Genomic DNA, 121,896 nt, shown 5'->3' on the forward strand with positions numbered 1-121,896 from the left:
CATCTTTGAAACTTAATATCCATTTGTATCACCGCCTAACACACTCCAAAGCTCAAAAATGGTCAGTAGACGCCACACTGAGAGAACTTGAGTCACAGTGAGTGCAGATGAATTATAATAGCCTTCAGTGTAGTATCAGACAACATTTTCCAAGCTTTTCCAAACATGCCAAATTTGATTGCATTGTGAGTATCCATAGAGCTGCAAAGTCTTTGAGAATGTCCAAAGAAAAACATCAATTTACTTCCAATTGCTCCAGGCTGATTCTGAACCATAAGCAATATTTTGTCAAGGCTTTTGGGAGAGTTATCATAAACACAGTATGCTGAGAGTTTATAAGACCTTGGCTATCCTCCGATTATACTTGAACTCTCTTTTACCTGTAGCTGCTAAGCTTTGGCGGCCACAGCTGACACAGAGATAGAGGTCATATGAAACACATCGCTGTCCTTTATTTCATTATGATTCCAGATTACAGAGGGATTTCATTCATTTTCTGTAATTTATTAGTTTTGACTATAGATGGCAGGTGAACTTTGCATCAAGAATTTCATTTCATACTTATGTGACCTCATGTTATGTGACCTGAACCTGAAATCTGCTCCAAAATAAACTGAGGATCGTCTGGGAAGTGTCTGCAGCTACATTAAAATAACTCTGCTTCCTAAAGACTGTTTTATTCTTGGCTGAAGATTTTAGTGTTGTTCCAGCGATACTTCTAGAGAATGCTTTTCCAAACAGGGGATTTTACTTTCACTCTTTCTCTCCGTCTCCATCCATCCCTCTCTCTTGGCAGGCGTGCAAAGTAAAAGTGTAGCGTATCATTAGATCAGCAATGGTTCCATGGCCTCGGCCCCCATGGCATGTTCAGGCTTCATGGCTAGACCTCGCTCTTATCAGAGACAACTCTGCATTCCTCTACAGGGCAGATGAAGTCTCGTTTTTTTTTAACTCTCCGTCGACAAGATTTACTATTGCGCCCACTATCTCTTTGATTTGTAGGTACAACACACTTTGAAATTCTCCCATTTACCTCTGCCCCCTCTGGCACAGCTCAAGGCTGAAGGTTTCACGTTTGCACCACCCTCTCTGTTAAGATAATAGATTGTATTAGCTGTCACATTGAGGGACACAAATCAGGGTCAACTTCTTTGGCTTTCTTTACAGTTTGTTCTCATGCAAAACCAGACTGGTTTACAGAAAGAGTGGAAAACTAGATGTCTTGGTACCAGTGTAGGAAAGCTACTAGTTTGAGGAAAAGCAGTTTTTTTCTGAACTAGTACAAACTCTCCAAATATAAAACAGTTTAAATTATACTTTTTTTTTTAATCTACTACAATATCTATCATACTCAAATAAATATACAATATATATATTTTTACATTTCAAAAATTGAAAGGAACTGGTGCAAAATACATTTCAGAACTTCCTGCACAATACTTTTTTTCCCCAGGAAGTTCATTTGTTTTCTGATTTATATAGTTATTTTAAACCACTGGCTTGTTTGATGATTCATAATCAATGTTGTCCTCGTGTGGACATTGAGATTTTTCAAATGAAGGTAATGGGGGAACGTACCACTTTAAAAATATCCCTATATGTGAAAGGCAAGGCCAAAGAGTCACAGAATAAATACTGTCTTCTTAACTTGATTTCTGGTCTTTAATTGCTGGAAACATAATTAAGAGAACTGGCTCCTTGTCTGTCTACCATATTAGCCTCGTCATGTGTACTCTAGTTTCTTTGGATGTGTTGATTTTATGTTTGAAACTAAAATTCATGCCTGCCCATGATGAACATTTGCTGAAATGCTATTGATGACTGACACTAATGAACAAAACTGTATTTCTTATAAATGGCTGATGAATGAATTAGAATTTGTGTCTGATTATAAATCTAAATTTGACAACGGTGTATATTCACAGAGACTTTCCTCCGGGGATCAATTTAATTAGAGCAAAGAGGAAATCTAATCATTCGTTGGGTTCAAGTTCGTTTAGTCTGTTTGTACTGCGTCAGATCATTCAGGCAGTTATTAAATGTACTAGAGAGACTGTGAGAGACTAATGGGAACTCGTCCTGCTTCTTTCTCTGTTTGGCCAGGGACCAACATACTCCTCTTACGCAGCCAACTGGCTCTTGTGTCTTATTTTAACCCACCAAACGACACAGAAGCTTCAGTATCTAATGAATTCTGGGCAAGGTTGATACAGCCTGATTACAATCCATGAATTGAGCAGCACGAGGATTACAAGAACCTGATGGAAGGATGTCTTCCTGCATTAAATTAAACCCCCTCTATTTCTCTCTTTGTATGAATAAACAGTCTTAGCTGCAGGGGCAGGGCACCATACCAGGCGCTGGAAGCTGCTTCAGCTACATGAAAGTGTCACAGCTGAATAGAGAGGATTTCTGCTCACCATGCTCCCTTTTTTAGAAACATCTGAAACTGAGATAAATAAATCTCTGGTCCACAATGATAAGACAAAGTCTATAGGAGGCCTGCTGAAGGCTTCATCTCTTTGTGGGTTTAGTCATAAGAAGTGCATTAGAATATCTGTATTAACAGCCTTATTAGCATTTCTGAAATAAAGGTAGAATTTCTTAAGTTTGTGTTTACATTTTGGCAAAAATAAATTAAGAAAGGATATTCAACTGTGATTGATTTTCAATATTCAATGTGTTAGTTTTGATGAAGAATTTTGGGATAACTTCACAGTTCTCGTGAAAAAAAGGGTATTTTAAGATCTTGTTTTTGATCTTTGTTTTGATGGTTAATAGAACGGTGACAATGTATTTTCCAGTCAAAAGTAATTTTCTCATTTTACAGAAAAGATACTCTTGGATGTTAAAGCTTTTGTAAATGCATGCATCATGTCTGATTAAAGCTCATGTGAGGAGTATTTAGGTGTTTATTAAATGGAGGGATATTAACATTGATGTGTTCATGGGAGCTGTACAAAGGCAAACGAGACCATCAGGGACCAGACTGGTTATTTCTGTAAAGTTATTTCTAACCACTGTCACTGGGTAGGGGTCAGGTGAGTTAATTTACAGCACACTACTAAAACAGCCTGTGATTCACATTGAAGGAGTTATGATTAATTTTTCATCAGAAAATCAGACTCATAATTTACAGTACAAGATTAGCAATGAGATAAGATGAACCGCTTTGTCCACAGGGGGCGCCAAAATCACCCGAACCAAACATTCCTCACAGGAGCTCTAAAGCATGTGTGTATTCTCCTTTATGTTAAACAACATGGAGGATACAAAATGTTCTGTTCTGTTTCTAAAAACAAAAGGGCCAACACATCCAGGCTGTCTTTCAGGAGTAAGATTGACAGAGTTGGATGATGTTGAACCTGATACAGGCTAATCTTTGGAGCAGCTCCATCTTCTTCATCCTCACATTAAAGACACCGGCTCAGCACTTCAAAGCATGGGGAGGAGTACAATCACTTTTACAATTACTGGTTTCCTTTTGGCTTATCCTCTTTGCTGAGGAATGTCTTGTATGTAAATAACTGTTTATGTGGATTTGATGAGTCAAGACCACACCCTAGTATCAAACTGTCTTTTGTCATAGCCTAAATACTTCCAATATTATCACGAGATCAAGGAACATCACTGCTCTATCGCAGCTCTGTCAGATTCAACTGACAGACATGACCGACAGCTTTATCTTTGGATGAGAGCCGTCTTTTTGATCTCTTGATCTTTTCTCACATATGAACCCACATCAAAAGGCTTGAAAGACAGAGAAGAATAAGGCATCCTGTCTCAGTGTGAGCTAATCCAAGCCAGGCGGAAGGAGAGGAATGAAGACTGATGGATGGGCTGACTTACAGACACAGCTCATGGCATTTCCAGACATGGATACTGCAAAGTCTGTATACTCCTTTCAGACTCTTTGTTTGAGAAGCTTGTCAGAGTGCTTTATTACAGCCACTTTTATGTTTGTCTTATGCCCAGAGTGTGCTTTTTTTGATTTATTAACATCCGAAGCTTCAATAAATATTGATTCTGCACATTTTGAGACCTGAATTATCTGTATGTTTATGCAGCATGCATCATAAATGAAAGAACAAAATTATAGAATTAAATTAAAGATGAACTTTTAAAGCAAAGAGGATTATTGTTTCAAATAGCACATGTGGACAAAATGCTCTCAGCTATAAGTTCACAGAAGTATGAGACCATGTGTCCGGGTTAGATTGCTAGGTAACATCGACACTTAAAGGTACAACATGTGTATCCCAGAGCTTGAGATGTGTTGGAAGATGTATAGCTGAACTTGGAACAGTAGGCTAAACTGTTTCCACCCTCTTCCAGTCTGTATGCTACGCTCAACTAGGCTAAGCTAAGCTAATTGCTCCCTGGTTCCATCCCTGGATCTCATCCATCGTGGAGCAAATACAGGCATGTAAGCTTATTTACCCAAATGTCAAACTTTTGATTTAAAGAATTTTGGTTTTAACATTGGATTGTGGAAGTGATTGTAAATATCGAGGGATCCTCTGAGCATTAGCAAAAACGCTGCATCTCTGCGCAAGTTAAAAGCAAGTCATTCAGATCATTTGCTGGAAGTTTCTGACAAAAAAAAGCAGATGAAATCACAGCTTTTCTAATTTCTTCTTGATGAATGCTTGGGCTATATGTGCCTTCTTTGGTCAATGCAACTTTGAATAGATTTCAAGGATGGAACAAAGACACAAAGACATTGTTGGGGAACATAAGGCTTAGGGTTTGGACTGCTGTTCTTCAGTTTGGGCTGGTTTTATACCAGAAGAGTCTGGAACAGTGAGTCTGAACAAACATGTACCTCTTAAATGATGTTACTCTTCAGACCTCAGCTTTAAAAAATGATATTTTATCGAGCTTAGAAAATTCACAAAAGTAGAGCTGTTTCTGCCACTGGCACCATCTGACTACTCTCCTTTATAAACTCCTACTCATTAGTGCACAGGTGTTTGTAATCAAGCCACCTGGTGTGACTCATTACACCTTGGCATAAACCATTCAAACTGCTCAGTAGTTTGCATAGCATTCGCTGTTAGCTCTGTGAAGAAAGAAGGAGAAAGTCAAACACAGACTGAAGAGCAAATGTGCTAAATAATTCATACTTTTAATCACATGTCAATTCAAAAAGTATGGGAATTTGGCCCTCCACTGTTTATTAAAATGGCTGGTATCATATTTCTACATTTAAAAGTAATGGTACAAACTGCATAAATAACCCCAGTTTAGTTTTGTCAGAAATCCTTTGCTGAAAATGCAATAAAGTCATACTCTTGACTTCATAAGACCTTCACAATAAATAAAACTGACAATGTGTTCTGGTGGGTTGTCAACGTGACCAAAGCATCCATATTTCATAGGGCTGCTGTTTCTCACCTCCAGCTGTGTAATAAATTACGCCCGGGTGTTGTGTCTGTGTTGACCTGCCTGTCACAAACTGTATTTCAGCTTGTTTAACAGACTCATTTAAGAAGAAATACAAGCATTTAATCACAGGTTTCAGGATTAACCTCTCAACCCTTTATCTAAAACATCCAGCTTCCACTTCATCAGTGACATTTAAAAAAGTTTCACAGCTTCCGGACAAACATATACAGACAGATTATAGTAGAGGTGAGAAAATATCAAAACATAAATATATTGTCGTCCTGACACCAGGCCTGCCCACAGAAATGACCCGGGGCCCCTGAAAGGCCCAGTGAATGGGTCCCAGGATATGATTTAAATCAATGTAGCTCCCATCAGCCTTCAGAGCTGACTGAACTAAGTTTGTTAACAGGTTCTTGTTGAGGTGAAATGCCCAAGCCAGCTCCGTCCTTTTCTTCTTCTGTCTTTCCTGCATGCTAACTTTGTGCAGGTCCTGCATGGCTTTACTGATACTGACCTAACTGCCGGCTTACATCTGTAACACACAAAAAAAAAAAGGCTCATATAATTTCAAGAAGAGGGGGTTTATATTTTGAAACAGGCTCCATTTTACTGAAGCAACAATAAATAAAATGTGTTTTTGTTGCTTTAAGAGGTAATGGTGAGTATTTTGGTGTAAAATAAAATGTGGTCATTGTTGTTTAAAATTAGGGTGGACCACGTTTTTTGTGTTTGTGACTGGGCCCCAGGAAGCGTTCCTCTTTTTCCTCCCTTATGGTCCTTGCCTGACGTGTGTTACAATTATCAAATTGCTGGTGACAAATATCAGTATTTAAATTTTAGAACAAAGAGGCGCTCTAACCAAATGCCCCTGTCACTCTGACTCGGAGTGTCACTTCTTCATCACTCCTTACAGTGTCGGTTATGACATGAATAAGGGTGATGTGAATAAAAGTGAATTCACTGAAGTCCAAGTTGGGATAACAGAAGAAGAAGAAGAAGAAGATGGTGGGATCATGTCAGACATCTTTGAAAGAAGTATGAAGTATGACGAGAGGGGAAGCTCAAAATTGTCGTAAAGAAATAAATTCATCCAGTACTTCACCTTTTTAGGATACTTTTTTTATTCTTCATTTAGTCAGACATTGTGATGTATCTGTATAATTACTGTACATGATACAAATAAGGAGTACGAATGGGAGAGAGTCAAAGCCTCTGAGCAGAAGAATGGCTTGCATTATTACATTCTTGTTTGGCAGCATTGTGAGAAACAAGAAAACAAATGAAAAGGCCCTGGAACAAGTGCAATGCTTCATCTGTGGAAGATTAACTGTTCATTAGTCATAAAAGTAAAGTTCAGACCACAGGAAAACCTTCAGGCATATACACATGGTGTAATCTGTGTTGGAATCTCAGAAAACAAGTGTTTGCTCATTCTCTCCAGCTGTTAAACAAATTCAGCTTTAACAGAATTTCCAGGGCTGGCTTTGAAGGGTTTAACAATCTTTGTTTTGAATTGTTTCTGTCTAAACTTACAGCTGCATTATCATAATAGAGAATTTATGGAGAGCTGTCCTGAGCTTATGGTCAGCCACAAAATGTCTCACTTTAAAATCCTCCTCGGTTTTCATTGGCGGGTTACACACCAGAGAGCAGATGCCCTGCAGCCTGTTTAAAAAAAGGGGAACAAAAACAAACCTTCTCATTTGTTTAAACTTGAACTCCAACGGACTGATGGGAGGTAAGTTTCGGGGTCATTGGTGTAAGAGTGATTCCCCTGCATGCTTTCCCTCCTTGCATGTGCACATCAAAGGCTCTCAGCATCAGCAGATAGCAAGTCAACGCGGTGAGCAAAAACAGCTGGGCCCAAGCAAAACAAAGATGATATAAGTGGCTTCCTCCTTTCTCGATGGCGGCGGCACCAGAGTAGTCAACAATGATAAGCCCCAGCCTACATTGTTTTTGAGGCAATGTGTCCCCTCCACCTTCCACTACACTCAGCTCCACGGAAACCAGACAATTTAGAGACTCGTGTAATGCAAAAGGAAATAAAATCTGTGATCTCTTGAACCCTGTCAGAAGAAAAGGTCTGGCTTTTGTCTCTTTGGCCATTTTGGGGAAGTAGTGGGAGTGACTCTAACTTGCAGGGACTGTGATCTGTGAAAGCATTCAAACATGCCTTCATGTCACTGAGGGAGACTGGGAGAAGTAGAACAAAGCCATTCAGGATGTGATTAGCCATAAAAATGATGTAGATGTGAGAAGATTCCTTGCTTGAGTTAAAAGTCTGACAAATTGTTTCCCTTGATACAGATATGGAGATCTCATTTCACATCAGGCATCCTGATAAACTCCCAAAACATCCCTATACATTTCCTGAAACCAATTAGACCGTGTGAAGCTTTCGGTATCTCCAATCTACAGATGTAACGAAGACACAACAGCAAAATAAAGATGCTTCTCAGATGACTTAAACATGAGTTGAACAGGATAAGGCTTCCGTGACTGCAGGCCGAACATATGGACAGAAAATCTTTTTTAAAAAAGGAGGAAATTTTCCTGGACGGTACCCAAGGAGGAGGTAAACAGTTTCATGGGATGCACAATTTCCCATTGGATTTAGCTGACAGCGCTTCAGGCCAGAATGACAGCGGGTCAGCGAGGATCCAACTGCAGAGGATGCCAGGAACAAAAGCACACATGAGAATTATTTTTAAAATTTCAACATCTCTTCAGATCTTCTAACCTACTGACCAAGATTCAAAGAGAGCAACCTCGTTTTCCATTAGTACTGAATCCAAACAAATGACAAGGTTAATGGGATAGAGCTGTGTGAGGGATCATGCAGGATTATGCAAATGAAAGAACTAATATGACTATTGTGCACAAGCTGTAGGCTGATGAGATTAACTTTAGTGTTGAATAGTGAGTCTTGGTAAATCTCTCACATTATGCTAAAATATGAATGTTTTTCAGTTAACCTCTGACCTTTGTCTGAACCTTTAGCCTCTCATTTAGAAATGAATTAGTGTCAGAGTTATACTTGGCAAATTGGTTTGAACCCTTGAACTGATTATTGCTTATTAAAAAATAAGGAAATTGATCAGGAAATCTCTGTCCATCTAAAACCAGAGTTTTACATTTAGTGAGGTCTTGAGCTTGCTGAGATTTCAAAGTGTCACAGTAAAATTAATTTGGGCAAAATGCTTTAGATGATGTAGTTGGTGGTAGTAAGCCAAGGTACTTTGGCTGGTAAAGTAGCCAGCTACTTGTCAGCCAATCTTGGACTGTGAAACCAGCAGTTATTTGATGGAGCGCTAAACGTGTCGAGGCAGGGAACGCTTTTCCATGTGCTGACATATTGAGACTTGAGAGTCCCCTTTTAAGACTCACCTTCTAACCCAACAGTGAACCCATCATCTCCAAGTGTCAGCAGTACCTCTTCTTCCTCAGACAACTCTACAATCTTCAAGCCCACCAATCGGTCCTGAAAATATTCTACAAATGATTCAATGAACCAGTTATAACTTTGAATACAACCACCTGGTTTGGGTCCCTGTCTTAACATGCGTCGCAACCCAATGAACAAAATCACAACAGTGAGCAGTAAAACAATCAGACTAATAACTAGCATTTACAAAATAAATTAAAGGGACAACATACTTATAGCCTCCGACACCACCCACAAACTTCTCAGTCTATACAGTCTCCTACCCTGAAGCCAAAGATACAAAAACAAAAGCAACAACATTATAGAATATGCTAAATCATCGTCAGCTGACAAGTTCTAGGATTGCAATACAACGACAATGATCTTGTGACGACACTGCAACCAAGCGAGGTTGTCTGTGTGTGTGTGTGTGTGTGTGTGTGTGTGTGTGTGTGTGTGTGTGTGTGTGTTTTGGCTGGAGGCTCATCAGCAGGATTGTTGCACCTGGGCCCGGTGCACTCTGCCTTCTAAAGACCTCTCTGACTCATCAGCTCTCTGGCCTACTGGGTCTGGCTCTGAGGCTGCAGTTTCAAAGGAAATGTTGGGTTCTTTTGGTTTTGTTCATCACATGCTTAAACATACTCTTTACTACTGACATCACATTATATGGAGGAGCAGGGTTATCCAAAACCTCAAAGTACAACAATGTTATCTTCCTCTTTGGACTCTCCACTTCCCAGTTAGGTTAAACTTTGGCACTGTTAAGGCAGTTTGAAAGTAGACAGATCAAATTTGTGAATCAAGTCACAAAACATTAACTGCATTAACTGTCTTAGCTTCCATTTCAATCAAGTGGTCTATTATTAATGTTGGACTATCATGGCCCATAGAAAGCTCCTGCTCCAGCACAAAGCATTTGCTCTGAGTGACATCACAGTCCCGGATTTTATTGACTTTAGACAGCAGGAGGGGGCCGCCTGGGCTAGCCCCCACCCACCCATCCCCCCGGGGCCACAGTGCCACAGCCACGGCTGGTGAAGGTGTGAGTCAAGAATCTCAGAGCCAGGCTGTTACGCCACCATCTGGGCCCCTGAATTAAACATCAGCTCGGCAGACGGGCTCCCTGCCTGAAAGCTTGAGGGACCGGGGTCTGAAGCCAATTAACCCGGGCCAGCTCTATTCAGACCTTACTTTGTAGCCAATTAAGAGGGCATATTAAAAAAGGGGATCAAAAGGGAAGAAAAATTATTAGGTTGGCAAACAGGGCATAGTTTGCATAAAATCATAACGATGAAGGGGAGCTCTTTGTCGCTGGCTATGATCGCAGTCATCATAAGTCGAGTAAATACATTCAGAATGCCCTCGATGCTCATTAATAATAACTGGGTCCAGTTGAGCAAACCAACAATATTTGCTTCCAGTAATTATAGGATCACTGAGTTCTCTTTGTTTAAGCATTAGGTGCTGAACATGGAAAAATCTTGCTGTGACATCAGGCACTTTGTCACATTATGTCACTGTGTCATCAGACACTACAGCTCAGTTCCTCTTCCCCTTATGAGGAAATACTTCTGCAGATTTGACAAGGACAGGAAGCACAGTGAAGACATCGGTTGTTTTGCGAAAATAAAAAGGTCAAGAAAATCATTTCATTGAAGAAACCTTATGTATTTCCCTTTTGAGATATCATCTTTATTTCCCTTGATTTTGATGATTTAAGCAGAGTTTTATACAAGAAGCGATTTTTTTTAACTTTACTCTAAATGAGAAAAACATGTGTGGGTCAACAAGATGCAGACAGTGGTTCTTTTAGCTTTCATTCAGAGTAGCTCTGAGTGTCCCTGAATATGTCTAGGATGTATTTTCATACTATGCCGGATGTAAGTATTAGCACAGTAATATGCTTTTTATTGTTTGGGCTCTACTCCAGCATTCTGGATTTGAAATGAAATACTTGATATAAAGGTTAAATGCTGACTTAAAGCCTTAAGGGTGTTTGTGGGTATTCACATTGAAATCAATGAACATTATATGACCTTTACCCCTAGTAGGACAAGAAGATAGGTATGACAATTGATCAAATGTGTACATGTCCTTGGAGATGAGGAGTTTCTAAAACAGAATAAATGGACTACTGATGCCTCTATGACCTAAAAGAGCCGAGAGACCATCAGGGAAAAGAGAACCACTTTTAGTTATTTGCAATGCCTGGCAAAGCTGCCAGCAGGTCAGTGTCAGACAAACCATTTTACAGAACATACACCAGAAGTGCCCTTTGTTCTCTGTATGAATCCAAGGTCAGTGAGTTTTTTCTACTGTTAAAAGGAAGAAGATTGACACTTTTCTTGTATAAATATCACACATGTTTACAGGACAGGACAGTGTAAAATCAGTGTTTAACTGATTTTAAAACAGATTTAAATTATTATTGATGCCTCTCTATGAGCTACAAACAAGAAAATTATGTTTTTTTTTAGATGAGAATAATATTAAATGTTTAAACCACTGCCAAGGGATAGGTGTCTCACAAGACGATGAACATTGGCTCAAGAAAAATCAAATTTACCTTTTAATTGGTAAATATTTACCAAAGGAGGTCTTTTATTTTGTTAGAATTGAGATCCACATGCATACAAATCATTCCAAATAGATGATTATATGAAACGTTGCAGTGTGAAATCATTTCCTCAATGCACTGATGTTTATTTTTTTGGTGCTGACACAACTGCAATGAATACTGAAACAGAGAAATCTAAACACTGAGACATTTCTGATCATTTTTCACACAGACATATGCCATGTAATGCATTGTAGACAATGACTACAGAGTTGGGAAGTTCGAAATTGACACCTTCTTTGGCTCAGGTCAGCTGTGATATAAAACAGAAGAGAGAAGAAGACCATCTGTTTGCTCTACTTCTTACCCGTACAGTATCTGTTACACACATACACACATGCACATTTACACACATGTTCTTTTTTGTGAGCTGGCAGGGAAAATTCTTGGACATAATCTTTTGTAGCATTTGTAACAAGGAATTCATTGCTTTTAACTCTGCACACGCCCCCTCTGAATAGCTAACATTTGACATCAAACTATTCCCTCGGGGAAGGAAAAGGTGTAATGACGGTGAGACTAAAAGAAACAGGTGTTCTTCTTGCTGTGGGGGTTAGGTGCTGAGAGTAACAGAAAGGTTGTGAATCACTGCTAATTGCATGAAATTATAGTCGTGAGGTGCAAAATGAACTCATTGTAGTGTAGCTTTGTGTCACCACAATTACAGTAATACTTTGGATGCTTGTGGATGCAATAAATTATGGAATGATGGGTATTTCTAGATGCTAACCGAACAATGACTCTGCCTTACTGGAAATGCTACAGGGGATTTACAGAAAGCCCACTTGATTATAATCATTTGAGAACAATTAAAAAGCAAATTTAACAACGTAAAAAATGCAAACTCAGCTTTAGATCCACCAATTAAATAAAAGAAGGAAAACGTAACTCTTGCAGACTCGTTGAAATAAAACCATTGAGCCAAATGAGGTCAGAATATGACCTGGTTATTCCAGAGCTTCCATTTGTGTTTTTGAAAACTGAATGATTGATGTGTGGCATTCTGTACAACAGCTCCTCTCCCAAGAGAAAATATAGAAATTATTAAATTTAAATGACAGCATAGCAACCATTTCAAATTACAAATGACTATGACAGACACCAGAACAAAAGCATTTTCCTCATGAACCGATGGCCTCTTATTATTCCATTGCTTTATCAGAAAAGGCAGCCCCGACCAAACCAATTTATATCAGACAAACAAAAGTCAATTGTATTCTTTGACAGACAAAAACCAATAACCAGGACAAATACTGCAGAGCCAGCAGGGAAATATCAGATGGATGATAAATCATAATATTTCAGTCACTTAATATAGTCTGTAGCCTCACTTATCCCAGAGGTGATATTCTGTGCTTTGTCCTGTGTCATGTACAGGATATGAACAGCAAAAATAAAAGATATGCTGCTAAGTCCACAGGGGGCAGAAAAATCAACAAAAAAAACAGAAGTTCCTCAAAAGAGCTTTCAGTTCAAGTTAAACTATTTAAGATTTAAAGATTTATTTTTTAGGCTTTTTGTGCCTTTATTGGAGAGATAGGACAGTGGATAGAGTCGGAAATCAGGAAGAGAGAGAGAGTGGGGAATGACGTGGGAAAGGAGCCACAGGTTGGATTTGAGCCTGGGCCGAGGCTTTAATCCTCCATACATGGGGCGCGCGCACTAACCACTGCACCACTGCACCACTGCACCACCCGCGCCACAAGTTTTAAAGTTGCAATAAACATTTTTGTCGTCCACAAAGGCAGATGTTCTTTAAAACATAAAGCAAAACGGCTTTGAAATATGTCCAATATTGGATTGAAGTGTTAAACATTAATCTTTTACATAAAATAATAAACCTGTTTATTTAAGAGTTGTTGAAATGATATTACAAGTTAAACTAATTGTATGTATTCAATATTTGTGTCACAGTTTCATCATTGCAGTGAGTCAAGACATGGGTAACGGAACATGTGAGTTTCCACACAACTTGCTTTTAGTCATGTTAAAAGAACTGAAAGCAGACTCTTGACCAATAGTTTCCTCCTTACTAAAGATCCACTTCTCCTTGAAAGGCTAAAAGTCATCTATGTGCCGGTCATATCCTGCATTGCAAAGAATCGACTCATCTTGACAGGATTGCTTCTTGAACAGGGTTTGAAAGCTGTCAGACTCGGGGCAAAGGAAGGAGACAAACTATCACTCAAGAGATTATCGTAAGGATACCTTGGTTTGTCCTTGTTTATCATGGCTTGTTTTGCTGCTGCCCTCCTCCTTCTTCTATCGGGATTTATCAACCTCTCGGCTACAAATAAAGACTCCTGTGATCTCTATGCTGCTGTCGGACAGAGCCTGAGTCTACCTTTCATCTACGAGGGACTGATGTCCTCCCATGTGCTGAGATGGACTCATAACAACAGCATCATTTTCTACAGACAGCAGGGCAGAGTGTCTGTCGGAAAATCAGGAGACATCACTCCAACTGGATCTCTTATTCTGAAAAACCTGCAACCCTTGAGTGCTGGTTCGTATCAAGCCAATGTCCTGCACCCCAATGGTACAAGCGCTAAAACATGGTACAGTCGTCTCTGTATGATGGACAAAGTATCAAAACCTAAACTCACCTACAGCTGCGACTTCAAGTCAAGTGCTGTTAATCTAAACTGTGATGTGGTCAAAGCTCAGGGTCTGGTGTTCTCGTGGACACTTGATGAGAAGACTTTAACAAGCGAAACAAGACAGACATTAAGCATTTCTCTGGCACAGCTGAAAGGAGAGCGGAGCTTTACTTGTAGCGTGGAAAACAAAGTCAGCAAAGAGAAGAGCGCGATTGTCCGTCCAACCTGTAAAGCGCCGCCACCATCACCTCCAACTTTGCTATGTTTCAAATCCAGCATTGTCGTGGCCGTGCTTGCTGCAGGAGCAGGTCTCATTCTGCTCCTGCTCATCATTGTTGTCATATTATGCTGCCGCAACAAACACAACAAAACACAAATGAGAGCCGGGGGTAGAGGCGAGCTCAGGATGCTTTCTCTCAACAAACAAGATCTGGACTCAGACGCCCCAGATTACGAGACCATGCACCCATCCGAGGACTCTCCACCCCCGACTCCTGAGCCTTCAGCCAGAGACTGTTATGAGAATGTTTCTCAGCCTGAAGCTCAAACTGAAAACAGTCCTCCACAGCTGTCCTCTGCTGCTGAGGGACAACGACCTTCACCAGTGCCAAAGCCGAGGACGAGGAGCCCCCCGACGCAAAACATCTGAATGTGCCACAACATCAACCTGACCATGGGAAGTAAGAGACATGTTTCAGTTTAACGCCCTGCAACGAAGAAAACTGCATAAGAAAATGTATTTTTTTGTCTTTACATTCAACTTTAACATCTTTTATCATGTAAAAATATTGCTGTACACATTTGACAATTTAGTCAACTTTATTTTCTATAATTTATGGACACCATCATGATGTGCTGTCGGCCTGTATGTTAGAACCTTAGGCAGAAAAAAAATAATTTTCTTACCAGCTTTAAATGTGATTTCTTCACTCATATATATATTTTTATATGTTGTTGCTAATGTTAATTACTGCTGAGGATTTAGGGTTGATAGGGAGTTTGAAGAAATCATTTTATGATCCCTGTTACACATTTTGATACAAAATTGTGCTGGGTTTTAATATGAATGTTTTGTTTTTTTATTTGTCAGTGTCTGAAATACTGCTTTATGAGTTCTTCATGATATGTAGATTCTGATATGCATTCTATAAATATAACAATTTCCAGACAAGGAAAGACACTTCATAAATGTATGAATTAATCGATTTCATAGAGTAAAGCAAAAGACTTGTGGTATCATAGAGCTGCACCCAATAATTACTTCATTATCGATCTATCTGCTTTATCTTGTATTGGTTAAACATTTAGCGCATTTAAAGCTACATCATCATTATTTAGAACACCTGTGCACAGCAGTTCAAATTGAGCTTGTTTGAATCTGTAATTTATTATGAATTGGTTGGGGAATGATTTCAGAAACAGATTGTTACAAATTTGGTGCTCTGGGAATTTTTCAGCCGCAACAGGATGGTGCGCATGTGAGATCGAGTACACGGTCATGGTGAAGAAGAAACATGTCATCCGGTTTGACGCAGTGACTCATCAATTTATCTGCAAGAGTTTGAAGACGCTTGGAATTTTTGTCAGACTGAACACACAAACAGTAAATGCTAGAATGTATCTATTGTTTATGTTTTCATTGAAAAGTTCAAAATACAAAAAAAACAAAAAAAAGACTTTCACAATGTTTTTGTGAATACTAACTGTGTGACGGAAACTTAATGGACAAAAAATGTGAACTTTTTCTGACCCCTCTCTTCTGTTTCACAACTATTCACCATCTGACCTAAATTCTCCATGTGAGCATCATTATTGAATGAAGGCTATTTTTAGTAGTCCTTGGAAATTTGCATTTACTGTACATGGTAATCTTTCATGGTTAACTTGGGTTCTCTTTGATAAACAGCAATGCCTCTCTATGTTTATATATATATATATATATATATATACTGTATATATATATGGTGTTTGAAATAAATACGGATGTGAAAACTGACTTTATATCAGATGTTTGTGTGGAAAACTACATTAATGAGCTTATCTGTGTCAAACACATCCCTTTGTTCCAGCTTCTTAGGCGTCAGCATTCTTGCACTTCTTAAAATTTGCTTGCTTGCAAGAAGTTATTAAAGGGGGGAAAAAAATCAATAGAGGAATGGATTAGCAAAGGCAAATATCTATTATCTCTGATGGGTAAATGGTAATCCACACATGAAAGTGTTTGCTGTCTCGCCTAATGCTGTGTGACAGCCACATAATGGATTCCCCCTGAGCGTCATCGCCTAAAACTTACAAGCCAATGTCATCTTTTGTCGGGCCCCGCTCCGCTCCTGCTCGCTTTACAGGGCTGAAATTTCAGCCCAGCCGGCGGGGATTTGCCAGTAAAGCTGGTATCAGCTCCTGGAACAACGCCATTTGTCTTTCTTGAGAAACACTGAGACTTGGCTGGCAGCGTGCCACATCACTTTCCTTCAGCAGCTAACAATGTTCGGCGTATAGACCATCTAGATATAACAACACATATACATGGGCTCATTGTATTCTTACATACACATGGGACTATATTTCATGATAAAACTTAATGAAACACATCTCATATGCCTTTGCCAGATCTGCCCTGGATATAAAAGGGAAATACTTTTGAAATGTGTTTAATCAGTGGCTCTTGGAGTCTAGAGGTTATACACTTTTGATCTTGGAGTGTGTGTGTGTGTGTCCAGGAAAAGGGTCAGTCATCCATGGAAAGTATTTATACTCATGTCAGATCATTCCTACTTCACTTTTCTTGTCGTCACGGATTGCTAAGAATGGAAAAAGTACAAACCAAATCAGAAAATCAAAAGGCTGGCAATGCAGCACAGAGGCTGAAAATACAGAGTTTATGACCTTTTAGCATGCTTGAACCAACTCTTTCAAATGAAACTGACTTTGAATACCACTCTGCTTGAAGCAATAGCCTTTAATGGTTATTCTAAGTATAAAATAAGAAAGATGACGTCATAACTTGTGAAAATGGTGATGAATTCCATCTTCAATGTTCCTTAAAGAATCAGATTTATGGTATCTGTTAGCGCTAACACACCAGTCCGGTTTATTTATTCTCCCTCCTTTATACACATCACACTGTTTTACACACTCTTTTATTCACACCACACATGTAATTTGTGGACTGGCTCTGCACTCTCTGTGGCTGTCTACAACACACCAAATCGATTTCTCCAATTTGCTGCTGAATCAGGCTGCAGGGACTTTTAATGGAGCTGGAATTCTTTCCAGACCTCAGCAAGATTGAACACTTTTCAGACTTTTCGGACGTATGAAGCCAAAGCAATGCTCAGTGCACAAGACGTTTTATTAACCTCTTGATTGACTCTTACGGTATCTGAGTTGTAAAAAAAAAAATATATATATATATTTATAAGTAGGATAGGATCGCAACAAGGTGAAATAAAACTTCTATCAGGCTTCGTTCTGAGTCCTGAAAGGTGTTCATAAAAAAAGTTCTCCCCACTGTTAGAGAGGAGCAGAACTTCTGACTGAATTATCTCTCTGATAGAGCTTTAAGATCCTGAAAAGAATAAAATGTAATGTTAAAAAATGTAATACAATTTTACCCAGGCGTACCTTCCTCTGTAAAAAGAGGCCACCTAGTTTATTGAACAGGAAAAGCTGGTTTATATCTTTGTTTTTAAATGAATTCTTTGCTCTTTGCATCGTCGCCAAATACTCTATTGATGTTGACATGGGGACCAGGCTCTATCAAAACCAGTGCAAAAGGCTTACAAATCCTTCTCCAATGGTAAATGGTAAATGGACTTGATCTTGTATAGAGCATTTCTGATTTTCTGACTACTCAAAGTGCTTTACACCGCATGTCACACCTACACATTTACACACTGATGGCAGACGTTTCTATTGTATGTACTAAGACCATCAAAAGTAACTAATCCCATTCTAAGACATTCATACGCCGCTGACGAAGTAGCTGGAGCAATTCGGGGTTAAGTGTCTAGCCCAAGGAATCATCAGACATGTGACGCCATGAGGGACCTGGGGTTTGTGCCCCCAAACCTCCAGTTAGAAGATGACCGACTCGACCAACTGAGCCACAGCACCCCCAATCTGATGCACAATGAGTTAGCAAGTTTTAATCACACCTGTTAAAATTGCATAAAGTAAATGTTCTTAGCAAGGTGATGGAAGTTAAACAACAGAGAATGATCTCCTTGAAAAGTAATTGGGTTTATCTTTGTGCTCTGATGCTGTCCTTGCTCATACAACATTGAGCTAATAGCAATTTACACAATAATCACGTTTAAAGCAACTTTGCAGAAGTCTTCTTCAGAAGTTTGCTACAATTTAACATCTGCACTCTGCAGGATAGGAAAACATGCATAAATCCTTTTGATTGTGTGGACCGAATGAAAGAGATTTATACATGCATTGTCATGTGGTCAGGACAAGCAGTCATTCAGGAAGAGGAGATGAGCAGAATCAATGTTCGGATCACACTGACAGTAAGTAGAACAAATATTCATATAATTTCATTCAAATGCCTCAGCCGCTGCTTTGAGCCAATCAGGCTGGCACGTGAAAAGAGAAAAGGCTGCGAAAACAACAGCCCTTTGTCCGACCCAGTCTCAGACAGGAGCATTGCTGCCATATGTAGCCTTTGAAGGAATGTGACAGAAGGTCTATTGACGTGAACATCACTGCTTTCTGTTTATACTTAAAAATAGTTCGAAAGAGCAAAAAAGTACAGAGTATTGTGTCGTCATTGGTAAAGAAAAAAACTTTGGGTATATTTGAAGAAAGTATAAGGAACCCCATGAAAGACTGATTTTCATATTGCCTTTTTTTATCATCACTAAAACAACCATTGCCCTGCATAGGCTGCAGAAATACCAATAATGTTACCAATAAAAAAACATCTGCAAACTTTCAACTAAGTTAACTGCTATCTCCTCCAGCTCACCCTCCATCCCACTACTCACAATGCCATCACCCACACCAACCACTATTGAAATGCTAGCATTAATTACTTAATTACTCAGTAGCCAGCTCACCATCAACATGTGCCACTAATTAAAAAATAAATAAATCAGAAAATATCTTCAAAGAATAGAAATGAATGTGTGTAACCCTTTCTGCATTACAAAGCAAAGTAGTTGGTCCCCTTATGCGCTTCAACTGGTGATGTCCACGTCATGGTGATTTTCCCAAACCTATCCAAACCAAAGAGACTTTGTCACGTTAGCCTTGTTTTAGAAGAAAACAGTTATACATAGTGGACAGGGACACTGACTTTCTCTCCTTCTGGCCTCGGCAGCACCAGTAGGCGGAGATTTGACCATTACAGTAGATGTTTTCTTTTCCTGTCATTGTTTGGATCGACGGGTCAAATAATTCTGGAATTGTGGCTTTATTTCTGTACAGTTTAATGTTTTATACTTGGAAAATGTATGACGGTGAGGCCTGAGTGGCATCCCTTTCTTATGTTTTGTGTAACAGTCCACTTTCATTTTTGACATTAAGTTGAAAAATAAGAATTTATCTGATGTACTTTCTTTTCTATTTGAATCATGTTATTGATCTCCTTGATTAAAATGTTTCCTGGGGATTTGTATTAGTTGTATATCCATAAGACTTAATTAAATGCTAACAAATACATGTTCAAGCAGTGGGAAACAATGTGGAACACCTGATGGTAATATTATTATGATTTTACATTTATATGGACTTCAGTAAGGTTTTTGTCCACAAATATGTTTTTTTTCTCTTCAGTGAGACTGAAGCTGGTATTTAATTGTTCCATTATTTTTTAGTTTTTTTTTTACCTGCACATCATCACAGCACTTTTTTTTTTAACTACAGTTTAAGAATAGGAAATGGTGAAAGCATACACTTTACATTATGCGTCCTATATTATTCTGGCCCCATTGTATTTCACAGCAGCTTTTCTCTATCTCAGACAATGCTGTGGATTCCAGGTGAGACTTGCATTCTGTGTTTGAGCTTAAACAAACATTCCAGACGAATCAGCTGTACACAAAAGAATTGGGGTAAACTCTAGTTAACAAATGCAGTAAAGTATAGTCCTATCATTTCCACCACAACCTGAGCTCTGTAATAAAAATGCCTCTATCAGCCAAATTACCCATCCTTGGTCTTGCACCTGATATAAATCAGATGGAAGAAAAATTCCAACTCCAGCAGTAATAAGCATCTTGTGAGCACACACTCGACGTTTATGCAAAGATCAAACATTTCCACAACATACTTGGAGATGTAGTGTGTTTGTGTGCCAACACAAAATTACAACCTGGCAATGAAGCAGAAGAAGAAAAAAAAGCATCCCTCTGTCTGATGTGCATTTTGCACAATACGACTTTTGATTTGACATGTAGGGCAAAAGCATTTAAGATGATTCTCCCAGATAGCTATCATACCTTTGAGGAACACCCAGAAGACATCATTTGGATAGTTTGAAGCCTTTGTCTTGTTCTATAGGCCTGTCTCCTCTCAGAGAAAATGATCCTTTAAGCCTGTGTGTGCAGGGATAACAGCATGTCAATGATGGACCATGCAACAATAGTTGAAGATGAGAGAGGTGTAAAGGTACAACAGAGAGCTAACAACACAATGCTTTGCTTTGGCTAGCCTTGCCTATCTAACAAAGCATCAACACAACACTCAAGTGGCCTCTCTGTGTGGCCTTTGTTTTTTTTTGTTTTTTTTTTAATGTCTTTGAAATGTAATCAGCTTTTTGCAGTCATCCTGGAAAATAGCCCTGACATGAACTTTATTATAAAAAATAGACAGGAGCTCTGAAAAAAACAGTGTGTTTACAGATTATTTATTGCTGCCATAGAGACAAAATAGTTAAAAGAATACCAGACAAAAGCAAACACACAGATCCAAATTGAGCAAAGCAAGCAGACATCATAATATTTTAAATTAAAGGGGAAAAGATTAAATTGCTGCTGTTTGAGACAATTTTCCTTTTTAATCTCTTTGATTCAGCCACTAAGAAGAACAGTAATTGGTACAAAGTATGAAGCATTTACAACAAGCCCCATTAAATTATGCTGTTAATCTTCTGCAGGTAAGATTTTTCAGACAGGACAGAGTAATACAAAACAGCAGAGTAAAAATGCATTGAAAGTGTACATATAATTTACATTAATATGATTGGTAACAGTTCCAAAGAAAGCGTACAAATAACTGTCTACAAATCAGTATGTAAGGGTTAATATGGTTACAAGCATGGCTGTCTAATTAGAATACATCTAATCATGTGTCTAACAAGTCTACTGGGCCAATTAATCCCAGTCAAATCTTGTCCTTATGGCTACTGACAGACAGTCTGGTCAAAGTGGCCTCTGATGCTGACTCTGTGCCAATAAATGTGTCACAAGCAGCTGCGTGGTGTAGCCTACGTAGTTAAGCTGCGATACCATATGGAGTGTTAAAACGGAATCAAAAAATCCTGCTGCCACCATGGCATGTGCAAAGCTCATGAATCTTTCAGGAAGGACAATTCATATATCAGTCAACGCTGTATATGGATGTCCACGTGCAAAATTGGAACAATGGTTTGAGTAACGGCAAGGCAAGAGTTTGAGGTTCCTTCAAAACAATACAGAAAAACTTTATCAGAGAAAGTGGCTACATGGTTCATTTTAAGATGGCCAATGGAAATATTGATCTGTATTTTCCATTATGACCTGTTAGTATCTAATCCACATAAAGAAATCGAGCCTATGCTACAGGAAGTGTGCTGCTGAGTTGCTAACAGTGCTATTACTTTCATCCTAGAATTGTGACACAATAAAATTGCTTTGATGTCAGAGGCAAATTAACTACATTTATTGCTTTAAATGTTCTTCTTAATACAGAAGTAGACACATTAAGTCTCTGTTTGCTGTGTTTAATCCTACAACTTGAACTCCTTCTTTTACATTTCAAGCTAATAAAATACACCATGCCAAAAGAACAGGCTGAAACAAAGTGTCCCAGATAAAAGTCAGTTGTGACCTAGCCTGACAAGGTAGCCTAGTAGGCTATATATGGAAATAAAGGAGCAGCATTGTTTTATTTTCAGGTTAGCTAGTTAGTAGTAGCATGTGTAACAATCAAAATGGAAATTTGGGTTTGTAAAGCCGATGCCATTTAGCTTATGGGAACAAAATACTTGGACGGAACAGAGGATGACTTAATGCTTCATTATTCTTGTGTTTGAATATTTCACTTTTACAAGAGAAGAGCTTTTGAGGGTAACTGAGTTTTCCCGCCTTTTGGACAGAGTTACTACTATAGCATACACCAACACAATTTATGTGACTCCTTTGTGATTTATTTTTCCCAGAAAAAAAACAACAAAGACATGTTATTGGATAACCTATACTGTTCTTTTGTTTTAGTTAATGCTGGGTTAAAAAATAGATAAATTGGTTTTTCAAATTTATTTAGATTTTTATTCATTTAACATCAAACGCAGATAAAGTTAATCTGCACCACCTGATCCTCCTTCACTTATAATCATGAAACATATCTTTTAATGCTCTAAATCCTCCTTTCAAAACCCAGTTTTACAGCCACTTAGTGGATGGCTAAAGATGTACTTTGAATTAATATAGGCCTGATTGAATACAAGTACACTCTACTATAAAATATGAACATCTTCAAATGTAAAATGCAGACTGAAGAGCTTTGTTAGCAAAATTAGTGAGATAAAAGCTTTATTGTACTGGCCTATTGAAGTGGCTTTGACTGAATTTGAGAAGTACAACCACAAGACAGACTGTGATGAGTGCCACTCCTGCTAAGCTAAAACACTAGCTGTGTGTGGTTGTAGGTATATTTGATGGTTTGAAGTACACACAAATAGTCAACCAAATTGATTTATACAAAGAGACACTCAGACACACACTCTGTCTGCAGTCCAGACAGAAAGATATGCTCAACACAGGACTGCAGCACTTAGACCGCCTCTTCATTAAAGCAGGTAGACAGAGGGGAGGAGATGTTCAAGGGGAAGGATGTTGCTGGGGTTTTGAGGGACATTGATGGGGTTTCAAGGGCCTTTTGAAGAATAGTTGGACAATAGAGGCCCTTCTTGTGGGTTAAATATGATCACACCCTTATGCAAGGAAAGATTGCTAATAACAACAGAGGTTATTTTCATTGAGTTCTGCTGATAAGTGTGCAACCAAAAGTTTGAGCGTCTGGGAATTTCCCATTTGTCTGTTGTCCAGAGATGGTATCTTCCCTTGACAGAGTAGGGCTAGTCTACATGTCTCTTGGGTCCAAGAAACCAGAAACCATTATTTAGTGGAGTGTAGGGAAAAAGTGTTTTCTGCGAGGACCTTCAGAGAAGTGATTGATGTGAGTTAACCCTGTCAAATGCAGGGTTATGGACTAGTGCAAAGCAGGACATAAATCACTTCCAAATGGTCTCACCTACCTCTGTTAGATCAGACTGATACACTCTTTGCTCTTTCTGCCGCCTCAATGAATATGCTAAATACCACAAACTCCCTTTTGAGTGTTTTTGTAAAGTTGTTGCAAAATTGCAGAAATGAACATCTGGTACACTTTTTGAGGACAACAGTGCCATCCTAAGCCCATCTGAAAAAAGGTCACTAATTCATTTTTTTCTGTCCATATCATCCAATCAGAAAATTCCAGACTTAAATATATGTCCTTCTGATAATGTCAAAAGGAACTATAATGATCTTTCTTGTTAAAATATCAGTGGAAGAGACAAATATATACACCTTGCCCCATATAGTTACTTATTGGGATCAATAAGACCACATAGAGGTTTCACATTTTCTTAAAAAACTAAACAGATTAAAAAAACTGAACATTTACACCACTGACAGAATACTAATACTTCATCAGGAGGGCTCTACCAATTGAAAAGTATACAAATAGTATATATATATATATATATATGCAAAAGTATACCAGAATCAATCAAATGTCAACATCAATTGTCTTTACCATATTTTTTTTTACATCTATTGTTAGATCCCAAACAAACATGACATCAATTTCTGTAAAAGACTTTTGAAACATGCTCAAGATCAAAATCACATTTTTTAAGCATTTCCCTTTAAATTAGAGAAAAGGTATAAAGTAACCAGGCGTTAAAACAATGTTACAAGAGTTATTTTGGAATTGTTGAAGAGAGCCCAGAGTCCCTCCTAACTTACGCAGAATATTAGGATCAGTTTTAGCAAGTAAAAAGGGAAACGCTGTTGATTGATTCATTGCCTTAATAAAAAAAAAAAAAAAAGGTTATCTACAGGAGGAAAACAATCTTGTATGGAAAAATTGTCAAAATTTATCTTGGGCTATCTAAGTATTCCCTCATGACAACTTGGTTTCTTTTTTCACAAGCTTTGTACACTTCTCCACTGAACAAACGCTGCATGACTCTTCATTTGTGATAAAAAATCATGTAGCCACGAGACAGAATTTTAGTTTTTTCTTCTTCTGTATGGGGATACCATATATTGATTGTTTGGCCTGTTGTCTGGGTCATCTCATGAAGGGGTGTGTGTGTGTGTGTGAGTTAATGGGTTGCATTGCGTACACCTCGCAGGCCTCTTGTCAGTGTGAAATGCAGGAGAACAAAGACGACATTCTGTAAAGAGGATCATTGTTCTCTGGTGACGTTAGCCACAACAGTGAGTTAAAATCTCCAGAAAGCTCATTTGATTGGAGTGTTAAGCTGTTAAAAATAATTAGCTCTCCTGTTATCCTGTACGTTGCCTGCTAGTTTCACACACAAAAGGGAGTCCACAGCTCTCAGCTAGAGCTCAGTCTGGCCTTTGCCTCATTCATTTGGAAGTATGCTGACATGGGGCAACATTTTCCAGGCTGCCTAACAGCTTTACGTTTTACAATGGGAAAGTATTTTGTGTTCACTGGTCATAATGTGTGCATTTACTAAATGACTGTCAGCAGGTTTTAATGACTACTGTGTGTTTCTTTACTGTGGGAACTACAACTTTGTTTGTGCAACAAACAGAGAACTTTCACCTCAAAAATGTCTACAAATATGGACTTGAAAGAAGGTATCTTAAAGGGGTGGGAAATGCAGGATAACTGCTGATATAATGCCATATGATATGCTACAATATGATACAATACAAAAGGACACGATTTGATACAAAACGATGCCATGCGATACGATGAGATATGATACGATGTCATGAAAAATGTCTTTATATTCATATTATAATTATATTATATTAAAAGCTATTTTAAAGTGAACATGCTAAAAACAACTTTGTGTTAAAGAGAAATGTCTGGAACCTTTGAAATCTTTGAAAAAAAATGAAGCTTAATTATCCTTAAAAAAAAGCTGAGATACTTTAGAATAGTGCCTTGTTTTTTCCTGTTATTGAATGTCTATGTTCCCTTCATCAGACTTCTTTTTACCTCCAAAACACTAGGCACTATAGGCTCAATTTTTTCCCCTTATCTGATACCTTTTTGCATCAAGTCTTCAAGATCCCAAAGCACAAATTCCTCAAAGTGTCCGTTTACTGCATGCTCTAATGTGTGATCCATGCCAAGGTCTCACGTTCATGGATCAAACAATGCAAGTCCATTTTCCACCATAACACATGTGCATATGGGCTTTTGGCACATACATTCACACCCCAGGGGCCCCAACAAAAAAACCTCCAACCCCCATAATACCTCCTCCAGTTGGACCGTGCCCGTCTCTGACAACATACCACCCAGCGCTGTGCAGAGAAGAGGTGGTGGTCAGCTTTGGACTGAGGCTGCAGTCTGCCACACATCACATGCAGCTGTTGCAAAGTGGACACTCTAGACATGTAACACAATACCTAAATATGACCTCATTCAGTCTTAGCCAGTTAAAGTCAAAGCTGACATGATTTCCTTCAGAAGAGCTGGCAGACAGGCTGACAGTAGAGTCTGTATAACGCCTGTGAGGCAAATTGCCAGCAGCTTCTACCCCACAACTACTGATGCTGCAGTTGGCAGTGGAGATAAGTGTGTAATGGTGTGTGGAGTTTCATGGATTTTGAAGCAGACATGGTGCATCAGAAGATGAAATTGATACTGTTCAAAGCAATGTTTCCACTGTCCAATGGATGGATGTCAGAAAGTAATAGCGCAGGATCTGAATAACTAGGAAGCCATATAGACAATAGGACATCCTTAATACTTCAGAGGCAGTATGACATATGGAGAACAAATGTATTTGTACCATCATAGAATAGTATGCTTGGTCACTGGCCTCTATAGACTGCCATTGAAGCAAATCAGCCAACAGTTGTGTGATGCTTTACCGCCATCTACTGGTCAGGAACAAAGATTTGTTACAATGAGCACAGAAAACTTCAGCATATATTTAGTTCCATTCAATTTTAAGTGTACTTGTTACTGTAGTAAAAAAAAATAATTGGAAACATTTGAGGAGAAATCCCCATACAAAACACACAACAACAAGAAGTCTCTACTTCTTATTTTTTTAATAACTCCTAAATATTTTGTATTTTCTTTGCAAATAGTTAAAAATGGAGATGCTAGTAGAACCATGGCCTTTAAACATTTGCATGTCAGGCTGCAACCAATTAATCTTCCTTAATTTGCATGCTCATTCAGAATTCGCATAGCTAATAAGAGAGACTCAGTTGCAGCACATTAAACACACAGATCCTTTAGATTCACCAGAAAGAGAGAGTGAGAGAGAGAGTGATCACACACACATGCACAAACACACATACACACACACACTTATTATGCCACCATGGTGTTGTGACATGTCAAAAGTCTTTAGTGCCAGACAGCAAGACATTTATTTGAATCAAAACCAAAAAAAAACTAAATAATTTGGAAAGTGATTTTTCTTTGGACATTTTCTATCGTCTTAAAATTTGTGTCAGTCAGTTCTAATTTTTTAGGTTATTTTTTGGGGAATTTTAGCCTTTATTGGAAAGGACAGCTGAAGAGAGACAGAAAATCCTGGGAAGAGAGTTGGGAGTGACATGCAGCAAAGAGACGCGGTCAGATTCAAACCCACAGCCGCTGCGACGAGGACTATTGCCTCCGAGCACGGGGAGCGCATCATAACCGCCACGCTAACCAACGGCCCATTTCTCCTCCTATAATTTATGAATCATTCAAACATAACATACAAGAGCTGTGTGTGCTGTGACTAGGACAGGGGATGTTAGATCTTAATTTTATACAGTAGGGGGCACTGTTGGCTCAGTTTAAGAAGAACATGAAACAAGATACCTTTTTAGAAATCTGATTTGAATCAATAGTATTAAATTCTGCAAATGAAACAGTGTCTTACTGGATTGATTAGATGTAAATAAGTTGATATAGTTGCATTTCAAATGTCACTTAGGCAGATAAGAAACAAGTACTGCAGATACTACTTTAATATTATCTCTGGATACCAGTTATGATTTCGCCTTGTTACCTCAACAACACATAAAAGCCACTTCACTGTGGTGTAATTTTTTTAAAAATTCCAAAGCCACATTATGTAAACCACAGAATGAAGGACTGAATAATATACCTAAAAGATTGAGTACATTTGTTTTGTGTCAGTGCAAACTAGTCGAGCGGTGGTTTGTGGATACGTGCTTTTGAGAGCAGGTTGCAGCTGCAGATTGCACAGGAATGTTTGTGCTGTAACCTCAGAGCAGACTGCACTTCATGGTAAACATCAATCATTAGTGTATTTTATGAGGATTCACGGAGCAGGTTTGTGTTTTTCAGCTCAGTCATTAAAGATGTCTGGTTTATGCTTACAGCAGGCAGGCCAGGGAAGCTTTTTTCTAACTTTTCCACGGTCTCAAGAGTCTGCATGTTTCCCTGGAAAACTGATTTTAAAGAGGGGGGGTGTTGTCGTGCTCCAGGACTCCTCCAAATCCTTAGATTAGATTTTAGGAAACAAGGCAGGCTCCTGGCAAGAAATCAAAGCAGTTCTTGAGGGACCACCAGATCTGTTTTCAGTTAATGTACAAAGCTATCTCCCTGCAACGAGCCCTGGAAAAGTGGCTATGGTATAAACAGTTTGCCTTTTACTCAAGTACTTGCACCTTTTATTACTGATTCAAGTTGGTGACATAATCCCTCAAAAATGGTACTTTCCACCTCTTGGTGAAGTTTTCAAAGCTTACTTAGAAATGACCTCATTCTTTGATTTGACAAAACAGTTTGATGAGTCATCGGGCGGTTGACAGCTTCAGCTGTTTCCAGAACCTGAGAATATGTGTACTTCAGTGAGAAATGGATTTAAAGGCATTTGCTCTGTTTATGTGTCTGTTAAGTGTATCTGAGCTGTAGAGAGTCATGTTGTGGAAATGCAGCCCGCAACAATAAGTGGAACCACATGGAGCCACAATCTGGAGAGCGCAAGAACCCGGCCAAGTCTGACCTGCTGCCCTTCTTTATTAACCGATCGGGCTTGTGCAGTTAAGATAATCTTTGCTGTGGTGACAAAAAAGACAAAAATTTTGTTTTAACTATTATTTTCAAAGTGTATGTGTAATAAACCTTACTCCATTGACAAATATGTTCTTATTTTTTTATGTCACTTTGATGTTAGATGTCACGCAGAGTATGACTTTAAAAAGGAGCTTTTTTTTTTCATTTGTTGACGGGATTGAATTCCTCGAGTATCGTAGAATGTTTATAATTAGTAGATAAAGGCCGTCATATGAGCATAATGTTGTGACATCACAAGTAAGCTAATTTAAAGGGCAGTCCAATAGGTAACCTTTAAATGTGTAGTAAGGAGACTTGAAGCTTATAGTAACACAGTAAATGCAGCATTGTTTCATGAAGGAGGAAATGATTTGTTCTACTGTAGCAGTTAAATGTGGAATCAGTAGCATTTTCCGTTGCAGTCGCAGAATTGTATTCACTCCTAAAGTCACCTGTGCGCCGTCATTGGCTGGGGAAAACACATCAGCTTCCCCACCCAGAAACATCCTAAGTCCCCAAAACAAACCCAAACATCAAAACAAAGGCAGAGGACTATATCTGCAGACACAGTCACCATCACTCATGAGTCATCGTGTAGGCTATAGAGGCCCATAAGTGATTATTGAGTGGTATGACTTTTGTACAAGTCTATCTTTTTTTTTTTTTGAGGAAAAAGCTACTGACTCTCTGAAATATACAAGAAGTCATCAACAAATGATATACAGTATATTGACATATTTTAGCTTTTTTAAATAAGACAATAAATATTATATTTCTAGAGTTTTGAATCCTAAAACTCATCATAGCAACGTTGTTTACTTTGTAAGAGTGAACTTTGATGTTGTAATTAATAGAGGTAAACATTTTACAGATGTTTACCATGTTCCCTATCACTGATGAAAAGTCAGAGGGTCATCAAACTAATTTAGAAAAATATCCTGATGGGGAACATTTATGTCTGTCAAACATTTCAAAGCAACAGCTGTAGAGGAAAAGTAAGTCAGTAAGATAGATTCTTAGATGTCCATGAACTAAACCAACAAAGATTTTATGGAAAACCATGAAAAAGTTCTTGGGATATTTTAGCAAGGCTAACTTCAGCTTCTCATGCAGGACATATTTAAATGTTCACCTTTCTTCAGAAATATACAACACAAATAAATAAACATAATTCACAGTGTGAGTCAGCTGAAAAGCCTTTTTTATTATTACAGATTTTTTTACAGTGTTAGTGTAGTAGCAAGACATACAGTATTGGTACGATTAGTAACCATAGCACCAGAATCAATCATTCATTTCTTTTATACAGGCTACAAACATACATACTGCACGGTTTATATGATTCTTAAAAACATATCTTTGGATAAAGCCTGGCAAAAAAGCACACTCTTTTCAGTACCAATGCCCATTCAATATTTAGCACACTGTTTACAATTCAAGTATGAATATTAAAAATACACATATATCATAAGTTACACATCTTAACGGTTATTACAAAAAAAAGGACAAACAGGATTACATTTTTACAAAATTTATGGCACATAGTGCATCAAGTATTCTTTAACTTTCTGATACAGACCTCATAGAACAATTGACCATCACAAATATGAATGACGACCAAAGGTTTTCTAGCTGCTCATTGACTTATTTTTTATTTTATTCAGCCATTCTTTAAATCAAAAGAAGCTGCATTGTCTGAGAAGAACAAAACAAAAAAAAATCTGCACCTATATCCTCTAACTTTGGTTAAAGCTGAACACCAGAGCATGTTAGGTTGCTTGGTAGTTGTAGTAGTGGTCATGATGAAAGTCATTTAGGATGAGTTTAGTAGTACTCAGGAGCAGGTTTACTCATGCCGTGGTTTCTCTGGTACATCTGGCAGCTTTGCAGCTAGATTTTCAGCAACATTAATAAGAGGACCATAACATGCTTTATATGCAGATCCTAGGGCTGCTTAAGAGACAAAAGCCAGTGTTTTCCTTCTTAAGGTTGGAGGTAATTCCAGTAGTTCAAAAGCACCATTCACAAGATCCTCTTTTAAGGTTAGTGGTTATACACTACAAATAGTAGTAAGGTAATACCTTATGATTAGCAAAGCAGGCAGAGGGCATACAAACATCTGACCTCTGCACTGGTAGTAGTCACTGTGCCCTAAAAACAACATACCTACAGACATTACAGAATAAATATAGTCAAACATAAATATATTACAACACATATCTCAGTCGAGTATGGATGTTTTATGAGAGGTAGGGGTTGCAGGTACCTACAGTAGGCCCAATGGAGGGTGTGAGGTGAGACAACACACCTGATACTGTGCCACGGTGTAACAGATGAGAACTTTGTCTGTGTGACATGATTAAAAACAAACAAATGTAAAAAAAATCTGAAAACAAATTCATCCACAAAAAAACATGATACTTTACTTAAACACTAAGAAATATTTTAGCTACGTCCTCACAGCACTAGTGTTTCTCCTGTTTGTACGAGACAGTCATGGGTCAGGTTTTGGACTGCCTGTGCAGGTTGAGTAGTATTTTTAAGAACCTGACAGCAGATATGAGCAGACAGGATTAAAAGATATTAAACAATGAAAACGTAAGTGATCCGTTGTTGTTTAAAAAGCTCCTCATGTTTTACCTTTATCAGAAGGCAGGTCTTGAAGGACTGCAGTAGTTAGTTGCTAGTTTAATCATTCAATTACTTTGAGAACCAAAAAAATAGTTTGACATCTCAGCATATAGGCTACACTTGTCCTGTATGAGAGGATCAATACCAACTCCATGCCTTTGCTTATAATGTTTAGCTACCCAGCTAGCACACAGTTAGCCTGGCTTCCTTTACAGATTGGTATAAGGGGGAAACAGATAGACCGGCTCGGTGCAAAGGTTCAAAATATCCCGTCACTTCCTTTAATCTTATCTGTTTGAATAGCAAACTCAAGAGTAATGTCAAGACTCAATACAGGATGTAACTATGTTTTTTTCAAGAAACAGTGTGTGTTGTTCCTGTCTACACTTTGGTTTTAGTGTGGATTCCATAAACAGGATAAACCATGTTGATCTATAAACGGCAGGAGTACTAGCAGGATGATTTTGTTACCTTTAAGCAGAGCCAGGACTGCAGTTCCTCCCTGTTTTAAGTCGTTTTGCAAAGCCAGGCAAACCAGCTGCTGTTGTAAGCGTCGTATAAATAAAACATGTGACATATACGGGTGGTATCAGTGTCCTCCTCTCGCTCTTAAGAAGATTGAACAGAGTAAAAGCCAAAACGTGTAACACCAAGACGATCTGTGTTTAGGCAATTCAAAAAATACTGCTAGTATTATGGACTATCAGCCTAATGTCTGATACTGTAAAACAATGATACAACTATCTGCAACCTTCTTTTTAAAGTCTGTATGTATCAGAGATTTATGATCAGTTTAACATAAATGTGTATTCTTAAACTTTCAGTTGAACATCAAGTACAAGTTAGATAAGTTGTAACTAAATGTCTACAGTTAATCTGTAAATATTAATATCTGTGTGTGTACTTTGAAAGGTAACCTCTAAAAGCATTAGATCCTGGTGTTTCAGGTTTTTATGTTTGACTCTAAATAATGCTGAAACATATATTTGTGTTTGTCTTTTCTTTAAAACAGAGAATTGTCTATTCATTTTTGTCTTTCCAGTGTGTTTTTTTTTTTAAGTATTGTATCCCTTCGCTCAATGTTTAAAAATGCATAAGTATGTCAGAAAAGAAAGCATTTCAGGATCCAAAGCGCAGATGTGTTTGATATCATGCAACACTGTTGGCAAGCAGATATTGCTGGCTCTTCTTCAGGGTAAGTGATTTGGATGATGAACTGGACAGAGGCCCAGCAGCACTGCACAGTATGTAGGGTCTCGTATGTTTTAGCTGCCATTTGGGAAATGGGGATGTAACTGTAGGATGACTACTGTTAAAATCAGTCACTCACAGATGACGACAGTGTCCATGAAATCAATAATAACGCATATCCACTGGGCTTCTGTCTTCAGCATAGAGTTCATAGTTTGGTCTCTGCATGCATGGCCCTCAGTGGACTTGAAGGAGTAGGCCGTTGTGAGCCTGGGGAATGCACTTCCCACAGAAACCGCCACAGCGACCGTAGATTCTTGTTCCATCCTACGGACAAAGACAAATGTGAGGGAGGAAAGAGTGGGCAAAGGGCAGCTTTTTATGCAGAGAATGGAAGCTTCATATAAATGTCAGAAGAGATTCCTCACAAGTGAATCAGACAAAAGTATCATATGGAAAATCAGATGGTATTTCAGAAAAACAATCCAAGCATTCCAGTACCCAATGACCAAACATGAAGCACAATTATCTCGTTGTAAATTGACATCTCGCATAAAATAAATAATTCCTTAAGAGCCAAACAGCATCAGTCATACAAAGGTTACAGTGGCTTCTTACCTCTGATCTGTGGACTTTGACAGAAACATAGTTGCCCTGAGATGTCCACTTGGTGGCCTCAGACACTTTGAGGCCAGTGCCGATCAGATTAATGCTGAACTGGCCCTGAAAGACACACAAAGATGTAAAGACGGTTATTTTTCAGCTGTATTTGTACAACAAAGACTGAGCTTCTACATATTTGGAGCAAAGATCTGTTGCAATTACTGCAGAAGAAGAGGCTTCAACACATTTTTACTTGTAGTAAACACATGTAGGGGAGTAATAAATTAAATTCAGTTGTTTTTCAGGTAAAGGGCATATTCATCGAGACATGAATCATTTCTACCAGGCCAAAAAGCAGAGTGTTTCACCAACCTGTGGACATTTGGCTGCACTGTAACAATCCCCTGCTGTAGCAAAGGGCACAGGTCGGCCAAGAGGAGTCTGGGAAAACTGGAGATCTGTGACTGGTAAACAGCAAAGGTACAGATGTAGAGTCACAATGTGCAGATTATAAGACGTAGAGATGCAAATGATAAAGACAAATTGTTATAATTTCAGTCGAAGAAAAGACAGAAAAAATACAAGATAGAAAAATGAAAATCCTGAGATAAATTAGGCCATATGTCAAGTTAATATATTTGATTACCCATTAGCTACCATCACTTTCTAGCTGATATAAAACAATTAGCTTAGAAGTGGCTGGATTCTAAAGTTATCTTTTGAGTGGTTCATGGGATTGTAAAAGAGATGTTTTTTTGCTAACAATAATAGCCTAATGTTAGCAAGGCAGTAGATGAATGCTAATGTTAGCTATTCTCTGATAGAAGTAAATGAGTCATCAAATATGTTGTGTTTACAAAGTTAAATCTCTTAACTCTTTTCTATCATGTCTTATAACACTTTCAAAAGGTGATGTTAGCATTAAGCCACTTCTTAGCTAACGACAATATAAACTAGGCAGTTGCTGATTGCTTACATTAGCCGTTGCCTGAAGCTAGCTAAAAGGTTTTCAAAAACTGTTGTTTAAACTGAAAATATGGCTAAAGGTCCCTGTGTTTTATTTTCACTGTTCATTGTCTTTTACGTTTCTGATCAATCTGGAAGCCTTTTAATCTAAATAAAATAAAAAGACTGTCTTTCCTAAACCTAGTTTTCTTTGCTCTGGGAGCATAATGTCATTGAAAAATGGCCACCGTGTAAATATGGTCAGTGCAGAATTAATTAATTCAAGGTATTTTACTAATCTGGAACTGTACTCACAATGAAGCACAACTTTAAGACACCTCTTTGTACAATTTATCCCCTCTTATGTGGATGGTGTTAACAAAATCTGTTGATATTAGTGACTCATTCTGAACAGCGTTCCTTTGACTCTCCTGTTCTCTTCCATTTAACCTGCATTGTCACACATGACAGTCATGACCAGTCCCCTTTTCTCCTTTTCTTTATGTTTCATGCATTAAAATTATTATTAAGTTCACTAGATGTTTCCCTTCATCTTGAACTCATTATCCCTCCCCTTAGCCCTTTTTAAGCTGCCTGAAAGCAAACTGAGTAGCATGCAGAGGGATGGGAACATGTGCTGTCAGGACCCAGACCGGAGGAAGAGGATGGGAGGATGATGGTGTAGAGTCTAATCCTCACAGCACGTACACATGCACTGTAAACTAAGCCACGCTCTCTAATCAAAGGCATGCTTGGACACAACAGGGAAGGTGGAGCTGTGATGAACACAGGAATATGGCCTAAAGATGTGCGTGTCTCTAAGTTTGTACTGTCTCGCATGCTAGTTATGAGGGTTTGATACCAACATTTACTCATGCATTGCTTGTGTCTTCAGGTTTCTCCTGTGTTCTTGCCAAAGAAAAGAGATGTGAGACAACATCACATATTGTCTGTTTGACTTTCTGTGTGCACGCACGCATTCCTCTTTTCTCTCGCTCACGTGTTTCTGCTGAGGCCCGGTTTAAAGTCCACACCTAATGATGTGAACGCACAGCGCTGACAGGTCTTCAGGGGAGAGATTGTGTGGAACGCTGTAAATATTATATTTGGACTGCCTGGGCGATATTAAGCACATCAGGACGAGTCGTCTGAGGGTTAGAACAACACTGATGTGTGGTCTCTTTACAGTAGACAGTTGAAGGCAATCACAGGGTAATTACGCACTCATTATCCGCAGGGAGCTGAGGTCCAGGCGGACTTTGTGGAAGAGTGTGTATCCTGCTGCCGAGTAGTCATTCCTGCATTCGCAGTCTTGTCTCCTGCTGCCATTGTACGGACATTCAAAGGGATTCAGCAACCTTTACACGACAAAAAAAAGTAAGAGGGTTTATTTCAAACAAACATGTGATATAGATTTACACATTACATAATCCTATTCCAGCACATACACTGTGTCACATCTGTCATTGCTGCATCATACACACCTGTTCCCATAAACTTCGGAGTAGTTGTCTGTCTGCCCGCTGCGCAGGGTCACGTACTCCTTGGGGAAATCCGTCTGCATCTCAGCGCAGTATATCTGAGCCCCAACACAAAGAGACAACACATGAGAGCGTGCCGGGAAGCTGTAGGTTGAGTCATGATGTGTGCAGGAGCATTTCTGACAGCGCACACACACCTGTAGGATCCGTGACTTGACTTTGAGATAGTATTCCCCATCTATCTTCACACCCAGTCTCATCTGGACCTCTCGGCAGGAAGTGAACAACTGGCCTGGGAGATGAAATATGCAGGGAGGGACGTCAGGATTTGAATGCAACAGCAAAGAACTGGGAGTTTTTGACATTAAAGACTGCCACCACCTTTCAAAGATAGGCTGATCTACTTGTGCGGACCAGGCCATAAATCTGTCGTCAGCAAATGCTAAAAGATCTCTTGTCATTCTTAAAAGAAAGCTGTTGTGAACGTCTCATTATTTGTGTTGCCTCCCTTGTTCTGCGGTCGAGCTCATATCGTGCTGATTGGCTGATTAGCTGATTAGCATTAATACTCGGCTGTCACCCGAGCAGATCATTTTAATTTTGCCAGTGCCTGACTTGGCAGAAGTCAGGAATGAACAGCCCAATGCGCCAGCACTGAAACATCTGAAATGTGGGGGAGCGGATCAACAAACTTTGGCCCACTGCCGGGTTAAACAGCGCTTTCGAGTTCACAATGAAGCCTGCGTCGCCCCCAGGCGTTTTGACAGACTGTCCACATCGCAATTTGTAGAAAACTGCAGACTTGCTATTTATTGTTCTCACTCAGTAATCACTCCAAGAGGCTTTAAGCGGAGGTCGCTGTTCTGCCTAATGTGTTAAAACAAAGAAAAAAGTTCAGCTTCTACAAACACAATCAGATACGGTGTTGGTTGCCATATACAGCACAGTCAATTTAATACCACTGCTCTACACATTCCTGCTGGGCGGTAAGCACTACAGGGAAAAGTTGGACAAGGTGGCTGAATTGTTTTTATTATGTATTTAACAGCCAAGCAACCTCCGGGTATTAGAAAGAGAAGGAGGAAGAAAAAACAAGAGGAGAGGAGAGGAGAGGAGAGGAGAGAAGGATTTAACTCACATTCTCGTTCTTGACATGCAGCCTTTGACTCGGGTCTCTCTGGTGGACGGCAGTGTTTGGACGGTTGGCCTTTTGAGGTGACACACTCCACTCTCCGCTCCATCACTCCTGCGCCGCAGGTCTGCGAGCACTGTTACACACACAAACACAACACAAAAGGCACTTTTATCACACAGCTTCAAAACAATAAGCCTAACAAATAAGCTGCAGCCAGATCCAAATCCACAAATGAGATTTACCGGCAGAAAAAGTCATCACAATGTTTTGTGTAAACAACGATTAGCTAGAGAAGACTTCTTTGCTGCCTAATAAGCCTTTAGTTCACCTTGCTCCACGGGCCAACTTTCCAGTAGGTTGTGTGCGGGCAGTCCCTCAGGAGGCAGGGCCGGCTGCCAGCAGGGTGGGGCTGGGGGCAGTGGGTGCTGGCAGAGGAGGTCTGGACAGCGGTATAAGGGTGCAGAGCCTGAGAGAAGGGCATCACTGAGCAGGACATGATGCGCTGCTGATAGCCGATACCGCAGCTGGCAGAGCACTGAGCCACACACAGATACACATGCACAAACAATTACTAAGACTGGCATGAGTAAGTCTATGCACAGAGCAGTAATATCTAATCCAGTGGTGGATTTCTTCATCATTCTATAGTAAACAGAGATATATATTGTCTGACTTACTGTTGTGTACACTGTGTTACATGTGATGTACATAATAAACAGGCATGAATTTATCTCCTGAGAAACAATACATCTCCTATATGGCAATTCTCTAAGAGCTAGGAAGAAAAGCTCATTTTCCAGCTCCATAGAAACATGATTTTCAATACAGTCTGGTAAATTTTTTGTTTGCTTACATAGCCTAAAAATTGGAGTAACTTCTAAACCGAAGGTAAAGTAATTCTTAATAGTAAAATGTTTAATTTTCTATATAAATTCAATAAAATTTGATGGATGGATAAGACAAGAAATCTGAAGACAACAAAGGTAAAGTATGAGAATTTGTGACGGGCATTTGTTTAACTTTTTTTGTTGTTGTACAAGTGCTGCAGTAGAACATGTTTAAATCTGTATGACTTGTGTTTTATCCCACCTGGGACCATTCCCCTGTAATCCACATGTAGTGGCAGGGGGCTGCTTTGCACGGCTGGTGTAAAGCTGGCTGTGACGAAGGCTCGCAGTAATCATCCTGGACGGGTGTCACTCCTGGGCCTATGCACCCCACCTTCCTGCTCCTCATGCCTTCTCCACAGGTTGCATTACACTGTAGGGGAAAACACAACATGGGAGGAAATGAGGAGGAGTGAAGGAGAGTTGGCAGAGGGGGGGCAGTGTTGTACTTTGAGCAACAACATTATTGACTTCTCAGACTTCTGGACCCTCCTTGTCATGTAAAGGTTTACACAAGTAGAGAAATGCAGTGTTGTGTGTCAATGGCAACATTAGCTCTTAAGGAGGACAACCCCAAACATGTGCTGTGGTTAACATAAAAGATACAAGTTAAGCTGCTTTCCCTTCAGGCCCCGAAATAGTTTATAGGAGCTTTTAAATGTAATGACATGGAGCAGAATCTTAAAATTAATTTATGTTAAAAAACAAGAGCAGCTGTGTGTGGATTTTACGACGATCTCTTTGTGTTTCTCAAGAACAGAACGACTTGAAGACTGAGGCAAACTGTGGAAGAAACGAGGCTGTAAGTTCTCAACGAAACACAAGACAGGAATCTGAAACAGTGCAAACATTCCTGCAGCAGGAGGATACAGCAATGTGTCCCTACATGGTGCCCCTCTTTTATGCCTGGCTCTGGAGGACAAAGCACGGGACATTAAAGAAAGATGAGCAAAGAAAAAAAAAACTGTCTGCTAGCGTGACACAGAACAGAGATATTCAGCAGGACAAAAGGGGATGATGGCCATTAGAACTTTGAGGTTTGATATGATTTACCGACTGATGGTTATCACCAAAGCCCTCAAGACCGACGCATGAAACCAAGAGAACCTGCAGGTCTTCCTTTTAATGGTGCAGAGGAAGAGAGGAAGAGAGGAGATCTCAGCCAATAAAAACCTTAATAAGATGGTTTAACATCTGTTCATCTGTCTCACACTAAGAGACTGAGGGCAAGGAAAGAGATGGTTTTAAGAGAAGAGCAAAAAATAAAAAGAGTACTCACTTCCTCCCATTCGCCAGCAGCCCATGTGTAATATGTGCACTCTGCAGTTTGGCATGGCCGCACGATGGCGGGGCGGTTGTGAGCATCGCAGAGATCCTGTCGGACCCGTCCTGTGCCTTTCAGTCTACAGTAAATGTCCCGGTTCTGAACTCCAACTCCACAGGTGACAGAACACTAGTGGAAAAACAGATTAAAAACACACATCTGTTTAAGAAAAAAAGAAGTAAATAGGAACTCAATTGGTGGCATCAATATCACTTTTTGTGGAGCTCATAATGTCAAGTGTAGAGCCATGGATATGCTAAGGGAAGGAGCTGTCGGAAGTTTAAAAAAGTGATCTTATTGGTGGTGTTTAAAGGCAGGTTTGGTCATTTTCTCCAGATAAACCTTTTAAGATTTTGGTTGAAATTGTCTTTAGATCCTGACAGACATGAATAATTAATGTGCTCTACAAAAGGTAGAAAGAAAATCTGTCATCTGTATCAGTTGTAAGCCTGTAAAAACGTTGACCAATGTCTGCCACGAGGTACCAATTTGATGAACCAATCACGCCTCCCTGTCTCCCTGCTCGTTCTCTATCCCATGCATGCACGAGCCCACACTCAAAGCATGAGCTGAGCTCCGCTTTTGGACCGACGGCGCTCGTGCATGTAAGTGAGGGGCGTGGCTTTGGAGGGAGCACAGAGGGGAGGAGGTGGGTGCAGACGGAGCACTGAGGGAATGCTATTTTCAAAATCATGCTAGTTTTCGAAAAAATGACCAACCCTGCATTTTAAGAAGTTTATGAGTTGACATGACATACTCAACTAAAGAAAGTAAAAATATATACTTTTTTTAAAATAGACACAAAGGCACTGGTGAATTCGGGGGCAGTAGTGGCGTGGCTGTAGCTCAGTCTGTAGGGACTTGGTTTGGGAACCGGAGGGTCGCCGGGTCAAGACGTGGTGTGGACCGAAGTATGGAAGTTGGTCTAGTTGTTGGAGAGATGCCAAGTCACTTACAAATTACTACAGAGGAGCCCTTGAGCAAGGCACTAAACCCCCAACAGCTTTCTGTGACGCACTCCACGTGTATCAGCCCCACTTTCACATCCCTCCACTAATGCATGCCGAGAAGTCCTGTTTGTGCATGTGTGTATTTCAGGCCTATGTGTGTGAGTAGCATGTCTCTCAATAAGTGTTAACCGGAATTTCCCCTAGGGGACTAATAAACGATATAATATATTACCACAACAACAAAGATTCCCTTAAATTTGGAACTGACTCTGCAAATACATGGAACTCTAATACTGACGTCCAAAGAATTGTCTTGACTCAATAGACTAAAAACCCATCTTTATTGGGGTACATAGCTGGGAGGGAATGTGATGAATAATGTAGATGAAGTGTTATTCTATAAATTAATTCCAGTGGCTGACCACATTATTGCAAAAAGTACGATCCTCTGGTGCTACAAACCATTATACAAGACATGTATGCAAAGATGTTGACAGGACATCTTGAACTTCTAAAAAGTTTTAAGTATGACTCTGTGTTTTGGATTGAACGTTTAAGGCATTGGCTGGAGGGCTCAAAGACAAGTGACATGAATCTTTATTTGCACTTGGCTGCAGGACAATGGAAGCAAACCAAGAGAGCAAACTTTTTTTTGGCAAACTGTACAGTATGTGCTGGGTGATTGTGATAAACAGATGACAACTTAACATATCTAGTTTCTTCTTCATGTATCCATGTTGGGCTGACACATCTGGCAGAACATAACAAACATTTCTTCTTGTGAATCTGAATCTTTTTTTGTGATATGCAAAAACATAGTGGCAGAAAAAGAGCTATAAAGAAAGCAAGCGGATTCAGTAATGTTTGCTCAAATAGTAAAATCTCTGTTTGAGCAAACATGAGTTTATTACTTCTGAAAAATGTTCTTAATAAATGTAAAGGCACTGTGTTGCTTCTTTGTCTGACGTGTGTCTGAGGTCACACAGAGGTCTATCTGGAACATCTCTTTGATGTTCTTGGGGAAGCATACCTGCCTACTGAGGAAGCACTCTGTAAAGCTCGAACTGATCTTCCTGATTTCTCGCCGACTCTTCTACAAACCTCAAAGGACATTGCCAAGCCTCAGCGATTTCACACGGAGAGAAACTCTTTGCCTTATACAGCGAGACTCCCAGTTCCCTGAGAAACCTCCAGATGTGTTTGTGTTGTTGGTTTTTCTCGCTGAATGGAATGGACTTATCAGTGCAGTGAATGTGGAGGACAAAGTTTGGAAAGAGAACAAAAGGTAACAAAGGAAATCTGACCTTCAAATCAAGGTCGTGTCAGTGGGAAGACAGTGGGGATGTGATGGAAATTTGTTTAGTTAATTTATTATAATGTTGAATAAGAATTGGCAGATGTTAAAGGCTCAGTTCACCCAAATTACAACACATATTTTCTCCCTGATTTTAGTGACTTCAATCATGGATTTCAAGGAAGTTAAATGTTTTTGTTTTAGATTTCTCTATTGTCCATACTCACTGGATGCAAACTATTTTTTCTCTGTGTTGCTCACAGCAAAAACCTTTGCTTGGAACAATCTACCAAACACACTGATTTTTATTCTTGGAGCTACTTTTACTGAAAATAAAGAATGTATAAAACCTGTTGACGGACTGATCTGTGGATTATTCAGTGACACAGATGTTCCTGGTGAAATTTTGAGATATGAGAAAATTGATTAAACCTTGGAAAAACCCACCCTCTAACAATTATTTAAGATATGAACTGGCTCATAATCAGTCCACTCCCCCCACCCAGGACCTCCAACATGTTACCCATTGCCCCCCCACCCCCACCCCCCACCACCACCCCCAAGCCAGAGGTGAGCGAGAGGGCCGGGTAGCTGTGGAATTACTCAAACAGAGGGTGCTGAGGTTTCTAAGTTGTCACATGCATGGATATTAAGATATAAAACATGTCTTTCTGCTCTGGTTGAGGATTTCATGGTTGCTGGTGGTATGTGGAGGAAGATGATTGGTTCCAGACACCAGGGACAGAGAGAGAGAGAGAGAGAGAGAGAGAGAGAGAGAGAGGGAGTGAGGAAGAGAAGGAGAGGGAGGAGGGCACCACTTGAAGGTTGGGGAGTGGGAATTGAGGGAGGTGGATGTAGGTCTTCATAGATGTTTTAGGATTTAACAGTTATTGATGCAAAAGGGACGTTTATGAAACAGGATAAAAATATATTAATGTCCGTGTTGAGTTCACAGATTTTTCAGGTTTTACTGATACCAAATGTAAGCTCTTTGTGTTCATGGGTTTTTTTGAACATCCATCTTCTTGCTTGTTCCTCTGGGTAATCAGTCACAGCATGACAAAGAGCATGGCAGAGCATTCCTCCTTTCATTCTGCTCCCCGACGTCTGATAAATTCAGTTTTGAACATTTTCCGCCCTGTGGGAGCTCAACATGACTCAGAGCCAAAGCTGTGTAGCATCTATATGCATGTCCTCTTGGTAGCAGGTATCAGGGCTGTGTGGTCGGCTCCAACATGACTGTGACCTAACCCCCTCCCCTGGTGACTCCTCTATGTTCGCCCTTTGCCCTGCCAGTGTCTGACTGTACTAGTGTACGATGTGATCCAGGATTGATGTCATTTTAGAATCATTCTTTCATCTGTATGGGGGGGGAGGGCCGCGCTCGGATGAAGCAGCTGCACTTCTGGACCTTCGTGTTGTCTGTGTTTATACTTGTGTGTGTAATGCAGCCAACAAAGCTCTTACAACATGTTGATCCATGTTTATTTCGGTGTTCTTGCTTAAAGAAAGCTTCAAAAGGAAAAGTCTTGCAGCATGAACTCGTACTTGAGATTGCACAACACAACTATTTACACACTTTGTCTGAAAACCTGACATCTAAATGTCAAGTGCACCACATAAACAGTGTTTCAGATCCAGGCCGGGGTTTTTTGGTTCACACTTGAGGAAACCACACATTACTCTAGAACAAGAATAAACTGAGCAGTGATTGGACAGGTGCTCTGTGTGTACATATCCTACATCTGCAGCCTGTGGGAAGCCTTTGGCTGTGTTTGTGCTTGTGTCTCAGCTGCTAGCAGCAGTTTCAGTTACCAAAGTCCTCAAGAGACTGTTCTGTAAAGATGGCAAAAACAGGGGGGGGAACATACCTCACTCCACTTGTTAGCCTTCCAACTGGGGCATCCCCGCGCCCGGCATGCCTTCTGTGTCCGCGGCCGGGGCAGATGACTGCAGTGCTCGTCCTCTATTTTGGTTTGGTTCTGATAAACGCAGTGTATCTCCCGCTGCTTGGTCCCTCGGCCACAACTCACTGAACACTGGAGAGGGGAGAGGAGGGGGGGAGGGGATGGGAGAATGAGAGAAATATTAGCAAAGTTCTGTTGACGACGGAAGTTCTTGATTTAAAGAAGGTGATCATGCTCATGGCAACAAAATGATTTTAGTTACATTGTAAAGACATTAAATCCTCCATTTCCCGTATCCATTTTTTTTAATCAGCTCAATTCGCTGGCTTTGAGGCACAGCTGCAGAATCTAAAATTTAAACCTTTCAGAAGCCCTGACATTTCTAGGTTCTTCCAGAGAAAGTGGACACAAAGAAGGACATCCACAGAGTCACGGACGTAAACATTGGTTTGGAACTGAATGTTTTCTCCCTGTACTGCATATCTTCTATTTAGATCTCAGCGAAGGTTCACTCGGTGCACCCAGCAGCTTCCTTGTTGCATTTTATGGCCAAGTGAACCCACTGCAAACACATTTAACCAAACAACTTAAATGGATTTGGCCAAAACCTTTTAGTCAAACACTCACACGCTGATGGAATGCAGCCGGCTATTTAACCTGTAAACAGAGGAATTACTTTAAGAGCTGCCGTGGACAGGCAGAGGCCGGGGGAGAAGGAAGAAAAGACGCCGGGCGAAACATTGATGCATGCGCACGGCGAGACGATCATCTGGTATGAATAACTAAATTAGAAATAAGTCAGTAGAAGCTAGAGAGATGACGAATACTAGGAAAGAGAAGAAAAAAAAACATGATGAATAAAAAAACCAAACCCCCCTGATGAAAGCTCTGAAAAAGAGATAGGAGATGAAAATATTCTGGAGTCTTCGGCCCCCATGAGGCCAGACAGCAATTAGCGTGCCCGCTATTTCTGCTTGACGAGTGAGCGCCCCCATACAAAGCTGCTCTAAAAATGGGGTGCTGGAATCGAATACACAAGACGAGGAGAGATACATTTTTTCTTAGCGTATTTTCCAGTCCAGATAATAAACATAATATTGCATTGTCCTCTAATTATGATGCCAGAAATGTTGCATAACGGCAAACACATGGTTTGTTTTCTGAGTGCTCATGGTAGAGATCATTCTACACATGATGGACCATGGACAAAATTAACCTAAATTTGCAAATATCTAGGGCAGTTTTCATTTTTTTCTCAAGTTTCTTTGAGCTCAAAAGATTTTTTTTACCAGTTTACAATTTTTTTACTGATCATTGATTGAGTTTCCATTTGAACCCTTCTAACAGAGCCACCTCCTGCCTTTTCTTTTCAAAGTGTGGTGCAGACTGTGCTTGACACTGCACACACATGCATCAGACACATTGTAATTATTGAGGCATTTTAAACACAGGGCTGGCTCAGCTGACGGAGAACATCAAAGCCGAGGCTGGAGCTGAGTGACTGGTCCCGAGCACTGCAGATTCACATACCCGCTGCACACTCACTCAAAAATGATAACAGAACTGCCTCTACCTCAGACGAGAGCAGAGGCAAGCAAACATGTTGGAAGAAGAAGAAGAAGAAGGGGGGGGGGGGAGTGATGAGGCAGAGGGATAGCCCCTCCTTACTGCTGTAAAAGCAGGAGGAAGAAAAAAAAAAAGAAACAGGAGGAAAAAAAAAAGAGAGGAAGAAAGGAAATCGCAGCCATACGGGCTGTGCTCCCCCAGCTGAACTGTATCTGCATTTTAACGGTGGGAAGAAGAGACGCTATATGGCGAGGTGCTCCTCCCTCCACCCTGCCAACCTCATCTGTCAGCCATTAGTTAATCAGGGCTGGTAATGCAGAGCGCACAGAGAGCTGGCACCGCTCGTGGGACCAGAGGACAGCTTCACCTCTGAGAGCAAAGAGAGGGCAAGGACTCAGGGACCTCTGCGGCACCGGGCTACAGCTGGGTGGCTTCACTCACCAGCACCCACTCAGGTAAGACTCCTCATCTTATCTCTTGTTTTCAGCAGCTAAACGTGTGACAAGTTAGCGTTGAGCTGCCTTATTCTTAAAAAAAAAAAAGAGAGGTGCTTGTGTTTAGAGAACTTTCATATGCATGTTGGCTTGTTCTTTGAAAGTTGAAGCTTGATATATGAGAGCGTACTTATGTTATGAGAGAATTACATGTACTTTTTTTTTCTAACTTCGACATGACATATTCAGTTCAGACAGGTTGTGTTGGCACCCCTGATGCTATGCTAATGTGTTGCGGAGCTGTGAGCGTTTTAGATTAATGGGAAACTCTCGGGGTGTCTTTAACATGCAGGGGGAGAACAAGTCCTTGAGTAAAAAAAAAAAAAAAGAAAAAAGATCAATGGGTCACATGGGAAATGAAACACCCTTGAGACAGGTTTGCCCTCCCACGTTGTCCCAGCAATTAATTACACATGATTAGGTTGGCTAAATCTAGCATAATCCAGCAAGGTTCTTGTAGGCATAATGTGGATTACTTTAAAAAAAAAAGGAATGACAGAACCGCTTTGGATTTGGCACAAAGTTGAAAATCAGCCAAGTAAAACAGCTTCTTTTTTTTCCCCCGAAACAAGCTGAACTGAATTTCGACACCAAAAGGCATAATTGATATTTAAAGCCAGACATAATGAACACCCTGCTTTTAATTTCTCGCTGCTAAGTGGCTCCAAAGTGGGATTTTAGATTTGAAAGAGTATCACGGCTCTGGAACAAATCACATAATTGAGTGCTAAACCAGACCCAGCTCACGTATGCCTTTGTTGTGTGCTAAAACCATAAAAAATAGGAAAGAGTTTTGAATACAGAGGACTGATGTTGAATAAATTGAAAGAATATAACTTTCTTCCAGCAAAGAACCATCATGGGGTTTTTTTTTTTTCCAGTATTAACGTCTTTGTCTAGGATTGGACTGGCTGTAACTTCAACATGACCCCACCCACCGCTTTGCCCGTGAACAGGTGAGCCAATAGGACACGTGGAAACTTTTAGACATCTAAGAGAATCTCAACTAGCATTTTAAGATCTGTCACTCGGCCAAAATGGCAATCAAAGCAGCTCGTACAGCACAGAACCTCACAGAGAGAAGGTAAATTCCACAAAACCAACACTTTGGCTCAGATCAGATCTGCTTTGTGTTGAATGTGTTTTATCACTGATCACTTTAACCCTCGAGCAGTGTATGGAAACACTCATTACTGTAAGAACTATAATTATGCTATAAAAGTCTTTTTGGTTGGGGATAACATCAGAACTGAGTGTTGTTGTGAAAACAACAGTTTATTTTGGGAGCTTGGCCATCAAAAACCTTATTAACATCATAATTAAGTTTTGACAAACGTCATATTTTGCAAGATCAGTGATGAAGACATTGTTTGCTTAACATTTACGTCTAACATGATGGTTTATTTCATTTCAGCCTTCTTAATTAAAATTATGCTTTTTTGCAAAATATTGAAAATAAATCTGCAATTAGGATTTAGCAAAGTTTGTAATACACCATATAGGTTTAGAAAAGAGGATGCATTGTGAAGTACGAATCAAAGGCTTCTAAGAGGCAAGTTAAGACCCCAAATCAGACAGTTTTGGTGTGTTTTTTTTTCACACTTCGTGGATCTAACTGAGGCCATATCTTAAAATGTGAGAGCCAAGGTCGAATTCCGATCACATTGCAGCACGTTTGCAATGCAAGACGTTGGTAATACCAAGCATATGGTAACTGTAGCTACATGGACTCTTCAAAGGAGCTCAGTGCTGACCCGGAGCAAGAACAAACTTGCATGAGTGTGAAGGGAGTGTAGAATTATACCCTGGGCTGCATGTTGTCAAGGCTGAGAGATACATAGCCAAAAGATAGCTGCTCTTTATGTTTAACAATGCTTGTGCAAAATCAGCTTTTTTTTTTTTATCTAGGGATCAAACCCAGCAAAGGAGAAGGAGTAATATTTGGGAACAGAGTGCACTGTTTGATAGCTTTATTTCTTTTTTCATAGCGTCATCATCAGTATCACAATGTTCTCTGGATCATAGATTAAACTGCAAATCAGAGAAAAAAGGAGACATGAGGGAGGAGGGTGAAGGGTCTTGTAACATTCAGGCTGCTTTCTCTGTTCATAGGCTTGTTTTGCAGGGAGGATTCAAAGACAGAAGTCAAAACAACACATGTTGTCAACATGGGAGCAGCTGGTAAGAGCGGCGTCATGGGGCAGAGGAATGTCAAGAGTCATAGATCTTTTATCCATCAGGCTGCAATAACCACCCAGAAAGCACACTCAGAAGCAGTGTGAAAACTGTTTTTATATTTCAGACTCATCTAATGATCAACTTAACCAGCTAACTTTATCCTTAAACTCTAAACAAAAGAACAAATTCAATGAAACATTATGCAAGTATGTAAGTGTAGTTTTAACAGTGAAGTGATGCATTTCAGATGTGACAAGTTGGTTTTTCAATTTTATTCTCTGCAGGATGGGACTGATTGTAATATATGGAAATAATTTCCTGTCTCTGTCACTTCAGTGCCTGACAGTCAGTCAGCTGCAGGAGCTGCAGCCCCTCTTCTGATTGGCTAAAACTAAACAGCATATTCTGCACTCCATGCCAAAGTTTGACTTTGCCATCTTTAAAGCGGTAAATAAACACTCAGTTGAGTAGGCATATACAGTTTCTCCAACATGATTTCCTTTTCAAGTCAACTGCACTCAGTAAAGATACACCAAGCGACCATAAGTCAAAACCAAATGACAAAACAGCCAGGTTTTTTTTTTTCCGACTGTGTAAACATTCCACTGAGAGCTTTTTCCGTGACTGTGTTCTACTGAAACCTGCAGCTCTGCTCACATCAGTACGCTGCTGCAGGTGAGGAAGATGAGGAACACGACAGAAAAGAAGGGGAAAAAAAGCAAATTCTAAATGACAGGTCTTGAAAAATACAAACAGCAGCAGAGCCGTAACGTTATAAAGTATTGACCTTTGACAGAGGACATTTAAACCTGACTTCCTCTTCCTGCTAAACGTTAAACAGCTGCTTTTCTAATCTGTCAAAGTAAACAGCTTGTCCCAGCTTGCATATGGGGGGAATATGGAAAAGCTCAAGAGAGTGGAAGATCATGACCTCGCATTTATTTTTACAGAAAACAAAAGCATAGAAATGGTAACCAAACAATGTAAGTATAATGATAAATTATTTTTTAATGGGAAAGAAGGAAACAGAGGAAAATCTAAAATTATATCCACAGGCAGAGGACTATTTGTAATATAAAATGTTTAAGTGTAAATATCAGACTTTTTCAAAATGGTAATGCGTTTCAAATCTTACTTTGCATTTTGAGAAACTTAATAGATAAAAAAATATTCTATTATATTGGAAAAAACTGAAGCACAGCAATGACTCTGAGGCTGTCTAAGACGCCCATCACAAAGACAAGTTGTGGATTTAAAAAAGACTTTACAAACAGGGCGGATTCTTCTGTAGGCCTACAGAGTTCACAATGGTGGACACTAGAACAAGAAAAGATTCTGTCTTTAACATTCCCCCTCTCTGACACTTAGAGGAGTCCTAAATGCATGATGCACTGTTTAGTAATGTAATGCAAAATACAGCATTATTATGTCATTTTAATGAATGACAATGAAAATTGGATAGAAAGCTTCACTCAATACTAAGAATAGAAAAATACAAGAAAAGTTACTACTGAAGACAAAACCCCAACACAAAATGTCTTCCTAAAACACCTTTTTAAGAAAACTGCATTTAAAATAATCCTTAATATTTAGAGCTTCAGTTTCTCAAATAGGAGGATTTGCTGGTTTTCTTTGTCTTACTTCTTTGGGATTTAAACTCATGGCAGAAAAAAACCCCAGAATCTTACATCGGACTTTGGAGAAAGTAAAAGGTTTCTTTGTTGGATTTTTAGAATGTTTAAATAGTGCAACTGACATCCTTGAAGTTCCGGACATTTGCGGACCAGTTGCCCCGCTAACATGATCCAAAGAATCAGGTCTGATAGGTAGTAGCTAATTAGCAGTTTAACAGCACAGGTACTCAAATAGTACAAAACAAGTAGAGCTAAATGTCTTAAGCAGTGTAGCAAATACATTACACACTAGAGCTTAAAAGATGGACTGTTGATTCCCTGATTCTTAAACACCCAATCTATCACTGTCTAACCCTCAAGAGGGGAAAAAGGTTTTTGACTTGGATGTCATGTCCCCACAAACTCCTTTTCACTCCATCACCTCGATAGCATCGACAGGCCCAAACAGGCACCGGCCCCATCCAGTCTGAAGTGGTCGCCTCATGTGAGGAAAAAAAAAATACTCCAAGAGGCTTAAAACCACTTTGTAATACTTGACCGACAAGCTGAGGAAAAGCAGGCCGTCTTTACCTGAGTCAAAGCGAGGACATGTTCACTATCATTTGATGAAACCAACCTAAATGCTTCCAGACTTTCACGCCCTGTCTCCTCTTATTTCATCTCCCTGCATCTGCAAGCAACTCAGAACACAAAATAACATGTAGCCTAATGACACGGGCTCCTCTTTCTTCCAATGCCCTGCATAGAAAATTCAATTTAGTTTGGCGTCCATGTCTTGAAATGGCCTAATGAACTCTTGATTTATCCAATTGGCCTCAATCTTGGTTAGCGTAAAGACCTAGAGATGAACATTTTGTCAGCTCTTGTACAATCCTAAATAAAATGTCCTCTAAATTGTGTGACAAATGAAGTTCTGTTCTGAGGGGCTAAGTATAGTTTAACAGTCATTAAACTTGGATCGTGTATCCCAATTGGGGGGATTAGGACTTCAATATGGAGTTTAGATTTTGGCAAAGCTAACTGGCCTCAAGGCGCCCCCTACAAAAAACAAAACAAACATAATGTCCCAGTTTATTTAACCATGATTTACAGAGTTAAATCCCCAAATGTATCATATTAAGCCTAACAGAAAAGCCTCCTCGACCAAACAAGAAGTATGGGGTTATGAATTCTTTTGAGAGGATCATTGTAGTTTTAGCCATGAACAGTGGTCATACTTTAACAAAACTTCATCTACAGTGTTTTAAGTCCATATAAAACTTGATTTACTTGGAGAAAAACTACTTTAACTACTTCCTAAGGTGCAATTATTTCATTAGTATGTTTATGTAAGTGCTGACATAGACAACCTATATTAGAATGTGCAGAGTGCTGAACTTATTTTCCTGCCAGCCAACAACTTGACCCAAAAGAGACTCCCATTCTCCCAAATATAGTAAATCTTCATATAACATCTCACACCATCTGGTTTTCTGCTTTCCAAGTCTTAATGGTTTGCTAAAATCTGCGGCCCACAGCGCTTGACTTTTAACCAGCAAATCATCAACTCAATTTTGCTTTGCTTGCTTTTTTTCCTCAAAGGCCAGAATGAAACATTATCTCACGACTCAGATTAAGATTAGAACCATTCCTTGAAAGGACCAACAGGGGGGGAGAAGAACCTTCCAGCGCTCGGTTCAATTGCTAACACTCCACTGGCATATGGGCAGGATCACGAAACACAAGCCCAATGATGTCACGACCGAGTGACCCCAGGGTGACAGGTTTGGAGAATGTTCGTGCCCACTGCCCTCAGGCCAGTGTCAAGTATGTCAATGTTGTGCATGTGGATTTCATTTCAAGCAGCATGATTAGTTCACAGACACTCGACTGTGATCCCCCTCCATGGGAAAGCCGCTCTGGACAGGAAACGGTATGTTTTTGTTAGCAACAAACAGGCATAAATTACTCAAATGGTGCCCTGGTTGCTAATTCATCACACACAGCCTTATTATTTCTGCTTTTTCACATTTGACATCAACATTGCTTTTAAGGAAATCACCTTTAGGTAATGATATTTACATTCCTGATAGTGTGTGTTGAACTCTGTGCCTGCAATGCTTCATTTGTGCAATAAATCTGATAATTGTTGCGTGTCTTCTCTTTTTTTTTTACCAATGACAAATGTGTTCTGATGAGCTGTGTTTGAAAAAATGAATATAGCCTTTTGAATTCTTCAGTTACAAATTCTTAAAATGTCACTGCAAGATCAGAGAAGAAATAAAGGTCCAAGGAGGAAAACAGAGGTAGGTTAATAGAAAGAGAGAAATCAAACCAATCATTATCTAAATGGGTAAAACCACTTTCAAACATATGTGTCCATATGTAACTGACAACAACCAGACGGTTGTCGGTAGTATGATATAGCTAACAAATCCATCGCCATGAATAAGTGTTGAGGTTTATTTCATGTAGCCCACGACTGACAAAGATATAACAAAGAAAGGGGAAGTGATCTGATAAAATGTCTCAGAAGTAACTGTATTAGTGGAGTAAATAATGTGTTATTTCAACTAACTATGGGATAATTCTGTAAAATTCTAGACTTACTTAGAGATATAGTTTTGAATATAAAATATATAAAGACAACACATAAATTTCATTAATGGGCTGCTGCTGCTTCAAACTGATGGCATTGGCTTTTTATTTATTAAGTGAAGACACGCTTTCTGGGAATTCTACCAACAGAAGAGGCCACTACATGCGGTAAGACAATCTCTGCAGCAATGGGAAATATTTGAACAGTGTTATGTAAAACAAAAACCTCAGACAGACTTGAACTCGGCCTGGATCTAACAGAGCATCCAGCTCCTTAAGAATCGTCATAGCAATGAAATAGTGTTTAATCTTTGGTTCTATGACGTGATTATGGATATCAAAAACCGTGATGGGACGGGAACTTATGATGGGAGTGACGAGTGTAAGAGTAATATCATAACAGATTAAAGCCTCTGATCTAGGTTGATAGATTTGGATCACGACTGGATGACGCTCAAGCGCGTACACCGTTGTTCATTTCTAGATATATTGTAGGCGCCATAGCATTAAGCTAATTCAAGGTTTCTTTTTGTACTATCAAGCGATATGGCCAATAATGAGTCAACAGAATGGAATATCGTTAACGTTAACCTCTACATTATTTGATAGTCTGGCCTGTGCTTTTCTTTAAAGTAGGAAAGCAGGACTGTATGAAACGCGTTATAAAAAACAGAAGTTTTCTGCAAATATTATCCTTCCAGGGCCTGGTTTTGGATCTCCTCAACTAAACAACCCTTGCCAGCATGAATTAATACGAATTATTGTTGTAGTAAAAGTAATGCTCAGGCTGTCTCCTGCCAAACACTTTACAGAGAGCTCTATTAATGCAATGGTAAACAGATGTGCCACCCAGCTCTCCAGTTTGATTTGGACTGTGGATGTTTTCTCCAGGGAGATAACGGAATAAAACATTTTTTTTTTTAAACTGCCTGCAGTGTTTTTAATCTGCACTCTGTTGAGGTGTGCGAGAAATACAGATAGTATATACTCTAGAAGGTGAATTTAAGCATGCACCTAAATAGTTAATGACTTTAAGAACTACTGAAAAAGGCAGTTTAACAGAGTCAATTGAGGGTCAAATACCTAAATACCACATAATGACCTGTGTCAAGTCTTTTCTGTGAGTTGTTTGCAGTTACTCCCTCTGCACACTATGTACTGCATAAATAAACTGCATATGGGTTTCATAAATGTACTATTGAGGTGCTGTACTTGAAATAAATTCTGTGTCAAAACCAAAACTGCTCCCCTGTATATGCAATAAACAATGTATTCCAAGTGTCACTATTTTACAGTGTAATGTGTCCTTTATCGTTTTCCTTTCGTGTCAGGCTGTTCAATAGAGGAACCTTTTTGTAGGATTTATATGTATTTATAACTTAAGATAAATCAAGCCCTTCCTTTCCAGTACAAACCAGGTGCTAATGTTGTTAAAGGTAACGTCTGTTTGTCGGTAAAATACTGCACTGAGAAACAACACAAATGTCACAGTTATTTGTCTTTAATAATATTTACAATGGGGAAAAAAATGCTAATTCAACACATTTATATATTTTTTTGCATATGGATGAAATAAATAGCAAAAAGAACAACAACGAACCAACATATGCAAAATAAAGTAGAGTTGCTCCCTTGAGTTTGGCAACTTTGCACCACTGGATTTTAAAAAAAATATGGAGGAGTGGCAATAAAACTGTCATGGCTGAGGAGTCGTGTTGCAGTGGAAGTCTTGGTTGAGAATGACAATCAGCAAAAAGAGCAAAGAAACAAAGAAGGAAACTGCAGACTGCCTCACTCAGAGGAACCCCGACATAAATAAAGACCCAACTACAACACTTCACCTGACATATGTGTCATCATCACTTGATGTTGCCTTAACCCAAATATAAATCAGCCTGTTGCTTACATTTCACATTTTAAACTGGTTACAAATTGGTTGCAGGAGCCAGACGTTTGCAAAGCTGCAAAGTGTGAGAGGAGTGCCTGACTCGACACATACTCAGACTGTATATGGAAAAACGAATGTGGATCCAGCACTGAGGGAGAGCTCTTATTTCTGTAGATATATCACTGAGTTGTAAAATAGTTTTCAAACTATGTACTAACCTAAGAGAGTATCTCGATGAATACTCGTATAAACCGCAGTATTTCCATGTCCCCTCTTCATGTAAAGACTATAGTTCTTTTACACACCTTCAGTTTGGGTGTTAGGCCTATTTTCACCTGTAACCACGCCTTTCTGTGATGTCACCGTTTACTGACATCCTGTGTACACATTTACATCACTGCAGCAAGGTGGCCTTCAAATCCGCAAAATCAACAATTTTAGCGAATGTTAACAACCCTTTGTAGGCAGATGTGTCTAAAAGAGTCAGATGAATATGAAGCTGTAACCTGTCTATAATTTACAGTTTCTACCTGCATGTCTATGCCAACAGCTTAATGTTTTAAAGGTCACATATTATCCCCCTTTTTCAACCAGTTTAAATGAGTCTCAGAGCTCCCCAAAACATGTCTCTGAAGTTCCTTGTTATAAATACACTGATCCTGTATTTTTTATCATGCCTATAAACCCCTCTATTTCCCTGCTCAGAACAGGTTGTTTCTGTGTCTGTAGCTTTAAATGCAAATAAGCTGTGTTTGACCACGCCCCTCTCGAAGGGTGGATGGTTTGGGCTTTCTTGCACAATGCCATATTGTTTATAGGGAGAAGGCAGACACGGAGGGCAGAACAAACACCTAGCTGTGGGAGTGTCACCCACCTGGGGGAGGGGTTACTTCCCTTTGTGAAGTCACAAAGGGAACATCTTCAAACGGCCTGTTTGAGCACACATTTTCTGAAAAGTGGAGCAGGTAAAAGATGGAGAGGATGAACTTTTCTCGTACTTGGGGGGTCTGTAGACAGACTAGGGACACATATGAGTGTTAGAAACCATGGTAAAGTGTATTTTGCATAATATGTGACCTTCAAAGAACTATATGGAGAAAAAACGGAGTCTATGCTCTAAAAATGTATGTAATTTATTTTTGACTCATTTCTTGTGAACCAGTTGTGGTCAGGTGAAATGTGTGCATAATGACAAATAATTCAAGTAAAGTGTTACATCAACCTGAACTGGAACAAGTCATTAAAGCTGCACCATGTAATAATCTATTGTAAACAAATAAATAAGTTTAATTTGAAAAAAAAATAAAAAAATCCTTCAGAAATACAAAAACTGGCCAAAGGAATAAAGAGACACAGCGACAAAGGATTATAACTTTATAAAGCGGAGGTATCTGTGTGCTTAAGTTGGTTTTGTGGACAAACCGTGACTTATAGAACTGACCGTTTTGTGTCTGTGGTCGATAAGCTGCAATGATGCGGCCTACCATTAACAGCATAAATAAACTCTTTCCAAGCCTGAACATATGATATACACGCTGTGTTTATCTTCATGATACCGACAATGCACCATTATAGAACTGAATAGCACCTCATCTTATATATGAACTTCACTCTAAACTGCACGTTAGAGTCGCTTTTTTTTTTGTTCATGTGTTTTTCTTACCAAAAAAACAAAACACAAAAACAGCTGCTTGTGCCCAGCGGATTGATGTTGTGTGTAAATGAGGAACCAGGTGAAGGAAGATGTACCAACGGTTATTACAGTGTAGTTTATAAGCATTATGCTCGCTACCTATGAGATATATACTCATTCGTTTACTGGACAATATATTTCATGTAACTTATAATAATGAATATTTTAAGAAAACACTTTCCTATAATGCCTTTCTTGTCACAGGGACTTTTTTTTTTTAAATGTACTTTTTGGATATTATTTTAAAGATTATTTTGTATCAGTTGTTATAGTTTTCTATTCTAATGTGACAATTTAGATATTTTTGAAAGAAGTCAGTCCTAAAACAGATGAAGCCATTAATTTCATTTCAACTTTAGTAAAACAAAAAAAGAAAACATAATAAAAATATGAGTGAAATATGGTTTGAAAATATTTTCCTCTGTACAAACTGTATTTACTCATAGAGAGATATGAGAGGTCTGACTGAGAGCACCAGCGGAAATATTAAATATCATATTCAGAAAAACGCTACATGAAAAAACAAACTGTACAAGATACATATACAACATACACTGAGAGCCATTTGTGGCTGTTCAATTAAAGTCATAATATTAACTCTTATACACAAATATACACTTGTGTACTGGGGATACAGGGTGAAGACAGCAATAACACCAAAGAACATTTATTCACGCCTCATAGATGAAATAAATATTTCCAGAGTTATGCCTCTAAAGATATATGGCATGGTTGGACAACTCTGTCCTGATTTATAGGTTTTGTTTGGAGCCTTGGCTCAAAATGGGAGCCATGTGTTTTTAATGTTTCCCTAAGTGGAGCAGCATTGTGTTTTTGTATATTTTTGTCTTTCTTTTTTTTCTTTCTTGATTCTAATCAGCACCATGCCCACTGCGGGGCCCATCTGGGTGGGCTCAAGCTGGCTAGCCAAGAGTGGCTCAAGACACCCAGCGTTCACTCTGGAATCTCCGGCAGTTTTAGGCTAAAAAAACACACTCAGTGCACAGGTCTGAAGTCATTTTTAGCACACACCATGTCTACTCACAGTGACAGGTCCTCAGTGAGGAAGGTAAGTATCGGAGGAAAAACAAGTGAGTACTATCGTACCGGCTTCCAGGGTCGGCGGTGCCACGAGGCAGAGCCCGGGCACGGCTGCAGGTTGCATTGCTCCATGTCGGGCGGCTTGTCCAGGATGTCACAGTTGTAGTCGTTGAGCCGCTGGCCGTTTGGTCTTTGACAAACCACCAGGCGAGTCTTCCTCCCCCCACCGCAGGTCTGGGTACACTAAGGTTTGCAAAAAAAAAAAAAAAGTTAAAAAGATTTATTTTGGGGATTTTTGCCTTTATTGGATAGGACAGTGGATAGAGTAGGAAATGGGGATGAGAGAGTGGGGAATGACATGCAGGAAGGGAGCCATAGGTCAGACTTGAACCCATGCCGTCTGCCCTCCATTCATGGGGCGCGACCTAACCGCTAGTCCATCTGCGCCCAAAAATGTGTGTATTTGAAGACCTGTTTTTACTACCCAGTTGTAAATACAGTTTTTTCACACTACTTCTTTGTAAAGTTGATAACACAGACATGGACATAGAGACAAACGAGACATAACAAAATGAAAGGTTCTGTGGAGAATGTAACTAGGTTCAGAAATAATGTAGACATGCATTTAAAAAACTCACCTCTCCCCAGACACCATAGTTCCACAGAGGGCAGGGTCCAGAGTCGCAGCCCTTTGACTCGGCAGGTTTGACCCTCTCGTCACAGTAGCTGTTGCTGCGTCCATCAGCGTCCTGACAGACCACCACTCGTCTCTGGAAGCCTCCTGCACAGGTACTGGAACACTGCAGAGCACACGTGTGTCAGTGGTGGCTACGGCGCATGAACACACCTATATGCCCAACTAACAGGTTACAATCAGTTTGAATGACATGAAGCTTAAGCAAAAATTAACCAAAAACTGTATCTAATAAAGTCCTTGTACGAGTAATAATACATCATGTTTTTTTTGGCCAAATACTTAATATTCTTAGCTGTTGTAAAATAGGGTACCCTAATCCTACCGCCACCTTTGCTGAGCATATTTACAGATTCAAACTTCACTGCTGTTCGATTCTGTTAACCACAGCTCAAGCTTTTACTTTTTTCAAATAGCTAAAAACATACTCAAAATCAATGGTATTCTACAAAGCCCACAATGTGAGAACAAGTCGAGGTATTTGCCTGTTATTTTTTGGCCCTTGTCTCAAAAAAAACACAACAATTATTATTGTATGATTAAGGATTGTTCAGATTTCACTGGTGTTTCCAATCAATCTTTACAAGCTCCAAAAATGCTGGCACACAAACAGATACTCACAATACATAGACATCCTGTTTTGCTAAATTAACCTGAGTCCAACCACGACTAAACCCAGCTGCACCGTTCAAAATGATCGTCCAAAGATGGAAAACATCAGTTTAGCCTTGAACAGAGCAGTAGGAACAGTCTGCATCCAATTAAAATGACACATCCCCACTGTCACTGGGAGTGAGTACATTCAGTGCTTCTATATGTGAGGGAGGACAAGCACAGAGAGAGCCTGAACAGCAGCGGCTCTCAGTCAAGTTCATTATGTGAGACTGAACAGCGTACTGGCATGAATGCCTCTGCTGGGGACATGGCTCTTCTTACGGTGTTCAGACAAATAAAGCCAAACAAAACACTTATTTCCTTCTAACTTGCATTAATTGGATCTCGAAGACTTGTTCAACTGTGAAATAACCACCATTTGTTATTGAGCAATGACCCTCTGTTAACTGAACTGCAAGTTGTAACCCAAAAAAATCAAAATAAATGACACCATTTGGTGCAAAATCTATCCATCATCTATTCCAAGTTGACTACTTTTGTCAATTATTTTCTTGCAGAAATGAAGCTCCTTTTAAAAAACAACCCTCTGTTCTCTTTCTTCATTTTAACAGGTCATGCACTCGACAGGAATCAACCTTTATTTTTACCCATGAGGTCTATTTTGCATTTAAGCTAAGAACAGCTCTTTGTGCTACCGTTTGAGATGAGGTTGGATTGGTCACACAGAGGCAATTTCATGGCAAAATCGACAAGATTTACTATTCTCTAAGAAAACTACCAACTGCACCAATGCAACTGATTTACTTCAAGCCCAACTACCCTATGAATTTCAGATGAGACATCGGGATTCTAACGTGAGCAAACCAGAAGAATTTCTAGGTTGTGAAGCTTTAGATTCCTAAATCACTACATATACATTAAAAACACATACTGCTGTCCATAGCATGCACTGCAATCTGTCCCTTGATGCTATTTTTAAAGTCCATTACCATGTATGGCTTTCTGCCTTGGGATTTGAAATATCTGCGAGCACCAGGTGAATGTGTTTCCATGCCGACACGTGACAACACATTGTCCATAGTAGTTTCCATGCCGGCAGTACTTTAAAAAACATTCAACCTCCATCAGCTACTTTTAAAAAAACAAGTTTGTAAAAGAGTGAAGAATATCAACCGTGCTTGGTTTACTGTAAACACTAAATGAGGAAGTACTGACTGGAATTTCTCAAACAAAATCTATCATGAGTCAAAACATTCCTGCACATTTCCCCAAAGATCAGGTGTTGAACATACTGCGCCCCAGGGTCCCGTCCTCCACTGGTTGTCTGCTGAGGGCACGTTCCAGCTACTGTGTCCAGGGTGGCGTCCGGGGTCCTTGGGATATCCGTAGGGCTGGTCATTGATTCGCTGGCGGTGGTAGATAGAGGAGCAGGGTGCAGAGGTACACTCTTGGTCTGTAGCAGGCTTCTCATCTGGGTCACAGAAAGCCTGGTCCACTGGCTGATGGTAGTTGGAGCAGACCACCTGCCTGGTGGCTCTCCCCAAGCCACAAGTCACCGAACACTGGGGACAAGGGGAAGACAACCAAGATCAATCTAACAGAGAAAAAGTCATTTAAAATTAAAAACAACTAAACATTTGAAAGAAAATTATACTTTCTTGTAAGCCTTATTAATCACTCTGAGTTCTAGATCTTTCATCTAATTGGTAGTGCAAAAAAAAAAAACTGATGTCATAAAATGCATCGATCCTGAGCTTTCTAAACACCACATATCTCAAAATGTCCTCTTTGTTTTCCCCAAAAGATTAATTCCAATTACTTCCCCAGGGAGTTTTTGCAATTTTAAATCAGCTAAGAGTCCGGGGGAGTGCTGTTTTCATTGATTGTTTCCATGTATTGTTTCATGATGTGAGGCATTGTGATCAGAAGCCCCATGAGTCTTCAAATCTGAAAACAACGGGAGTGGAAATCAACCTAACATGACATGAATTTAATCAACCTCAAGACGTTGTCCTCAGTGAACTTTCATTAGGGATTTCGAAATTGAAAGAGGACATTTCACATGAACGCATGGTTAACAGATTGTGACAGAATCCTTGCAAATCATCCCTCGTTCCTAATGTCAGAGTTTCCAGTTGCCTTTAAGTGACATCCTCAAGAGTTTTGGCTGTCATGCCATGCAAACATTCACAAATCAATAGTTAATGTCCAAGATCACAGCAGTCACAAATCCCAGTTTGTTTCAGGGTGTTTGTAACATTGTTTTGAACTGAGTGATTACTGACTCACGAGTGGAAAACATCTGTATTGATTGGACACAGTTCTGGATGCTTTACTCACAGGAGACCACTCCCCGGCACGCCATTGGCCACAGGGGCTGAAGCAGGGGGAGGTCTCTGGGGGGCGGGGCAGATGGGCGCAGTATGATTCGTCAGCCACGCCTCCCTGGGCATCTCTGCAGCTGACATAACGCGCTCGCTTCCCCTTCCCGCAGGACACCGAGCACTGGAGGACATGCAGACACAAGCAGAGCTGGGATAAATGTTTGTCCCATGTGGAATCTCCTGTGTTTTTTTCTAAAGTGATGCCATCAAATACATTCTACTCTTCCTGACTCGAAGTGCAAAGAAGTAGAGTGTAACTTTGAGGAATGCATCCCTCATTGTTAATGATTAAACGGACTAGATGGACAGAGGTTTCTATGTAAAGTGAACACTGACCAATCAGCGGGAGAAACTTGGGGTTAAGTGACATGCCCAAGGACACATCGGACATGTAGCTGCATGCTGTAAATGCAGATCCTACTGCTGTGATTGCACAGACAAGGTTAATTACCGGCACTGAGAATTTCAAAAAAAAAAAAAAAAAAGTATTTTTCTTACACACCTAGTTCAAATTCGTCACAGTGTAGTAATACCTCCTCATATCATGTGTTCATAACAGAAACAAAGGACATTTCCTAAAGTGTTATAGTTTACATTTTCATTAGATTTACGTGTTGTTGATTCTCTTTGGTGACACAGATCAATGCATTTAAGTTCTCTACCTGCAGTATATGTCCTGAAATGACTCCCTAATCAGATTTGACCTCACCGCTTTACCTCCAACATCTCAACGGGACTCCACAGTAAACTTTTCAGAGGGGATGAATACCTAATGCAATCAAATGGCTCCGGCTCGAATAGGCACGTTAATATCCCTCTCATATCAATGACACTCTGAGGATGGCAGATCCGCTGCCTGGGGGAATGTATGAGAGTGTGTGTATAATATGTATGTGTGTATTAAGACCACACTGGCGCTGGCCTCTTTGACATGCACGCTCGCACCGACTCTCAGATTGACAGACCAGGTTCAATCCTCGAAACCGTACACTCGTGTTTAGATGGAATCTGGTTTTCATTTGCGACGACTAACAATGCAAAGAATCAGAGACACAGAGGGGCCTCTCAGCACAGACAGTGGAGCCTGTGTGTTTGTGTATATAAATGTGTGTGTGTGTGTGTGTGTGTGTGTTTCAGTATGTACCGTAGATACAGCAGGGGGTAAAAGAGACAATGCCAAAGAGGATCATGGTCCTGTACTGTGGGTAATATCTAAAGGAATGTTGCGCTGTACAATCAACTTTAATGAGTTAACCTTATATTTGCAAACACACATGCAGGAGACCCATCATTACTGGAGTGTGGTTTTCCTCTATTAAACACACAGAAACACAGAAACACATGCATGCACATATACAAACTTTGTCACCAGCATTCTCATTTTTCAGCAGATAATTTCACCTCAAGCTACACAATCAGAAAGCAATAAATAGCAGGTATACTTATTTGTTTGCAATTGAAGAAAAAAACGAATTGCTTTTGTGTATTCCTTGGACTCTATGAAGTAAACCAACCAGCTGCAATGTGTGTTGATAGACCCAATCACCCTCTTCGTTTCCTTACCGCAGTCCAGGAACCATATCTCCACTGAGTCAGGAGCTGAGCAGAGTTGTCAGGGCGGGGTGTGCTCTGTACTGGAGAGGCCCAAGGACACGCTGGCATCTCACAATCCTACAAAAACAACATTAAAATACAGGGAAATTAGCAAATATTGTGCGTCATTCATCACTACATTGAAGCAATTGGATTCATTAAGTACTTATAAACACATTTCGGAGACTCCCTTGGATACAAACATTAAGCACATGTGGTGCTCTAATAACTTCAGTTGTCCTTAAGGAATAGGTTGTTGAGAAAGACATAAAGTCCAAAAAATTACTGGAAAAAGATCCTCTATTGTTGAGTTCTATTTCTTTAATTCCAACAGCTTCAAACTGATCTCTTAAATGGAAACTGAAAGGTCAGGTCAACACTAAGAACCCTCATACAATACTGTACATCTAAACCAGGTTAGATGGGCTTCAGCCTTAAGGTCTTTGTCCACTGTGACATATGGTGTGTGGACAGGGTCTTATCGCCCCTATTAAACAGAACTTCGAGAGTATCAAACTACAGTGTCATGAAGTATTTCCTACTAAAAATGAAAACAATCAATCACAAGATAGAAGACGGGACACAGTGTTTGGATGAATTTGATTGGCCACGACAAAGCTTTATAATAGGTTGAAAATTAGTAGACAGCCAAGAGTGCAGGATGAGTCATCAGATGTTTAAAACTCTTTATATGAAGAGAAAGTTTGGTAAGCTATTTGCATGTTAAAATACTCGAGATAATTCTTTACTGAAATATATTTGGCAGATAATGGGAGATATATAAATATTTAAGACAGGAATGCTGGATCAAAACCAGGAAAATGTATTCTTCATTTCATGGGGACTTTAAGGAAGTTGTCAAGGTTATCTTATTGATGGAGCATCCTTGTGAAAAAGTAAAGATCAACAGCACTATGCTGACAAGTTGATTTACTTTTAACCAATCAGTGGATGATTGATGCAGTCAGTGATTTCTCAAGTACAAACATGAAACACTAACGTCATTCATTCAGCTTTCAGGTTTCCAGATAGATTATGCTCTGGGATTAGATTCTAAGTGACCCTGAAACAAAAGCAAGTGCTTCATACAGATCTAAGTATCTGGTTTAGGTCACTGATATCTGATCACTGATGGAAGTACAGAGGCGATGAGTTGGCTCTGCTTGTCGTAGGACTTGCTGCAGTGTACAAACCAAGCCAATGAGATTTCAAGCAGCACTCAAAATGTCATATTTACAATCAACAAAGACTTTATGTGATGTAGAAAGGATCAATAGTGCTTAAAACACAGTTATTATTGGCTCTATTGTTGGTCCACAACTTAGTAGCAGTAGCAGGCAGCTGTGTTCACTGAAGAAGTTCAAACTATTGCGTTATGATCCCTGCCAGGAAAGCAATGGAAGACAGGCTACGTTAGCAGCTAGCTAGCAGGAAGCCATATATTAGTATCTATCTAGAAGAATGAATTCTTATGGATTCAACTGGATGTATAAATCAATAATTTATTTGTTTAAGTTACAACATACCAATGTTGTGTAGCCAGAGAATGCTGCTTGAAGTTGGCTTAGAAGTTGTTCTATCTCGTAGGCTGTACTGTAAGGTTATAGTTCAAGAAGCCCACTGATCTATATCTGACATGTCTTGTTTGATGGATATAAAGTAATACTTGACAGTTGTTGTATAAAAGTGTAAGAATACTCTGAACAGTGAGCCGGCTCATTATAAAATGCAACCCTGCGGTGTATTCAAAACACGGAAAATTAGATAAATGAACCCTTAAAAATTCTATTAATACCTGGGCAAAGAAATCTTTATATCGTGTCCTCAGATGATGCTTAAGACATCTGCATTCAATTCTGTATGCAGCATGTACTGCTGTTTATGACTTGCACTAAATGTGTTTACCCCAAGAGCAAACCACCAACTCTGGGACAAATAAGGTCGCTCTTTGAATATTGAACTTGTGGTTAATTGAGCTGTTTTTTTGTGATCATTTATTCACTTTTTTTCTTTTTTTTTGTACCTGACTGTCTCTGGGTCTGGCTGCAGCGTTGCACTCTCTGTCGTCTACTGTGTCGCCGTAGTCCCCTGACACGCACCTAACAGCCCTCATCTGGTAGCCATGGCCACAGGTCACCGCACACTGAAAGACAAAAATCACACACATGCATAAACACACACAAAAACATATGGAGAGAAGCCCAGTCGACCGCATGCTATCTCAAACTCTATCTAAGTATGTCAAGGTTGATATCTTAGACGGGGCCTCAGTCAAGGTTCACCTCAGCAGAGTCTGGGTTAGACTCCGAGGTTCATACACACACACACACACACACACACACACACACACACACACACAGTCTCAACCCTTTACCCAATTCTTGACTCACATACAAAGCGATCCGACCGCATTCAGGTACAACATGAGAGCAGAGGAAGTTCCACAGGAAAGGTTTATTTGAGCAGCAAATTGTAATTACACAGGCATTAAGGAGCCGATATATTCCAGCTCTGTAAATACAACTATCTGACTTCATACAAACACATGTGGGAGGGCATTACATCTGCATGCATTAACTAGACTATGAAGGACCAAAGACGCTCATTCATGCATGTTTTATTCAGCTTGTGATATACCATAACAAGGCTGGATCTGTATAGAAATATTTGGAGGCTTAGGCATTTGAAAGAATGTATATGTATGTGAGTGTGTGTCTGTGAGTGTGTGTGTGCGTGTGTGTGTTGTGTGCACCGTGGTTCAGGTTTAGTCTGACAGGATATGAGGGAAAAGTGAAAGCATCATGGAGGAAATGGCAGCTGGAGTCAGAGCACACTCCTCCGTAACTTGCCGGTATATCATGTTACACGTGCACACACAAACTCGAAATATACACCGTCACTCAGTCCTACACTCAACATTCTGCCTCGACGACCACACACACACACGTGCACACACACTTACAGAGAAACAGATATCAAGACAGCCAGCCACACATGAAACCCATTTCCTCAGTGAAACACTGCATCAAGTCACCTCGCCCCAGTGTGTCATATCTGCATGTGTTTTTCTGTGTGTGTGTGTGGGTGTGTGTGTGTGTGTGTGGGTTTCTGTGTGTGTGTGTGTGTGTGTGTGTGTGTGTGGGTTTGTGTGTGTGTGTGTGTGTGTGCAGGACTCACCGCTCCCCAGACGCCGACCTGCCAGGATGCACAATCTGGCAGTTCGCAACTCCCCACAGCTGCAGGTTTGCTGGACGGGTCGCAGAAGTGCTCGCTCAGCTTCTCCTCCCCGGCTCCCACACTGCAAGACACTTGTCTGTGCCTCATCCCCTTCCCACAAGTCACCAGGCACTGGGGGAGAAAGAAGGCTGAGGTAAGGTATGGCATGATGGCAGAAAAGTAAACAAAAAGACAAATATTAAAGTTTGAGTGAGTGTGTATGCATGTTGAAAGTGAAACAAATTCAATTAAACTTAGTCTGAGGTTCATAAAAGGAGGATTCAATGTAGAATAGTAATGTTTGGCTTGTTTTAAAATAGGCTAATAAACTGATTAATTCTATTTCTTAGAAATGTGTTCAACTCCCTGAATTACATTTTAAACCTCTGACACAACTCTCTCTTTGAGTGCAAAGCTATTCTCAAGATGGATTTTCTCAAAGTTAAGGTGGTTGATTGTTTTGGTATTTTGGGTGTTTGGTGTTATAAGACATGTGTTACAATATTACTTATTATTTCGAAGCTAAGACTTAAACAGAAAATTTTGCATACTCTACCAAGCTTTATAGATCAGACAATTAATAAAAATGACTAAAACGTGCAATAAAAAAGTTTCCTTATTGAAGCACAACTCAAGGTTCTCACTGTTGTCTTCCCCATGTGAACAACGAGGCACTTTGCAGATCATTTGACCTACAGTAAGAACATCCCTCTTACAATAGACAATGAGTCTTCATATTAAAACAAAAGCCTCTTATGGTAATGATCCCGAATGTAACTGTACTCATTGGGATGTTTCTGTTGTTTTCTTTGTATTTGGTAAAAGGTTCTAAACTGTAGATATTATTTATCACACATTCTCAATAACAACCATCTCACCTCTCTTATTCATATTGATTGTCTCAAATCAGTTCACCTCACTGTGCAATTGTTTCACTGAGTATTTGTCTTTTTGGTTTCACTTTAATTGTGCACTTTTTGTATCTTGACATCATTGTAAATAAGGGAAAACCTCAATGAGTTTTGAGGATGAATAAAGGTTAATGTTGACAATACTATCCATTTGTACATTTTGTTCATATTACAAAATATTTTTTGGTTTGCAGTCTCCGTCTAGGGATGAATAAAGATGTATACATATTCATTCTGCCTTCAAAGTGTTGTTGTTTGCATGTATGCATGTGAGGGGTTCCCACCTCACTCCACTCGCTAACAGTCCACTTGGGACACGGCTGGTCATTGCAGGTTTCCGTGACAACCCTCTGGTGTTCGTTGCACTCTCTGTCCACCAGCCGTCTGCCCAGGTTGTTCATACAGTACGACTCTCTGCTGCGGCTCCCACGTCCACATGTTTTAGAGCACTGTGTGTGAATAAACATCGAACAAGGTCAGCCCACCTAATCATATGTTCATTTATGTTTTTATTTAAACTGATAATTCATGACTAGAAATGATAGAGAAAATCAGAAATAATCTTAAAAAAAAAGTTTTTTTGGGTGGCCATCAAACAATTTGTTGTGTCTGCAATTTAAAAGTATATATAACAGGAGTATTCCTATACCTGAGACCAGGCACTGTACTGCCAGCTCTTCAGCAGACAGTCTCCATGGCAGGGCTCTCTGGTCTGAGGTTTGACGACCTCTCCACAGGCGCTGGCCTCGATCCTCTCACTCTGCCTCTTCACTCTGCTGTACTTCATACACTGAACATCCAGGCTGCGGTAGCCGGGGCCACATTTAGCCGAACACTCGCTCTTCCCGGCAACGTGCCACCTGTATGAGAGGAGATGTTAAAAAAAAAAAAAAAAAAAAAAAAAAAAACTGTCTGTCTGTGTTTGTGCCCTGAAGTGATGTGTTGTTAGTGTCTGTGCATTTGTGTGGTTTTTTTTATGCTTTAATGTGTACCTGACTTCACAATCTGTGTTGCAGGGCTCAGTAACAGCAACAGGACGAGGTAAATGTTCACAGCGTTGGTCTGATACCTCGAGGTGATCACTCTTGCGCACGCATACTGCCTTTCGCCTGCGCTCACCTGCACACAAACACGCACACGCACACGCACACGCACACGCACACACACACACACACACACACACACACACACACACACACACACACACACACACACAGGAAAAAGCAGGGTCCAATCAGACAACATCTGGCAGACAGTGCGCTTGCCAAAATATCACATTTCTTCACCTTTAACAAGTCGGACCAGCTTTCTGACATCCAGACCTTCACCATACAGCCTGAGGGGACCGTGTTGGTCCTCACAGATACATCTCTTTACTGAGTCTCACCGTGCACTCTGACCCACTGGGTGCCTGATTAGCTTTCAACTACAAGGAAAGTTTGAGGGGCTTAGAAGGGTTAAGGGCCAAGCTAAGGGGAAGGTGTCGGTGGATGTGATCGGCCGGGGTTACAGTGGGGTTGCCAGGAGTGGGATTTATGGAAGGAGCGGATGAGTGAGTAGGCAATGCAATACAAAGAAATACTAATTTTATGTTCACTGACACTTGTCCACATCTATTCATTATATTTTATGTAATAAAAGCTTAAGAGCTCAACCTGGAACCTATAAAATTCACTTTTAGTCAGAATATTTGTATTTAAAGCAGCAGAGAAATGTGTCCATCATTAAGATCCCAAAGCTTTACATTGGTAATCACATGAACCAATACTGTACTTTTAAGACCTAAAAGTACCTAAAAAAGGAACTTATTGGTTTGTTTGTGGAGAGAGCACCCAGTTTTTTTTTTTGGGGGGGGGAGGGGGGCAGATGTTAAGCCTTAAAGTCACTGGAGCCATTAAATTAAAATATTGTTTATGCATGGGGCTCTGGAAGTCAAGCTTACCCTGACAGTTGCGGTTGCACTCCAGCCAGGAGCCTGAGGGATCCCACACAAACTGCTCCCTGTGTTCCTCGATGGGTATGTTGAAGGAGTAACGGACATCTGGGTTGTAGAGGTTTCCCACACACAAGACCTGTGGAGACAATGGTGGGAAAGGCGAGGTCAAAAGACTTAAGAAGTGCGCTTGTTATTATGTCTACAGCCTTATCACGCTGTTGGAGAGGAGATTGAGCTCTGTATGTTTGTAAGGGAGAAAAGGGCAAACTTAAGAGAGACACAAAAGAGAAGGCCTCCTCTTAATACCTGCAGAACGAGCTCCTCCTCTATTCGCTCGGTGCAGTTTATACGCTCCACTTTTGTGTCTGAGCCGCTGTAGTCGATGACGGTTCCCTTGAAGGTGATTTCCCTTTTGAACATGGCCACCACAAAGTTCCCATTCAGGAGGGTATTGGACTGGCTATCAGATAATGCTGGAAACAAGCAGATAAACACATCAGATTTGACCACCAACAAATAACCAAGACAGAACCATAAATTCAGCACCAGTAGAGGAATGTTTGGTTCCCGAGAAGAGCTGGCTCAGGCAGATCGGAGGTCTTGACTATGTTTACCGTTTGTGGCACTCACCATGTGGCGCTGTATGTTAAGTAAACAGTCTTTGAGTTGCTTAACTATTCTTCTGCTAAGCCATTGTTTCAGGGGAGGTATGTTGAAACACCGGTGGCACGAAATTGCCGTTATTTGGAGTTAGACTGAGTGACTCTTCCTAATAGCTGACATTGCAATGTAAACGATGATAGCTCCACCGACTGTGAACACAAACAAGTACATAGACGTGCCTTAACATGCCCTTTTCTTTCTCCCCTCTAAACCCTCCTAAACCCTCCTAAACAAGTACATAAACGTGCAAACACTAATAACACACAGGAACACATTGACAGACATTCACTTACTAGCACATAAACCCAAACTGAACAACAAACACCTTTTATTTCCCTCAAACCCCATGGTTCAGAGAAACATGCAGCTAATCAGAGCATGCATGCCAGAACAATGTATATGATTAGGTCTCTAGATGCAACTTTGTTTACATTTAAGTCTGTACATTGTTAGACGCCAGCCAGTCTTTGGCCCCTGAAATAACTGTGGGGTCTTTGGGATTTTGACAATGATTTACAGTCTCTGGATGTCATCATTCACGCTTTGCGGGAAGGAAAAAAAAACCCAACATGGAGTAAACTGAAACATATATGAACATTTCAAAATGTTCCTCTGCCTGGTGCTTACCAGGAGTAGATTTTATTTTAAGGTTATATAATATTACAGATTTGTATTTACTTTATTGCTGTAATAGTGAAGACAGTGATTGGATATGATATGGGGGTACGTTGAAAAGTCAAAGTTTGAATAGGGGAGCATGAGTTGTTCTAAAATCCTGTATGATCTGATCAACATTGGTGAATAACAAACAAATAATCCTACAAAACAGTTACGCACACAGGTGATAAACCAGCACGAGCGCCAAAAGATGGGCAGGCTGTCCTGAAATTCTGTATCAAATTTTCAGGAGCGTATGTATTGAAAATGGCTGGTTGGTTAAAACGACGACCATGAAGTGCTTTACTTGTGTATACTATACAAAGCACAGACGCTTTCTCTTTGATGTAATCCGTTAGTTAGAGGATTCCCATGTTGAAAGGTTTTCCCCGTAAAAGTAAAAGATAAATGCATTTGATACTCAGTCTGCAGAGTTTTGTTTTCGAAGAACTCCAAATAGAAATGTAAAGTTTACAAAAACAGCATGCTACTGATCAGTATTCATATCATGCTTCATGATGTACGGCTAAAGGAATACAATACATAGAGAAACAATTTCAAAATATATTTATAAAATGGAGATGAGAAACAAATTCATTCATCCGGGTGGCTACAATTTGAAATTTTCCACTGTGTCTGAAGAGAGCTTCAAAGTTGACGCACTTCAAAGGCACATTCTCTGTTTTAATGTCTGATGATTTTGATGATCTTCTCAAAATCTTGTCTACACACTGTAACAGTGGGAGTGACAATATTGACAGGGCATGGAAAATCTCAAACACGTTTAATACACACACACACACACACACACACACACACACTTCTTACTCGGTGTGCGGCTGTGGCACTCAGGCAAACAGCGGGAGTGGAGCCTCTCATAGCAGCATCGCAACCAGACGCTGCCACATGTGTTTCCTGACAATTTGACTTAAAACATCTTGAACCTGACTTGAACCATCTGAGAGTGGACACCCGCCCTCACAACACAGGCAAAACGACTTTTCTCTGCTTTTCTCTGTCTGTCTCTCTTTCACACGCACACACACGCACACACACGCACACACACCTAAAACCCAGTGGGTCCATCTAACCCTATCCCCCTATATCCACTTTCATGCGGCCTGGGCTCCACATGCCTCTAATTAGCACCTATTGCTGCCTCATTTATCTTTCTCAGGGTTTGACACTCCATTTGCTTTCCCAAGCGAGCCTCTCTGCCATGTCCAGATGGACCAACGCCCCTCCACGTTTCCCTCATATGCACTGAGTACAAATGACAGCTCCCCTTCCCCTCATGAAAATGCTTTGACAACAGTTTGGCCCACGTCTCCTTCACTAAAAGCTTGCCCGTACAACTTCAGGTCACCAAGTCTGGGTGGTTTATGGTCCTTTTAGGGGATAATGACATTGACCTATGAGTGGAGGACTGAAGGGGTGTAACGTAGACATCGTATCAGGTTGGACCGCTTCCATTTGGCATTTATTCTTCCAAGAAAACTCGCAATTCGATACAGTGTCGCTTCAATCCGTATCAGTGCACTGACAGACGCAGAACACACACACACACACACACACACACACACACACACGGAGCACACTCACCGAGGTAGTTGTCGTCTTCTGGCTTTCCGGAGTAGCTGACCTGTTTGATATCAATATTCGTGGCTCCAGCTGGGATCCGCACCACCGTGTTGTAACCTTAAGCAGAAGAAATGATGAAAGAGTTTTAGACAGCATGAAAAGTTACACTACTTTTACAAAGTCTCACATTGTAAACAGAGTAGCCACAATAACAACAGTGAGTGGCCCCCCCCCATCTTTGACTTTTTTATAATAGCGCCACTTGGCTTCTCCAAAACCAAATCAAGGAAGTCCGCTTCCAACCACTGGAGATTTAAATGTCACACTTGGAAAAATACACACACAAAAAAAAAAAGGGTCTCGTCCTCTCAAATATCCTGCAGGAGACCTTGTTTTAGTCTCAGAGGCCAGACCGTGAAATGATATGTAATTATTCCCTGGACCTACCTTTGGCCTGTAATTACTATGCCGGGGATGTTGTCCCATGATCAACTAACACAGAAAACAAGTGAGCATGAGCGAGAGAGAGCGCATGAATGCCAAAAAATGAGACAACTAAATTATAGCAATGAAGAATTTAAAAAAAAGGGGCAGGGCGCAAATAAATCGAAAGAAGTGGGTACAAATGATTTGTACGGACAGGAAATGTATTTATCTAAGTTGTTTGTTGAGCCAAAGTAGCAGCATTCAAAAAGTCAAACGGCAGAGAAAAACTGCTCGTTATATTAGGACGTATCTGAAAAACAAACCTGGCCTGACCAATGGGAGAAGTTGCTTTATATTCCGGACAGTTTATTAAACACAAGTGAAATAGCAAACGCAGGATTTTACAGTTTTAGAGAGAAGAGAGAGCCGATGATAGACCACTTCAAAGTTATATTTAAACAGGTGTGTAAGAAAATCTTCTTGTTTAGAGCAACATTTTGACCATTACGTATTTGGGGAGTTTCATCTATTATACTGTTATATTTATGATGAACAGCTGGTCAGCGTAAGCAACATTTTGTACTTTTGGCTTCTAGTTAATTTCCAGGAAAAAAAAAACCCACTGAAGAACAGAGGTAAACAAAGGTGCAATACCGGAAGTGTTGCTCTGAGATTCATTATCATCGGTGAGGTGCCATAATGAACCCTGAGCAGAAGGAGAGCTGAAAGGTGTGAGTTCATGTGATCTGATGGTTATCCTGACACCTCGAGCCACTCGGGGGCAGCACTTGGTTTACATATCTCACTCTCATCAACCTTGTAGATCTTTGACACACATATACACACACTCACACACACACACACACACACAGTACAACACATCCAAATGCACATGCAGCCATGACTGAAAAGCAAGTCCACTTGAAGCCACACAAATAACACATCTCTAAAAGGAAAGACCAAAGAAAAGCCTCATCTTTTCACCACAACACAAACACCTGAGTACAGATTCCATTGGAGTTCACTGTTACTGTGTTTTTATGTGTCCTCCCTAAAGACTGGGACCACATGAGTGTGTGAAGTTTAGAAACCGCTAACATGCCCCCACCACTCCCACCCCCGAGGAAACACTGTATACACAAGCCATCAGAGGCCTTAAGGATACCCCAGCTTAGCCACTGACCACACACACAATCCTCCACAGCCACACAGTGACCCCGGAGATGAACAGTAAACACAAGAGAACCTGGAGGGAAAGAAAACACAGCCATGCTGCACTTAAGGACTCGCTGCATGGGGATTACCTCAAACATGCTTCTCTCTCTGCCACAAGTCATAAAGAACACTGTTGTTAAAAGTCCTGCAGAGGAAAATTAGAAGGCGTGAAAGTAAAGTTTGAAGTGAATACTGGCTGAGTTGCTGACAAACATTTGCTTGGTTTGTAGTTTTCATTTCTTTAAACCCACCATTTTTTTCTTTTTCTGCTTGTTCATTCAGAGGCGCTCACTGCTTTAACCTCAAGTAATGAAAGTTCTTGTGAAGCTCTTCATAACTTGAAGTCAACCTGACTGTTGAGACACACATAAGTTATATGAAGAGCATAAATTATACAATAAGATGTGGCTGGACTTGGACCACTTGCTGCCTAAAACATTCAGTGTGGTTTCAGTATGGGCTGGTTTTAAGGGAATGCCACTAACAATCATTTTCCTTTTCAATCAATCTTCCACAAATGTTAAAGCTCCTGTCAGTAGCTTTAAGCTGGTTATGAAACAGTCTGAAATGAATCTTGACGTCTCCTTATTCTATACAAAAACAAACAAGACCAAGGGCAATAACGTCGGCTATAACGATAATGTTATTTTTTACTGCTGAAACTGCTGCCAGTGGGGAGGTGACCATGAAGTGATTAGCATCATCTGCAGCAATAGCCTTCATTATTTACATTTTATTTTTACAGCCAAGAGATACGTTTTACTGTTCAAAGAAAGCAAGATGAAGTGTCGTTCAAAAACACGACTTCCACACGAACAGGACAAAATAAGCAAAGCAATAAGAGGGACTGCTTTGTCCACAGGGGGGCGACAAAATCAACAAACAAAAAAGTTCCTTACAGTTTTTGTATATGAACGTGTTTTGGGGATGTATGATCTGTGTTAGTTTGATTGTCGCCTTTATTTATATGACAGAGGACTTTTGACACCATTCATTTATCAAGGTTACATGTGTCAGCTTAACCACAGGGTCCAGATTGCCCATTTTTTTAGATTTTTATTTTTGGGCTTTGGCGTTTTTTGTAAAGATAGGACAGTGGATAGAGCCAGAAATCAGTGAGAGAGAGAGAGAGAGAGTGGGAAACGACATGAGAAAAAGGAGCCACAGGTCGGACTCAAAACCCAGGCTGCCCACAGCCTCCGCAGATGGGGCGCGCACTAACCCCCACGCCACCAAAATTGTTCCTGGAGGTTGTTCTCTGTTCTCTACATTTGCATTTATTTTGTATTTTTTTCATATTTTTGTCTCTGTTATCTTTTTGAATTTTTTTGCTCATGTATTTGTCTTGTTGATCATGTCAAATTAAAAAAAGCATTTTGAAGACATTTTTTTTACTGGCTCATTGTTTTGTATGTAAAATGCACAAAAAAAACATGCTCTATACACTTTTAAGGGCCCAGGATGACGACTCCTTCACATTGTTTAATTTGTTCAATTAACAGCTTCAAAAGGACTATCATTTATGATAAGTGACGAGAAAGCTTCCTTCCATTTAAGAAGCTGGAAACAGCAAATATGTGACATTTTTGTGATCAAAGATTGAAATGATGAATTGATTAAAAATGTAAATTCCTTCCCTTCATCTACAGACGAGAATAATACGGGGAAAGAAGGGAGAAGACAAAGACATAGAGAGACATCAAACAGAAAAAGACAACAGGGTGACAGATGGAGACACAGGCCCAGGAGCAGAGAGATATCCTTCCCTGGCTACACTCCCACGTCTGTCCTCTTTATTGAGGCACAAGCCAGGTTTCCAGGGCTTAGGACACTGTTTCATTTGGTTCTGTAGAAACAATTGGGTCCTACGACATTGCAACTCTAGCCAGCAGAGTTCAGAAAGAAAACAGTAGAATTGAAACACTAGAGCTCATCGCCAAACTGATGCGGTGAAAACATAACCCAGGCCACACCCAGCTTCTTCTGTTTTGCTGCCCAGAGCTAAAAGGGATTGGATGCAATCAGCAGTTGGCTCGCATCGGAGCTCCGCATTAAGGACAGTTCAAAGGGGTGATGTTAGATTTGTTTTTGCTATCAAAAAGACCTGACACAGTGAGATCGCTGAGTTAATCAGTTTAGAGAGCTTTCGCGAAAATTGTTGTTCTGCATTTTTCCCAAATTTGGCTAACGCACGCATTGTTGCTGAAAATCCGGTTTAATATATTTAAACACAACCAGACATGATATCAGAATCTAAAACACGCGTGTAACAGTCACATGAGACCTTCTATGTTTTCTATGTGTGTATCAGATAGTTCAGATGTTTACCAACACCTCATCCATCAGTGTATCTCACATGGAATCTGAGCAGCAGGACTCACCGTACTGAGCGTCATTGAAGGTCCCTGCCAGGGTTTTACACGACGAGTTGTCCCCGCCACACACCCCGCACTTGTCGTTCCGGGCCTTGGAGTTGAGAACGTGGTCGCAGCCTGCTTGCTGAAAGAGGCACGGAGAAGAGAGATGTAGAGTGATGTAATGTGACACACTGTGCGTTACATGCTTATACAGTATTAACCCCTTCACTGCTCCTCCTTATGATATTCACCCTGATGAAAACAAATCAGCAATTAAGTATAAAATGCAAAAGCCTCCTCGTGTGTATTTAGACTCTAAGTCAGGCACACTGTGACGTTCTTGAATTAAGAACAGATGAAGTTTGCAGGTGTAGCTGCCATTCAGCTTTTAATCTAATTATCACCTTCTGTCCAAATGTTTGAAAATGTGATTTTGTTAATGTCACCTTTTTTTATTTTTGTCCATCTTTTTTCCTCTCAGGTATTAGTGTGATGTTCAAGTTTATTTTTGTTTATCACATTTCCTTTTAATCTTGGCAAACATGTAATTGTCGAACAGTATTTCACTGTTGTTGTTTTCATAGAAACATGATAAATATGATGTTTTGAAGTACGCATTCGCTGGCCTAGCCTTAGTAGTAGTCTTAGTAAATGCAGGGGTTAATGACTGTGACCTACAAACACTTCACTCAAAACTCAAACTTCATCCCTTTGCAGCGATTACAAAACATGACTTATGTAAGTGTGAGTGAGACTGATTGTGTTGACTTCGTTTTTTCAACAGTCAAAATGTGTCTTTGACTCGAGTAAGCACCCACGATATACAACATCATGATAGTGTGAGAATGATTTCAGATACAGCTGACGTTGATGATGAAGCTCATATATGTGTGTGTGTGTGTGTGTGTGTGTGTGTGTGTGTGTGTGTGTGTGTGTGTGTGTGTGTGTGTGTGTGTGTGTGTGTGTGTGTGTGTGTGTGTGTATTCACTGATATACCCTGCAGAGGCCTTGAACGCAGATGTCATAAGTGTCTGTCCCGCATGGCGTGCCGTCGGTGACTCGGTCCTTCAGCTGATAGTACGCCGTAGTCTCAGCAACCCGGCAGAAGAGCTTACAGCGATCCTTCATTAGTACTGGACGGAGAAAGAAAACAATGAGCGAACTATTATGAGGTTTATATGATATAAATTCTTCTTAATAACAAGATGAAACTTGCCCGTACTGAGGGGAAAACTTTTTGACCCTTCCCCTCCACCCTGTTTACATCTTTTTGCAAAGTTCTGCTGACTCTTTCTCAAAAGCAGCCAAATTCCTATCTGTTGTTTGAAGAAGCACTTAGTTTCTGACATTGCACTGGCTCTGTGTTCTTGCACCGCATCACTGAAATGAATGAATCACTTGCAGTAACTTAGACGTGGTTGTCTTTGCCAGATGGTAATCACTGATGTAGCTGGGCAGACCATTGCGTCAGGGACTGAGACAGTGGTGCATGAAAGAGAGCTGCTAAGAGGTTCATATGGAAGGTCTATGTGATGCTTTAATTATGTTCATGTTTAGTGGTAACCAAAGGCAGCTCTCAGACTGTGTGTAGTCTGCCTCACACATTCAACAAATTGTCGTTAAGATCTTCTATCGTCTCACTACATGCATTAACACTCAAATGTGAATGATCATTCATCACAATTTTGCACGTCTTGGCCTGCATATCCCCCCTGTACAAAATGTGGACTCGCTGTATGAGCGATTTACACGAGCCAAGGATTCAAAAAATCCTGTTAATACCCTTGTGCGCAGAAAAACTGATCTCAAAAACGAAAACTCAGCATTTAAATTTAATTCAACCAAACCACCTGAAGCGCCGGGTTTAACTTGGTCGCATTATTGGATAGTCAGTAGTATCCGTATTTGATTGCAATCACAAATGACCAGAACATTACAATGCCGAAGGACTCCACTGTTGTACTCACTGCCGCTGTACTTGGGGACCCAGCGGACGGTGGGAGGTAGACCGTTGATGTTGAAGTGCTTGCCGTCAAACTGAGAACACTGCTCCTCGCGGAAATCTTTCTGTCCTCGCGGACACGGCTCGGTGTTGCAGGAGCGGAACTTCATCCTGCGACCCACGCAGAACTTCCCTCCGTTTCTGGGCCTGAAGTTGTGACAGAGGTATCACAGTCAATTTCAATTTTACAGACCATGTTGGTATTGGCTTGACTGCTGCTTTATGACTTTATGTCCACTTTGTTTACATTTCAATACACATGAATGAAACAAGCTTTCCCTGACTTTTGCTTCAGAATCAGGTTGAGACTAACTGGGTCAGACACACAGGTTTGTTCACTCTAGCTTGTTTACGTCTTTCATTCAGGCATGACTGCTCTTTTCCATAATACTGGTCTTACATAAATGTATAGCCTGTCACGGCTTCACTAGTCATAACTGTTTGATTTTTTTTGTCTTACTCAGGCTTGTTGCAGTCTCTGTGTGTGCTCCGGGTTCCCCCGCCACAAGACCTGGAGCAGGCGCTGTACGGCCCCCACGGACCCCACTCCCCGTGGACCGGCTGCAGGTCTAGCTCCTTGTTTACACACATCCCGTGTCTGCAGTACTGCACGTGAGAAGACAGAGACACAGATATATACGTCATGTTTTAAAGTGCAGCTCCTGCAGTCGTGAGGACAAACACAGACATGGCTCTACAAGGTAAAATGAGTGAATGCTCAGCTGGGAGTGGTGTTCCCCTTTGCCTTCTTAATCCTCTGTTTAGATCTCAGACTAAATTTAAAAAGAAATCCTAATTCCGCTTTTGTTTACCCTCCTGGAAGGAGTCCAGCACCTCCAGCTGTCCAAAGAGAAATGGGGAGAGGGAGGAAACAACTTGAAAAGGGACAGAAATAGAGCGGATGGAAGACAGTGAAGACGCGACGTGCCAACGAGAGAAGCCAGAGATTGAAATACTTTCATACTGCAATATGCCCCCGATTGTCAACTTTCTACAGAATGTATTTCAGGGTGTTCAATTCTCAAAATTAAAAAGAAGGACAAATTAAAAAAAAGTGTTAACTAGTAACATAAATGAAAGAATAGCTTGTGTTATGGCAAACACAACAGAGGAAATCCAGGCTTGAGAAAAAAATCAACCTAATAATGGGAGATTTTTTTATACAGTAGGCCCTTTACGACATAGAAGAGAAGGCGCCTGGTATCAACCTGTTCGTACCCACTCACCAACCTTTGCCAAGAAGTGCTAACACTGCTTTCATAAGCAAAGCATGGCTGGCTCATTTCCCTTTGTGTGTAACCAAATCCCCTTCTCAGTGACTAAGATATCGGAGGGTCCCGTTCACTGAAAGAATGCGGGACAAGACGGCGTCTGTCTGGGTACGTAGCCCAGCCGTCCGGGCACACAGGCACGGGGAGCAGTGGCACCGTGATAAGGAAACTCTAGAGTCGTGATAACAGGAGGAACAAAGTTCATTACTGGCTTCACATCAGGAACTCCCTCGGTCTATGTTCAGCTTTTCATCTACACAGGTACACAGCTTTAAACCTGAAAGGCAGGATGCTCTGTGCTCTACATTTTCATCTTTCACTTTTCGGGTTTGGTCTGTGAATTTGGTGCACAAGTTAATACTTTCATTTTGAGCTATTACCAAATAAGTAAAGCAGGGCCGAGACATTCAATCTCCTTCTCCTGATAAAAAAAAAAATCCAAGTCAGCGCCTTTCCAAGCCAAAACTGAGAGATCTGCTTCGGTGGTTTCTTATAATTACGTTAATAAACCCAGGATATCAATCAAAGTCATCTCCTGGACAATGGCTAATCTGGAGAGTTGCAGTTACGAAAACATACACAACTTGCAGCCATACCCTTAGGTGAACACCTGCAAAAGTACAAAGTCATACACACAAACACATGTAAGCTTACGGGGAATTTGGCACCACTGCCTCTACTATCCTGGCCTAGCGTGCGTGTGTGTTTTTTTTACACACTTGTGGGGCTAATGATGGAGTGTAAAGTCTGTGCACAATGACAGACAGGTGTTAACAGCTGCAGGGTACAAACTAAACAAGCCACAAACATTTCTGTGATCCAGGCCTGGTTTGAGTAATAGTCCTTTTTAAATGTATAACTCCACTGCAAATGCAAACTGAAGGCACTGATAATGCTGTTGGAGCTCTCTAACAATGGCTTTAGAGAATAATTCAAATAAAGGCACTGAGAGGAATGTGATAAAACATCCACATGAGTGGAAATCGCTTCCACACGGAGAAAGGGCAAACAGGTGCTGGTCCTTTTAGGTTGAGCAACATCCTCTCTGACTGAAAAAACGGGCTGAGTGAAAAGTTTTTTGAAATTTTAAGATTTCTTTTTTCTTGAACGACCTCCCCATAAAGCACACTCTTTTTCTACCCCCACCCCACCTCAACCTAAAGACTGTCAACCCAGACCTGAGCATCTCTTCTATACATCCTACCCCCTGCCACCCATCCCCCTTATCCCCTTATGGGAAACTGTGAGAGGGCCACACAGGGACCACCACGGTGCACCCAGGCTGCAGGACCCAAGGAACTGTCAAACACAAGGCGGACTGTCTGTCAGAGAGGACCAAAGCCTGTGTAAGCCTCTGAGGCATTCCACTCCCCCCACTGGCACCCTGTGTTTACAACCGTTTTGTTTGGCTTGAAAAGGTGATGTGGGTGAAAAGAAGAAAGAAGGAAAGTGGAGGGTGGAAGGAAAAAAACATCTGTGTGAGATGATGTATGTGTGTGTGTGTGTGTGTGTGTGTGTGTGTGTGTGTGTGTGTGTGTGCGCGTGTGTGTGCGTGCGTGCGTGCATGCGTGCGTGCGTGTGTGTGTGCATGCACATGACTCTTTGTGTAAGTGTATGCGTGCACATGTGTGAATGTGTGTCAAGTGTGAGAGTGATTGCTCAGAGTCTGGAGGCATCTGGGGGCCACGCTCAATTCCAATTAGCCTCTCTTTCTGAAGTGCACAAACACACCCATGGGTGAGGTGAGAGTCAGGCTTGGCAAAGCTCAAAACAACATTAAGGACATGGGCGAAGGCTTTCCTAGAAGGATTGTCTGAATCTGAACTCAATTGGGAATGTGGTGAGACATTTGGAGGTCTTGTGAGAGGAACCTGTCCAGCTGTGACAAGCATGTGTTTCAAATTAGGATTTTTGCAGAGACACACGCTGACTCACCAACTCATACCAGGACATGTGCATACACATATGTCACATGCTTGCATTTTGCACATATTCTATACACACACATTCGCATATAATGCACAAAGGGAAAAACACACACACATATACTACTTTTGCCTCTTTGCTCATAAATCTCACACAAACAAACTAAATCAAGTTTAACCAACTCCGCCACAGAGGGTAGATACCACCACGCTAACCCCCACAGTGGGAACAGTGTCTAAGGGCAGCAGCATCTGCTCTGAGCTCCTCAGCTGCCTGGTTTTGGAAGTGAGCGCCCTGTAATTGCCAGGAAACTGTAGTAGAGAGCACCTCATTTCTGAACCCAAGCCATACATCACCGCACGAATGAGAAGGCAGAGGACTGATTTAAAAAGCCCTTTCATTTTAACACGGCCATTTCCAAAAGGCATCACCTTTCATGTTGCACTGTCTTTCTCATGGCTCTGGGTTCAGAGTTCACTTTGGCCTTGTCCTGTTGGGCGTTTGTGTCTTTGTTTCTGACGGGTCTTCCGTCCAATCCAGAATGCACGATTAAATTAGAAATAAGCGGAAACATCTGGTGTTATGTGTGAAAATGGCACATCATGGACCACACCACCGAGGATTTTCAATAAGACATCATTCACTTTCCAGTGTCGCATAACTTAACCTAGAGGTGGGAGGCCTATGATCTTAGGGATTCCCTGCACGACAATATTCAAATGACAAGTTTTTTATTGTTAACTGGATTTACACGTTTTTCGTTGAAGTCATGCATTCCCTATTTCCTCTTTCCTCTGTGTTGAAAAGCCGTGAAGACAGGTGGAAGAGAAATGACAAGGAGGAAGGAACCTTAAACTAGAGAAAGCAAGAAAGAAAAAATTATGCAACCGTGACCCCAACCAACCCGTTCTGACTCCATAACTTAACTTCGTTTCCTTCGCTGTTTTTCCACCGCCTGTGAACTCTCCTTCCTGCATATCTTCCCCGAAGTGTAAAGGTTGTCATTAGAGAGAATGAGTAGGTTGGCCCTATCAGCTGTTCCATTCATGTGCTCTTCAGAGACACTTTTACTGTCAGTATTCCTCCTGTATCAGCATCCACTGTGTACAACTGAGACACATATTCCTCTTTATCTTAAAATTGCACAAGTACATTTTCTTGCAATATGGATGGGATCATCTTTTTAATAATGTGAAATGTGTCACTTGTAGTATTTAATTTGAATGAATTGGAGGAAAGCACATCTGGCTGTAGAAGTTCTGCCTAAAATGAAATTTTGACACATCCAGTTTGTAACCTTATATATACATATACAGTATGTATGTCTAAAAAAGGAACAAAATAATACCGGCCTTTAATATAATATGCAAAGTTTAGTCAGCAGCAGCTGTTTCAAGGAAAATTATTGCTAGAAACTAACATATTTTTTTCATGAGTTGGCAGATCTTAAATATATTGGTACTACATTTTTCAAGTGGGAATGACTTCATGGTTACGTTATTGTTGTTCCATATTTGCTAGATATGATGAAGGACAATTGCATGCTAAAATTAGCCTGACACATTTATGAGGCTTAATACATGTTAGATGTTTTTATTTTGTTTCTAGGGGAGTTCCTGTCATTTTGTCATTTTCAACATCTTCTACCATTTTCCAATGAAACTTATATTTTATGAAATATGAAGGTATACGTAGTTTCCAAATTTTGACACAACACTGTAATCATACAGAAACTTCCTCCTTCTACTTGGCCATCAAAGAAAGCTCCACTCACTGCTGAGCGGACACAGTAATTCCATCAGCAAACTATGTGAATGCTATAACAACAATCCTCTTGTTAACCCAAATCCACAGATATGTGTGATGATGGCAAATCAAAGTGGCAACATCCTGCAAGTATCCAGAGATTAGCTTAGAGTGACACTGATACCAGTCTCACAATCCCTAGTTCCAGTACAGGCACACGCACGGACACAAACACAAACACACACACACACACACACACACACACACACACACACACACACACACACACACATCCCAGCATCGTACGACAAGTCTGTCAGGCTGCCAGGGAGCTCCAGCCAACACTCATCGCCTCCGCCAACAGACTCCATTCTGCCCTGGCTTCACTTTTCAAGACCTAACTATCTCACTCTAATTGGCTGAAACCAGAGCAGGTCGTCATTCTTGTCCCGGGAATGTTCAGGAAATCAAAAACAACTTCCTGTTTACTCAAGTACACTAACCACTTTATTAAGCCCCTATTAAGAGTATCTGTGAAAGTCTTATTTTTTTTTTGGGGGGGGGGGGGGGAGCTCTTCCTGCGGTCATCATATTCAAAAATCAAAAACACTTGGATACAACATTCTCAAAAAATTTCTTTCAAGGGAGCCTTTAGTCAGGCCAATTTTAAAGCTGACAATAAAATGAAAAAACATTGAAATATAAGAAGTTGGACAAGAAAACAAATCACTTTATTCAAGTGCTGTTGCAATTTCTTTCTATCCACCACCCACTGAGCAGTGACATGTTGTGACGCAGGGCAGGGATCTTCAAAAAAAAAGGGAATGTAGATACAGGGCCAAACGGCCCCTTAAGTTTGGCTTACCAGGCCCTTATTGTACACACACTCAAAACAAAGCATGAGCATGTGCTTTTACTTCAACTTTAATGACTTTAAAGAAAAAATTCAAATGCAGCACACATAAAACTACTACAAGCATCTTTGCACACACAATCAAAACAGACACACACACACACACACACATGTATAGGCAGGATCCTTTTGAAGAGAGAGAGGGACCGAAAGGGGGGGGGGGGGGGGGTTAAGGAAAAAAGAGCAGGAGAAGAGAGGATGGAGGGGAAGGGAGGGGGAGGGAGGGTGGTGGCGGTATTTATAGACAACAAGTGATGGGATGCCCTTGTTAGTGCACGGCCCACTGAACCGGATGACAGACGCGCCGCCAAGAGGTCATGTGACCGCATTACTCACTTCGGCGCCCTGTGAAAGGGCCTGTTGAGCAACAGAGAGGGAAGAAGAGAACGAGTGAGAGGGGATAGAAGAAGAGAGAAGCAGAGAGAGAGAGAGAGAGAGTTGGAGGAGAAGGAAACCGAGAGGGAGAGAAACTACCCATGAACCCTGCAGTGCCTGTTGCCCTATTTTAACTCACTTGTATACAAACAAACATTTTCACTCTTCATTTAGTGGACGTGCCTGTCTCCCACTTTTCGGGCACTGACCTCAATTACCCGATGCGGTCACAGCTTTGTTTCATAACTTGCTTGAACAAAAACTCGACCCAGAGAGCACAGGCACAAGAGGTGACAGCTAAGCGCTTGGACTATTTACTTTTCATGAGAGACAAGTGACATTTCCGGGGGTTATCGCTGAAGAGTGACCAAGCAGGTTCTAGGTCTAATGATAGGCTGCAAAAGAGATCTTTTAAGGGGGAGTTGAGTTCCTTCGACAATACCTGCTGCTAGTTTCCCCCCATAGAGGCCACGGTTGTAATCCTCCAGATCAGACACCTCCCCTAGAGACACATACACACACCCTCCCTTCAGACACCTTAGAGCCATGAGCTCGACCCCAGACTCTTCGACCTGAACCTCATGACTTCTTTGTAGAAAGAATAAGAAATGAGTATGGAGAAAGCGGGACAAAAAAAAAAACACACACTAATGTTGTCAGGAAAAAGAGATGGACGGATGCAAGAGAGGCATCAAGAGAGACACTGAAAGAATCTATAGGATACAGACACAAAAGGATCAAGAAGACTCATCTGGGTCTGCAGATTATCGGATGAACACTCGCACACATACAAACACACACATCATACCAAAATACCACATAAAAGAGTTCTTGTGTGGGCAGGTGATTGTCAGGGCAGGGTCCCCCTCCTCTTTCAACTCATGCTACTTCAAACAGCCCCCTGCATGAAGATGAGACTGGGCCCTCGATACTACAAACAAAGGTGGTGCCTCTACACACACACATGCACACACACACACACACACACACACACATAAAGAAATAAAGGAGACTGTCTTGCTTTTTATTCATATAGAAAACAACAACCACCTATAGAAAGCATATAACTTTCTTGGCTAGCAGCATGGCTCTAGGAATCACAATGTTCGTCTGTCATGGAAATATTCACATAAGGATTAAGAAGTATGACATTTTGTACGGGGGCTTCTTAAGATGAATCCTAATAGCTTTCCACAATTTCCCAGTTTGGGATCAATAAAGTAATTCTATTCTATTCTATTCTATTTAGTGATCCATTGATATTTCTTTGATATTGATAATAGTTCCATATGAGGTAAACTTTTTGATCATTATCGAACCTCTGTTCTGATTTTTTTTTTTTTAAAGGCATTCAGAAAAGAAATCTGAATGTTCACAACACTCCAATACACCTCAACATAACTTTGTATTAGCAAATTATTTGCAATTGCTCGTGCCAAATGCCAAGAAGAAGCTAATCTAAAGTGGAAAAAAACAAAAAAAAACATTACAGTACATTTGCTAAACATCAGCTTCAGCTAGCATTCAGCTTACAGCACTGCTTTGCCTAAACACCCTTTTATCTTTGTTAAAATATTGCAGACAGAGAGACATTTTAGTCAACACTCCAGTATCCTCATCTGATTTCCTATGGCTGGTATGCTAACACGCTAAACCATGACGTGATCATGGCAAACACAGTGCCCCTGCTAAACAACAAAAGTGTGTTAGCATTCATTAGCATCCAAAAATTTGCCTAAATTGTTTCACAATCATGTTATGCCTTTAAAAATACTTTATTTCAATACGGTTATTAGTTCAAATTCTTAAGCTATATGTGACCTAACTTCTGCTTCTCAGAGTAATCCCCTTTCAATCCAATTTAAGCTTTCATGTTGATGTTTGTCTCTTTTAGCCTGACATCAGTTGATTTAGCTACGTCCGCTAAAATTGGTTTAGATAGACAGATAGATAGATGGATAAACTTTATTGTCTGTCAACAGTGACAGAAATTCTCCTGATGGCAGTAACTGGAAGGAGTGGTGGAGGGGGTGAGAGGGGTCCTCTGTGATCAAGGTGGCTCTCCTGTTCACAGAGCGTTCATATACTGTAGTTCAGAGAGGGTCGTTTTTTTGGTCGAACCGATTATTTTGCTGGCCTGATTAACTATGCGGGAGAGTTCGGTTTTGTGCTTGGTGGTGAGGGAGTTGTACCAGGATGAGATATTAAAAGGGTTTGTGGCTCATTAGTGTAATTAAACTAACACTGTTTTCCGCTCAAAGGTTCTCCTACATACAGGCTGTGAGCAGTATGGGAGCTTAGATCCCAGGACTATTACTGTTTAGTCTGGTTGTTGTAGTTGGATTAAGAAGTTAGCTATCCCCTGTTAACCTCTCCTCCCCAGACAGGGCTGATCCAGGACCTAACATGGTGAGGAGGGAGATGGAGACAGATGAAAGGATATGAGGGATATTAGAAATACATGGGCCCACACTGCAAAAGCCTCCTGGAGGTCAAAAGGTTAAGGAGAAAAGAGAACCCTCCCTCTCTCTCTCTCTCTCTCTCTCTCTTGCTCTCTCTCCTCTCATACATGTTCCGAATCTTAAACACCAGCCCACCTCATCCTCTTCCCCCTGTACTTCCTCGCTCCTCCTCCTCCCTCCTTTCCTCCCGCTCGATGGAATCACTGATGTGAGGCCTTTTGTGAATGCGCTGGCTTGTCTCAGCCTGGGCTCTGTTACGGCCTGACCACTGACCCACTCACCCGCCTTTTAAAGAGGGTTTTAGGGTCATGGGTTCACAACAAGGTGACTCAACTGTGAACGGCGGGCGGCATCCTCTTTCAAAGGGCCTACGTCTTCACCTTTCCCTCTCAAGATTCTCCGTCCCTCTTTTTCACCCCCACTGTCTCCCCTTTCTTTCCTCTTTCTCTCTCTTTCTCCCTCTGCCCCCCCCCCCAGCCCTTCTTCCCTCCGTATCCTCAGTGACTGACCTGCCGTCTCAGCCCTAATTAGCATAGCATCCCAGAGCGAGGAGAACATGTAGGCTAATGGGGGTTGGGGCCCCGTAACAACACTGAGGGTTCAAGCTTCAAGTTTCCAACTAGAGCCATCACCTGACCACATTTACATGGGTTTCTGCAAGAAGAATGTAAGCAGGAGAGTAATGGATGATAAATTATTCCTGTTTCTTGGTAGAGGAAGTCAACTAAAAGGGAAAGGCATCAAGATTCAAAGCGGCACTGCATGGGTGGTTTGGGTTGTGTCAGTAATGTATTTTGACTAAAACACAACGAGGCCAGCGAAGACAAGCATGCTTATTAAGTAACAGAGGAAATACATTAAGTGCTGCAATGAAGTGATTCAAAACAATATCTCAATCTGATGCATATTTTGTAATAATATATATATAGTTTCATCCATAGCAGGAAACAATTTCTTATGGTTTTTTTTTAACTTTGTTTCAAACACTGGATGGGTGGGCTTCTTTGAATCAGGGTGTTACAGTCTGTCGATCAAATGCAAAGCTAACCCATAAAAAGAAGATGAGAGGTTTCTTGTGATCCGTTTTATGAAACACACTGTCGAACATTATAGTGAAGCACTACACAGAAGGTAACTCAAGGTTTGTGATGCACTTTTCAACATGCAGCAGGGCCCAGTGTATGTCAGTCAAAAGAGCTCCACATCCACTTGAACAAATTAAAGGTGGCATTGTTACAGCAGGCAGTAATAAAATGTCTAACAACTTCACTGTGGTTGTATGAAGACCAAGCAGCAATCTTTGAATATAGAGGCCAATGCAGAAGTGCAAAAGAAAAAGTGCAATTCCTCAAGTCTCCATTTGAGGCTGAATCTAATGTCTAAGTTTTTAAAAACTCATCTGTTCTGATTATATTAAGCCTAAAAGGTTTTCATAAATGTGTTTAATAAGCAGTGTGGTTGGTTTGACTGACAGATGGGGCCGTTGTAGCTGTTTGCTAAGGAGGCTCAAGACCCGCCTTAATACCAACTCTTTGCCTGTTACTAGACTGATCAAAAGTTAGGTTGATAAATCTTATCCAACATGGGGAGCGCAATCACTCGGCGTCAGAGCCCTTCTTCTGTAACCAACTATTGATGTCACTGAGACTACATCCATATTTTATAGTCCATGTTATGGACTTGCATCCATAAGTAACAAGCATTGAACATCAACTGGAGCCCAACATGTGTCGTTTTACTCACTAAATCATGAGTCTACTAGAAGGTGTTTGACATTTTTAACATAGGGAATCTAACTCCTATATGTTCATTCATCAACACACATACACACATGTAGACTGAATTACCATTCCGCGTCCACAGTCGGTCCCGTCAGCCAGTGGCATGTGCTGCGTGCGACATCCTTTATGGTCCCCCTCTGCACTTGTACACCACAGCCTCTTGCACTGTTTCTGTAGAGGGGAAATAGAATTAGCAGTGGCAGTAAAGCATTAGGGCGGACTAGAAGAAGAGCCAATCTGTAATATGCTAGTGCCAAACACATGCGAAACATACTGTGTAATGTATTCCATGTTTATTGTCTTTGAGTCAGTTGAGACATCAGAACTCATCGTATATTTTAACGTGTTTTTGCGGTTGTTTTTGATTGCATTCATATTCTAGACATGTGCAAGATGCTAATTGCCCACCATGTGGTTTGAATACGTTTCTGTGTGTTCAACAATAGGCCGAGCTGAACAGCTTCTTCTTGTTAAAATGCATGTTGTACATTCCACATGGGAATAAACCGATTCAATGTACATTACAATGACACCTATCATAAAGGCTGACTATGGTTCATCTGTTGTCTTATGTGGATGTCCGCTCTGTTGAAATGTGTCAGGGTTAATAACATGAAGGTTTCTTCTGTCTTCCTGAGGAGACCATCCACCATCTCAGATCTACTCCCACCTGATATCTTCACTTTTTTTTTTTTACTTTGCAGTGTGGTTTGCTTGCTTTGGTAGCAAGCCAACCTACCATGTAAGGGCAAATTTGAGAACCGGGTCCAAACATCAGTTCACACTGTCTGTTGGCATTGTAGATTTGACCCGGGAGGAGAGTAGGTAGCTCATAGGTCCTACTGACAGGCTCATCGAGGAGGCACTCGCCATAGCCCGTACTAAAAGAGAAAAACAGCCTTTAAGAATACAGTGAATTAACTGGAAAGCATAAAATCAGACAATTAGATACACACTCACATGCACAAACTTTCATTGCGTGAATATTTTCAAGAAAATCCAATATTTTCTGACCCCAAAAAAAGTATCAACATGTGTCATCATCCGTCATGTGAGCAGAGTAAACATTTCTGTGTCATTGTGTGTGATCAGACTCTGATGTGTTTTCCCCTGTGGGTGGTCTGTGAAGTTACTTAACACAGAGACTGATATCGCTTCCCCTCAATGGCCTGTTAGTAAATACTGTCACCATGAAACTGGAGTCAGGCGCCACAGACTGAATGAAACGGCATTTTGATACACGCTGAAAAAGGATCTGCACGCTGAAAAACATTTTAATCCGACGTGTATTTCACTGTTAACAGGAGAATTTTGGAATCATAAAGCACCTCGATTAGGTTACATAAATCAGCGCCAGCACCAGCATTGCGGTATAATGACAGATCGTGCTGTATCTCAGCCACACCCTGAGCCGTGACGCAGAAACAGAGGCAACAAAAGCACAGCTGGGATGAATGTACGCAGCGACAGCCTGCATATCAAATCATCACCCTTCACGCTGAAAAGACACAAGTCAAACATGTTAGCAGAGCGAGCTGAGCCTCAAAGGATCAACTCTTTTATCCTGTTTACCTTAAAAACAAAAAAAGGAAACTGGTGGAGGAGACATGTATAGATGTGTAATTACATGACATGTCTGCATCTCTTTGACAAATTTTAATCCAGCCATTTGAGCAGCCAAAACACCTGTTCCATACAGTAACAGCTGATGTGACAGGCCAATAATTACCCAGGATTATCGCGAGTTACCGTCACTTTGTTTCTTTCCCCTTTCATTTCCATTCATGATGTAAAAAAAAACAAAAACCTGCAGCACAAAGCACTGGGAGGCAGGGTAAGGGTTGCATAAGAACAATATTACAGCAGTGGAAGAGCAGCCTGTCAAAGAATCAGACAGACAGTCCCATATTGCAGCATCTTTCAGCAGTTGGTCATCTGTGTAATCAGGGGTCCTGAAAACCTATAATGGAATGATTATTAAAACCACCGACAGGCAGATGGAGGGAGAAGGGGTCAGCGTGGTCATTTTTTAAATGAAACATCTCTTTTCTGTTCAGAATATCGCCTGTGAGGATCCAAGACCTCTTTTTCTGGCCCTGGATGAGTTTCCACATCTGGCAGCCATTGGAAAGCTTGAATGTGAGTTTATTTATAAGACGACATATAGTTGGCTGTTGTGTGATGTCATAAGAGACGAAACAATAATAGTTTCCATATACTGGGTTTCCCTCTCTACTTATACATGAGATTTACTGTATATATATATTTTTGCAGAGGTCTGAATGCCACAGAGTATCACTGTACACAGTGTTTGATCAAACAGTGAGGGAATTCTGTAGCAATGCTGTCCTCTCAGAGTTTTGTGTCCAACAGCATGTAACGATTATTGTACTTAGAGATACACAACAAGATAATGAGAGTTGAATTTGGAGGAACATGCGGTACATAAGGATCCATCTTGATTTTATTAAGAAAATGGGAGATTGAATATACCCTAGAAATGTTGTCGTGTGGGAGTTTTGTAGTCTGAGTGGTTAGGCTCATTTTTAAGGTGTGTCATGAAAAATGATAGATCTTGCCACTACTGATGATGTGTGTGTTTTGACCATCAGAAAACACAACAAGGCTTATAGTCTTTTTTTTTTTTTTTTTTTTTTTTAAGATTTATATTTGGGCTTTTGTGCCTTTAATAGAGAGTCAGGACAGTGGATAGTCGGAAATCTGGGAGCAAAGAAAGGGGGAAAGGAGCCAGATGGGATTCGAGCACTTTCGAATCCATTCGAGCACTAACCACTGCCCCACCAGCGCCCCATATTCAAAGATTTGATTTGGGTTTTATGTTCGGGATCTTGTGGCTTACATCAAACAGCACAGTGCCAGGGACAAGGAAAGAATGGCTGCTTTATGTAGCCGTTGACTCATAATAAGACCGCACCACAACAGGACACTTTTCATCAGCTTTCAGCTGTGGGAGTCCAGTGCACATTATTACCGCAGCAGTGAGATAAGGAGGGGGAGTAGCTGAGGGGAGTACTCAACGTAGCTTTTGAAAAAAAGCTACTTTGAGAGGTGGCGCGGCCTTTCGTCTGTTAAACTGATGGAGAGGGGTGCCGATTGAATTTGCTTTTCAAGGAGGTAAGGCAGTCAAAACACTGACGTACTTGACCAGGTCAGCCCACTGAGCATGAGTAGCGCTGCTGAAGTGCTAGTTTGAATCAATGCACCTCATTGTTGGCTGGAGACACATTTTAAAAGCACTTTGACTACACACTTGAGGGGTCTTTCCCACCGCTGCGGCTCCCACACTGACACGCAGCTTTACTCTTTTCATAACTGCATAGTTTGTTATGTATCTCATTGAGTTTAGAGACATCAATATCACCCTGGTCTGCAAACATGGAAAGTTAACAAAGCTGATGATGTGGTCCAAATAATGAGGAGATTCACAAGATTCTCCGAGTCTTCAGCTGAACGTTTCCACCACTCCATGCATAGGTCATCGCTGGCTGGAAACTATGTGAAGCACTATCTTAAAAAGTCTCCTAACACTGCGCTCTCAAGATGCATCTGGTCAACAAGACTGTCCTTTGTAAAAGGCCTCCACAATTAACAGAGGGAAAGGAGACAAAAGTTGAAGGGTCCCATCCAGGGAAGATCTAATTATAAGTAACATTTCCCATCTTAAAGGGAACTCTTTCACCAGGAGTTGCTGAATGAGCCGTTGCCCCGTGTTACAGGTTTTGCAGTGGAAAGCAGGCTAGTGACTAGATTACTGTTTGCCCAGCGTCTTGACAGCGTGGCTCTGTCTGTCTGTCTGAGTGGAGAGAGACGGGTGAGGGAGCTGCAGAATATCCATCGCTGGGGTCAGCCGAGGAAGACCCCCCCTGATTCAAACAGGAAATACTCCTTCAACACCAGGCAATAACAACCCAGCACAGTTTACACTGCGCTGACCTGCCTATGCAGAATAAAGCAAGAGGCGTAGAAGCATTTTGTTTGGGGCCAGATAACAACAAGGAAAAGTTAATGACACTCTTTAAATGTGGATGTCTTAGGCCGTATCCCAATTCCAAACCCCTTAGAGTTGGAGTAGCTTAGACGGGGAAGTGGGGCAGGTGTTAAAATGATAAATTACAAATGGGACACCACTCACCATGACATGTTGGAGCCTGAGGTATGTGACATGAAAATAAATGTACAGTCATTTACAGATCAAAATATTTGCGTGCCAGTTTTTCTGAAATGCTTTTTTATAATGATCCCATAATAAATGTCTTTGTAAGTTAATCAAATTAAGATATTTGTGCGTCATTATTCTGGAAGATATGGGCTAATTTCCCTGCATCTTTAGTCATGCTCTGAGTTACAATGCCTCTGCCTCAAAGCATTCTGGGAATTTTCATCCACCACTAAGTTTGGAGTCTGCATCTAAAAAGTCGAAAGGCCTTCCAAACCACTACCCCTTGATCCAAAAAGAAAACAAAGCACCTGAAGATTCGAGGGATAGGGCCCGGGAATGGAATGCAGCCATAATATTTGACTAGAACAGGAATGGAGAAACATAACTTCGACGAGAAGTTCAAAATGAAATCAGTTTTGAAAACAGGAAAGGAGAGCTGCTACCTACTCTAGGAACTCTGTGATGTACTTGCGGCTGCACTTGGACCACGACCAGGGATTGGTGTCGTAGTTGAGGGTGGGAGCCATGACGTGATACTGGTGCTTCATGCCGGCCTCCCGACACTTTGGATTGTCATCGTGAGGCATGTTAAACCTGGTGCAAAACAGAAGGAACAAGGGGGAAGATGGGTGAGATAGAGAGAGGGTTATAAGGCACACACACAAAGTGATTATCAGCTACCTCATACCTTAGTCCTAGCAAGGAGGATAAACGTCACTGGATATGTGTTCAGCCTTTTTGAACAGGGGATCACCCAGAAGTAGCCACAGACACATTTTGGAGTGTTAACACACTCTGTGTATTTCCTATCATTTGAATTAGTTTCCCTTTGTTAAAAACATCCCCATTAAAGTCTAAAAACTCATCAAGTGGATTCAACCAAACTCAAAAATAGCCACCTGATGATGTGACACTATACAAAATGCTTTTTAGAACATGTTTAAGATATCTTTTGAGTTGAAAAAAAAAGAAGGTGAACCGTGTCCTTCAAGGGTTCAGACAGCTACAGGTGACATAACTGAAATGTTGTGAAACAGAGAAAAAAGAGATTCATCCTAAAATGTAAGAAGCTGGGATCAAGAATGTTTGATAGATTTGCGTACAAAGCGACTTAAACAACTTAAAGGTCATCAAAAAAAAGTTGTTCATTCATTATTAATGGATCATTGAGCAGCAATTAAATTACTGGATTGACATTGTACAGGCCTGCGAGAGCCACAGGTGTCGGCTCTTTTTCTTTCTCTTGTGGCCAGAGCATTTCATTTATAGGTGGCTCTCGGCTTGTGGAGAGCATTAAGATAAATGCTTCTAAAATAATTTGCCTGCCTTAACTTTAACACGCTTTTTCAGCACGAGTTACAATAACCACTAAACTCTGCAGAATGACAGCTGTATATAAGGAACAGAGCATCTGCAAAGTAAAGATTTCATCCAGTCTTTGTGCAGTCCACTGTCTCACAAAGCAAGTTTCCTTCCTTGATCATGTCCAGAATAGTGGAGTCCTATACACATGTCCTGTTTTTGGTGTTGTGGTTTTTGGCAAGGACCCATAAATACGTGCACATGAACACATATTTATATACAAATACAGGATCCCCTGCAGCTGCATGATGTCTGGGATGTTTACAGCAGGATGTGGGCCAGTGCTGGGCTCTGGACTGTGGCTGAGGGTCAATCCATACCGGCACACAAACAAGACAGAGCATGGCTGGCATGAGGCCCACCCTACAGGGGCCGAGGCCCTGAAGGCACCCAGGGAATAATTAAGCCTCTGGCACAGTAATGAGCTCTGCACGTACACACACACACACACACACACACACACACACACACAGACACACACCAAGCTGTCAGCTGATACTGACATCATCAAGGCAAATCTTATCTGTAAACTGTTCTCTGTCAGTAAATGCTGCACAGCTGCATCTGGTGACATGGAAGTTTGAATAAAAATAACCAACTGAACACGACTGTTCCCCTAACCAAGAAGACTTTTTTAATTACCGTAATTAAGATTTAGCACGAGCTCCAGACTATCTGTCCCGTCACGGTGATTTTGTCTAACCAAATCTAGAGGGGCACACATGAGAATACTGGCCTGGAAACCCTGAGCGGAGAGCCTTTTAGTGTAATTAGGTCATATATCAGGGAGTGCCCCGGCTCTCTGTTCGGCTTTCTCAAGGGACAGATCAATAATGAAGTTAATTCAAGTGTTAGAGTACCAGCCCTGCAGTTTAATTATCGGCATCCTGACTAGAATGGGATTACGTCAAGTCTCTTTTCATTTGCAACTCAGAACAGGACGTCCCCCTCTTACTGCCATGCCATGCCCCTAAACTTATTTTCAGCAAGACAAAAACAGATTTCTAAGCTGAAATGTTCCTAAATAACAGTTTGAGTAACACATATTGCTGGAGCCATGACGACCTGGAATAAAAATAAGTGACACGGCAAACAGTACAGTCGGCAGGAATGGCTTAAAACAGCACTTCAGCTGAGGCTGTAGCGACTCACAATCCAGTGCTCCATCTTTGACAGTCCCAGTGATTTTATCCACTAAACTAGCTCTCTGGGTTTATGTTTGATCAGGACAACCCCAATAAACTTTTGTGGCTTTGCTTCTTGACAAATATCATCTTTTTCAGCTGCAGATGTCATATCTAATCACTGAAGGACATGTGAAGACTTGGAATTGTTCAGACTTCAATAGATGTTTGAGCAGCTATTAAGTGACACTGCCTTACCTGAATGTCCCCATGATGGCTATTAGTAATCACACATCCTAGCAGTCATCGGAGAAAGGCCTCCTATCCATTAGTCTTTAATCTTCAATGCTCTTGAGTGGCTCCCACTACCTGACACTGGCTTTCCTCAGAGCGCTTAACACTCTCCGGAGCTCACGCCTCTGAACGCGGCGATTAACCACGCCAAGAGGCAGCGCCAACTGGGCCTCCAGCTGCTTGAACTTTAGCATAAGCAGATCCACACGAGACTGAAAGTGGAAAAGGGGGGGGGGGGGGGGGGGGGGCTCATCTGGCTCTTTCTGGTCCCATTTCTTTCTGGTCCCATTTCTCCACTGGAGGAATGTGTGAGCGAGACCAAGGAGGAAGAAGAATAACTTTCATTCTTGACCAATGGCTCACAAGCTCACAGGACACTGGTCCTCTTTCTACTGTCCCACACAAACGGGGACGCAAACCGGAAAGAATAGCTCGCACGTTGGAAGACTGGACAACAAAGAGAAAGTTTGCAGAGATGGAAAGGAAGATGTTTAAAGGTTCATTGTCAACTGACCTGATTTACAGCAAAGTGTCTGTAATAGGTGTTTACCGTGAGTTTTGAGGCTGTTTGGAATTTAAAAAAAAACCTTTCTATGAAGAACACAGTCATGTGTTTGGACATGGACATTTGGATGAAGATGATACGCAAGCTTTTTCTTTCTGTTTCATGCATGTGGTAATATTTGTTTGTTGTGAAAACACTCAGACTGACAAGTGATAGAGCGCTGTGATAACACCTCTATCACTTGCCAGCAGACAAGCTACATATGATGTCATTGTGACATCGGCATGTGCTTTTATCATCGTGCAGGGCTGATACATGAAAGAGAGCTAGAAACAAAAGAGCTGCCAGATAAAAAAAAAAAAAAAACAGGCTAAATGTTCAACCTTGAACTATTTGTAAGTTGCACTGATTACTTACGATGTGTCACTTTTCAAGAAATCAGGATGTACTTGCTGACGTTTATCTGAACTTTTAAAGAAAATGACACACACAGGGTTAACTCCCAGAGCCGTACAGTAACGTATTAAAGGCTGGCATGTTATTAAAAGTCGAGTATTTCACTTTATTATGTTTTGCACCTGCTTCTACTTCGCCCTACATCTCCTGATAAGAGGGCTTTTGTTGGTCAAAGCTGGCTATGAGAGGTATGAGAGTGAGTGAGTGAATGTATGTGTGTGTGGAGGGGGTGGTTGGGGGTGGTTGGGGGTGGGAGGGGGTTGGGGGTTGGGGGTTGGGGGGTGGGGGGGGGGTGGTACTTGCCACTTACACATGGCCCAGCTCATGAGCAATGGTGAAGGAGGCACTGATTCCATTTTCCTCACTGATGGAGCAGCTGCGGTACTGGTCGCACATGGTGCCCAGCTCGGCCAGCCCTACAGTACAGGGTCACGTACACACACACACACACACACACACACATACACACACACACACACACACACACACACACACACACACACACACACACACACACACACACACACACACACACACACACAGGAAAACACACATAAACACATTCAGAGGCGCAATTATTAGAAAGAAAAACCCGTTGCCTGAGTGTGTAAAGGCGATTAAACCATCAAAACTTCTGTTCTGTAAGAGAGAGATTAGCACCGCCACCGGCTCTCTCCATCCTCCCTCCCTCCTCCCCCTTCTACCACTCTGCTCTGTCACTATAATATTATTAGCTGACAGCTTGCCATAAACTCATTAGAGCACAGTTTATGAGCTGTGGGCAATGGAGCAGAGAGTTAATTGAAAATGACTTGAGGTGGGGACTTTGTTTCAGAGAGAAAGACGAAGAAGTTTACCTAAAGTGTCACATTTATCTTTCGCACGGCAGATGTCTTCCCTGAAAGAAAGAAACACATACAATGCCGTGAGATCTCTTTGAAGAGGACAGTTTTCTTAAGCAGCTTGTCTTTTGCTTTCAAAGGGAGGAAGAGAGTGTACCTAGTGATGAGGAGCGCAGTGTCGTGGTGAGAGGGGTGGCTGTCGTCCTGGACGTTTTGGCCCTGCTGCCAGACGCAGAAGTTGTGGAGAGTCGTGGCAGCGTTGAAGCTCACTGTGGGCCCTTCCTGTTTTGGATGAAACGTTGTTGGAGATTTGACCGAGACACTGGATAAACATTTGGTTAAATGTGTGCTCTTAGCTCTCCAAACAGCCTCAGTGCAGAAAGTCATGTCAAACATTGGTCATTTAGTTAAACCTAAACCAAACACAGAAAATAGAAATCCTTTTGAAAATGCACAACATCCCTCTTACACCTCCAAAAAGCTTCAAGCCAAAGTTATGGCAGTATTTTAAAATGAGGACCTGTTGGAGGAAGCCCTCCATTCTGAAGAAGATTTGCTTTTTACGAGATAATCTGCTACAAGGCAGCCGGGTATAAAAGTCATGTCCATGACTGCAACAATCATGGTCTTTAATTTTACTGACAAATGAATGGGTAAACAGTGGGGTAAACAATATGTTATTCTGCCATCTGGCAATATGCAGAACTACATGTTTTGCATGCACATTAGCTAAACAGGAAATGAGCAACCATTACACATCAGTATAAACAAAGCTGCATAAATGCCACAAAGTAAACCGGCCTGGTGACTCAGAAATACATCCAATGTGCTCTGCTTTGGCTACACCACATACAGAGCGTTCTAGTGAGGCTGTTTTTAGGCAATACTCATGTGATACGATATGTACCATGGTACAGGGGTAATGATTTAAAGTACTGTGATACTTGCAGTATTAGCCTTTTGTGATTTTGTCAGCGTACTTTGTGTTACACGAGCAGTGGTCACTGTTTTGCGACACATTATATCTGATAATTGTTTTTTGACACACCTAGTTTCTACATGACCACCGTATGTGTTATATGTTTGACTTTGACACATTTCATTTGATTTTGAGTTTACATCTACAGAATGATCATCACCTTTACTCTGAAGAAATGCTTTAAAGCAGAGATGGTGGGCATATTTTGTTAAACACAGCCTTACATTTGACAAAAATATAACACAGGTTTAAAAAAAACTAAACTTAAATCTATGAAATTCAGTATGACGCAGCAAAGCCTAGCAGCCGTATTCAGCTGTGTTTGCAGGTGGCTAGCTGCCTTCTCTATAGTATCGTTTGTTTTCCTGGGAGACCTCTCTTGAGACTTTAGACTGACAAGGCAGGCAGTGTCCTTTCAAAGCGGCCTCGCTGAGAAAAAAGGCCAGCCCAGGGACACCTGCGCTGATGTCAGCCATATGAGAGACCTCGATACAGGTAGCATTTAAAAGCCCGCACTCACCTGTTCATTGTGGATGACGACCAGCTTCACAATCATGATGTTGATGAGGTTTCCTACACTGGGGTCCCTGTACACCGCTGCTACCTGTAACGAAGACAAAACACACAGACAAAAAATGCAAACCTCCACTAACCTGAAACAAGAGCACAAATGAAGACAGTATAGAAGCTAGTCTACTACACCTCACTCATGATTTGGAATTCAATTGTTTGATTTCATTTTGCTTCATGGGGTCTCACTAGAGTAGCAACAGTTCATTCAGGTATAAAGTGACGGAAAAATGTCTCCCCTAGGGTAAGTTTAATCAACAGGGTATTAAAACCAATTACGATTCCCTCGTAGACCTTAGCAAAGAAAAAAATAAACCAAAGTCTGGAGCCGGCAACAAATGTGAAACGTCAGCAAAGCTGGAGCTCTGAGCCCACTCTGTGAGGACAGCAAAACATTCCCTCTGTAGCTTTTTCCCCTCCACACCTCTTGCCTTTTCTCGTGCACCCCTGTCACGGTCGGCCAGCACTCTCCTGGGGCGGTGTGCGGCCTCCTGACAGGAACTCATTAGTCCACTATAAACATTTAGCTTGCCTTAGCCCGGGGGAAGGGGGGGGGGGGGGTTGTTTGTGGCCGTGGCCTGTCCACAGTGGGCAGATGTGGACCGTCTTTGCATTATTGCAAGTCAAACTGTGATACAGGACCTTTATCTGTTTGGATTTGCCCTAATGTATGGTTCTGTATCGTAAGAGAGGGAGACTGCAGCCTTCACTGGACCATCACAGCAATATCTCACACGGTCAGTTAGCTTAAAGCAAGCTCTAGAGGTTAGCAACAAATGCCGACAGAGCCACCCAGATACAGCTTTGGGAATCTCTGAGGTTTAGTGATGCGAAGAAGAGCTCACTTTGTTCTTACAAATAATGATGATGCAATAAAATAAGTTAAGACATCAAAATGACATGATAGCTTCTAAAATATTGAATTCTAAACCTCCCTTAGATCAAACTTAAAGGATCAGACTTGGCTGGTTTCTCTGTACTGATTAAAGTCGCTCTGTAATACTTAACCTGGAGTGATTAAAATGTGTCTGCAGAAATGTGGGTGTGTGTGTTTGTGTGTGTGTATGCACCGCTGGTCTGCAGACATAAGCATGGTAGACTGAATGTTTAGACATAAAACCTGGAAATATAAACTGGCCTGGCACATTTTAAACTGACTGTATTCTCTCTCCCTTCCTGAAGCAGAACACTCCACTGACAATCATTACTCCTTTATGCGTTAATGAGTGTTTTGAGCAATCTGTCCGACATATGGGAGAGAAAGCAGAAGGTACACACAGTTCACTACAATTGATAACTTGTCCTGCCTTGACACATAGACTCCCCAATCATTTCTGTTCTAAAATACAAAGACAGTCAATCACAGTTTTACAGGTTGTCTGGACTGATTACTAGAGGGGGTTCCCAGTCAGACATGGGACTCATAAAGAGGTCAAGGTGCTGAGTCAGGATTTTACCAATTAACTGAGCCACTTTCATTGACACTGCAGCACACTAGGGTCACAACAGGGTTTATGACCAAAATGTCAAACAATAAACTGCGAGGCTAGAAACGCAGAACTCTGTAGCAGGTGATTCAGTTGTTTAATGTAAATTTCTTATGCCAGGTTTTGACTGCATATGCTCCAGATTTTGAGGAGTTTCTGACATTTTTCAGTCCCTCGAATATAGTTAAAAACATTTATATTGTGCTTAGGGATTTCAAGAACTGATTTAAATAAAAAAAAATATCACAGAAGTGCCAGGATGTACAACTCAGTTCCTAAGCTTGATGCTAACACAAAATTGCATTCGCCATAACAGGCTAACAGGCTTTGTATCGCGGTCATCAATCTGTTTTACCTTAGTAAAAGAGATTGTTTCTTAAGTTAATAGATGACAAACGTTTCTGAGCAAATCTTCAGTCTGTAATGATACAGTTTTCATTGGTTCACTCAGTTAGATTAAGGGCAGCAATGATAGTTGCACATATATAGTTATATTAAAGGAAGTGTGAACATGTGAACATGACAGACAGCGTCAGTTGTCCAAAACATTAGAACAATACCAATTCACTCCCAATGAAAGTGAAAGTGAAAGTGGCTGGGGAATTTTAGACAAACCAATTTGTCAAAAGTTTTAGGACTTACATTCTCTTCTATTTGCAAAGTAAAGTGTAAAGTGTCTCGAGATAAATATTAATAAAAATATAATAATAATAATAAAAATTGATTGAATTGATTGATATTTGGCTGGTGGAATGTATGCATTATCTTATTAATGTATGACTTTCTTCTCCTGATGTTTGGTAGGGTGTTACAGCACTCCATAGTAACAAGCCGCAACCACTATTGACCTACTTGCCTTTACACCTTGTGATTGTGTCACCAAGGTTTAGGCCTACCCAAACTCTGTTGCATGATCTGTTGTTAAGGAGGGGGCAGAAACTCAGGGATGGATATCTCAAAATCTGGGAAAGGTAATATGATGCTTAAACCAACTGCATATCTAGATACCAAGTAAGGTAATCATTTGATATAAGAATGTTTAACTTTTTGGGGGGGCATACTAATTATAATCTGCAGGGAAACTTAAACTAAATCAACAAGTAAACCTCTTCAACATCAAAACAAAAAAAAAAAAAGATTTTTAGAAACATTATTTTTACTTACTACTGACATGATTGTTAGGACGTAGTGCTCCAGGTTGCGTCCATGGTGACGGACCATTTTGGCATCCGCTGTCACCATCAGCTCGACGTAGCGAGGGTAGGAGAGGAAACGCTTGCGTCTGCGTAGGGTTCCGGGATGTGTGCTGGTGGAGTTGTTGTCATGGATGTGCTCACCCTCTATCGTGGCTCTGAGAGAATCCAGCTCCTCCTCCATATTACCTCTGCTCTCAAAAGCAACTGGCCTCTTGGCTTGTTCTGTTTAAAGAAAGAAAGTTATGATCAGTGATGAGATAGGAGAGCATTATGTTGAATGTATTGGGCTTGAAAATCGTGATTATATGGGGGAATTAAAAAATGAAAGACTTGTAGTGGCAGCCAACAATGCGTGTTATACAGGCATTTCATGAAAGAGCATGGTACATGCACAGTTACGAGCAAAGAGTTTTAGCTTAGCTGAATTCCAATGACATAACAGAGGGACGCTAGACCTCAACAGCCCAATCCACCATAAATGACTGTGTCATTACAGTACTCAGGAAAACTGCAAAAGACACAAGGTCACTAGAAGGCTGTGAGTGTGAATGTCAATGTGCGATCACACAAACAGGGGAAACCCTATGATGACTCACAAAAAGGCTAGACAGAGAATGTAATCTGCAAAGGAACAAAAAAAACCTCAAATTCTCTTGAACGGTATACAATCCAAATGTGAAGTAGAACTTGAACGATTATGCTGACAGTGAATTCATCACACGGATATAACGCCAGATTGAAACAATTTACAGGCTTGAGGTAAAACCTTTTCATCAGCAGCCGCAGACATGAAAAAAGGAAACCAGAATGTAAACCACCGTACAAAGTCCACTGGAATTCATTCAGCTGAACTGCACGTGTCGAGCTGGCTACGAGTGGTAGATTCCTTCACCATGACAGAGTGAGGTTAACAAGGGGGAGGCAGAGGGAGAGAGACAGACTACGAGAGAGTGAGCAGCTTGTTTCATTGCGAAAAGGAAAAGAAAAATCGGTAAAGGTTACGGACAATGACGATTTGATTACCTATGTGACTGTTCATGTACACAGGGATGTTTCTTATAAGACTGTACCTGACAGAGTTTGGATTATAGGAGCTACAGGGGGGGTAAGGGACACAAGAGGTCAGTCTTTAGATTCTCCAAAAATGAACACCCAAAATTGCTCCAAATAACTGTCAGTTTGTTTGGTACACACAGCTGCAGAATACTATGACGTTCACCATTTACACTGAAAATAAGTAATGGATCCTTGTCCAGAGAAAAGAATCATTGGAAATCATCAATGAAGTGGATGAAGAACGCATCAGTGATTCTTCATGAAGTCTGATGTGAAAATATTTCAGCCTCGATCGAACATTCATTAGAACTGGATGGATTCCCGCTGCATATTTGCATTAAAAGGGCTAAGTATGAATTCATACAGGCCATTCTGTTGTCCAGATTTGCAGTGATGCACAGCCATATGTAATACCATGTAAACCAGATTGCTTGCAGTAGTGTCTGCCATCTCTCAGCTGGAGGGGAAGATGGATTAAAGCAGCCACTAGACAAAGCCCCAACATTAATTTAACAGATGTGAACAGCAAATCACACAAACTCACAGCTGACTGCTGCTGCAGATGGATTTCGTATACTATCATATCTCAAAATAATTTTGCTCTAGTTTTTGATTTTTTTTTTTCTAGTGTGTTTTAGTCCAGCACAGTATCAGCAGATGGCTGTTCAGCTTGAGTCTGGTTCTGCTCGAGGTTCCTGCCTGTTAAAAGAACGTTTTGCCTTGCCTCTGTTACTTGTTAAATGTTGCGTAGTGCTTTGGTGGATAACTGTTGGGTCCTTGTAAATAATATAACAAAGAGAGTATGATTTGGACCATCTCTTTTTGTAAAGGGTAAGATAACATTTATTATGAACTAAAGATTGATTGACTGATGGATTAATGTGATCCATATGGTCTCAATTCTTACAGGGTAGTTAATAATGAATGGTTACATTTTTTGTTGTATTATGAACCTTCATCCTTATTGGCATTTGAATGAAACATGGAAAGGCATTCATTGATGTTTCCATGAGTCCGTCATGCTTAACAACCTCCTCAACTTTGGATAACCCGATTAAAGTGAAGAGTTTCATTGTCTTCTTCACACTCAATCTTTCCAGACAGTCACACAGAGAGAGATTGTTTGTAACTGTTAGGGTCAGAGAAAGGCAGGAAAAGATAATTGAGCGCTCTGAGACTATTCAAGCGGTGCCCCCAGCGGGCACGCAAGGTGGAGCGTGACTCCCTGGCACAATAGCACACAGCTCTTGCTGCCGTGACGCCCAGCCCTATGCCAGCGCCAACATCCAAGTCAGCGCCAAGCTCGTCTGTGGCCCGTGCACACAGCCAGAACAGAGCTTTGTATTTTCCAGGAAAAATCTCTCTGAGGCCAATGCCACTACACTAAACCCCTTAAACAGACTCATCATGTAGACAGTCTGACATCAAGGGGATTATCAAAGCACAGAAGAGTATCTACGCCTTCTGAAATTGGTGTTGAGTCTCAGTGCAAGCGGGTGTAAGATTAAAAAAGAGAGAAAGAGGCGGAGAATGTGAAAATATGGTCTCTGTTATAATAGCCTTTGAATCAGTGCAGATTAGCCATACACAACCTTTCCCAAATCTCCTTAGGTTCAAATCCCCCTCTCACTAGGTACTGAGCTGCTACTTACACCATGAGAAGACAGGGGTGACTGCCCTGACCCGCCGGCACACATCTCTCCATCTCTGGATTTTACATATTGGACTTGATTACCAAACATCAAAACAAGTTGGATTAAAATCTTACACTACAAAAACTTTCATAAGCCTGAGCCTATAAAACCGAGCTCCAGCGGCTCCTCTTTACAGAGAACAATAAAACGAGGCTTGCACGGCATGTGTGTAAGCATTTATAAATGCTGTAATTTGGTTGGCTCAAGTATGCATATAGCTGAAACAGACTCACACCACACTCACTTTTCTGCTCCAACGCCCCCTTGACTTGTCAACTCGCAAAGAACTTTTATCACTGTGCCAAAAGAAAATCCAACATAACAGATATTATAAAGAATGTTTATATATGACTTTATAAGAACTTTAATTGCACTCCAAGTACCCTCCCAAATGAGCACATTTATGCTTCTTTTTTTTTTTTTTTTTTTAAGATTTCACTTCAGTTTGAATCCTTATTTTAACACTTGAGCATTTTCTTTCCCTTCCCTTGGAAACACTTTTCAGTTCTTGTATATGTACTTTCTGTTTGAGCCCATCAATGTACATGCATGGCGTCTAAAGAGATCTGACATTTCACTCTAGATCAAAGAGTTGCTCTTTGACTCTCCTTCAGCTCTCTGTCAAAAGTATCAATGCGAAGAGCCCAACAACGGGGAGCACACATTCATTGTCAAACTAATTAACATTCTTCTACAATGGCCTGCTGAGAGTTAAAGTGGCTGATTCCCTGGGTGCCAATTAAATAAGACAGTATACCTTACAGTGAGTATAGGTAGTGCCTTGGTTCCATACAAGGTCAGACACTCACATTACAGCAGTTTAAACTGAGCGTAAAAAAAAAAACTGAAGAGGGTTAAAAATGTTTGAAACTCTTGCAGACAGAGGCATAATTAAGTGCAATTCTGTGGCTAGACAGAGACAAGCAAATGCAGCTAATTGTTGCTGATGAAGAAGGCTTTTCAAAGTGAAGTGGCATGGCTTTTGACCTCGCTGGAAGACGGTTGGCTTTGTACAGTTATTGTGCTCCCATGAGTTCAGTTGTTATTTTGAGTTCAGAGACGTGCTCAAGACAGCATGGTGGTCAGCTGAAGAATGTGTTTGGAGTAGCAGACCTCCTCCGAAGAGACAAAACAAGACTTATGGATCTGAGCTTCTAATGATGGGAAGAGGCCTGGAGTGTTTTCTTTTGTCAGAATCAAACCGAGAGTTTCCTACTGTCAGGTTTAAAGAAATTCATCCAACAGATTCAATGAATGCTGAATGACTGGTGGTGTTACAACCACACCTGAAAAACGCTGTATCACCAATATGAACAAGTGTGATCACTATACTGCCAATATTATTTCATAGTTTTCTAAGAAACACAGCTCATCATTTGTAGACTTTATTAAAACACATTCAGTATCTCTGTTTCATGAGAAGGTTTGATTCACAGTCCAGATTCAAGGTAAGAGGGTTCTCTAAAACCCACAGCATTATAAAGCCTACAATTAACATAGCTCTGTCTGTGGAGTCTAATGAGAACATTAAGAAGTGCACTTAAAGGAAAACTCCTACCACTTTGATCTTTTTCAATTGGTTTTCACCATCATTCCAGTCTGTAATAATAAAGTCGTGCTCACAAACTTCTGGGAACAGTGTTACCTACAACACGTTGTTGTAGCAATGTTGCCAGAAATGACTTAGGTGGGACCATTGCAGAGAAAAGGTGAACAAAACCTACAGTATAAGAACCAAAGGAAAAACCCCAGTCAGAAAGTCACACAAGAAGAACACAACCTTTTCCACTTTCTCAGCCTATTTGGAGGTGACAGATGGTGGTGTACCAATGGGCCTGGTTTTGCTTGAGGTTCTGCCTGTTAGAGGGAAGTTTTTCCTTGCCACTATTGCCAACTGCTTGCTCATTGGTAGAGCTAGACCTGTTAAGTGTCATATGATAACTTTCAACTTGGTGCTATAGAAAAGTAGATTGATTGATTAATAGAATATATGATATGGGGGTAATGCTTTTCCAATACATCATGGATAAAATAACTCCCATATTTTCATAGCATGAAAGAAAAAGTTTTGTTTTGACAATAACAAAGCAGGTTTGAGGATTGAACTGCTGTCTGGCCTCTCACATGATAAACAGCCAGAGCCACAGGCGATGACACTGATGTTTGACCAGCCAGCTCTCAACACTGTCTCTCCCGGTGCACCTCAGTGAGCAACTGTCGCTCACCTGTCACCCCTCTCACCTCTGACTGTCACCCAAGTCCCCATGCAGTAAAACACTGTCACTCAAGCTGCCCCAACCGTTCCAATCAGCCCCCCCATCTGTTAAGAATGCCCAGACAGTGCACAGTGGCAGAAAATAGCCCCAGCTGGAATCTGTCACGGGAACTCCCAAGACAACACAACACATTGGGTTCAATGGGGCTCAGGCCCCAGGGCAGGCCAACACATGGCAGCTATTAAAGTTACAGACGGCCTGTAGCTGCCCAGTCCTGCCTGGCCCTGTCCAGAGTATCTATTATCTTAAAATAAGATGACAATGGATGCACTGGACCATATTATTAGCTGCTTGCATTATCTGTCAGGCGGTGTAATGAACAAAGTGGAAATGATTTGGATGAGGCATCATGCCTGAAGGGAAAACTTAACATGCCAGTAAATGGCTGGCAAAACACATCATCAACTTGTTTGACAATTGAGACATTGATCATTGACACTATTATGTTGGTTTCAAATTCCAAACCAACATAAATCTTAGTGGTCCAATAGTCAGGAAGTGGGTCAGAATGCTTCTGTAGAAGAGCAGGTGTAAAAGAAGAAAGGCAGGCAGTGGGAGTTTTGGAAAAAGTCTGGGGTCTCTGCCAAGCTCTGCTGCAGAACCGACAGGCACATGCACAGCAGGTCGGGACAGCTCAAACCCATAAAGAAAGGAGCTCTTTTCTCCATTTCTCTGCACTGCTTGCTCAGCAATTCCCAATTCTCAATTGGACACCTTATCTGAGAGGACGTGCTCTCATGATGGACGCAAAGAAAAACTCTCAGGTAAACCTCATTTATACAAACACAAAAGACACAAAGAAAAACTTTTTTCCCAAGCAACAATAGGAACTTTCTGGTAGGCAGGATCTTCCCAGGGAGCATGAGGGAGCAGCTAAAGCCTGAACCATCTGACATTCAGAATCCCTACAGGTGAGAGAGGTTGTCTTAGTGATCAACACCAGTCCATCACACCATAGCTGGCCAGCCACCTTTCTTGACACATCGAGAGCCACAATTAAGAGGAAGACAAAAGAGCTTAGTGCACACACGGTTCCAACTGAGGACCAGGAAACCAGCCAGCAGGCCCAGTAGCCACGCACCTCTAGGAGTGGAAAAACTCAAGGTCACATCCACCCGTTCAGTGAGTGACTCCAAACAAAGAGGGAAGTGAGGTCACAATCAACAAGTGCTTCCATTCACATACATGAAAGCGCAAGGGGAGAGCGGGCAGCGATTCAAGTCGGCTAGTTCAAACCCCAGGCGGGGGAGGGCAGTTTTTCCATGTAAATGAACCCATTGACCAAATACCTGATGCTAGCATTTGAACTACCATGTATACACAGTGGGCACCGAGGGGGGACTCCTATACAGCGATTGTGTTGAGGGTCAGGGGGCACAGATGCCATGGGTGCCAAGTATTGTGACATCAAAGCCTGTCACTTTGATGTCCCTGCTTGCCTAAGCTAGCCATCAATAAACTGGGGGAAACGCTTACAAGCCCACACTGGGACATTGGTGTTTGGGTTTACAGATGGTAATGTTTGCTGTCAAGCTGTCTGTATTCAATTCACTGTTTCTAATGCATTCAAAATATGACACCCCACAGCTTTGGAAATGCACCCAACGACTGTGAGAAAGAAATACTGCACAACTTCTTTTTTCCGTGCGTATTTTGCTTGTCCTCACAAGGATTTTTTTAGAAAGCAAAGGGCAGAGAACGAGAGAAGAATCTGCCCCTATCTGGAGCCACCCTCATCCTTGTGGATATCTCTATCCAGGGACGCGCTGAGGTTCACATGCAAGCTCAAAGACAGATACCCCGTAGAATGTGTCATTAAAGGTCGGAGCATTGTTGTGACCTGAGCCCAGTAAGCTTCTTTTCCCAGAGGCTTTTAAAAGCCAGAACCAAGCACAACAAGACACTCTGTGACTTTAAAACATTAATCACCCACTCAACAGCTACCTAGGTATTCTCAACAACAGGGGAGCCACCCAGGTTGGCTGACGCAGACAGAAGACTGAAACAGTTGCGAGATTTGTCAGATATGAGACAGATTTCACGGTGCTATTATTCGGATCTGTTTCTTTCATTCTTGCATTTCTGATTCCCTGTGTTCGTCTTTTCTTGCACGGCCATTCTTTGGAAACAAAAAGCACATTGAACTTAAATCCATTCATCGGGAAATAGAAAGAGGATGTATTGCAATGTCAACAGGGCATGAACACACACAGCGAAGAAAAGCATCTGAAGACAGATATACAGCCGTGTCATGACTGCTGGAATAACAAAACAGCATTCTCCATCAAGGTAACACTTTAAAAGCCCTTATCATTGCACTCATATTCCTTGACACTCCACAGGTATTGGAAGAACATGTAGGAAAAAGTCAAGCATTTGTATGTGTCAGAGATGACAAGCCCAAAGTTCATCTTAAAATCATATGGAAACATTGCCTTCCTCTCCTTTCAACACGTTTTTTTTTGCAGTGGTGTGCAGTAACTGTACAAACTTTGGAAACTCTTACAGCATCAATAGATTGTCCCAGTTGTTGCCCTTGGGATGTCTGTAGCACAGGGAAGTACAAACTATAAGGGAGGGAAAAAGCTTATCACAGCAGAGGTATCTTTCTGCTGATACACATTTTGTTTCCTGGAGGTCCACTTGATAAAACTCAGCTTGTCTCATCTCTGTCGGTTTCAAAGTGATGTTTTACTTTCAGGCACAGAAAAGAGAAGAAGCAAAAATAATCGCCACAGTGAGCGAGTAGGTTTTGCAAAACAATGTCTTTGTAGAGGAGTTAAGCTGCCTGGTTAGTAGATTTATGGTATTGTAAGCCATTCCCATGTGTTTGGACTAAGTGAGATAGTAGGTACGTTTCAGACCCGCTGGACATTTAAAGCTTTAAACCTCTTCAAAGTCCAAAACCTTGCAAACCCTTCTGCACACCAACTACAACCCCCCCGATTTTTGATTTAAGACAAGAGAAAAGGCCTAAGATGACTGACCCAGAATGCTTTTATAGCCCCTCAAAAAGAGGAGATACTGGGAAAGGAATCTGCCCCCTGCTAACACCACAGCTTCTCGAGTCCATTGTTTATGTGATGAGATAAATCAGAAACGTTTCTTTCTTTACTTGATGTGAATCGGTCACCTTTAAAGAGTTAAATTGAATACAGATATGTGCAAAGCCTATATAATCAACAGTCAAAACCATCTTTTCTGTTAACCCTCAAGTCATCAATAACCAGAGTACAGTTCAATCAGATAAAGTTAAATACAATAAAGCCCCAATAAAGCATTACTAAAGGCAGGTTACCACCATTTAAGATGTAAAATTAGGCTATAAATATTTAAAAATAGATATATATCTGAGAGAAAATGATTTACTATGATCATTTGGTAGTGATACATAAACACACTGATGATGTACTTTCTAGTATTGGAAATGTAACCAAAGCCAGGCAACTCTATAGACTATATATGTATATGCCTGTAAAACATCACACTTAATTGGTTATAGAAACTTGATTTAATCTAAACCTAGAAACCTTGATCAGCATTGGTTAGCCAGTTACATTTTAAATTCAATTAACTGAACAAAACTTTTTTAGGTAATCACTTTATCAACTGTAAAAAGGACTCAACAATACACTCGCGTATTTCTAGATTCCTTTGGTTGTCTGATTGGGATCACAAGAAGAAGAAAAGATTTTCAAGCTAAAGTCCTAAGCCAACAGGCAAATGTCCAATCAAAGACCAGAAGCAGCCACTACGAGTGTTTTGAAAGCAGAACAACACTCGCCAAGCCAGTGTTTATACCTAACCTGCTCATGGCAGCGTGCACTGCACTCCTTCCCATAAAAAGACAGGACAGGCCTGTTAGTCTTGGCTCAGTACAGCCTTCAAAGAGCCCATTTATCGCTGCATCTGGAGAGGGGCCTATCTGATAAAGATGAGGAGCCACAGCCTGGGACACCTCACAGTCCATCCCTAGTCTCAGACTCTTTTAATGCTGCTGCTCATTGTTAACTTCCTGCCTTTTGATGAGTGCCTATAGGTGTGTCATCCCTATAAGACTCATTCTTTTGTACCGCTTACACTGAATGAGTAAGAAGGGTTATATGTGAGGTTATGAGCTGAAAAGTTGGGATGGTGAAAGAAGAAAAGTTCTAATAACATTTTTTTACATTCTGATTCCAGTTCCAATACCTTGACACACAGTTGTACATAATGTACATAGTAATTTATGTGCAGAACAACAAATATATTTTTTTAAATGTGACCAGATTTGTAATCTAACGGGATTGCTGACAACAAAGTTTCGTTGTTCCTTTATACAATGAAAATAAAGTGCCTGTCTATCCATCAGTTATTTTTTGTTATTGTCAAATAATAATTAGCCTCAAACAAGTTGATTCTTCTGGGGGGCTAACTGGTTTTGGTATCAGATCAGTTGTTTGACTGGTGTACTTGCCAGTTCCCTATACTGAATAAATGAATACTAGTATTGGTATAGGAACCACTCCAGATAACAATGGATGTTCCTGGGACACCAGAAGTCAGGGATCATTCACCAAGCTTTCACCCAACCAACAAGCTTTCAGCCAACCACTTGTTAAGAGAGAGTGCATTTAAAAGAGCCTTAGAGTGGGAGCAGAAAGACCCTCCAGATTTCTTAGTCTCTGTTTACCACACACAGACCGAAGGAGCGAAAGGACAAAGCATATTAGGGAAGTATTGGCCTGGCCCATCAGGTCAGACCAAGTTCTTTAAACCGCCGCCACTCACAATGGCCACCACCAGGCGACAAAGGCCGGGTTCAGGCAACAAGCAAATCAAGCAGTCTCCATATAAAAGATTTATTGCATCACACGACAAAAGCCGCCCACGGAGCTCGCTGTGACGAGGGCTCAGAGGCCCTTCATCGACGGTGAACTCTACTCAGTCATCCGGCTTCTTCTCTTGTGGGCCTCTCTCCACCACCCAAAGACATCAACCATAAAAATTCTATGGAGATTTCTCAAGCAGCCTCCAAAGCAGAAACCCTCTCCAGTTCTTTTCATCACAAATGCAAACTAAAAAGTAATTATTCCTTCCTTCCGAGCTCCTTCCACCGACTTGAGGAATATGAGTGAAAGCAACAGGCAATGCTGGAACGTGTTATCTTAATGAGTTGGAGGATTTTTCTGTCACACCCCTTAATCAAGACAAAAAAATGTTGGGTGTCTTGCAAGCCAAAGATCGTGATTGAGCATAATTTATATTTTAAGGGAGGGCTTAGTGCTATGGCTCAGAAAGTGAATGCAGGTCATCAGAAGGTAAGTGTCTGTGGGCAGAAGACAGACAGACGGTGGTTACAGGCAGTGTAGTTAGGCAGTCTGTTACCTGAGGCAGCACAGGGCTTTGGGTTGTTCTCGGTTTTTGTGATGTTCTTATTCCTCTCGTGTCGATAGACAAGATGAGGTTTGTTGTGCTCTTCGTCGTATTCCTCTCCTGCAGCATTTAAAAGAGGCTCCAAGAAGTATTCACCGTGTTGAGTCGTAAAAGTTCCAATCTAGAGCAGAGAGAAAAAAAAAAGAGACGTCATTGACGGCTTTGGCATAAAGCATGCACTTGCATGTGTGTATGATGTACAGTTTGAGAGTAGTTTACAGATCAAGGCATAGATCACTCTGGTTGTGGTCTTCGAGCAGTCATACTCTGTTGCCCTTGGGGAACACTGTGCATATTATTTCCATGCTTTAGGACAAGCTCAGTTGACAGTTGCAAATGGAAAGAACATGCTGACTAAGAAAGGTCAAATAGGTCCCTAAAAGCTCATTGCTGATAATTGCTGAAACTCTTACCATGAAAGCAACCAAGATCTCAAGACATTTTTGGCATTTTATATATATTTTACATGATCGTGGAAAAAGTGAGCCATTAAGATCGCCTAAACCATTCCCTTCTTTATTGAACAGCTTCTAGGTCAGTGTGCTCACATTTCCCTCACAAACTGACACTGGAAGGAGTGACATCATCATACACAGACAGAGCTGCTGACAGAGGAATGCTAATATTGATTTGGCAGCTGAGTCGCTCACAAAGCTCCTTAGCTCACTCATCCATGAGGCACAATGGTGTTTGTATGGTAATTTCATGCGCACACTTAAACAGGATATTGGGCATTGGAATGTTATCTTTAAGGCAGCATTATTCCATAACCATCCCCACAGGTGACGGACGATTGACAATGGAAAACACACAAATCGGATATGGAAAACGTGTGCAAACTGAATGTGTACTTTTCCTCTCTGTCCTTTCAAAGGGTGAAGGATTAGTTGGCTGGCAATACTTCCTCGAAAGTGCAACAGGAGTTGAGTGTTACATGTGTTCGCTCTCGGCAGTGTAATGCTTGTGAAAACATGACGGAAAATAGGAACAAGGAGGAGACCGTTGGACCTCAGGGACTTCACAAGGTCTTCATCCTATAATGCTGTCCTTCAATATCACCATTTCTTCGCTTCTGAAAATCCAATTTGGTTAATTTCACTTCTGCAATGCTGGAATTAATCAAAGTTTAAACAGAATCCTAAATAATGTGCTGTGAGTTATTTAACAGACTCACATAGAATCATGTCCCCCCCCAAAGACTAATGCATCTTTATGTACAGTAAAAGTCATATTTCTCAATATCCGACTGTCAGTAAAGCAAGGCATGCTGGGACAAATCTCATTAATTCACTTCTTTAATTTCCTTCACATATTATGAAGCCCTTTCCAGAATGTCAAGAGCAACAAAGCAACCAATCAGCCTGCATTATTTGTATTGCAAGGTTCACTCAGGTTCACGCTCATGGAGAAAGAAAAATCTCACTTACACACTGCACGTTTCGACTGTCTATTATAGCCATGCTCTTCAGCAAATAGAGATTTCTCAGTTGACACAACTGTAAATGTTTAAACCAGCCTTTTGTGATGCACTGTAAGAAATGTCTGCTTGTCTCATCAGACATTGTGAGTTATGAAACCCATGTCTAATATTTGCTGAACAAGGATTTAGGTTCTTAAATAGGAGAGAGTTACAGCCTCACTAGAACGACTTGTGTAGTGATTAAATGCTTTACACAATGTCCCAGCAGGTAGATGTTTACCTGTGCCTTGTAAATCACTATCTATGGTGAGTTAACTTTAATTAGATGATTATAGTCGAGACTTTCTAAAGTTCTCATGTGGTGTTAACAGGGGGCTGAACAGACAAATGCTGTTTAGTCAATGGAAGGGGCAGAGTTTCAGGGTTTCCCAGCGTCAGCTCAGCAGAAAATCTGGCAAAGTTTGGACAGACACAAAGGTTACTGTTCAGATGTGGGTGCTGGACTGGACCTTACAACTGAAGGGCTGTTTTTTTTTTTAGAAGCGAGGTCATCGTCATGACACGGATGGCACACATCAGTTCTATTTAACCCCACAAAGACACTTTTAAACCCTGTCAGTGCTGAGTCATGCAAATGCGATGTACAGTTGCAATCAAAGTGGAAAGTTGATTTGGACATAAAGGTGTCATGAATATGATCTTCATACAGACGTAGAATACTTGATGCTGGAAGGAAGATCATTTCTCGAGACAAGGGTGACTCACCACATGTCTTTTATGTGAGTGAACTGAGACAGCCAGTTCCTCCAGGAACTAATGTTTCCCACGCTGTGAGCGATCCTTAAGTCCCAAACAACCTTCATTGGCAGTTGTGTCCTCCTCACAGTGTTTTCTACTCTTTTCTGCCCGTCACAGCTCACTTTGAAAAGGCCAAAAGCTCCTCAACCCCGCCTCCCCGATTCCCCCCTGGGGACAGCTTTTAGTAACTCTGGACCAAAGGGGAACCTGTTTTTTTTTCTAAAGTGACCCTTTTGTTTTAGGGCTTAATTATTCCTTAATGACCTCATCCCAACAAAATGTGCTTGGCCATTAAGCCCCAGTGATCAGAAACGGACACATTTATGACCCAATAGCCTCTGGTGCTGTTTCCATTGTCCTGTCATTCTCAATGAGTGATGATGCGGATAAGCAACAAAGATTGCTTGAAAAAGGATGCAAAGATGTTTGGATAAGCAAGTCATACATCAAAGTTGGTCAGAGGGGTGATTATGTGCTTATTACCCTGATAATCTCAGCATACCTCCCGTCTAAAATTGATTTACAAACGTGAACAAACACTCGCTTTTAAACTACACTGAATGGAAATTGTAAAAAAAGAAAAGCGTGATAAAACATGATCCTTCTTTTATCACAATGGCGTACTATCACTCCTAACATTGTGAACGTACTAGTTCAAAGCCTGAAAGAAGAACTGATACCTAGTCTGACAAGCTATCCTGGAATCCTGGTACTGCACACAGTGTATATCTAAAATAAGGATGATGTCACTGATAGGGGAGTTTGACTTCAAGGCTATAGGTCCTCCCGTTTGTGTCCGTGTGTCCAGCCAGGCACCCCCACCACGCAGAGCCAACGCCAGAATCTGGCTAGCGCGACTGAGGTCAACCCCCTGCCCCTGGACCAGTAACCGTAGGTGACCCATGAAGTCATCCCCTTCAACAATTATCAGATTCTTGGACGGGAGTCAGCAGCAAAAAGGACCAGGGCATCAGGATTACCGTGCTGTAATAGTGGGGCTGTAAAGTAATTTCCATCCAATAACGCCTTCACAGCGTCATAAGATCTAACAGATATGACGAGGGGCAATGAAAACCAACAGCTGCTTTACTCTGAGTGATAATATCTGTTGTCTGGGGCTTCAACTAATGACCACCTTTACATTTCCCATGAATCAACGACTTCTTTAGTCTATGAAAAGTTGAAATGAATGACCAAATCCTCATCAGAAGTTCAGAACAGAGCACAAAACTCTCAAACAACGTCTGTTGATGACATAATTGATTCACTGATAGCATGTCTGACTATGTAGCGTATTAATTGCTGAAGATATAGAAGTGTTTGTAGCAGCAAATAAGTCATTGCTACAATTATCAATCAATTAGTAAAAAATTCTGTTGATGAAGTTATGAATTACGGGCAACATGTTTAGATTGTCTGCCACTATAGGGAGTTTTTTCTGAGAATTTACAGGTGTCCTAGCATCAGAGGAGTGATTGATAAATTGCTTAAATGATTGATCATTATCAAAAACGTCTGCAGCCGACTTTGATTATTGGCATGTTGTAAAACTATGTGTTGTGAAAATTTGGATTTTAGCATCAAGGAATTGATTGACAAACTGTTGCACATTTGTTTTGACCTCGCTTCATTTTGCTATTTCTCTGTGTTTGGCTTGCCCTGTCCTCAGTTGACTCAGGTTGAGTCAAAGAGCAGCAGCTTAGATGTCTTGCTCAAGAGCACTTCGGCAGAAATAATGCATTGCTGTTATCACAGCAGCTTCTCTTAACATCCCCACCACCAGCAACCACCCATGATGTCCATTCAGCGTTCCTCAGGAGCAGCATCACCCCAACACCAGCACGTATAGATGCGGCTCTGCACACTCTCCTCCACAGTGACATGAGTCCAATAACACTTGCTCTTGTTACACTCCTGCACACTTCACTTAAGCTGTGGGTTATGGGGGACATGCATTGATGGAATCCGTTGAAATGGGAGAAAGCTGTGGAAGCCTTGTCATCATCGCTTGATTAAAGGGACTAAAAAAAAAAAAAAAAAAACTTAAAGGGGAAGCGAAAAGTCAGTACTCACAAGGCCAGTGCACAGGCTGAAGACTGCAGGGTACTCGCTCTTGGCGTTGACTTGTCCGCGGAAAAAGCAGTGGCGCATATCGCTCGGGTCACGAAAGTGGGAGTCCGTGGCGTTGCTCTGCTCCGCTCCCAAGTGTGTCACTGTGTACGAGGGGGCAATGAATCCAGAGTGTGCGCTCAGGTTGAGATGAAAGCGTTCCCCGAATGCATCAATCCTGTAGTGAACCCGTAAGCCCGACAGGTCATCATTCAAACTTCTCCGTCTCCTCCTGTAGTGCATTTTGTGCGGGAAGGATTCTCCAAAGTCATTCACACGGACCGGGGTGATGATTTCATACGATGACAGCTGCTTGATGAAGCTTTCTGCAAACAAGAGTTGGTGGAAAGAAAGTTGTGATTTAGAGCCAAAGTAGGTGTAATGCGTCAATTTAACACATGCAGCTGCAGCCTGACATTCACTACACTTCACCGGGCATCAATCTCAAGCACCGCAGATTACTTTAATAACACCTCCAGCTACCGTAGTCATAAATCAAAACACTACCTTGTTTCGGATGCAATCGGTGTTGCAAAGTGTCCCGGACAAGTGCTGACAGATGACACATTAGTCCAACCAGCCAAATAGCAAACTGCATGATTTCCTCCGCAAAGAAACCCCGGCTGTCGTCTCCAAGGCAGTACCCTCCGTCTCTCCCTTGCGGCTCCCCCTCTCCCTCTCCTTCTCCGCGGCTTGTCAGCAACAGGTCGTGGGATCCGCGGAGGCTCTCTGCAGCGCAAGTCTTGCAAAGTGCACTGGCCTCATCGCATTGCTAAACATGCATCCACTACCCCTCTATTAACGCGAACTATTTATGACACATTCATCCCCCCTGACCCCAAAAAAAAAAAATGCTGCCTAATGTAAACTGCAGTCTATACTGAAAGGAGGGATCAGTGCCAAGTACGCTTTCCCTTAGCCATCCCTCGAACACCCCGTGCACCCTAAGCACTCACCAACTGCACAGCAACGCCCCTATAGGCTCCGGAGCCAATGGTGAGTGCGGCTCGACCACTACACATGGGGCTGGCCTGAGTAGCTGCAGTGTCAAAAAAAAAAAAAAGAAGACTGGAAACACCAGTCATTATGTGGAGCAACCAATTTCAAAGTTTTATGTTAATTCCCTGTAGCACATATGTCTATTCTAAAAGGCGAATGTCACAAAACCATAAAGGAGAGTATCCAATGGAGTGAATTTGGAGCTATAAAATAATTGTAACTAATTCTAATTGAAGATAACAACAGGCTATGTAGCCTAATATTAGTCTAATATTATAGAGAATTAACTCATTAATTATCACCTCGGTCACAAGTCTATTTGAGAAATTAGACGATGGTAACATATCATTCAAACTCAAACTGTGTATTTTGGGGGGTTTTTTTGGTTATGAAATACCTCCCAAAAAAGTTTTAATCTTGTTCTTTTATTAGCAAAATTCCACACACACATGAGCAAGATTTTAAAACGGAAAACCAGCCTTGTTGTCTTCTTGTCCTGCATAAAATCCTACCTGGAAAAGTTAAATTAGGCTATTGCACAAATCCAAAAGCCCTAAAAAAAAAAAAAAAAACTAAGCATTTCGTGACATAGCATTCTTGCAGTTCTTTGGAAAAGAAGTTTAGTTTAGGGCTTACAAATGTAAAAAAAAAAAAAAAAAAAAAAAAACTAGAAGCTGGTTACATTAGCCTGAATGAGTTAATTGCAGAAAGGGTATATAAGTTAGCTTACTTTGACATTTTTATGGTCAATTTGTTTGTTGTCAGGAGGGTTTTTAATTAAGGTCAATAGCAGTTTGAAACATTTCTTCATTAGTCTACTATAACATTTGAAAAACAAACCCCTGTTCCTAGAAAGTTGTCATTCTTCAGGTTTTCTTCCAAGCTAGCAAGCAAATGTTAACTGCTTGAAAGATCCCTACAATCCTCAGCTGGTTTAGTCAAGATCGTCATGTTGTGATATATTTCTCAATCTGGTATTTTGTTCATATTCCATGTGTTTGTTGAGCCATTTGTAACTATTTGTTTAAGTGACAAATAGGAAAGCTTAACCTACCATGTGTATTCACCCAGTAGGTTCCCTGTAAGATATCTTCTCTACTTTGCGATTAAACATAGCAAAGATTAAGCTATGGCCATGGCTATAGCTGCTTGTTTAAATGATGATGTCTTTGTTAAATACAGCAGTAGAGGATCTGAAGGTACATTGGACAGTGCTGGGCAATTGCTAAAAGTAATGACTAATAAAAGAAAAACATCTTCTGCTAACCAGCAATGAATTCATAAATAGGGCTATAATTACTTTTTTAGTTGCTGACAAGATTCAGTACACACAGTTTAAACGCAGTACTTTAAAAAATGCATTCAAGGGATACCTGCCTCATATGGAAAGAAATATAGCTGATCGCTCTTACATCAATGTTAGCCTCAACCCTTAAAATCTCTAACCCCAATGTAATGGACTCATATAACAACTTTTTTTTTTGAGCCTGACACTTTTATTACAATAATGTTTGGAACTGCCATAGAAATATTTTTTCATGAGCATGATCATTTTGTCCACGGGCAGGAAGCAATATTACAAATATAAATCCATCCACACAAAGGACAGATTGATACAAATATATAACCACCTCTCAGATTAGAGTTTGGGTTGAGTCCCTGTGTTATTATTGGATAAGTTATTGTACATTATGCAACAACGATTTTGGAGAGGTTGAATCATTGCATGAAAATAAGCCGCACTATAAACTGGGACCTCACTGTGTAGATTATTTATCTTTATCTCAAGTAGTGTGGTATTAGATATTGGCTACACAAAGACAAGCATATAACACAATGACATGAGTGTGAAGATACTGCATTTATATGCAGAGATATCACCTGTGCATGTTTGTGATGTAGAGAAAAATTTGATATGATTAAATATACAAGTAATTTACTGTGATTATAGTCCAATAAATTCTAATGACAAAGAGTTTTAATACCAATCTTCCACTTTAGACCAATTATGACAGTATTGTACTTTTAATCATTTCTTTGGCTACTAAAGATTTATCAGAGAATTATTAAGGTTCTAGCTGGTGGGAAATAGGCAATCAAATCACTTAATAATTAGCACTTTGGGCATTATGAGCCATTCTTCACTGCCGTCTATTGAAGGAAGTGGACCTCTTTGGCCATGATGTGGTCAGCTTCTCGTTAATCATTTGGGCAAGTAAGGTCCAACACAAAGTTGATGGACGTGTGAAAGGAGACTTGTTTTTCATGTCCTTTGAAAACTGATGTCACAGCATTGTGAGTAATTAGACTCGGTTGGCTCACCGGAAACACTTTTGGATCTGGTAAGCTCTTTCTTTGACACAAAACATCGAGTCTCCACGTCATGGCTATTACTTTTTTAGAAAGTCTCTCTCTCACTCATCTCTTTCTCTTGCTCTCTTTTTACAATATATATCATGCAGCACACTTTAAAACTCTCAAGTATTTTGTTTCTGTTTGAATTGTCTGCACTCATTTAACTTGTGTGTTAGTTAGTGCCCCTCAGACTTTCTCAATGTTAACAATTCTAAATGTTTATCATCTGCAAAATGAAAACCTTGTGAACTTAATGAGCAAAAAAAGGAAACTCATATTTCAATAGAGTTCAAACTTACAAATGTAACAACTAGAATCAAACCCTATTTTCTAATCGATGAAACATTAAATATCAGGAATGAATATGGTCCATTCAAATACATTGCCAGGCTCGCTGTTCAAGTCAGACTCACTACGCTGCATCTGGATTTTAGAGCTCCTGAGATCAAGTTATTGTTATACAGAGCAAAATCTCTCCACTGTAACTCTCCTGCTGCCTCCCTGATGTGTTATTCATCCAGACTCCAAGCCTCCTGTGAGGTTATTCATTCCTCGAAAACCACTGTCACTGTTCTTTCACCATCAAGACCCAAGAAATTGAATTTGACAATCTGAAACAAGTTCCGACAAAAAGGCAGATTTCTATTTTCCTACTAGACAAGGTGCAGGCAATGACTGTAAGTGTAATTAACATAAAAACATATTCACTCATATTTTGTTGTCAGCTCTAAAGCAGATCATATACTTAAAGTTTGATTTGATTAAACATAGTAATAGTTCCCTTTTATGACAAAGAGGGTTGGTGCAAACTGGCTCTTTAAAGCCTTTTATATACGTTGTTTAGTTGAAAATAATGATAATCTCCAGATGTTCAGCTTTCAAACCATGCCTCAAGTTATCTCTTTAACTCACCTCCCTCACCAAGCCACTAGCGAGTTTTAATCGCCTACGGGACATTTTAAAATTAGCCATATGACTGCACTGGATGGCTAATTTAGGGTTAGTGCGGCTGACCACTCGTAAATTCTCAACAGATGCCATATTTAATGGATGAAACATCCCACATTTCTGCCAGATGTACAGTCGGGTCCCTGCACATGAGTCTGTTTCTACATGCACAAATTAGTTCCTTTACATTGTTGAATTTAAACAGTTGGAGTGTCATTCCACTGCAATGAGCCCACCCGGTGGGCAAGTGGACAATCAGTCCCTCATACACCCATGTCCAGGACAGTTCCATTTTTTGTCTCCAATTAAATCCAGCAGGAAGTTATGACCCTGTAGACCCTTAATTGTGCACATGGTAAGGCCATTCATTCACAGATCAAATGATAATGTCTTAGTAACAAAGTGCTAGTTAGGGTTTGGTTGGTTTTTACATGGTAACCACCTTCAGTCTGCGTTGGCATATTCTCGACCAGCCCCCCTTCCTTATTATTATCTCTTGACCAAAGATGACCCTGTGGAGTCAGGGGATGGTAAGGGGAGGTTGAGGTCTGGTGAGAGGAGGACTTGTCTTTCATTGCTCATTGACAGTTCAGAATTAAATAGGAAGTACTCAAAATATAAACCAATAGAATTTATTTTCTTTACATGCACTCTGTGAGTATGTTACATACACTGTAAGATTTCTTTTCTCAAAGTCCACTACACAGCTCATACATTGCACTTTTTGTACATTTTTTTATTTTTTATACTTTATATTCTACATTTTTAAATTCTATTTTATATATTGTAATAGCGTCTTATACTGTATTATTTAAGTTGTTGCTAGTTCTGCTTTATTTCCTTGTTAATTGTTTAGCACCAATACACCAAGTCAAATTCCTTGTATGTGTAAATGTACTTAATGGCAATAAAACCAGATTCTGATTCTGATTTTGGAGTTGTAGTATTTCTATTGGATCTACTTATCCTGCTTCATCTTCATCTCAGCAAAATGTATATCTTAATTAATTTAGTTTAGATTGATACTGCATCTAATTGCTGTTATTCTATAATAATCTATATTGAAGTATGAAGCTTGACATCACAGCTTATAGCTTGACGTAGCAACATGTCTGTTTCCCCTTCACTGTTATTTTCAGAATGTAGGGAAAGAGTTATATTTGGAGGTCACTCCAACTATGGTGAAGGGAAACATGTGGTCAGGGGTTTATCCACATATGGCAGCATACAATTGTGGTTATCCATCACATACAGCATCTTCCATAAATGTTTTGTTGATAATCCACCATGTGGCTAATGTCAAAATATTCCTCTTCCTGGTCGATGTAATTCGCATGATAAAGCAACACATTTTTTCTTTCCTTTCCTTCTCCCTTTCATTGTTTAATATTTCTGTGAATGGTCAGTCCAAGTTCAAAGGAAAGCATTGATACACAAATTGACAGATGATTACAAAAAGGTGCTTATTCATTTTAATACACCCAAAATGAAACCTCTTGTCATCAAACTACATTGAATCAACACTGAGAAAATCAATACCAGAGATTCCTGCCAGACACGTTTGGAGAGTTCCAAGAGTCATTAAACAAAAGCACGGCTCAGTTATTACTACTGTAAACTCTAACTGAAGGCAGCCGTGGAGGCTCTTCGTCTGACAAGTCAGGTGATTTATTATCCAGGGTTTGACACCTCCCACCTCCTCTTGCTTTACCCCAAACTTGAGCAAAAAACATGAGCGCTCAAACAGCTCCAGAGCCACTCTCCCTTTCATGGTTCAATGAGTTTGGACGCCCCAGTCAAAACAGTGATCTATACCTCCTGATACACACCAGGACCTTGCCTCGAACAGCCCCCTCTTTGCAGTGTTGCAAACCCTGGCTTTCTTTTGATGCATATTTGCACGTGTTAGGGGTCTCCTGTGTAAAGATCAGAACATGACCACAGAGAATGATTCCTCACAGGAGCGTAACCAGATACTGCAATACAGTACACAACCATTTGTTGGAGTTGTGTTTGACAAATTCAGTGTGATAATTCAATGCTCTTACGGCAAATATTATTTTACTACAGAGATATAAAAGGTAGTTATTTCGTTGGAAAGAGGGATTGGATGAGTGGGATAAGGGTACGTTGTACTAAATTGAGGTCAAGGTGGGGGGACAGTCCATTCTCATTTCAAAGGATCAAGAACGGATGCGTTTCGGCAGCCCTTTGCATTTTACTCAAACTGATACCCTTCAGCATCTGCACTGGATGCATTGGGCTTTCATATAACTATGTTAACCCATCTGAAACACGATCGGACGCTCGGAGAAACTGCTCTTAGAGAAGAGTTAAGAAGACCGAAAGTCTGTTTAGGGGCAATGGATCGGCTAAAACGCAGGATCTTCAACAGGGACATTGACAGCTTAGTCCCATGTTAGTTTAACAGTACCCAATGAAATGTTTCCAAACTGTACCTGTGTATTTCTTTGTGCCTAAGGCCAGGCATACACTATGATTTCAGGCCAATTTCAGACTGCATTTTGGAGCTGCACAACTGATTTTGGAGTTCGGACGAATTACTACTGGATCGCACATTGTTTGCAGCACAGTGTACAGGGTGGGCTAGAGGGTTAAAAAATTGACCAATCCATCGCTCCCGACCGGTGGGATGCACTTCTGGCACTCACTTCTTGAAATTGTTTGTCCTGTACAGTGTCTTCCCCCTTCTATCCCGAAAGACATGAACAAGAGAAACGTTGGCAGGAAACAGCGGAGGCCCTCCGGCTCCCAGGGAATATTTGTTAGGATTTAACTTGCTAGTTACCACCTTTGTTGTCAGTGATGCTGAGTATCATTGACTTTGGATCAGCTGAGGATAAAACAAAATGAAAATCAGTGGAATACAGAGAGCAGGTTATTGTGTCACTGAAGGAGCAATAACATACTGGTCACACCTCCCCTTTCTTTCCCATCTCTGCTCCCACCCTCCACTTCCTCTGACCGCTCAGGTGGTTCTCATGCTGTAGTGATCAAGGAGCCTGGCCACCTGAGACCTGTGTTGGCTTGCATTATACAGATTTAAGACTCCCCTTCCCAAATAAGTATTCAATTCCCAGTTGCAGCAACCAAGCTTCATAAGCCACTGAATTCCTAGTGGCCTTTAAACACAGTGGTC

At 40.8% G+C, this 121,896-nt stretch overlaps 2 protein-coding genes and 1 long non-coding RNA gene across 4 annotated transcripts; 2 read left to right on the top strand and 1 right to left on the bottom strand.

Moving 5' to 3' along the window:
- The first annotated feature begins 13,504 nt into the window (after positions 1–13,504).
- Positions 13,505–15,655, top strand: LOC132972747 (T-cell surface antigen CD2-like). The gene has a single exon (XM_061035807.1). It carries the CDS (start codon positions 13,665–13,667, stop codon positions 14,682–14,684), a length of 1,020 nt encoding a protein of 339 aa, XP_060891790.1. The 5' UTR covers positions 13,505–13,664; the 3' UTR covers positions 14,685–15,655.
- A 14,044-nt stretch (positions 15,656–29,699) lies between these two features.
- On the bottom strand, positions 29,700–115,384 carry LOC132972748 (A disintegrin and metalloproteinase with thrombospondin motifs 20). The gene is made up of 39 exons (XM_061035808.1): positions 114,942–115,384; positions 114,399–114,760; positions 110,060–110,228; positions 99,635–99,888; positions 96,934–97,017; positions 95,592–95,716; positions 95,450–95,490; positions 94,903–95,008; positions 91,299–91,445; positions 87,411–87,552; positions 86,738–86,842; positions 76,658–76,803; positions 76,163–76,344; positions 75,192–75,328; positions 74,220–74,337; positions 70,219–70,314; positions 67,603–67,769; positions 67,303–67,432; positions 66,353–66,479; positions 66,010–66,220; positions 65,645–65,809; positions 64,411–64,581; positions 63,257–63,376; positions 61,204–61,311; positions 59,597–59,761; positions 58,549–58,818; positions 56,586–56,747; positions 56,014–56,190; positions 42,841–43,008; positions 38,681–38,854; positions 37,604–37,774; positions 36,843–37,049; positions 36,518–36,647; positions 35,577–35,671; positions 35,383–35,477; positions 35,123–35,256; positions 33,326–33,417; positions 32,969–33,073; positions 29,700–32,677 (listed from the first exon to the last, which is right to left on the bottom strand). The coding sequence occupies exons 1-39, from the start codon at positions 115,030–115,032 to the stop codon at positions 32,588–32,590; spliced, it is 5,739 nt and encodes a 1,912-aa protein (XP_060891791.1). The 5' UTR covers positions 115,033–115,384; the 3' UTR covers positions 29,700–32,587.
- On the top strand, positions 43,149–50,878 carry LOC132972749 (uncharacterized). Of its 2 annotated transcripts, XR_009672940.1 has the most exons (3): positions 44,204–44,897; positions 45,818–45,892; positions 47,049–50,878. It is a non-coding gene; the product is annotated as an uncharacterized LOC132972749 (long non-coding RNA). The 2 variants fall into 2 exon arrangements; XR_009672939.1 differs by having other exon boundaries at positions 43,149–44,897; positions 45,818–50,878.
- Positions 115,385–121,896: the final 6,512 nt, after the last annotated feature.

The sequence above is a fragment of the Labrus mixtus genome, chromosome 4, assembly GCF_963584025.1.
Source record: "Labrus mixtus chromosome 4, fLabMix1.1, whole genome shotgun sequence".
NCBI classification, from domain to species: domain Eukaryota; kingdom Metazoa; phylum Chordata; class Actinopteri; order Labriformes; family Labridae; genus Labrus; species Labrus mixtus.

Excerpts from the sequence above, each read along its gene's own strand:
- LOC132972748 (XM_061035808.1), bottom strand. The coding sequence starts at position 115,032 with ATGCAGTTTGCTATTTGGCTGGTTGGACTAATGTGTCATCTGTCAGCA. Across the intron at positions 97,018-99,634 it reads TCCTAACAATCATGTCAGTA|GTAGCAGCGGTGTACAGGGA; the intron begins GTAAGTAAAAAT and ends TCTTCGTTACAG. Across the intron at positions 36,648-36,842 it reads AAGTTGGCCCGTGGAGCAAG|TGCTCGCAGACCTGCGGCGC; the intron begins GTGAACTAAAGG and ends TGTGTGTAACAG.
- LOC132972747 (XM_061035807.1), top strand. The coding sequence starts at position 13,665 with ATGGCTTGTTTTGCTGCTGCCCTCCTCCTTCTTCTATCGGGATTTATC.